The sequence below is a fragment of the Cyprinodon tularosa genome, unplaced genomic scaffold, assembly GCF_016077235.1.
Source record: "Cyprinodon tularosa strain WSP-4 unplaced genomic scaffold, ASM1607723v1 ctg142, whole genome shotgun sequence".
Classification (NCBI taxonomy): domain Eukaryota; kingdom Metazoa; phylum Chordata; class Actinopteri; order Cyprinodontiformes; family Cyprinodontidae; genus Cyprinodon; species Cyprinodon tularosa.
In genome coordinates, this window is record NW_024038243.1 from 662,601 (window position 1) to 793,792 (window position 131,192).

The 131,192-nt window shown below is 38.8% G+C and overlaps 4 protein-coding genes across 5 annotated transcripts; 1 reads left to right on the top strand and 3 right to left on the bottom strand.

The window, feature by feature from the left end:
- Positions 1-52,638: 52,638 nt before the first annotated feature.
- Positions 52,639-78,510, top strand: LOC119779065 (calcium uniporter regulatory subunit MCUb, mitochondrial-like). Its single transcript, XM_038278570.1, has 8 exons — positions 52,639-53,016; positions 72,313-72,382; positions 73,126-73,293; positions 74,986-75,090; positions 75,176-75,336; positions 75,441-75,644; positions 78,071-78,187; positions 78,268-78,510. The coding sequence occupies exons 1-8, from the start codon at positions 52,900-52,902 to the stop codon at positions 78,343-78,345; spliced, it is 1,020 nt and encodes a 339-aa protein (XP_038134498.1). The 5' UTR covers positions 52,639-52,899; the 3' UTR covers positions 78,346-78,510.
- A 5,298-nt stretch (positions 78,511-83,808) lies between these two features.
- LOC119779066 (caspase-6-like) lies at positions 83,809-94,861 on the bottom strand. Of its 2 annotated transcripts, XM_038278572.1 has the most exons (8): positions 94,748-94,861; positions 94,397-94,426; positions 87,486-87,528; positions 87,257-87,406; positions 87,094-87,170; positions 86,797-86,972; positions 86,572-86,722; positions 83,809-84,656 (listed from the first exon to the last, which is right to left on the bottom strand). In XM_038278572.1, the coding sequence occupies exons 1-8, from the start codon at positions 94,764-94,766 to the stop codon at positions 84,421-84,423; spliced, it is 882 nt and encodes a 293-aa protein (XP_038134500.1). In that variant the 5' UTR covers positions 94,767-94,861; the 3' UTR covers positions 83,809-84,420. The 2 variants fall into 2 exon arrangements, with proteins under 2 accessions (XP_038134500.1, XP_038134501.1); XM_038278573.1 differs by lacking the exon at positions 94,397-94,426 and having other exon boundaries at positions 94,748-94,837.
- A 1,956-nt stretch (positions 94,862-96,817) lies between these two features.
- pla2g12a (phospholipase A2, group XIIA) lies at positions 96,818-104,029 on the bottom strand. The gene is made up of 4 exons (XM_038278574.1): positions 103,629-104,029; positions 99,377-99,453; positions 99,042-99,207; positions 96,818-97,642 (listed from the first exon to the last, which is right to left on the bottom strand). The coding sequence occupies exons 1-4, from the start codon at positions 103,870-103,872 to the stop codon at positions 97,524-97,526; spliced, it is 606 nt and encodes a 201-aa protein (XP_038134502.1). The 5' UTR covers positions 103,873-104,029; the 3' UTR covers positions 96,818-97,523.
- A 4,327-nt stretch (positions 104,030-108,356) lies between these two features.
- Positions 108,357-118,729, bottom strand: dnajb14 (DnaJ heat shock protein family (Hsp40) member B14). Its single transcript, XM_038278575.1, has 8 exons — positions 118,548-118,729; positions 111,979-112,153; positions 111,456-111,601; positions 110,704-110,892; positions 110,451-110,536; positions 110,262-110,371; positions 109,180-109,352; positions 108,357-109,100 (listed from the first exon to the last, which is right to left on the bottom strand). Exons 1-8 carry the CDS (start codon positions 118,678-118,680, stop codon positions 108,976-108,978), a joined length of 1,137 nt encoding a protein of 378 aa, XP_038134503.1. The 5' UTR covers positions 118,681-118,729; the 3' UTR covers positions 108,357-108,975.
- Positions 118,730-131,192: the final 12,463 nt, after the last annotated feature.

Sequence of the window (131,192 nt, forward strand, 5' to 3'; positions counted from 1 at the left end):
ATCCCTCCACTCTCGGTTTACTTTGATGTATGGGTGTCTGGGTCTTACATCAGACATCAGGGTCAAAGCCTGAAAAGCCAAGTCAATTTCCGAACAGACATCAGAGGGAGAGGCCTCTCTGTCACAGGTAGAGTCGGTGCAGCAGCCCTGCAACCTCCTCATCTGTCAGACTTGAATGGAACAGACAGTTCAGACAGCTCAGCTAAAACACTTTCATTGTTGGGCTCGTTACATATATCGATTCATGAGCCAGAGTAGAGACGAGCTGATCACAATGTGCTCTAGGTGGTGTGATGGCTTTAAGGGTTTGCATGTGTACACATCAAAGACTGTGGTCCAACAACCAGTAAGCTTCGTCACGCTGTCCCATTTCAGACGTGCTCCTTCATCTCCAAGGCCTCTAAATACAACAAACGTCATCATGAAGGACGTCAGAGGGTGACAATAAGTTCCTACTGGTACATGTGTAATTTGACCTTAAACAAGGGTTTCAATACCAGAACATGACTTGTTTACATAGTAGAATTGATTGTGGTTTGAGTTTTCTGTTGAAATTCTCTTTTTTTTTGGTTATGAGAGATATTTACTGTTTATTCTGCCCTTTGGGCAAGTGGCTTTCACATTTTATTTGCCCAGAAACAATTTTTACTTGCCCATTATAATGTTTGATAAATATAGTTTCTAATATTCATTTTTGTATATATATATATATCAATAAAACATGTTTGTTTTTAAAATGTTTTTTTGTAATTCAGTAAGTTTACAGGTTCCTGGTGTGTATATGCATGCATCAGATAATGAACTCAAGCCTACATTACCGTGTTAACATGCTTTTCAATCCTTCCTGCACATTCTTTTCAAACTAAACTTTGCTTTAAACTGTTGTGTGCTTGGAAAAATATAAATTATAATGTTAAAATCAAAACAAAACTTGACAGGTTAAAAACTTACACTACTACTACTCACCAATTTAACATGTTTAACTCTATAACATTTAAATGCACCACTCCAATGTCTAAGAGAAAAAAATTAAATTAACATTTTTTAATGTACAACCACTGTACAGAAGACTGGAATATGATAGAAATATTTACACTGTGCGCATACAGTTATTATTTTCTAAATCCCTGACTGATAATTTTTAAGCTAGCGTGTATTATAGTATAGATTAAATTCGTCATCCAGTTGCTGCTCTGCAGAATTCTCTCCCCAAAAACTTAATCACACCATCTAGCGGAAAATCATACGGCTTTTTCAAATCATGCGAGAGTGTGTACAAAACAACAAAGATGGCGCCGGCAACCCTTGTGGGTCGTTTTCAGCGGATGTCAGTGATTTTAAAGTAATTTTGAGTGATAAATAATTTTTTTTTGTGATCATTGCACTTGCCCGGCGGGCATATGCAATGAAATTTGTTCTCTTCTGACAATAAAAACCACTTGCCCCGGGAGATCGGGCGATGGTTAACATCAAGCCCTGCACTGAAATTAGTGGATTAACGCAGGTTTTTCAAACATGGATCAACCTGCTATCTATTAGCATTTGGCTCCCTTTGGCAAAGCTGAGTCTAACCGCCGCTGGCAAGCTGCGTAGCATCTCAGCCTCCTCTGCTGTGAGTCTGGTGACACAATCACGCTGGGTTAGCGTCGATTATGTCACCAGTGCAACAGAAATCAGGAAAGTAAACAATGGAGAGCAACAAGTAAGGAAGCCATGGCAGGGTAAGTGTACTTTATTGTTTCGCTTTTGTCCCTCCAATCTCTCTCACCAGTGATGCCTCATGATTATGGAATGTAAGCAGAGTTGTTTTCAGGTTGTCAGTATGTGTTTCCAAGTTTGAAGACATTTGGCTTCCCATACAGCAAGCTATTTCAATTCAAAATGTCGGCAATAGCATTGAGTTCGAGATTTTATACAGTAGCCCAACAAAACTTTTTTTTTGTTTTGAAAACATGCAAAATGGAACGGACGAATGGGTCCACTTTAGAATGGGAGTCCTTTGTCTTCTTTTGTTTCCCTACAATGCCCCATACCTGTCTCAGTGTCTGAAAGGTCGGTCGTTAAAGGGAATTGTTTGCCTGGTTGTAGGCAAGGTCCTCCGCTCTCCTGTACAGGGGCTGGGGCTGCGATGATAGCGGAAAGGGATTAACCCTTTCATGCATGAATTATGATAGTATATGTTATGATTTTTTTACCAAGTGTTTTTATTACTCTTTATGAATGAAAAAAACATTTTCATCAATTTAAAAAAAAAAAATGCTTTCTTTAGGGAGTTGCATAATGTCCAACTTAGTGGACACATTACTTACAAATTTTTAATAACACAGAATCAATTCTTGGAATTTATACTTGATACTTGATGTCCCCATATTTTTTTTACCTGCAAGGATCGCCTAGAATAGAAGGAATGAGCAGATATTCCTCTCCCTCACAACCCATTTGCTCCTCTGTCGGCCATTTTGTTTTTTTGTGGAAAAAAAAAAAGTCACTTGCAAAGGCTGACGAGTAGGTGGCAGTTTGACAAGTGGCAGGATGATACATTAGCGTCCACTGTAGTAACATATGTGCAAATGTGACATTAAAACATGCTCATTTAAGAGAAAACAACCATTTAATAACTGTCCACTGTAGTGACCACTATGCATGAAAGGGTTAACTCAATTGCTGCATTGTTGGTTCTTGAAAGCTGAAACCTGAGACCCCCCTTAAGGCTAATTTATACTTCGAAACTAGGTCGTCTGCGTAGGTGTCGCAGTGACACCTCCGCAGACACTCTGCTGCACCTCTCCCAAATTTTAGGTCACCGCAGACAGGAGGCCGGCTTGTTTTGTTATTATGAATGCAATTGCGGAAAACAACTCGTGAAGATGGACCAGTTAGAAGAGCGAGGTGCGCGAGAACGCTGGGACCCTTTTTTAACAGGGCGAACAAGAGCGGATCCCCGCTGTTTTTCGCCCTCATGTCCCTCCGTTGTTGCACAAACTTGCCTCCACTTCCACAGCACCTTTGGGGTATCTAGACCTATAGCGTAGACCACGATCAAAATTGAGCATATAGCAAAAATGTCTGCGTCAAGCTCACTAGTCCCAACTAGTCCTCTCTTGTCCTGCCTGTGACATTTAAAATAAATAAAAAGCAATTTAGAAATTAAACTTTGAAAAACTTTTTAATCAAAAAAAGTTCCCAGATTTGATATTTCCAAATGTTATATTTTCAAATTGTGTGTTTCAGATCACGTTCTCTTCACCTCTGGGGCGGGCTTCCCTCTGGAGTGAGGAGCAAATATACATTTGTATTGGTCTACATGGACATAAGCAACAAGTAGTGTTTATTCACAAAATTTGTTCTGAGATTGCAAAAATAATGGAACAAAATTCACTCCATGAACAGATGAGAGCAGGTTCATCCTGGGTATAACCCCCTCCTTCCAATCTCAGGAGTATTTTTCTTTGAACTGCACTAAAGTCAAACCCAGTACGCATCTCAGAATACATAGTTCTCACACATCAAATGAATGCAGGAGTTACTAATAATGCTTCATCTCAATGAGAGTCTCAAGCCCCAAGTAAATTAATTGTTTTGGCTGCAAAAAGAATTTTTAATTTCTTGGACCAACCTTGTTTAGAAAAAGAGAAAGCACAACAATTATCAACATATTTTCCAACATGAAACAATTCGAAAGCAGCCTTTTAATAGTGTAAAACTGTTGATAATTGTCATTTATTGATAAGTTAACAAGACTGGGAACACTGATTGTTGTGGGATAAAAAAAAAAGAAAATCAGTTTCAAAAATCCAACTTTGTAGGGGGATATTAGTTTATTACACTTAAAGGTTGACTTGACTTTCTCCACAGAACCAAATAGATACGTTGCAATTAAAATATTTTTTTTCTAGAAACTCAAGATCCAATGATGAGAGACAGGTTCTTAAAGTGTTGTTTTATATAAAACAACACTTTAAGAACCTGTCTTAAAGTGTCTTTTCCTCACCTTAACAGACTTACAGAAAATAATTTTGTTTTACATTCTTGAGTTTTGTAAACTCTTCTTTTTGAAAATGCAGTAAGGTGCATAGATGTGAATACACATTTATGCCTCCAGCTTTTCCTTTGAAACCAACTTAGTCCCCGCCTCTTCCATTATAATCACGTTTTTGTGTACTATCATACCTAATAAATACATGCCTCTCTGTCATGTAGTGTTGGTTTTATGCAGGGCCAAAGGTTCTGCTCACAGCAGCGAATCAGTGAAAAAGACTAGATGTCAGGACAACAGAAGAGTCTAGCAGGGATAGAGGAAAACTAGAAAGCTTTTATACGTGGAGAATAAAGAAGGCATGACTAGGAGGTGAGAGTAATCAGGAGGAGAAATGAAGAAATGCTGAGAGGTATGTCAGCTGTGGAGAAGACAAAAATGGACAGATGAAGAAAAGAGGAAGAAATCTAATAGAAACTATGCAAAAATAAACATAAACACAAACATTGATTTAGAATCCATTAAACAAATAAGTGAAGCTGAAATGACAGCAACTAAACATCATAGAAAACAGTGCAGAAACTGGGACGTAGCAGATAGCAAAAAACTCAAATACCTAGCGATCATGACAGTTTGCCTTCAAAATGAAAGAAAAATATTTACAGCATAATCGCTGAAGGACTCTTAAGGGTAGTAAAGTTTCACAGGGTCATTAAAACTCAGATGTGTACAGCTGCTTCTGAACAACCACAGGTGTTCTCAACCATATAAACATAACATTCAGCAAATCAGCACTGATCCCCAATTTTAACTGTCAGGCACGGAGGGATGTGATCTAGACTTTGTTGCTGCCGTAGATCCAGAGCTCCAAGAAACAAAGCAATGGCCTAGTCAAAGTCCAAGTCTCTACCTGATTGAATCGAGCATAGGCGGAAGTTCAGCTGAATAAACTGATTACTCGCCTTTATCCGCCTCCGATACCAGCTAATCAGCTTTGAACCTCGCTTCCACGAAAGCCCAAAAAGCATCCAGATTTGATACTAAAAGGTCTCCAATCCACAACTCTGTTTGCTACTTAAAGCGCAGACAGTGTTGGCGCTATGTCTTATGTTGATTTAAATGACCCTGTTTCAACCCACCTCCATCCCATTCTCCACTATCGTACCTAAACTGTGATCAGCCATGTAGTTTATCAAGTAGCCATATAGCCAGAGGTTTGTTCCCAATGGGTAATTTTTCCTCTCCACTGTCACTTCATGCTTGCTGATAATGGACAGGTTCTCTCAACCTGTGTTACCCAACTGGACTTCCATCTTCCATGTTCCTGATTGAAGCACTAGTATCAGCTCACGCAGTCAACTGGATCTCTCCCAACAGCTAAAGGACATAATCCCTCCAACCAGCAGTCTACAGACTGATCAACTTGATCTACCTCCACTCCATCACCAGTTTCAGACCTGTCGAGGAAACATCCCTGTTCTTGCTCCTCTCCTGTTTATGCATATCAATCAAAATTCAGCGCTAAGTTTCCTGCTGAGGTCTGAGCTCCAAAGACTAAAGTAATTTTATCAATAAAATTCTTCTAATTGTCTTTTTCTTTCAGTTTGAGTTTTTCAGATTGAACAAGCTGCAGTTGGACCCTAACAAAGCGGTGTGGAAACAAAACTGCACATGGAAGATTATGAATCCATTTGTTTTCCCACAACTTTTTGTTCCTGCATTTATATATTTTTATATGTATAAATATTTGTCCTTAAATAAGTAACAAATGAGAGCATTTTATTCCGATAACTAGAGCAACATATCTGTGACCGACAGGCAACAGCTTTCCCTGGAGTGTGTGATGAACACATCAAACACAGACATGGATGAAAGACAAAGCGCGTCCAACACAGCTCCTCTATTTGCCCTTACTTGCAGCAGAGTTCATTAGGCTGAGTGTGTAAGCAGAAATAAAGGCTCGTGTGTTGGGGGATTTCCCCCCCTCGAGCATGCTGCCTGAACTTGACTGCTGCTGCTGCACAACGCATGGCTGAGGGCGGATTCTCATTAGCTCTCAGATCCTGTCGTCTCTCCACAGATGGAGGTTCCTTCTCTTTAGCTATAGCTGCTTACATAGAGTGATGGAAATATGGCTTTGATACGTATAAAATGTGATTTATGGATCTGCTTTTATCATTGCGCAGTCAGAGCTGGCTGCCCCGAGCACTCTATCCTGTGGAGAGGTATTTTTGCGGAGGAAACCACCTGCTTTGATTTATTGCCCCTATAACCTGAAAAGTTGTTGTCTGGACTGAAGAGTGTGGATCTCAGACATCTCTTTTCAGTTCAGTCACGCTTCTGAGCTCTGAGCAGACCATATCGCACAGTCTAATATGTAAGTTGGAGCTTATTAAAAAGTTATAGCCAGGCGCCTTTGGGAGTACATCACAGTACTAAAGCTGCTTTGCTTAAATTAAAAAGTGATTTCCTTATTGCCTCCGATAGCATCTGTTATAGAACAAAAGGTTTGGTTTGGCAATGAATAACTATTAATAAGTGCCATAGGCATTTATTAACAAAGTCAGTAATTTCGATCAAAATTACCAAGTTGGGCGCCACCTGACTGCCTGGGGTGTGGTATTATAGACCAGCAGATCAAAGAGTGAAGATGCACCAAGAGTTCTTAGCAATTACTGCACACATATAACAAATAAACTCCAACAGGTCTCCAACAAATCAATGCAGTGGAATCACAGTAATGTGAAAGTATGTATGTTTATGCTTGCCATACCTGAATCGTATGGATGATTTTAGACACAAAACAGGATAGCAACCAATCTAAAATGTAAATTTTCAAAATAATAAGCACTATAAGGGTAATTTTCCAGTGAATGCAGTAACTTTTTTTTTAAGTAATTTGGTGTCTCAATTGTTGCAAGCAAAGGACACCATTAGTAAATCAAAAAAAAAAAAAACATGTTTTGAAAAGGGTCATTTGAAAAGTAACTTTGCTGAGTAACTTTGCTGTTTTCTCAGATATAATTTCTTTCAAATAATTTTATTCTACTTTACCATATTTTATTCATTCGAAAAATTACTTTTTTTAATCAAATTACATTTTTATTTCTGTTTTTTTATTTTAGATTATACTAATTGTCTTCTTTTTAAATTGTATTTTACCAATCACATTCTCTTTCTCATTCTGGGTAGGGTGATCAGATGTTCTGCATTTTTCACTTCTGTCTCTCTGTCCCAAAAATCCAAGCAATGTCACACATTTACTAGTTCAAATACGGTAAAAAATATATCAGAAATGCAAAGGAAGCAGAGCTGCGGTGGGGCCCTGTGTCATAACTAACCTGCACACATTATTCTTAAAACAGAACAGGTAAAGTATTCTAATACAAAATGTGATGCTATGTAAACTAAATTCTGACCAGCTTGCTTCAGAGTAGCATCTCTGATTTTCTATGTCACACCATGCTGGGGAAGATTCTCAGTCATCCAGGTCATAGTCATTCCCACAAAGTTAAAAAACAATCCACTGGAGTTTGTTGCCAAGTTTGAAGACGTTTCGCTTCCCATCAAGGAAGCTTTTTCAATTAAAAATGTCAGAAATAGGGTTGGGTTCAAGGCTTTATAGAGTGGGCCAAAGCAATGCCTTGTTTTGGCTTAGAAACATGGAAATTGAACCTGACGAGAGGGTCCCGCGCCTTTTGGGTTCTTTGTTAGCTTGTAATAACCTAAACCTGTCTATGTCGCTGAAAGGGGGTCGTTCGAGGGTATTATTGGCCTGGCTGAAAAGGTTAGGTGCTCTGGTTCTCTCGTATTTTGCATGTTTCTAAGCCAAAACAAGGCTTTGCTTTGGTCCACTCTATAAAACCTGACATTTTGAATTGAAAAAGCTTCCTGGATGGGAAGTGAAACGTCTTCAAACTTGGAAACCAAGTCCAGTGGATTGTTCTTTAACTTTTTTGGAATGACTATGACCGGGATGACTGATAATCTTCACCAGCAACCCCTACCCCGTTACAGGGGACCAAAGCATCTCGCCTCTACAGCCGGGCCAACAATTCCCTTTAACGACCCCACTTTCAGAGACATAGACATTTTTCGGGTATTACAATCTAACAAAGAAACAAAATTATCCCCAATCCAAAGGGGCGGATCCGCTTGTCAGGTTCAGTTTGCATGTTTTCTAAGCCGAAACAAGGCTTTGCTCCACTCTACATAGCCTTGAATTCATCACTATTACTGAAATTTTTAATTGAAAAAGCTTCCCAGATGGGAGTTGAAACCTCTTTAAACTTGGAAACAAATTCCAGTGGATTTGTTTACCTTTTTTGGTTTGTCACAGCATATTATGTACCCTATGTGTTATTATATATGAAGTGGCACAGAATAAGGTGCAACATTGTGTGTTCAACTCACTGTGGCTGAGAATAAGTCATGGTGCTTTGTGTGATGGGTTTGCATGATCCAGTCGCAGTTGAGCCAGTACCACCACCTCTGGATGGTTAATTGCTTCCTGCCATACTTCCAACTGTCCAGGATCCAGCATTAGGAACTGCTCTGCCACTGCATTTGGACAAATCCACTGATTCAGGTGAGTTTTTGACTAAAACAAGCTTTGTCTCTGCTGCACTTCTTAAATCCATGTTACAACCACACTCAGTCCCTGATTGGTCAGCTCCACACAAACTGACAGAGAAAGTAAGATTTTTCAACCAGTGCTAAATGTTGAAATCCATCCACCACGTCTGCTAGCAGTGCCCTCTGTCTGTCCATTTCATGTATCGCTATGCTGCTTCACCCTGATCACCCAGTCTGCACAATTTACATCGCTCCGAAGCATTATGCATATTGCATTTAAAATTCACTTTTACAAAGGGTTAACGGGGAAATCACTTCATCCAATTTGATTCTCAGTGTGAATGTGCCTTAACCCATCAATATATGAAGAGTTCATTTGCAAAAACAGATAACTCCGTGCCATGCAAAGAGTAAATTACATGCCTCAGCTCATTTTTTTCAAAAATGGCATTTATCTGTTTTTGCAAATGAACTCTTTATATACATTTAAAGTTAAACCTGAGGTCTTCAACGTTTTCCAGACTAAGGACCCCAAACTGATGGCGAGATGGAGCGGGGACCCCCTAATTATATATATTGTATGAAATTGTGTCATATCAAACTGGTCCTATAGTCACTCTATTACAGATGGAGTCATGTAACGAAAGTAATTTCTCCCTGGGATTATTAAAGTATTTCTGACTCTGATTCCTCATGATGGGACAGGTGTTGTGAATGAAACGTTGCCCAGCTTAAAAGAGCTCCTGTGTGTCACTGAATGTGTTGGGAGCTGGAGAAGTTCCACCTTTCTCCAGCAGAGTCCGCCGTGGATCCTTCTGAGGGAGCCTCCTGCACAGCTGCAGCTCATCAAGATCAGAGGATCCACTACTTAAGCTGTCTTCAGACCTTGCTTCAACGCCGCAGTGTTGTTCCAGTTGGTCAGCGCTTAAGCCTAGATCCTCAGTGAAACTTTATGACTTTGAATCCAGCCTGGATTCTAACCATTGTCTCTGTCCTCCAGGAAACCAGTGTCTCCTCTGTGAAGCTCTGGAAGAGCTAACCTGCCGAGCCGACCCTCTGAGCCAAACCTGAAGAGTCTTAGAGAACCTCCAAGCAGCTCAGGGCTAAGAGCTGGAAAACCCAAAACCAAGGTCTGTGCATTACTAGAAGTGAGACGCTGAAGCAGCTAGCGGACTCTGCTGATGAACCCCTCTCCAGATCCAACAGAGACTCTCCCAAAGCTAAACCTCAAGAACCCTCAAGGTACAATCAGTAAGCTTCTGGAAATCAAACCTCTGTTGGCAACGCTAACTGAACTGTCTCTCACGCAGACTCCGGTGAACCAGTATCCAGGCCCCGAACCTGAACCAGTACATTCTGTGTGCTTGTGCAAAATAAAATTGTTAAACTTTCATCCCTGTGTCCGTCAGTGGTGTTCTGCATACTTGGGTCGCTTTCAGTGAACCCATCATGACGGAATGTGTGCATTTATGACTGAAAGACATCTTTTGCCTCAATTTATCTCTTTACTACAGTGTGTTGAATTCATGTTAATGTGGATTTAAAGACATTTTAATTAGTGGAAAAAATTGCAGGGGGTAATATAAAAAAAGGTTTAGCTTACAGCTACCTGTTTGACATCTTTTCTCTGGTTCATTTGTCATTTATGTTGAAGACTATCTAAAAATAAAAGACACGTTTTTAGATATTTTATGCGTCAAATCTTGATATTCTTTCTCTGACTTTTTGAAGAACTAAACAAATTTAGAGTCTATGTTTCTGTTCTTACTATTAAACTTATTGGAACAACAATAACAAAAATTTTTTTTATAATCTTCTAATTTCCACTCTTTTGTCAGATATTTGCCTTATTTTTTCTCAGAAACGCAGATCTGCGTTGATGACTGAAAGACATCTTCTGTCTCCATTTATTTGTTCACTTCAGTGTGTTGAATTCATGTTAATGTGGATTTAAAGACATTTCAATTAGTGGAAAATATTGCACAATGGAATATAAAAAAAGGAGTGTAATCAAAACTTTCGCGACTGCGGACCCCCTAGGGGTCGCGGACCCCCTGTTGAAGACCTCTGAGTTAAACTGTATGGCATGTACACAAATAAAATAAATTACCCTTTAAGAGATAACGCTCTGACTAACTTTTTCCTAAACAAGGGTGTTCTGAGAGATTTCATTGCTGGTAAGACACTTGCTACTCATAAGCACCCAACAAAATCCCTTTCCTAAAACAACAGCTCCTCCTTTTATGTTGATGCTTTATATCTTAAATATGGAGAACTTTGACAATATCATTTTGTGGATTCATCAGTTCAACATCTTCCAGCAGATGGGATGTCCTCTAGAGAAGCTTGCATTGGAGAGTCAGTGTGTCTCCCAGAGCTTCTGGCCCTCCTTCCTTGTTTCACGGCTATCTCAACACCCACTCACCAGAATGGAGGCATGCCGCATTGAACCCTGGGATCTGCGATGCTGCCACCGATAGGAGCAGCATCGGCACTGATTCCATTAAGCTCCAAATTAAAGCAGGCACATCAAAGGGGTCTGTGAGGAGGCAGCATGGAGATGTGACAAGGGAGAGAAGGAGGCAAAATGAGTGAGGGGAGGGCAAAAAAAAAAACCTTCTTTATGCAATCCCTGAACGTGACAGAGCCTAATCCAAATCAATATCTTTGAGTGGTGCAGTGTTACTACAATGCTAGTTCGAAACACATTAGCAGAAGATGAAAGCATCAAAGTGGTTAGCTTGATAAAAATATGCCTTTTAAGCCTTTAAGACAAAATTAGAAAATTCTTTAAGAACTGTCATACATTTTTGGCACATAAGTTTTTATATAGGAACTGGAAAACGTCTCTTTTTTCCATGCTGATTTTAGAGACTAATCTTTGATTTTTACCAGCGTTCCTAATGCGTCCATAGTTTAAGAGCAGTAGGAATAATGAACCTCTCAGTATCAAGCATGTATGACTTGGTCATGCAAGAAAATTGTCCAAACCCTATGTAGATTTGTGTTTAAACTAATTATTTAAATATTAACAACATTTTTTTTTTTGCCTAGAAAAAAAAAGTGCTTTGGAAAACGCTCTAAGTTTCCAGCTGCCTGACTAACCAGTTATGCAAGCATAGATAGTTTCTAATTCAGCAATCTTTTTACCAAAAATTGTTTCTTTCATTCTTAATAGTCTGTTGGCAGGTTTTCTTTCTGTCTGATTTTCCTGTAGAAATATCTGTGCTCTGAAATGGATTTTTACAGATTAGATTTAGCTCTAGTACTAACAGCTCCTTATTTCATTTGAAGCATTTACCAATGCATCAATTAATGTGCAGTGTTCTAAATCAAATACAAATCAATAAATAAAATGAACTTTAATCTTTTAAACAATTTATGAAAGGAGCGAAGATTAGAGTGATGGCAATAAGACTTCCTAATCCCAAATTATTTAAAATCAGTTATTACATCTATAAGCATAAACCTGAAAAAAGCAATCAAACTCTGTAAATATTGTTTTACTAGAGAAGGGTGCAAAATTATTTTTGGCATGAATTTATTTGTAAAAAGTTTATAAAATGCATCCTTTTCTGTCATATTTTCTCTAAAATGTATATATATATTTTTTAATTTTCCCCGATTTACAAAAATATAGATTTTAAGGAGTATGAAAATTATTGAACCTTGAGTCTTCTTCCAAGTATATTTTTAAGATAACAATAAAATATCAAGCATTAATAATACTTGTCTTGAAAACATATCTGATAGTTTGTAGAGATTTGGAAAAGGTAAGTATGTCAAAAACATTGAATTAATCACCTAATAAGTCAAGGTTTGCACATTGTGAGGTAAGTAGAGGTGCACCGATTACAGGTTCCTGGCTCATCACAGATTACCAATCTTCAAAAAGTTGCTGATTTTGACCAATATCAATTTTATTTATGAGACTGTCAGTTGGTATTTGATCACAAGACACCTTCAATATGTCAATCTTATCTTACTGAAAAATCTTGAACAATAGCCATGAAACCAAATAAAATTTTAAAATAACTGCTCCGAAGTATCAGTGGTGAAAACTTGCATTTCTAGGTGCATGAAAACACTTGTACTGGCATAAATGTATTTTGAGGAAGGTAAAGCCTATAAATATAGGAAGGCATTATAAATAAGAAAATGTATTCATACTAATAAATTAAATGAGTCTCTTTTTCAGGTTTATAAGTTTCAGTTAACTCCAGATAAAGATTGTCTGAAGGTATAAACAACAGTTTTAGAAGGTTTCGAGAATTGGTACTTTCTTAGTGAGTCTCCATGTAAACTTCTAACCACCATGGTAACAAATGTTACGGACCTTACGCAATGGTGACAGACCTATGTAGGAGTTAAACCAGCATCACTATACAGAAAGTGCACAACAGGACCTGAATTTACTTTTTTTTTATCTAATCCTGCTCTGCTTTTCAGAGTATGAGCTGACACAATTTATTCAAAAACAGATGCATGATGCCATCATCTGACATCTAACAGGTTTAGTTCCATCTTATCAAAAGCTAAGAAATGAAACTCTTTGTTTCCATTCATTTTGAATCCATTTTTCATGCACACTAATTGCTTGTTTTGCTAAAAAGATGTAAAAAAAAATGCTTGACCCCTGCGTGTACCTCTTTGCTGTCACGTGGATCCATTTGATTCACATTTCACTTATTTCTAAGTCTTTGCCTGTTGTCAACCTGTTCTGCATTAAAGTTTTAAATTCCTTTTATATGCCTGAATCAAAAAGACCCAGATCCAGTTGATTATTCTAAAATTCAGTTATATATATTCCAAGCATCCCTCATGATCGTGCTTTGATTTTTCCTTTTTGAGCCTAAATAGAATTCCAGCACTTGTTGCATTGAGCCGACCAAAAACAGACATGTCGCCATCTGCTGGCAGTACTGCTTAACTACCAGAAAGCCAGATGGTGGCCATTGACGCAGCTACTAAATAAGTTCGACCATCTGTAATTCCTCGAAGAAAATCAACAGGTATGAGGGCTTAAAGTATTGCTAGCACCATTAGAAAGAACATGTCCTCGCATGACTATTAACTTTGCAGTGACATTAAAAAGCTTCTTGAGCTTTAGCTCCAGTTTGAATTATCTCCAATGGCCAGACCTCTTCCCAGTGTAACATGAGTTTCGTTCCCCTTGAAATCAAACATCATGTTGTTCTTTTTTTACATTTTTTTTCATAACTACGCTGAGTGATCCAAATGGTATATGGCATAACCCCAGTCATGTGGTATTGTTATGTTAAATACACACAGAAAGGCTATATTAACTGACAAACTGAGCTAAAGCAAAGCTTGAAAGACCAAAATAACAAACACTATGCCAGAATGACACTGCAACTTGTCATTAAAACTTTGTATGCATCCAGAGTGAAAAACTGGCTTATGAATAAAAAAAATTAAAAAAAAGAAAGTCAAATAATGTGACTATGTACCTTTAATCTCTGATCCTAAACACACATTTAGACCTGGACCTCAATTTAGAAAATTAATAAAAGACTTTACTGACATGATTTCAACAGAAAAAGTTAATTTATTGCTGAAAAAACGGTTTATGTTTTTTTTTTATACATATATACTCTTCATTTATCTGTATCAGCAATGTATGTGTTGAAATATAGCTTTGGGACTCCTTTAATGTCGACCCGTCTCAGTTTCCCTTGGAGAGGGATGTTTAGCTTTCACATCAGTATCTGTGAGGCTTCATCTGTGTCATGTGGAGGGTAACACGAGAGGGACCACTGGGATCTGGTTGTCTCTCTTGATAATCTGTATTTATTTTTCTGTGAAGGGTGGAAAATTTGCTGCTAATCCCTCAGGTTTCTGTAATTGTTTTATCAATAAGAGATTCTTCACAAGATCATACTTGTGATTATGAAGAGGGAAGGACTCTACGTGATGCCATCCCCATAATCCCGGCAAGGTTTGTCCTGGAGATTTTCCTGCTCAGTCAACACCTGGAGAACCTCAGAACCCGCTGTAAGCATCCCTCTCTTTGTTTGTTTCCAGAGGCGGAAAAAGGTGAAGAGGGGCAATGCACAGCAGCGGTGAGGGCGGTGTTTGTGGCCCTACAGCAGTCTGCCTGATTACATCGCCACACAAGCATGTCTTCAAAGCCTTCCCCTCCCCACCGCCCAGTTTGACCAGATAAGGGCCCCCTCGTGCTGTGGTTCAGCTAGGGGACAGGAAGGGGTCAACAGTAGTGCCATCTGCTCCTCATGCTCAACAAATACTGTACTTCTATGTCAACAAACCACATTACTGTGCAAACACATCCACCGCCCATCATATTCAGGCGTTCTCATGGACCAATATGTTCACCAGGTTTATTTGACTGCTTCTACAAGATTCATTGTGTCACTTCTGGTTTGCTATTGCCTTGAGAGTTAACAGTTAAAGTTGATTGAATCTCTGACGCCAGCAATAATTTCTGTACGTTTGTCTTTCAGGTGAACAGATGTTCGGGCAGATGTGAAATACTTTGACGAATTAGATATCACTAAGAAGAAGAGAAGTTTGTGTCTCTTATTGTTGTTAAAAAATATCTGGTTTTAACTGTGCTTGAAAGCTCAGTCACTACACACTGCAATGACTTTCCTACAGTATTTTCTGATGACCAGCCTGAACATATTAAACACATATATGGTTAACTAAATGACCAAAACAATACAGCGCTGAGATGCGTCACCTAAAATTGGGCATATGGCTTTCTCATTCATTTAAAAAAAAGTCATTTGGGTCACGGTAACAACAAAATTGGCTTAACCCCTTAACTGTCACACCCCGTCTATGGAACTTATGTGGTGCCTCCTAATTTGGAGCCTTTATGCTACTATCATTAGCCTCATGGTACTATCATTATCGTGTTGTTTCAATGACAACTGGTATGATTGTAGGCTAGATACTCCCAAAGGTTAAAAATCACCAGTTGATTTAAGTTATGCTTGTTGAGGTGTTTCAAAATCATATTTTGCGATTTTGGTGTGGCCAATCAGCAGATTAAACCAAAATATTTGCTATTTTTCTTCTGAAAACTCTCTTCCACCTATTCAGGAGTCTGTATTGAAAGGAGCACTCAGCACTGCAAGATGCTCTAGTGCAACCCACCAGAACCAAGAGTTCTGGATAGGTGTGAAAATGTTTCAGAAAAACTGAGTGATAGTCTGGTTGTCTCCTATTTAAGCTTGTTTTGCGATTAAAATCCTGCTTTTTGCTGATGATGTTTATGTTTATGCAATAGGTTGCTGAAAGGTATGGTTAACAGTGACATATTATCTACAAAAGCAGAAGTGTCAAGTAACAAAGAACAAATACTTTGTTACCTTACTAAAGTAGAAATTGTGGCTGTCTATACCTTACTAGGGCAATTATTTTTTAGACAACATTTTAGATCTACTCCTTACATTTTTCGCAATTATCTCTACTTTCTTCTTCTTACATTTTAAAATTAGGCTTGTTAGTTTGTTTTTTTTTTCATTTAAGTAAATATTCCTTTAGACTTGTTGGTATTTAAAAAATAAATAAAAGCCATCTAAGCATTTTCTTTAACCAGACAATTAATTTCTTGTGTTTGGACTCTTTGCTGCTCTAAATTGTTGAACATATATCAAAATAAATAGTTCTCCAAGAAGATGCAAAGCTAAATTTGACACTGTTACCATTAGTTGTAAAACTAAGAAAATCAAGTATTCCGAAGTTATCATGCAGAATTATGGAACAAATTTCCTTTAATAGGGTAGTGCAGTAACCAGTATAAGGTTTAAAGCATCTGTCAAAATATTTTTTTCCTTCAGTACTTTTGCTTTTATACCCACTGGGAATGGAGACAGGTGAGTGGCTGGGATGAGCTTAACGATGTCAGGAAAACTCAGAAAGAGCTACTAACCTGAGGATTATGGTAGAGATGTGACTCTTTTGCTTTCGTTCCTCAGTCAGAGCTGATGGTACAGTGATGACGTCACTGCAGGGGAAGAGGAGGCAAGACCTTTGGAGGAGACTATACAAGCCTCGGGCCTAGGCAGGTCTTGACGGTCAGATTAAGAATATAAGTTTGACAACTTAGTCACAATCACATGCAACAGGTGCAGCTATGAGGCTTGAATATGTTAGAGAGAGAAAGCAAGGTCAGAACTGTGGAGGCAGATTCAGGCAAACAAATCTGAGAGGCTGATGCAGGTATTAAATTCAGGGTCAAGATCCAGAAGAACAGAAAGCAGGCAAGAGAATCCAGTAATTGAAAGGCAAGGCAGGGAAATCTGAACAAAGCCTAAATAAACCCTAACCCTTTCTCAACAAGCTGTTGTAACTCTATTACTTTGTCTTTCAAAGCTAACAGTTCAGCCATACCCTGATCCTCAAGCTCACACAGTTCTTGCCTCTCAAGATGTTGTTGGGTGTTATTAGAGAAAGATGAGTTTTTCCTGACACATGTTCAAATTTGAGTCCAGCAATTGTTAGGAAATGGCTAACATCTATCAAAGCATCTTTTGTCAAAGTGTATAGTGCACCTGTCACCATTAGCTTTAAATCCTCCAGCTCTAATGAATCCATTCCAGTATCTGTCATGTTGATGTTATGATGCTCGATACTCTGTAGAGAAGACGTGGTGACTCTCCTGGCTCCAGCGGATTACCTCAGATGATATACAGATCCCTCTGCACAGTTGTTAGACGACGAGCACCCTTTACCACCTGCCTTGACAGCAACTGTGTTGAGTTGAAAAATGAGTGATGACCCAGACTTCGATTCCCAATAGCCCATCCAGGACTCAATCATCTCGGTGGGACCTCCAAAATGTTGCGGCCTGAAAACAGTTAGGAAGAATGAAAGAACGATGCTAAACACAGCACATGAATTTATTTACAATCCAAAAGTATTTCAAAAACTTAAATTCAGCTTAAAGGTGGGGTATGTGATGTTTTCTGGAGCATGTTTTTACCATACTGATTGAAAACCTCCTCACGAGCCCATTGCGCCAACTGAGATAGAATGTTTGGAAAAAAAACGAAATCTTTTAGTCCAGTGTAGAGGGCGTAGTCAGAGGAAAACGCAAACCAATAGAAGTAACTATCATCCCTACTTCTACTGGTTTCTGGCACGCCCATCAACCGTCAGCTCTGAGCTCTCCCCCCCCCCCCCCCCCCCCCCCCCCCCAAGTGCCGCTGAAGGGAGGACCTGTTCGAATTTACAGACAGAACTCTTGTGGTCTCCTTATTTTCAAGGACTTCGAAGGGTCCAGTCTAGGTAGACCGCGTCCTTGGAGGATGCAGCCCAGGTTTTTGAACAGAGCCTCTGATTAAGAACAGGGCTGCCTGCACTGACGCGGCTCAGGGATTACGTGACACGGAGCGTCGTGCGCAGTGAAATCAGGACATTTCCTCACTTTCTAAAAAAAACCCGGGACGCCCGGGACAGGACGTGAAATACGGATATGTCCCGGGAAATACGGACGTTTGGTCACCCTATCAATACTTCTTGAAATGACAACCGTGACAACTTGTTTACAACCATATTGAATTGTTCAACACTCTTACCGTACTAGGAGAAGACGACGCCATCATGGAAGTTAGCCTGTTATGTTGTGGTTAGCTAGTAATAGACATGAGCTTCTCGCCTCATCCCGAGTCACGTGCACTCGCGAGGTCTCGGCCTGTTTCTTTCTCGTTCTCGGGAACATCCGAACATTCTCGACTGACAGCAGGCGCGTTCATGTAATTTGGAGGCGTGGTTTCGTGGGGTGGGCTGAAGGTGTGTATTTTCAAAAATGTAGCTGGCAGGAACCGTTTATCCAGGATCATATACCCCACATTTAAATTCTCTGTCATAATAAATGGTGTTAAAAATGTGAACACCAGAGTAAGCTGATCAGCACAGTGCTTTAAGAGTTGTCACTGAGGTGGCTTGAGGGGAGGAGATGTGGGTCTTTAAGGTGGGTATTGTGAGACGTCCCCGGGTCCCTTGGACTCTGGGACTGAAACCCTCAGGACCTGGTGATTTACTATGATTCAGTTTTCCTCATTTCCTTTTCAGTCTAATTCTAGAAACAGACAGGTGAAAGGTGCAGGGAGCAGCATCTTATTCTGATTTGGCTGAGAACAAACTCATAGAAGAAGGACAGTCAATGGCAGACGTGGAAGATAAAACATTTGAGAGAGGGGAACTTTGAGTCAAAGAAGGCAGGACGCCAGGTGACTGTGGCTGCTGAGCTTGGTCCTGAACTGTACCTGATAAGGACTGTAATCAGTTCAGTCACTTCCATCTGTCCTCTTTCTGCCTATTCACTGCTGAACCGTTTAACAAAAATAACGTATATAAAAAAAATTTATTTGTTAAATCTGAGAAGACACAAAAGTTATTTCCAAAAACTTTTTGATTTAAATGTTTCATTTCTGGCTTGATTTTTTCAATTTATAAAATGTGTTCCTGCTTGAAACAAAATTCACTCCATAGGGATATTTATGAAACCATGCAGATGATAATGGGGCAGATTCTTAAGCCGTTCTATATCCATGGATTTGTTTAAAAGAAAACTCTAATATTGTTGGCTCCAAGAATATTTCAAAGTAAAAGCGCTGCAGCTTGTGTCAACTTTAAAACCACAAAAAGTATTTTCAGAGCTGTGATCGAAAGAACAAGACCTGTGTTTTCATAATTAAAGGTCAAAATATGGGGATTTGTTAGGAACTAAAAATCTTGAAAACTTTACTTCTTTACTTTTACTTAGCTAAAGAATGCCAGTACTTTTCTAGCAATATTCTTCAGTAACGTGTTAGGATACAAAGGCAGGAGAAAATTCGAGAGAAAAAAAACACAGAATGGTTGATTTCGATTTAAAAGATCAACTAAAAGCAAACAAAAAGGAATTCACTGAGGTTACTCTTACAACAACTTTTTTTCCTAAATATCTCCTTGATATGTTTTTTTTTCTTGCTCATTCGTACATACAGTGTCAGTTGCTTCAAGCCTAACACATCACTGCACCAATCATGAGATAATAACTATCATCCTGGTCTAAGTAGAATCTAACTGCAGCCTTCCACTTCCCTTATCCTCATTCTCCCGCCTTCCAAAGACTCTGCTGTGAACTCAAGGTGGTTTCCACTGACTCCTGTAGGTGAGACCTAGAGGAGTCTGCCAAGGCCCCCCGCACTCCGAGATTTCTCTAAAAATTTCATTTACATCTGTGGTTTCAAGGGTTTGACAAGTGAAGCGCTGACAAGCCGGGACAACAAAGGATCTGGATGCAGTCACCATGCTGGATAATAAAATCTGGGAATATCAAAGTCAGCTTAAAGAACTAACTGTGGCGCATTGAATGAGCTGTTCTCCAAGTATGTGTCTGAGCTGTTAGGGAAGCTGCCATGTGGGGACTTGAAAAGGAGCCAGGGAAAACAGAATCGGCTTTGCATTGAGGAGAAAAGTTACACAACAGAGCCTGTAATACCTGATCAAACAAACTTGTGACTGTAGGAGGATTTCAGACAATTGACTCGTTCAAGATTGAATAGGATCACAAGACTGTGACCAAATAGACTTTATTTATCTTCTTTTTTTGTCTGAGTGGGGTCTTTGGTGCCTTGCCCATTGCTAATGGCGTTGAGAGAGGAAAAGTCTGATTTGTTTTTGGACTAATGGGGAAGAATGTCTCAGCATGTTTTTGCTTTCAGAGCGAAGGATTCCCTAATCCTTAACCAAAGAGAAAGAACAGACCTGTTGAAGCTTTGGTTTGGTGAAGACAGATAGCAGTGATGTACTGAAAGAGAAAGCCCAAACCCTGCATTACCCAAAAAATGATTAAGCCTGATAGGGTTGATGATTACAAACAGCGCTTTGATTTATTTTGTGGCATATATTCAACAAGGCAACACCTTTGAGATTCCTTAAAGACTTTAGTCCAAATACACTGCAGAGACAATACTGAGGTAGGCTGAGGCAGGTAAGCATTGATCAGTCGGTATTAGGAAGCCCAAATTGAACAAGAAAATATTCCCTATGCCATCTTAATGCCACTGCTGAAAGCCAGATATGTCTGAACAGGAATTGTTTTACTTGCTGTTTTCATCTAGTTTTTGTGAGTCTTTGCTAATAATAGAATCCATTATATGTTCTAATTGGCTACTGTAGCCCATCTGCTTCAAGACCAGACATGTTTTATACACAGTAAGTTACACAATGCATATAAAAAAAAAGTGTTGTGTATTTAGGTTAGATTATCAAGGTTTGGTTTTAAGGTTTTTGTGAGGACCCAAAAGCAGAAGCTGAGAGGCAGGGGTGAGTTCTTTGAAGGTTTAATTAAGGACAACAGGCAGGCAAATAGTAATCCAAAAAATTCAACTTAAAAATGTAAATCAAAACAGGAATCCAAAAAAACAATATAAGAATTAAACACAAACCAGAACCATGGAGACATCAGGGGAAACAATCATGAGGAGCCAGGGTAGGATGAAGTAAGAGGAGGAACCAGCACAGAGGGACTGCAGACGGAGTGTGTTTATGGCTGACTGAACAAAGGAAGGAATGACGAGCTAATAAGGAGCAGGTGTGAGTAGAGCTGACGAGGAAGCCAAGGGAAAAGAAAACACAAGGGGGCAACAGAGGACAGACAAAGAAAAACCTAAGAAACTTAAATGAATGACCTGGATGAACTTGAAACTGAAAACTTAGAGAAAAACCAACAGAACCAAGATCGTTACATAGATGCATTTTTTTAATCTACTTTTGGTTTTTTTATCATCTTAAACCATTTGAATTTAGAAAAGGTTGAGACTGGAGGGGGTTAAGATCATCCCTCCTCTTCAAACTCTAAGGGGTTTTCATCCTCATCTCTGCTGCTCATTGGATCATTTAGACCAAGGGTGTCAAACTGGTTCCAGAAAGGGCCGTGTGGCTGCAGGTTTTCTTTCCAACCAAGCAATAGCACACCAGACTCCTATCATCTCATCAAGTGAGTCCAATCTGAACATAATGACATTATGAAATGACTGGAGTCTGGTGTGCTATTGCTTGGTTGGAAAGAAAACCTGCAGCCACTCGGCCCTCCTAGAACCAGTTTGACACCCCTGATTTAGACTATTGTGTATAACAGACCAGGTTGCTTTAAAGTAAATGGCTGATTCCCCAACGTTGTATTTTATTAGGGTGACCTGGCTACTTTGATATCTCATTCAATCCTAATTTACACTAACTGTAGAAATCTTTGTTTTGAGAGCAGTGCTGTCCCGGCACGGATAGGGAACCTGCCTCTTTATCTGCTATTCCTAAAATGCAAAGACAATACTGATGGGATAAAGCAAGCTGAGTTAAAAAGTAAGTCATTATCTAATATTGTGTTATTTTCTTGGACTTTTTTGAATGTCAACCAAAATTGAATTTATCAAAATTGCACTGATTTCCAAAAGTTCCCCAATCATGTCCTCTTAATACTAATGGTTGGGCTGCAGTGTTTCTTTTTGTAATAGAATATGCAAACAGTTAATAGGTAGAGATAAAAAGTCTACTTTGATCTAGATTCATTATTCTTGGCACGAAAATAAGAAATGTTTTATCGTACAGAAAAAAGTATTGTGTGATCGTATATTTTCCCTCCAAGCAGTCAAACTTTCTATTAGTTTAATAAAGATCTTTGACCTGCTAACACCATTATTTTCTTTAAAAACTTGATTATCACACGTGCAGCAACCAGACATTGCTAAATAAATTGCACAGAAAGGCTTAATGGATTCAACTGACATGATTAAAACCAATCCATCTATCTTCTTCCTCTTATCCGTACGGGGTACACCCTGAACCTGGTTGCCAGTCTATCTCGGGGAAACGCAGAGATAGACCACCATGGACACACACAAGTATACACACTCATTCACAGCAATTTAGAAACACTAGTAAAGCAAACATTCATGTCATTTGCACTGTGGGAAGAGCAGAATACCAGACAACCCCCACATGCATGGGGCTTTGTCAGAATTTTCAATGAACACTATTTCAAAAAATAAAAGTTTCTGACATTTATGCCATGGTTTTACAGTGAAAAGCAGTTTGCAGTTTAACAACAGGCTGCACCGTGGAAGTTTGTAGCATTGTTCTAGGTTCAAATCACAGCATGGGGTCCTTTTGCATGGAGATCGCATGTACTCCTTGCATTGACTCTAAAATGCTCCGGTGAATTCAAACTGAACGTGATTCCAGCGACTGTAGCGAGTGACCTAACATGTTTTCTGAATGTAGAGGGGCGTTCAGGAGCGACGGAAGTGCTTCTAGCGATGTCAGTCATGGTTATTGAGATTATGGTTATGTGACACCCGCATTGTTGGAACTGTTGCAGGAATTTAAGAGTTGACATTTTTCTGTCAATTCATGTTAAAACAACCAGTCAGGAACTGGATGTGGTTTTGATGCAGTGTAAAGGAACACAGCTGAGATTAAGCTTTTTCGATCAAAACAATAAATAGAAAAAATAGTGTTGATATAGGATGAGGTTTGTGGGTGGTTTTTCAAACAGCTGTTTTAGTTTGGCCCTTCAAAGAGCTTTTAAATCATTCATCATCAGTCCCTCTGTTGTAGCTCCAGAGCTGGTCCAGGTGTTACATCATATTTTGTGACCCAGCACATGTTTTGACTCCTGCTCATCCTGTTATGGATGAGCTAGTCTAACTAGTCTTCTAACCCCACAGGATTCAAATCTAAACCAAGTGTCACAAAACTAAAACCTTAACCTGAAGAGGTCTATGGTGAAATACATGTAGCGTCCCCCTGGGTAACAATACGCAATAGGTTACAGAATATGATGTAACATCGATGTGCAACTGTATTTAGTAGAATAGCTTCTAAATTTTACCGGAACTTTTTTATAATTTCAGGGACCCCTCACTATGTCCTGCATCCCTCCTTACCTCTCCTCAGCTTATAGCTTGTTTAAAAAAAAAAAAAAAAATGGCCAAGTCGTATTCAACCTGCTTCCGTCTGGATGGAGCCACAGAAGCATCAGATCCAGAAATGCAGACTAAAAAAACTGTTTTTCACATTATTCAACAGAAATAGACTTTAGCATTATGCCTACATACTCTACAAATGAATACTTATTCATTTATTTATGATCAAACACTATTTTCACTTTGACCCATATTTATATACTTAATGGTACCAAATGTCGGCACTGGCTGTTTTATACTGCTTTTTATTTTCCTATTTTATGTAATGGCATTTAAGGTTGTGGCTTTAATTTTGTTGCACTGTTGTACGATAAAAAATGCTTCACTTTATGTATTTATTTTTTTATTTTTTTGTCTACAAGAGGGAAAAATAAGATATTACAGAAGGAACCCATCTGGAGCATATATAATTATTCAAGAACATCCTGAGACAGAGATCTTTGGAAACTTTTAGTTTTTAAAGATCTTTTTATTTCCTTGTTAACACTGTCAGGGTTTGGTTGAGGTTTTGAGGACACAGATGCAGAGGCGAGGAGGCAGAGGTGAGTTCTTGGAGATTTAATTGAATAACTGAGGCAAAAAATCTCAAAAACCAAAGTACAAATACATGGAAGCAAAAGCCAGACAACTTCATGGTAAAACTCAGGTGGGGAGCCAGGGAAAGATGAGGAACTGCACAGGGAGAGTGTATATGGGAGACTGAACAAAGACAGGACTAATGAGCTGATTGGGAGCAGGTGTGAACAGAGACTTCTAGAAGGAGCTAGGGAAAAGGAGACCAACACAAGAGGGGAACCAAGAAAAACCTAAGAACTCAAATATATCCAGAAAACATAACAAAATAGAAATTACACAAATAAAACTAGAAAACAAAGAAAAATATGGATCAAAGTGAAACTGAAAAATCAAAGAAAACATAACAGAACCAAGACCGTGACAAACGCAACAGTGGCTTCACGAAATATTACATTTTTGTCTCATATAGATTCGATATACATAGATATACATTTCTGTATAATAAGACTTAGAGCTGTATAAAATATTACCCATGCTTCTGATGCACACTTGTATGGCATTACGAGAAGGAGTACCAGCACTTATTTTTTCCACTTAAAAGACTGAAAGTAACACAATATCACTCCAATAGAAGATGAAGTCACACTAAACATGAGAGAGCATCTGGCTGCAAGCTACTACATACAGACCAGACAGCAGCACAATACAGCTGTTTAAGTGAAGAAGAAGAGCTTGCTGAAGAGCCCTTTGCAGTCCAACCTGAACAATGAACCAGGATGCATCTGAGGACAAATACATTTTATTTTCCTTGTTTCTTCTCTGCTAGACTTCAGGACGTGGTGAACATGCGGTGTGGTGGCTTCGCACTGTTTGTGTGTTTGTCTGTGTGTGTGCGTGCCTAGGGTGAAAGGGTGGGGCCCTGAACAGAGGGCCCCTCTCGCCCAGACTTGAAAAGGCATTCTTTCATCATTACTAATCTCCCAAACATAAACATGAGAGCATCCACACAATCTCTCTCTCTTTCTCTCCCTGTCACAGCCGAAGGGGAGGAGAGGGGGGTGACCCTCCCAGCAGACAAGGAGCCGTACGCGCATGGGGCCATGCGTGCTGTTTGTCTTACTACGCAATTACACCGTCGGTATCAATCAACATATCAGGTTTATACCAGTCATTTCGGGATTTCCAGAGTATTCGTGGGTGTGATTGAGAAAGCATCTGCGTATTTGTTTTTGATAAAAGGAGTGTTTTTTCCTGTGAGTTTGCATTCACATCATACCAACAAATGTTTCATCTACCCCCCTCCCATGTATAAGCATTGCAAGGTGTAATTGCTTGGGATTTCAGCAGAAAAATAAGTCAAAGGTTTTCATTGTGAATACGAAATGAGAGAAAAGAACATTTATTCTAAGAAAACGCTCCATGGATCTACGGGAAATCAGCCTGTGACGCTCAGTGACTGTACCTTAAATGGTTGAAACTGAGTCATTCAAGTCTAAACCTTACATTTATATAACCTAAAATCAGTTTCTGCACAACTCACATGTCCACTGCTTTTGTCAACACATGCGTTTTAAGAGATGAGAGTATATAGATAGGCTGTTAAGTGTTGATTTTAAAACCTAGTAGTCTTTATTTAGAAAGTTTCTAGACAGGAAACAGTAGGAGAAAGAGTAAGCAGAAGGACATGAAGTGGATTGGGTTTGGAACGGCTGCTTCGACGCACAGATGGAAAAATTCAGGTCCAGAGAGTGAAACCAAAGTCTAATTTTCCTTTTAGCCTGTCATTTACAGTGGGGCAAAAAAGTATTTAGTCAGCCACCAATAGTGCAAGTTCTCCCACTTAAAAAGATGAGAGAGGCCGGTAATTTTCATCATAGATATACCTCAACTATGAGAGACAAAATGAGAAAAAAAAATCCAGAAAATCACATTGTCTGATTTTTAAAGAATTTATTTGCAAAATATGGTGGAAAATAAGTATTTGGTCAATAACAAAAGTTCATCTCAATACTTTGTTATATACCCTTTCTTGGCAATGACAGAGATCAAACGTTTTCTGTAAGTCTTCACAAGGTTTTCACACACTGTTGCTGGTATTTTGGCCCATTCCTCCATGCAGATCTCCTCTAGAGCAGTGATGTTCTGGGGCTGTCACTGGGCAACACAGACTTTCAACTCCCTCCAAAGATTTTCTATGGGGTTGAGATCTGGAGACTGGCTAGGCCACTCCAGGACCTTGAAATTCTTCTTACGAAGCCACTCCTTCGTTACCCGGGCGCTGTGTTTGGGATCATTGTCATGCTGAAAGACCCAGCCACGTTTCATCTTCAATGCCCTTGCTGATGGAAGGAGGTTTTCACTCAAAATTTGACGATACATGGCCCCATTCATTCTTTCCTTCACACGGATCAGTCGTCCTGGTCCCTTAGCAGAAAAACAGCCCCAAAGCATGATGTTTCCAACCCCATGCTTCACTGTAGGTATGGTGTTCTTTGGATGCAACTCAGCATTCTCTCTCCTCCAAACACGACGAGTAGAGTGTTTACCAAAAAGTTCTATTTTGGTTTCATCTGACCATATGATATTCTCCCAGTCATCGTCTGGATCATCCAAATGCTCTCTAGCAAACTTGAGACGGGCCTTGACATGTACTGGCTTAAGCAGGGGGACACATCTTGCACTGCAGGATTTGAGTCCCTGGCGGCGTAGTGTGTTACTGATGGTAGCCTTTGTTACTTTGGTCCCAGCTCTCTGCAGGTCATTCACTAGGTCCCCCCGTGTGGTTCTGGGATTTTTACTCACCGTTCTTGTGATCATTTTGACCCCACAGGGTGAGATCTTGCGTGGAGCCCCAGATCGACGAAGATTACCAGTGGTGTTGTATGTTTTCCATTTTCTAATAATTGATCCCACAGTTGATTTCTTCACACCAAGCTGTTTACCTATTGCAGATTCAGACTTCCCAGCCTGGTGCAGGTCTATAATTTTTTTTCGGGTGTCCTTTGACAGCTCTCTAGTTTTGGCCATGGTGGAGTTTAGAGTGTGACTGTTTGAGGTTGTGGACAGGTGTCTTTTATACTGATAACGGGTTCAAACAGGTGCCATTAATCAAGGTAACGAGTGGAGGACAGAGGAGCCTCTTACAGAAGAAGTTACAGGTCTGTGAGAGCCAGGAATCTTGCTTGTTTGTAACTGACCAAATACTTATTTTCCGCCATATTTTGCAAATAAATTCTTTAAAAATCAGACAATGTGATTTTCTGGATTTTTTTTTTCTCATTTTGTCTCTCATAGTTGAGGTATATCTATGATGAAAATTACCGGCCTCTCTCATCTTTTTAAGTGGGAGAACTTGCACTATTGGTGGCTGACTAAATACTTTTTTGCCCCACTGTAACTAGGTGATCAATGCAATTAGCTCAAATCGGTAAGGGCATTTAAGCTATGAATGAGGTGTGTCTACCTGTGCCGTAATAATTGCTATCTGAACAGGGCTGGCAAAAAAATGCATTTGAAAAAATAACATTAGGAAAAAAATTGTAAAATAATAAATCTGAGGAAACAGCAAACTTTGTTTAAAATTAGTTTTTCTTAGGAAGCTTTTTATGGATAACATGGTTTTTTTTCAAATTTAGATTCATAAAATGTAGAACACTTCACTACATCCCTTGCTATAAACAAGTATGATGCTGTCACCATCATACTTTATAGTTGGGTTTGTGTTCTGATGCATTCAACTTTTTCCCTTTACCTCCTGTCTTACTTTAATCAAAACACAGGACCTGTCTCGGAAAAATAGGGTGTTTGTACCTTTCTCTGACAATCTGTCATCTGGAATTTCTATTTTCTCTGTATTCTCTCTTTTTAATTTTAAATGTTTTTAATTGTTTTCTTTCCCTTTTGCTTATAATGTTTTATGTAAAGCACTTTGAATTGTTCTGTACATGAAATGTGCTATTCAAATAAACTTGCCTTGCCTTGCCTATTTTGTTTTGGGAATAATGGCTTCTTCCTATGTGAGTGGCTTTTCTGTTTGTCCTTCATAGCCCGAAATGTTACAGGACTACAGGACTCTGTTACCGGCTCCAGCCAGGATTTCCACATTATATTTTGCTTTTATTCTAGAGTTAATTTATGCATATTTCGCACCAAAAACTGTTAATCTTTGACACATCTACCCATTCTTCTCTTAATAATTTGTTTGTACTGTTGGACATTTCCATGCTGTTTGTACTTGCATACAATCATTGAAACAATAAATATGGACCAAGCCATCTGGAATTTGTGTCCAGAACACTGAAGAAGCCTAGTTTTCCATTCCTGGTGGTTTGGTTGATTTCTCAGGATGAAGTGGGCCTCCGTTTAATTGACTTTCCCAAATAGTTTAAAGCACAGGAGGCTGATTTCCTGTCACTTTAAGAAGCCTCCAAGCAGTTTATGTTTATTTCCAAAGGCAACAGACAATACTACGATTCATAAAAATATTAAAGTCTTTGACGTTAGCTAGAAAATTTTTACAAAGCCATTTCCAAGGCTTTGGTAATCCTTATACCCCCACTGAGAGCCATCATCCACAGTTTAAGTCATGGAACAGTGATTAACCTTTAGAGAAGGTGGCATTTTACCAATATTACTCCAGGATTGCACTGAAAACTCATCCATGATAAAAGAGAACATCTAAAGTTCTCCAGTATAGGTTGGATTTGATTAATCTAAAGCAGGAGAGCCTAAATGGTAGTAGTCTACTGATCAGGGGGTACTTTCAGAATTAGGACCTGTACTGGAAAAAAATCGAAATAACATAAATAAAGTAAAATAAGTGTATTTGTTCTTGGATTGAGGAGGTAAAACAGATATTTTGCCAATGGAACAAGACAATTTACATTTAATATGGGAAAACAAAACTGCATTGTCTTATTTCAAGTGCATTTTTCTAATTATCTTATTTTAGGAGTAAAAACACTCATTCCATTGGCAAATCATCTCATTTATGTAATCAAATTAAGGGTAAATACACTTGATTTAATTTTTTCCAATGTGGATGAGATGAGGCAGCTTTATGACAAAGATGTAGATGTAAAATCTAAAAAATTAAAATGTCTGAAATTCAGTTCATGACCTTTAAGTTACAAGCTAATATGTTGCACACAGAGTGTATACAAAAATAAATTTTGTTACGTACAGCTCCACCCCTTTCCTTGCACCTTGGCTTTAATGCATTGGAGAAACATATAATTCTAAGGCAGAGGTGGGGAACACTGTTGTCATCAAGCTTCAGGACACCACCTCCAATACCACTTTTTAATGCTGTCTGGGTGGGGGTGTCGTGTCAGGAAGGCCTCCTTTCATCGCTACCTCTGCACCCAGACTGACTCAGCACAGACTGTTAGGGTGGAGATGAGCAGAGAGGCCTCCTAGTGAGTTTAGGCCCACTGATCTCCCTGAGTCTGTCAATATCGGATGAAACAGCAGGATGATGGTATAGATCCAGCTATCTCTAATACAAAGACAATTTTTTCCTTTATGGGCTCAAAAAACAATTATATCTATAGTGTGAGATCTTTTCGCAAAGACTAAGGTTGATTTTGCGATAATGATCTCAAAGTTTAAAGTAACAAAAAAGTCAAACCTGAAGCTGCAACTTAGAACACAGCAGGACTTATTTTCAAAATATAAACTCCTATTTCTCATGCTGTACTCTCATAAAAAACAAAACTCTTCTCCGATCAACATTTGAGGTTAAATGAAACATATTAGAGGTGGTCCAATCCTCCAATCTGGGCTTGTTTGTTCTTCTGGGCTCCCCTGATGATCTTCTATTTGATGATTACTCCTAGTTTAAAAACAAAACAAAACCTTTTACTTTTAAAACAGCTGATTCAACCTCCTGAAAATGTAAAACATACACTGCAAAAAATATCTAGAAATAAGTTGACATTTCTTAATTTAAGTGTATTTACCCTTAATTTGAGCAATTAAATAAGATGGTCTGCCAATGGAATGAGCATTTCTACACGTTGAATAAGATCACTAGATAAAAGCACTTCAAATAAGACAATGCAATTGTTTTTTTTTCATATTTTATATAAATTGTGTTGTTCCATTGACAAAGTGTCTCACTTACCCCCTCAATTCAAGAACAAATACACTTGTTTTAAAAGAAAATGACTTATTTAGATTTATATTTTTTTCCAGTGTATACGACACATCTACAGCACATGCTGCCATAACTGTGGTTATTTTGCCCAGTGGGTCCTGTTTACACATCGTGTTACCTTCTATGTTCACAATGCTTCCCTGAAGCTGTGTGATGATGTGACTAATAACTAGAGAGAGTTCAGTGCAAAGTTATAAATTGTAAATTGACTCAATATTGGCATGTAAACTAGGACCAGAGTATAGCTTGTGCTCCACTGTTTGCCGTGGACACTTATTTCCCAGGCTTTAACTGCTAGCATGAAATAAGCTCGACTCACATAAAGTATGCCTATGAGCACGCACACACACACACCCAACCCCTCACACACACACACACATGCTCAAGTAGTTTTTTGTGGGGAATTTAAGAGATAAGGCCAGCGAGTTAATGCAGACGAACTGCCATAATCCAGTTTTCTCCCCCTTTCCGCCCCTCGTCCCCCTCTCTGCTTGTCTCTAACAGCTTCTTTGCGCCTCAGCTGCATATCTGTGACAGATTAGGGCAGATCACCGAGGATTACCGCCACCAGACACAGCCCCCGACACGCTGACCAGAGACACCCCCGCAACGCCCCTGCAGGGAGAGGCCAAGCAGGGGGTCTAGGGTTGGTTTTAATATTCAGTTGCTGAATTTATTGATCATAGAGCAGAAGGGGCTAACTGACTGTACCCTCTGAGGTTAAGAGATATTCATAAGGATGATTATTATTTGGCTTAGATGGAAGGCAAACACTCTAGGCATTCTGCTAGGAGTTGTTACATTGCTTGAAGGATGCATAATGCCTCAATACCTGTTATTCCTCTAGGATAGTGATGCACAATAAAAGTAGGTCAGATTTCTTTTAATAATTTGCATTGGATTTCTTAAAAAAAAGGGGGGGTCCAAAGGGATTGGAAGCAGATAATAATCCCCTAAAAGCACACACTCCCCACTACCTAATGCCAGCTATCTGACAGAGAAATCATTACCTTGTTTTCCTCATTGCAGACTCAACCTCTTCATTTTCTTTGGCTGCACATCCCAGCAGCATCCAGTGGTTGTTTTAGAGTACTACAGTCGGCAGGGGCAGAGAGGGAGAAACATGCAGGGAAGGAGTTTATCACATGGATATGATGTGAGTTTGAGATAAAATGAAACTGAGATCCCAGCACTTTTAAATGTGATGGTTATGGGGGTTTTTAAGGGCAACATTTCAAATATGAAATGCATTTTAAATGAAGGGAAAACTTTCCAGACAAGTTTCCCGGAGTTAACTGTTACAGTCCAGAGAGAATATTTCACCCATTTTCAATAAAAGGGAGTCTGAGTAGATTATTATCACCCTTTCCCCCCCTTTACCCCTCCTCATCCAGCTACAGCACATCAGTGACACCAGCGGTCTTGTTTATGATCAATAATAAATGACTGGAATAATATGCATATATGATTGGTAATATAAAATCCAGTTCAATTTGAATATGATCACAATTAAATTCATGTTCTTTGTAAAGAGCGGCTGTATTTTTTTCTTGTTTTATCTTCAGTATATCTCTCCATATGTGACTGAGCTGAAGCAGTCGGATCAAAGAGAATATTTCAGTGTTATTCCACCATGGATGGATATTTTATTTTACAGTCCGATTTAGATGAGAATCACTCCTCTCCTCCTGTATGCACAGCGAGGTTATGAACAATATATGCTTTTGTGCACAGAATGATTTTAACTCTTTCATGACCTGATGCAAAATGAATTTCAGTACAGTGAATAGCGATTTCCTTGTATCCTCCGTCATACATTTTTTATTTAGAGGAGGAAAGCGGGGACAAAGTTTTTGTGGAAGAGGACACCAGGGTGGCAGAAGCTTGGTTTGGTGTAGAAGGCTTACAGCCGTACATGTTTGAGCCCTTGCCTCGCAACACTGCCAGTTCTGTTAGCTCTACACCTGCTGAAGACACAGACGTCCATCGCCGTGAACACTGGGATGGAACTCAATGGGAAAGGAAATTATTCTTATTTCTTATTTCAACCGTTGCGTATATTAGCTGCGACATATGAATCAAGGCGCTATGACCGAAAATATTTGATTGACAGATGACCGTTGATATATGATTGGCTGAATTTAGGTGTTCAGGCTGACGTAAAACTAACTGGCCTGCATAAGATAACGAAAAAACCCACAGATTTTAAGACAGGTTTTTTTTTTTAAACAGAAATGTTCTAACTTTTGGGACAATATCATCTGATAAAGAGTACATTTATATACATGTTAAATCCAAAATGATTATACATTTGAATTCCCAAAGACTTTCAAAAGAAAATTCTCCCATCGATTTTTAAGATGCAAAATTACTTTAAGCACTGGGATTTATTACATTCATTCCTTGCAGTCAAAATAAGCACATTTAAAATGAAAACCCCTCCAACATTTTCCTGTCTGTTCCAATGTGTACTCGTCTTTCTCCTATAGATTTATTTCCTAGAGTGTTAAATTAAAAGCTGAAAATATCTGGAATAACAACACCCAAAGACGATGCATTGCCAAATTATAGATTTTATTACTGGGTCTGTAACTCCAGAGAGCAATCCAGTTCAGGCTTAATTTCGAGGCCTCTTCTTTACTCCCCGCAAGGATTGTTATCGAATCCACATCAGCCGAACCAGCTATATGAGTATAATATTTAAATCTACCATCGACCACATTTGCACCAAAACCTGCTATTTCACAGAGCACTTTCTTCCTGGCTGATGTAAGGCAGAACAATCAAGGATTTGTTTTATGATTGCATATTTTTATCTTTCCTGCCACTGAAAGAAAAGCTACCTATTGCTTACTTTTTTTCAGCTATTACCACATCTGTAGTTTCATTTTAAAAGTTTACCTTGGCATTCCTAACTTTGCAAAAGATGTTTCGGATGAATGTTTGCGGCTGGTCCGCTCTTCCTCCATAGCTGCCTGCCGCAGGTTGCTGCAATGTAAGGTTCTATCATTTTAGAAATGTTTGACTGTGTAAAATATATATCAGTGTTGACCCTATTTGTGACAGATGTCAGCAGTTCCCAACTACCTGTTTCTTTAGGTGTACCCTTCCCTTAAATACCTTTTGTTTGGAGAATTTTAATATTTCACAAATCACCTCAGTCTCTTTTATATTATCGGTGGTCAGAACTTGAATTTGCATGTTCTCTAATCCAAAACAAGGCTTTGTTGGGCTACCCTATAAAGCCTAGAACTCAACGCCTTCAAACTTAGAAAACAAAGTTCAGAGTTTTTTTTGTTTTTTTTTACTTTTTTGGAATATGTTGAAGGATCTTGCTCAGGGTGGCAATCTGTAGGTACCGGACTAGTTACTTTCATTCATCTAGTCACTCTGGCTCTGGCTGCCTTTTTGGCCAATTAAAGGGAAACCAAAGAGAGGAAGCTACGCTGAACATCACATATGTTGTATCATATTGCATTATAACTCCATGTTGGATTTTGTTTTGCATCAGAAGTTCTATATAGTGGACTTTATAGCAAACTCAGTTAACTGACCGATTGGACAAATTATAACTACTTTTTGCTCCGTTGGTCACGTAACTCCTCATTCTCGCAGTGCCTGCGTCATCTCTGTTATTAGTTGCCGCTGTCGGGTAACGACAGCCTATGGCGACAGCGGGTCGCTGTGACAGCAAATCCCATAGTGCTTTGCAAGGAGAGCTCTCCGCACAAAGCATTCTGGGATATATATTGCCTCTTCTTAGGCATTTCTTTTCTTCTCATACACATTGTTGACACTTTTTTCCTTTTTTTCCTTTTTTAAAGAAGCACGGTAAGAAAGATGAGCTTCAATAATTGTCTGAAACCATAGCTCACCACAGATATACTGAAACTGCACATAAAAAATAGCTAAAAGATAGCTAACGGCCCAAGCACGTAGGATGGCCTTATGTGAACCATGATAATTGACCACTTATTTAGATGATCCACCCGGAAATAAAATATCTTCCTCTATAATGTACTGATACTGTAGAAGGTAGGCAGTGTTGGGCATGAATAGAGTTAATAGAATAATTGTCGTTCTAAGTAATGTCTAAGTATGGTGAAATAGAAACATTTGAGTGTATTGTGATTGACATGAGAAACCTCCTGGATAATAAACCATAAGGAAAGCAACTTTGTATGGTTGTGTTTTATAAAATTATAAAATATATCAAATCAAATATCATGGTATTAATTGGACTGGCCTAACATGCATGCAGGATTTTTTGTACCTGTTCTGTTTTTTAGTGCAATGAAACAGCAGGCTATGTTTGTGTGTGTGTGTGTGTGTGTTGGTTAGAGGAGCAGGTGTGTGTGTGTGTGTGTGTGTGTGGCATAGGGGAGCCTGAGACTCCACCTGGACTTAGAACAAGCGGGAGACCAACAGGGGACATGGACAGCTCACTACAAAGGGCTGGCGGGGTGAGGTGCACGGACGCCATAACACAGCCAAAGTCCCATTGTTCTGCCCCTGTTTCATCTCTCCTCCTTCTCTCCAAATATTTGGAGGAACGCTCTGAATAACATACTGGTACTGAGAATATTGTGCTCTGTATATTGTTGAAAGGAACTCAGCCAGTCTGAGTTTTTTGCTCTTCAAAGACGCTTGCTTTGTTTTGTTTGGGTTTTGTTTGCTCCTGCATTTGAATTGTGCACCATGATTTCGGGGATATCTCATTGTTCCAGGATTGGAGATTGTTGGACAGAGAAGCACCCACTGGCTCATTTATTTTCATTGCATCACGTGACTCATTGTAACTGGAACACAGAGGGAGAAGCAGGCCGAAAAAAAAAAAACAACAACATAACAACTGGCTCCTATTTCCCACTGTCACAGCTGCTGTTTGTGAGAGAAAGTTTCCTTCTCCTTCAACAGTAGACATCCATATAGATTCCAGGGAGCTCATTTACATACCCAAGCCAATGGGAAGTTGCTGATTAAAAATACAAGACCACAGCTTTTGCTTCAGAGTTCAAAAACACAAAGCTGAAAGTGTGGAACTGAAGCTTTAATCATGTGATCAGTTGGGGATGAGTGTGAATCTCAATGCAGGGTTACAGCATCGTCTTACAGAGATGTTTGATGGCCCTTTCTGGGAACCCCAAAGCTGATTGGGCCCTGAGGGCACCCTGCAGCGTTGCCCTGTCACAGGGGCCTGACTGACAGCTCTAATGAAGTCTGCCATAGTCGGGCTAGGGACCACTCAAGAGAAGGCGCCAAACTTCAATCGGACTGCGTGACGTCCATGGAGTTTTGATATCTCAGCAATGAGGGGGTAAAGAGAAGGACCCCGGGGGAGCCAGGCGGTTCCCGGCCTGCCTTTGAATATTCCTCCGTTTACCGCTTGTCAGTTTCTGGAGTCTGAAACGTGCGGAGGAGATGTAGGGGTTGACTGTCGTGAATCTTTTATAGGCCGAGGGAATGGCCCCTCCAGGTCCCAGGAGGGCCATTCTGGAAGCTGCCATCTGATTGCAGACTCTACCGATGTCACTGCGTCGTTGACAGTTACAGTTGTTTCTGAACAAAGTCCTTCTGATGTGTCTGCACCTGCAAAAACACACATAAAACTAACTCAGGTAACTTTTCCTTTGTAGTTTGCAGGGAAAAAGTTGCAGCTTTCCAGATCCCCACTCCCTCCCATGCAAACAAATCCCTTCTCTGCACGATGGAGGGATGCTGAAGAGCAGCTGAGCCTCAGTAGACCCATCCTCACTTTGTTCTATTATTCACCATCCCTGGCTTTCAGAACTCTCCAGAATCTCCACGGGGTTATGCGCTCCGTCCTGACAGAAAGACTCCTGTGCCACAGAGAGCCTGTTTACTCTGTGGCCCTGTGTGCAGACGGAGCGTACAAGCAGCCGCTGTACTTTTAACGCACGCATCAGAGCCCTTCAAACGCAAATCAAAAACAGAGCGCTGCAAACCATTTGTAAATCTCATGTACTTTGGTGCTTTTCGAATCCTCTCCCTGGATCAAAAAAGAAGATCTCTGAGGCTATTTGCTTGTTTTTAATTACGACATCTGGACAAATGTCAAAGAGCTCACCGTGTACGCTGGCAGATTGTTTTCCATTAAAAACCATGAGCTGATAGGAGCCACTCTCCTCTCACAATGCTCATTTGTACCCATATAAACAGTTATTTGAAAGATAAAAGCAAACATGTTTATTTTTTATTTGTCTACTTACTTCTCCGTTAGCTCCCCAAAGGCTTTTATGAGCTCTTTGGTAATAGGGAGCAGAGAAGGATTTTGCTCATGCTTTGATGTACTCTGAGATTAAGTGAAGTGTGCAGCGATGTCTACAAAAATACATGCGGCGTGCAGACGCTCTTCCTCTCTGCTGGCCCTTCCTCTCTTCTCCCAAACCGCCAAGGCATGAAAAGACACTCTGGATGTTTTGTAGTTTGCTGAGACTCGTACGGACCCTGTTGAGAACTTCAGATGAAGAAATCCCCAATGAAACACAAGCTGGGGAGACTTTTTTTTTCCTACGCTTTCATAAACTTGTGTTCCCCCCCCCTCCTTTGGAAAATGTCTGTTTTCAGAGCTACTTTGATATTTTTGTATGTTGCTCTGCTTAAAAGAGATTCAGCAACAAGTCAAAACTCAGAGGAAGAGAAATGGTTCAGAAGTTTTAGTCATGAATTCGAGATGAGTTAAAAGTTGACCATCCGTCAAAAAACTTTCTCATTTTAGATCATTACTTTTTTTTTTATACAACCAAAAAATAAAATGTATTTTTCTTGAAAAACATTATGCTGGTTTTACAAATGAGGACATTGTTCAGTTAGATTTTGATTGGGTTGTTCATGAAAGGTGGCATGAATAATTCAACTGAGTTACAACAGAAGCAAATTCAGAACAGCAGCTTAGAAAGCAGTTCATGTTATGATGATGTGATGCTGACCTCTGCTGGCAGATTCTGCAGCTTGATTCAAGATTATTACCACACTGGGCTGTAACAGACAGTAAACACAGATAAATCTTTAATCTCGCCGTCTAGTAGCATGGTAACTTGGTGATATTTACTCACTCTTCCTTCAAAATGTTCAACATGTCTTTCAGATTTTAAATCTCTTATCATCAGTACTTTCCAGATTATCCAGTAAACAAATGGCTCAGCAGAACTGAATGAGAGGACTGGGTTTGGGCATCACTGGGGTATAGAGGGCTCTATTGTTCTTCTGGTTGAGTCACTTGTCTTGGTGTGATTTTATCTGCAGATTTTCAGCAGACATCTAAAGTTTTATACTTAAAACTACGAAACTATCAGGAGCATGACAAAAACACAGCTATATCAATGAAATGAATGGCATATCTGAACTCAAGAAGCCTTAATCTGGCCGGGGCCGCCTTTTACAGCTGCTTTTTGTGTCTCTGCTTCTGTCTCCTTGAACCCCAGTCGGCCTCAGCAGATGGCAGCTCACACTGAGCCTGGTTCTGCTGGAGGTTTCTTCCTGTTAAAAGGGAGTTTTTCCTCTCCACTGTCGCTACAAGCATGCTTACTGTGAGGGATTGTATTTGAGTCATTGAGTCAATGCAATCAACTGGTTTCCTTAGATAGAAAACTTTGTATCAATTTGACTGTGTGATCTGGTTGAACTGTAAAGTGCCTTGAGATGACATGTGTTGTGAATTTGGCGCTATATAAATAAACTGAATTGAATTGAATTAATCTGGCAAATTAAGGTGACAAAACACTAAAAGGTTTGCACCCTGCTGCAACCATCTTCTATCTTTCTCTATTTTCCATCCACAGATGTATTTTCAAGGGACTTATGCACGATATATGTCACACAAAATAGGAAAAAGATTCAAACTTGGTCATCTTGGGCTCTTTTTTATTTATATCAGACAATCATTTGTGTTTTAGTATGTTAGTAGTGCATAGGCTGACCAATGCTAGAAGGTGACTGAGTCAATGCTATGGATGGATGGATGGATGGATGGATGGATGGATGGATGGATGGATGGATGGATGGATGGATGGATGGATGGATGGATTGATGGATGGATGGAAGGACGGACGGATGGAATAAAATCTCTGTGTTTAATAACTAAACACGTCTGATGATTGAAGTGCTTATAGAAACTTGATGAAAACTTGTTGGCTGAATAAAAATTATTGAAAATCTAGAGCTGCCAGGGGTATGAATCATTTTGAGCTTAATTGTATGTCCTAATATGCAAACTATGTTTTAGTATCACAGATGTATAGATTTGAATATGAAGCTAAATAAATTCTTAAAAACACAAATTTCGTTTCCTTTTTTTCTTTGTTTAAATTGGATCTGATCGTGTTTTTTTTTTCTTTTATCAGAACAAAGCAGAAAGTTCAAAATGTAAACACAATGTATAAAGAAATAGGTAACAAGTTTATTCAATTAATAATAATTCACATGCACAGAACTCCTCAACAACTTCATAAATGGAATTTGATTCCCAAAGACACTTGCTGGAGATGCAATGAGGAGGGAGCATCTATTCTGCATATTCTCTGGACCTGCCCTGCTCTTCAGGATTGGAGGATGAATATTATTGAAGTAATTTTCAAAGTATTGGAAAAAAGGTTTAATATGAATGCCAAACTTGCAATTTCAGGCTCCACAGTAGAACTCCCAGACTCACAGTTCTCACCTTTTGACAAGAGGTGGCTTGTTCTGGCTCTGACTACAGCAAAAAGGATCCTACTAAGACACTGGATGAAAAAGAACCCTCCTCCTTATGATGAATGGCTGCAACTATGGTTAAACTGGCCTCTTAGGAGAAAGTGACATACAGCCTCCCACGTAAAATGCATCAGTATGATAGTAGATGGTCTGCCTTTCTCAACTGGCTAACTGTAAAGTAGACTTAAAAAGGTCGGTGTGTTATGGTTCTTATTTGTTGTGACTCTGAGTTTTCAGTTTTCTGTTATCAGTTGTTTTGTTTTTATTTTCCATGATCTTCAAGCATTCTTTAGTTACTCTCTGTTGCCCCCTTGTGATTGTTTTCTTTCCCCTTGGATTCCCTCTTGCCAGTTCCACCCACACCTGCTCCCCATTCAGCTCGTTAGTCCATCCTTTTGTTTGGTTGTCCTTAAATACTCCACCTCTGCAGTCACTCAGTGCTGGTTCCTTCTTGTTGCTGTGTAATCTACTCTGCTTGTCTCTCCTCGGTTCCTCAGATTCGTTTTTCCCCCTGATGTCTCCATGATTTTGGTTTGTTTTTATATTTTAAGTTGGATTTCTGGATTTCTGCCTCTGCTACGGATTGTCTGCTATTAAACCTCTCAGAACTTATCTCTGCTTCCCTTGTCTCTGCATCTGGGTCCTTGAGCAACCTCACCACCCATTGTTGACAGAAAACAACTGATAACAGAAAACTGAAAACTCAGAGTCACAACAAATAAGAACCATAACACGGTGTGGCATATTAACATATCTGATGTATGTTCTATAAAACAAAAAACTCAATAAAATGTGCATTATAAAAAAAAGAACAGTGCAGAAAGAAGCTCATTATTACATTTCTATCTTTAGATGATGAGTTCAGCTGCAGCATATTATCCAACTCCAACTGAAATACTTCAAGCCTTCAAACTGTAAAAAAAAAAAAAAAAACGATAGTGCCAAATGAAGTAAGTACAACAGTCACATTTTACGTGTTAGCTGTTGATTCCCACTGAATAAATGTGAAGATACGGCTCAGTTACTACAGGAAAACTATGTTTTCTGTGAATGTCTTGCTCTCCGCTTCTGTTTGGAATTTTTTTTCTCTCAGTCTGAGCATCAAGGAGCAAATCTCATCTATCTGTTGGTTTACAGACTTATCCAATATGTGCCCCGGTGGGGCTTGTCAGAATAAAAGCACCTGATAAAAACAATCTTGAATCAGTAGTTAAACATTTTTCATTTAAATGCTCATTTCTTTTACAGTATGTTTTTTTTTCTTTGTGTGTGTGTGTGTGTGTGTGTGTGTGTGCGTGTGTGTGTGTGCGTGTGTGTGTGTGTGTGTGTGTGTGTGTGTGTGTGCGGGTATTTTTTTTAATCCCAAACGTTCTGTTCTGTTTTAGCTGCAAACCTATAATCCTACTGATTTATGATAATTACTTTATTTTTTTCATTTATAATTATTTAACATTAAATAATGTTCTAAATCACTGAATATGACTGTAAAATGTGTATGAAGAGAATTAAAACCTTTCCTTGTATTCTGTTGGTGTTCTTAGGCTGTTTGATTAAATGGGTTTTTGTCCCTTCCTGAATTATAGAGCAATGATCCTGATTTTTTTTCCCTCCTTCAACAACAACAGATTGTTGGATTATGACTCCTCAGCATGAAAAACCCACAGTCAGATACAAACACACTGCCACCCCACCCAGCTCAATTAACACTGCAGTTCCGAGGGTGTGAATTATTTAACACTGAATTATTAATAAATAATAACAAAGGGGCCCAGGAGACGCAGTCTGGTCAATTAGGAGAGAAGTGAAAAGTGAAAGCAGGCGGTGGGGGGTTGGAAGCAGAAGATGTGCTGCTGATCTGATCTGTGTCTCATCATTATAGCTGCCCGTCACACTAAATTAACTTCACCTCCACAGACCCTGGCACTTCAAACGACGGCCTCGGACTCCGACACACAGCAGAAATATAAACTCCAACAGTAGCAAACAGATACTGCATCCTGACTACAACAGCAGAGAACAGATTCAATTAATGATCCAGCTCATAGGCCAGTGAATTAGGTATTACATGAGGGCCTCTTCTCTTCTGCAAAGTTTTATTTATTTATTTCCAAACCTGATTTACTGATCCATCTGCGATCCAACCCTCACATGTGTTTAGGATCAGGATCCAGATCTTCCAGGGATTTCTGTCAGCCTGTAATAGTCAGGCGTCTGATTGTTTTACTGCCTGATTGTCCCACTCTGCAGGTTTTACTGAACTTTTAACAGTTAGAATTTCATGGAGACCCCGAATAAACATCTTTCTTTATGCAAAAGCAGTTTATAAACCTTCTTATTTTTTCTGCTTCATTGCTTTTACTTTTTCCCCCATCCCTAAATAAATCACAGTCCAAGCAACTGTTTTCCCACTCAAAAACGTCTCTGGTTCAGAAGTTTTAAATGTCCAATGTTACACATTTATCGTAATTTGAAATAATCTTGTCAAATAAAATTATTTTGCTGGATGGATGGATCATTCCAAATGATTTCAATAACTCTTAATTCAGATTTAGCTTTTTATTGCTGCTGTTTTTGCAGTGAGCAAAAAAAAGGGTACTACAAATCCTAGTGTAAAAGTAAGTTTGAAAAATATTTAAATAAGTGTATTTGCCCTTAATTTTAGCGCTAGAATTAGAGTTTTTGTTTTTTAAATAAGATAATTAAATACTTACTCTTAAATTGAGACTCTGGTGTTGTTTTCATAATACTTTAAACATTAAATATTTAATTCCATTGGGAAATAGTCATAGTTACCTGCTCAATTAATGGAAAATACACACATTTTAAGAAAAAATATTTAGATTTAATTTTCTTCATTAAGTAGCCTGACTCTATCTGTTGCTGTTATGACTTTTGTTAAACAGGGTCAATGAAGACGGTCTGAATAGGTTAGCAGATGGATGGAGCGGCACAATCCTGGAGGAACATGAACAAAAAAAAAAAACAAAAAAAAGAAAGAAAGAAACAGATTCACCTTCTAGCAGTATCCAAAACATACAACCAAGGATCAAAGCATGTTCATGTTTTAGAGAAGCCTTGGAGTATGTCTCATTATAAAAGTTTATGTGTATCTTACAAACCTGCAATGTTCACAGATGCTTTCCATCCAAAAAAGAAAATATTTATTTCCCTGAGCTGCAGATCCACCCTCTGCTGTGATGCCATGCTGCATCCATGGCCATAGCAAGGTAGGGGAATGCATGTCATTTACCCCTTATTGGATTTAGGAGTGGTGAGTAAGAAAGGATATATTCCACAACATTTCACATGTTGAAAGCATTCGATGCATAATAAATAACTGTTGTGCAAATTTGAATTGTGAGACAGAAAATGGACCAAAGCAACTTTGAAGAACTACATTTTTATAATTTAGACATTCATAGAAATTTCTGATTAATAATAATTATAATAATTAATAATAATTAACTCCTTAATAGCCTTGACTTCAAACACTGATGAAATGAATAAATGACTATTCTAGCTGCAAATATCTGGTTTTTGGTGCAATAAGTGTATAGAGACCCATTTCCAGCAACTATCACTCCAGTGTTCTAATGGTACAATGTGTTTGCTCATTGGCTAAGAAGGCTAACTGATTATTAGAAAACCCTTGTGCAATCATGTTTACACATCTGAAAACAGTTTAGCTCGTTACAGAAGCTACAAAACTGACCTTCCTTCGAGCAGATTGAGTTTCTAGAGCATCACATTTGTGGGGTCAATTAAACGCTCAAAATGGCCAGAAAAAGAAAACTTTCATCTGAAACTCGACAGTCTATTCTTGTTCTTAGAAATGAAGGCTATGCGAGAAATTGCATGCAAGAAATTGCTAAGAAATTGAAGATTTCCTACAACGGTGTATACTATAGAGACCGACATTTTTTCGGGAATCCCACCGGTCACGGGATTCCCGTGGGATTCCCATGGGATGGGAGTCAGTATTAGTAATGATCACGTGATTGGGACGGTACAGGATTAAACATTAATGGGAGTAGACGGGAGCGGGAGCAAACCAATGGTAACTAAAAAAAACTAGGATCGATGCCAAAAAATAAAAATAAAATAGAAAGAAAAAACATCCAGTACTGGCGCTGCCATTTTGTAGTTTTTTTCCTTGAAGCCTACACTATAATGCGAATCAAAAAAACTACACGACCCAAAAACCAACAGTGCTTCCGCTCTGAGTTTTTCACCCGCGTTCAAAAACAACAATGGGAGTGGTGCAGGAGTGGGAGTCATTCTGAATGGGAGCGGGATGGGAGTGGGAGTAACTTCACCAGGAGTGGGACGGGACAGGATTTAGATTTCTACTCTGGCCCGGGATCGGGACGGGACACAATTTTTTTCTGTGGGAGTGGGACAGGACGGAGTGAAAATCCACTCCCGTGTCATTCTCTAGTGTACTACTCCCTTCAGAGGACAGCACAAACAGGCTACTGCTGGTACTATTTAATGAAGATGCCAGTTGGGGACCTGTGAGGCATCTGTTTCTCAAACCAGAGACTCTAATGTACTTATCTTCTTGCTCAGTTGTGCAACGCGGCCTCCCACTTCTTTTTCTACTCTGGTTATAGCCTGTTTGTACTGTCCTCTGAAGGGAGTAGTACACACCGTTGTAGGAAATCTTCAATTTCTTAGCAATTTCTCGCACGGAATAGCCTTCATTTCCTGGTATTCCTATGTAAATCACAACGGCTTTCCTCTGCTTTTTGTCCACCACCACAATGACCGGTTGGTTTGCCATTACCATTCTGTCAGCCTGTATCTGGAAGTCCCACAGGATCTTGGCTCGGTCATTCTCTATCACCTTTGGAGGTGATTCCCACTTTGACCTTTGGGTTTCCAGCCCATACTCTGCACAGATGTTCCTGTATACTATTCCAGCCACTTGGTTATGGCGCTACATGTAAGCTTTCCCTGCCAGCATCTTACACCCTGCAGTTATGTGCTGGATTGTCTCAGGGGCCTCTTTACACAGTCTGCATCTGGGGTCTTTGCTGGTGTGGTAGATCTGGGCCTCTATTGCTCAGTTACTTAGGGCCCTATCTGGTGCAGCCATGATGAGTACCTCTGTGTTGTCCTTTAGTCCAGCTTTGTCCAGCCATTTGTGGGATTTCCTGATATCTGCCACTTCTATTATGTTCCGGTGGTACATCCCATGTAGGGGCCGATCCTCCCATGATGGAAACTCTGGCACCTAATCTTCTGTTCCCCATTGTCTGAGACATTCACTGAGGATGTTGTCTGTTGGAGCCTTATTTTTGATGTACTTATGGATCTTGGATGTTTCATCAAGGATAGTGGCTCTCACACTCACTAGACTTCGGCTTCCTTCCTTTCGGCTAGCATACAGTCTCAGGGTACTGTATTTGAGGTGGTATGCTCCATGCATGGTTAGGAGCTTTCGTGTCTAAACATCTGTGGCCTATATCTCATCCTTTGGCCAGCTTACCATCTCGATTGGGTTCCGGTCCGGTTATTGTGGAGGCCAGGTCTACTGGTGCAGCACCCTATCACTCTCATTCTTGGTCAAATAGCCCTTACACAACCTGGAGGTGTGTTTGGGGTCATTGTCCTGTTGAAAAATAAATAATGGTCCAACTAAAGGCAAACCGAATGGAATAGCATGCCGCTAAAAGATGCTGTGGTAGCCATGCTGGTTCAGTATGCCTTCAATTTTGAATAAATCCCCAACAGTGTCAGGGCGTGGGAATACGAGCAAGTAAAATGATAAGACTGGCATAAAATCAAATACAAACAGCATAAAAATAAAACAACAAGCCGGTCCCATCTAGGCGTAAACGGAGACAATGACACATGAAGTTTGCTCCGTAGCTTTGTTTTGGTCGCTGTAACCGCAGTAAATCCCGCTTCACAATGATAGGATGTTATAGATAGGATGAGTCTCGAACTGAATTAACTCTTGTCAAGAGGCACAGATGCACCGACTAATGTAATTGGGAGAGAATACCGCAATTTTTTATGTTTTTCAAAATAAAACATCACTCAGACTCTGATCGTCGATAAATCATATATATATGTATATATACCGGTCCGTGGCCTCGGTGGTTGGGGACCACTGCTTTAGCCCAAGCAAGTCTTTTCTGCTTGTTGCCTGTCCTTAGCAGTGGTTTCCTAGCAGCTATTTAACCGTAAAGGCCTGAATCACACAGTCTCCTCTTAAAAGTTGATTTTCTCCATTGTAACAAAAAAAGTATTTTCCCAAAATAGGCTTTTTTTTTTAAACAAAGTAGGGCGCTCCTTCACCAATTCCACGTCTGACTCTCGTTGATGAAGTTGGAATACATTTTTTGTTTTTTATTATGGAAATCTTTATTCTTCCAAAACTCTGAACTCTCAAATAATATTAAATTCAAATATTGATGCCATTAACCCTACATTAATCTCCACAAAGTGAGTGAGAGACAAAGACAGAGAGAGGGAGCAGCTCATATTTAGTTAAAGCTACAATTTTAATCAGCTTAGATATTATTTTTCCTGTTCAAATAGCATTTTATTTTCACCTGTATTGACATCTTTTAAACTGATCAAAGGAGAATAAATGAATATAATATTTGATTGACTTTGATATTTGATTCATAAACTTTGATTTTGATGATAATACAAAATCTAATTTTACCTTATTATGAGAAGGACTTAATTAGGAATTCATTAGCAAATAATATTTCTTCCTGGTAGACTAATCAGCTAAAATAAATGATTGCCAATTTAATATTTGTTTGAACTAATCAGCTATTTGAAACAGCACTTTAGGAAGATAAATGAGAGTAAATAAGAAAGAAATGCAATAAAACATAATAGTAAAATGTTTAGCACCCTCTAAAAAACTATTTAAAAGACTAATTGAAAGAAAGGAAAGAAAGAAAAAACTAAGACAGAAAAAAACACGTCTTTTAGGACGGACTAGTTTGAGCTATAAATTCATCATCTGATGTGAGGAATTTTAATCTGGGATTCAATTCACAAACTGTTGACATTCAGGGAACTCCACCCACTGTGTCCACAGAGGGGGGAGGGAATCCAACCTTCTGCAGCACTTACTGACTAGCAGGTTTGTAAAATTCATTGGGAGGAATGGTGACTGAATCATTAGAGCAAACACTAGAAACTATAGATATAGATGATGGTTATTTAATTAATATATTTTGATAACAAGTCCAGCCAAGTCCACTAGGTGCTGCTATAAACCTTCACATACTGTGAAGGCAATCTTTACAAATAAACAAAGTCTTCAGAAATATTTATAAGTACAGTAGAGTTAGACGAGTCTTACCGGTAAAACAATGTGATCTTAGATAAATGATCAGATGATTTTTCTGCATTTGCAAGCATAATAACGAAAGGGAAGCTTGGACTGTTTAAAACTGACATTTTGTTAAGAGAATTTTTACATATCCAAATCAAAACCACTTTAGCTCAGGTTTTTTGACAGCTTTACCTGCATCACTAAGTATCTAACCGTTAGTAAGAAGCTAAAAATATTTTAAAATGAAATTTGACTGTTTATTTTGCCGCATTTTTTTTGTGTGATTTATATATGTTATTTGCAAAATAAATCTATAAAACCAAGAACAGGGAGTTGTGTTAAAGTTGTGGATTTAAGCTTGTCAGGGATTTTAAGATCTGAGGTCTCATGTTTCAAAAATGAAAGCTTAAAGTATTTCATTAAATAGATGATTTAATCAAATGATTATTACTGTTCCTTAGAGGCTAGACTCGCTAGAGTATTATTCAATAAAGGACAGTTGTCGTGGCAACATCGTGCAGAGTATCCAGAGAGTCCGGTTGAACGTCTCTAAACATCTTGTGCCAGTATGGAGTTGATGGCATTTATTATGATCATCAATCAGGAGTTACATTAAGTAAGCCACCATCCTGGGTTTAGTCAGGGCTCTGGGCTTATTAACTAGGACCTTTGGATGACTGCAGCCCAATAAAAGTACACAACAATATAAACCTTTGAGAATTCATGTTAGCTTAGGCATGATGATGACACTTACAAAGACGTTTCTAAAATGCAATGTATATTACCTAAACAGATTAATTATCAACGTTTATCCATCATTTTATAAACACATTTCTGGCTTTTCAAAATAAAATGTCTTCCGACAGAATTTTGCACACTACTTTATTATGTATTATTTTGCATAACCTACAAGATCTTTATTGTGGTGTTTTTATTCTAATAAATCTATTTGCTGCAGCTTTACTTCATGCCTTAACCTTTTATAATACCGTAATGTTAGAACTCCAGGCAGTTGGAGCATGTTTATATCAGTGGTTCTAATACCTGAATGAATTCAGCATCTAGTCTAATTCAATGTTATGGTCAGACTTGGTGACATGATTGTTATGTGAGATTAGTTTCAGTTTTACTTATTTTTAGTCCTACTGTGGGAGAATTTACTTTTTTTAATTCATCCCTTGGGGGATCAAGGAGCAGCCACACTGAGTGGTACGAGGAGATAAATCTGTGGTTAAGAGTCAAGCTTAGGGACCCAAAGTAAAAGCTTTGCTTTTAAACCGGCAATCATGGGACTCTTACAGGGCATAAATGCCCTGATCTCTAACTATAAGGCCACAACTCCCTATTGTAGACTGGATAGTTTACTTGGGCTCCCCCTGAAGAGACTTGACTTAATTTAAACTATCCCTCAACCTTTAAAATAAGAAATAAAACTTGGTCATGCTTCTTGAAGTCTTGAAACTTAACCAGAACTTGCTCCTTAAAAACTTGAGATAAGTTTAGGATTCCTCATTCAAGGACTTATGACTTACCTTTTTTGGCTAAGCAAGACTTGTGGGTTAAATTAAATTTGCCTCTTAAAGACCTTAGATATTATATTGACTTAACCTTCAAATACTTGACTTTGACTTATCTTTGAAAGACTTAAGAATGTATTTTGACCTGCATCTGTAGACTTGACAAATGATTAGAACTTGACCCTCAAAGAGGAGAAATATTGAATGCTTTTGTTTACTTTTTTGGATTAGTGACGATTTTATTGATCTGTGTGTAATGCATAATTCATGGTAGATCAGGAAATGTTTGCTTTGGGATGGAAACCTTGTATGTCTAAAATCATTCCTTTATTGTACATTTTGTTAGCTTGTCTGTCTCCTATATTAACCAATATAATGTGTTGAACTAGATCTGCTATTTTCACAGCTTTTGTGAGACACTTTTTTATAAAGCAGGGCATTAATTAATTAAAAAAAAGTTGATTTGAATTCTAAAAATGAAAGTTTTCTGTCAACAGCAATGATGAACTACACGATTCCATTCTATACCCAGCAATTGTAGCATCTAGGCTAGAGCTGTCAGTGTAGCAAAGAATCTGGTTCTTATTCGAAATTGTAAAGTTTAACTTTCTTTTTTAACTTAAAACTAGCTAAAACTAGGCTAAAGCATTTTAAGTTTTAGTCGACCTAAACCCACTAAAACTATCACATATCGTCATGACTAAAATGTGACTAAGACTAAAAATAGTTTTCGTCCTGAAGACTAAGACTGAATCTAAGATGGCTGTCAAAAACAACACTGACCTCTGACAGCGAAATAATAGCTATGGGGGGTTCATAATCTTGATTGCACGGACAATATTATATACTTAAAAATATATTAAAACTATTATATATTAAAACTACTTTTATTGCACTTATCAAAGCACATATAGCAAAGCCGCTCTCTGCCATTGAACACAGGAGCAGCAGAAGCATCAGACGCATCTTGACACAATTTACTGGACGCGATTGAGTCTGAACTTAATGTGTACGAGCATCAGAAATGAAGCAGCAGATGCTTGTTTGCTGCTGAAATCACGTTAGGTGTGAACGTAGCATAAGGACCACATTTTATTCAGTTCACCAACCCAAATACATACACACACAAAAAAATTGAAAATTATTATTGGACATTCTCTGCCTTGAGTGAGTAAAAATTCTTACTGTCAGTGTTGCTTGTTGTGAGATAAAAACAGAGGATAGAAGTAAAAAGGTAAGGGGGGAAAAGAAAAGAAGAAAAAGAGAAGAAAGGGGGAAGGAAAAAAGGGAAAAAATAAGAAAAAAAGTAAAAAATAAAAGGAAACAGAAGAAAAAAATGCAAAAGAGTTCTTTAAACTTGTATTTACATTAGAAATACTTATGCTTCAGGTGTCTGCCCAGAAAGAGCCCTCTAACAACTGTCTATGAAAGCAGAATTGTTTTATACTAAAGTGCTACTTCTCCTAATTACCTAATGCACATCTGCCAACTCATTACTGAAAAATGCTTCCTATAAATCCCCTCAGTCAACAGGGCTTTAATCCTACTTCCTCAGCAAAATGAGAGCATAAATCACCTGAAAAGTTACAAGAAAAAGACTGAATGAAAGGAAGAAAATAATCCATCTATAGTAAATTTGTTCTTTCTTCCATCTGACAAGTTTGGTGTTCCCACTGGACTACGGTAGATTCCTGATGGAAGTTGATCAAATGTGACTCTGGATGAAAAGACATGGTGAGTTTGGGAAGGGAAACAATCTCCTTACCACAGGCAGTATATTGATCACATCCAGCCACCCACTCTTCTTTCAAGGTTTATCCATGCCAGCAGCCAATCTTACAGGACTCAGAGCACTGCTCTTTGGAGACTGTTAGATCATTTGTTAGATGAACAGCTGCTTCAACCAACAATTGGACCCTCAGTGTTTAATAGGATATACATGGAGGGTTAAGGGAGATTGGTGTTTTTGAATCAGCCTGAATGACTATTTCTAACTATTTAAAGATTGCTTATTGGATTATTCCGATTCAAACCACAGTGTAGATTTAATTAAACAGCCTTAAGTTTCATTTTATAGGATTCAATTTCAATGAATAGATCAAACTTGGCTGCATTGTAGGTAAGAAGTTTCCAGACTGGCATTGGGCTTGGTTTATGGCTGTCAATCTGGGAGTCATTCCTGTGCTCTCATCTTTAATCTGGCTTAAACCTGTTAATCTAAAAAATAAAGACACCCTTAAAAAAGGCTGGTGTAAGAAAAACACAATTACTAATTTCTGGTCAAATGAAATGAAAAACAACTTTTTAGTTTTAGAGGCATTTCCTCAACCAGATGAATTTTGCTTTTCGTACACATCTTACTGAGTCAGAATATCACTGAAAAGTACATCTATTTCTAAGTAACACATCTTAAAAAGAGAAAAAGAGACATGTCAGCTGTTTGTTATCTTCAGGTTTATGGCTTATTACATTAAGTTTCCCAGTAAAATAATCAAAACATTACCAAAAAAAAAATAAATGATTCCATAAAGAGACATAATTTTTCCACTTAATCTGGGGCACTAGAGCTGGCTGATGGTTTTCCAGCTGGAAGGCAATGACCACCATTCACAAGGAGAGTAGGGTAATTCTCAATGAGCTGGTAAGCTGCTTCAGCTCCAGGTTTACAGAGTCACTGATGGTTTGGTGTTTTTTTAAATATTTATGGGGATGATGATTTGACTTTTCATAAGGCCTTACTGTCACCTGCCAACACTCCCAAAGGTACCAACACCTATTTTAGCAACCAGAAACCAGCCCATAGAAACTCTGACCTACCTTTAATAACCAAAGTCCACTGTGAGAGTTCCTAAGTCTATACCCATAGAGTATAGCAGACAGTGTTTTTTGTTGGTTTTGGGACAAAACAGGAGGCTTTGCCATCATTGGAACCAACTCCTGGGTTAGGCTAAGGTTGAAGAAGTAGAATCCCACAGTGCTGCTCTGCACAGGCCTTAAGGACTCTGGGACTGTAACCATCTGGACCTGGTTACTTTTTACATTTCAGTCTCTCCACATGCTTCTTCTACGGAAGAGGATTAGGGTCACTGAAATAATTAAAAAAAGTTAACTGATTTTTAATTTTTATTTCAGTATAATATGAGAAAAAGAAATAGCGCGAGTATGATTGCCCACTCTCTGGCGATCCAATCAAATTGTCAGGGCGGGCTTTATACGATGATGGACAGATGATCAACAGTAACGTAATCAACCACGTGACCAAAGCGCGCTAGGGTGACAACAACAATGGCTGCCGCCGGAGAGTTGAGGTGAGTAGATTCTGTTATTAGGTCTGTTCTAGAAGATATCAACAGCAAATTAATTTTAAAAGAGGAACAGAGAAACGCAATCAAGGCTCATCTTCTTATTCTAGGCGTGCAACTGCACGCTTTGATTTTTGTTGACAACAACTATGCGTGGCTTAACATACGCCACGCACTCCGTTGCTCTTATTGGTTGTAGCTCTATCCAATTGAGTGCAGAGGCCTTTTTTTTTCCTGGTTCGTTCAAAACACGCCCCATAATCACAGCTCTATGGAGCAGTATCAGACTCATATTCTGACAAGAATTGAGTAGGACTACGTTAGGCTAATATTATACCTGTATCCCCGCTCTTTTTCACCCTCATGTCCCTCAGTTGTCGCACAAACTTGCCCCTAATTCCTCAACGCCTCAGCAGTATCTAGACCCACAGCTAGTTCCTGATCGTCCCTATAGTGTTGCGGCGTGAAATAACAGCGCAGACCATGCTTGTTAGAATAATTATCATTGAAGATGTGTGAGTTTATCACACTCTGGTATGGGCTGCTTGTTGCGCGTCACAACTGACGTTTGTAATTAGGACAATTCCTCCGTCTGGATATACAGTTATAATCTTTATTTTGTATGCGGCAAAGATTTGGAAATGGAAAAAGATAATGTAAAATGCGATAATAATGTGATAATATAATGTAAAATAAGATGATGTGGCAGACTGGAGATGTATAAAATGCCTTTTTAACTGTTAAATTGGGCCACTTCCTGAGAGGTGAGCAGCTGCCTTCTGTAAACTCTAAGCAACTTCTCTGATCTGAATAAGATTACAATTTCTATCAGAATCTGTTGTCATGCATCCTGGTTATTTAATACATATAAGTTATGAAGTGTTATTTAACCTTTAAAGGATCTTAAGGGGGGTAATAATTCAGAATGCATAAAATTCCACTTGTAAAATTTTTACCAGCAGGTGAAGCCATTGTGTGCAGCTCCAAGCTGACACCAAAAGTTGCAAACCCCAGAGCTCTGGAACTGTTCTAGCTAGAGGTCTGAATTTTTTTTGCATTTGTGGTTGACATGATGCAGAACAAACATAATAGAATAAAACCTGCCTTTTCTCAAGAATGTCTTTAAAACTGCTGTTCAAAAAAGACCTATTTTTGAACTGATGCTGGTTGGGATGTGTTCTAGTCACGCAATTTATATATTAGGAAACTAGAGGGTGTTAGCTTTCAAAATAATGTATCGCACATGTAATTTGGGCTTACAGTTCCTAAGTTATTTGTTTTTCCATTTGGGTATGCAAAATAGGCAAGGATTACCCTAAATGAGGTGGATGTTAAGAGGTTAAAGAGTTTTTCCAGAGTGATCTTTTTTCAGGGAAAAGAATCGTAAAGATAGAGCATCTAGATGCATACACAGAGCAAATCTTTAACCATGCTTCAATATTGGGCTAAAATATCTGCGTCAAGCTTACTGCGACACACTGCTGCAGGAGGATAAGCACCCCCCTCAGTGGGGGGCCATGCCTTTGGACCCAGGCCTGTGTTTTATTTTAGACCGCCTGTGCTGCAGCCTGCTTTGTGCTTCCCCCTCTGTCATTTCTGGCCGGTTAGCCAACGGGACGTGACAAGAATGCAGTGTCAGATTACCAGGACCGTCCGGGCTGCTCCACCCAGCACAGCGAGCAGAAACCCTGCAGAAAGGAAGCGGGCTTTCAGCTGCAGCACCGCGGATGTTGACGGAGAGGAAATGCCTGGCTGTCTCCTCCTTCTCTCCCATCAGATCTGTTGTTTGCCCACATCGCTGGCTGCGTAAAGGTGGAGGAGCCGCACAGTGACTGACTGGTGATAGTGTGTGGGAATGCTCCAGCGTCAGGGCGGATGAAGATGGCTTCGGTGCGGCTGATCGCTAAAGTTAGGACGGGACTTTGGAGAAGTCTGCAGCCTTTTCAAGCTTGCGGCTTCACGGCTACGCGTCCGCTTCCACTCCTCCTCAAGGTAAAACTAAAGTCCTGCTGTGTTGTTTCAGCGCAGGGCTTCTACACCAAGCTGAGGTGTTTCGGTTCTGCTGCTGTTTCCTGGTGGTTCCTCTGAACAACAACAACAACAAAATGCTGAATTAAATCCGGATCAAGTTCTGCTCTAACCTTTTAGAGAGAAAAGGAAAGTGTTCATGTTCTATGGAGGCTTCACATGCTTTGCCTTTATTACACCAAACATCACAGGGTTTTATAATAGAAAACAATAGAAATGTTTGTTCCTCACTGGCATGTATGAGGGGCGAGGATACGTGGTTTTCATTTTGTTTTAACCCTTTATAAGGCAAGTTAGAGTTTTTGATCACTTGCCTACCCCTTACCTAATGGAGCCCCCTCCATCCATTAGTTAGATCTAGAAGCACAAGATCTACACCGAGCCATTCAGCAAAGATAGTTCTACATGGCTGTAGATGAGCCCTTCAATGATATATAACCTACTGTAAATAAAGTTGAAAAAAAGTTAATTAAAAGTAAAGTTAATAAGCCTATTTAACAATTATATCTGGGTTTATAAATTAAAACAAATAAGTGACAGTATCAGCATTAATACCTCTAAGGTTATGTTGTACCCCAAAAAAAATGTTTTTCTTTCACTCTTGGAGTGAATTTCTTATAGAAGCACTTTTGTTATTTTTCTAACAAGTTGGTTTTTCTTATTATTACATTGAAAAACATTTTTTGCCATCAAAATATCCATATTTTTTAATGTTACAAAGGTAATAAGGTCTTGTTCAGTATTCCAATAACAGTACTTGCTTGAAGTATGGATTTTCAAACTATTTCACTGAGTGCCCTATAAAGGGTTAAACAAACAAATATCTGAAAAGTGTGGTGTGCGTTTTTATTCTACCACCTTAAGGGCTGGTTATCCTCCCACAGTATATTGTTGATTTATGCTCAATATTGCAGCTTGGTCTGTGCTATGTTATTCCACACCACAAACCAAGAGGGACAATTAGGAACTAGCTGGGGGTCTCGATACGGCCGAGGAGGTGAGGAAGTGGGGGCAAGTTTGTCCGACAATGGAGGGACATAAGGGCAAAAAAGAGCGGGGATTCAGGTGGGAAAAGGGTCCCAGCATTCTGGCACACCTTGCTCTTCTAGCTGGTCCATCTTCACAAGTCGTTTTCCAAAATGGCGGTCATACAAACCAAACAAACCAGTAAGGTACCAAAAAGGAAATATGCATAGAGTAGGGTGGTTGTAGATTTGACCAATCAGAGGCCTGCTGTCTGCGGCACTGTCCGCAGTCACCTACAATTTGGGAGAGGTGCAGCAGAGAGTCTGCGGAAGGGGCGTGAGCCTTTACTCTGGTACCGCTAAATAAAACCCAGTGCAGCCCCCTCTTACTGCAGCTGCAGCTCTTTTCGGGGGTCGGTCTGCAGGTCGCTTTGCATATTCAGAACATCTAACTCAATCAGCTTCAGATTCATGTTAATTTAGGTCTGAACTGTGACTGAGGCAATCTAAAACACCAGTGTTTCTGTGGTTTGAGGTTTAAGCCATTTCATTTCATCTCTGGTTTTACAGTTTGAAGTGAAACAATCTATAGTCTTTTCCTGCATATGACAGTTGTTCTTCACCACAATTATCTGAATTGTATCGCAATCAAAATTATTGTTCAGCATCTATAAAACAAACACAGCTGACAAAAGCGCTGTACAGTTATTTTATATAGCACGTCTGTGAGCTGTGGTTGTTTTATAAGTGCTTAAAGTCGTAGGGAAATCATTTAAATGTCAAATCATTCTGGCTTAAACATGTATATAAATGTACTCTTTATAAGATCATATTGTTCAAAAATTTAGAAAATTTCTATTTGAAAAAAAAAATCCGGTCTTAAAATATATATATATATATTTTTTATTATCTTCTGCAGGCCAGTTAGTTATATGTCAGCTTTAACACCTAAATTCAGCCAATCATTTATCAACTGTCATCTGTCAATCAAATCTTTTCAGTCATAGCATCCTGATTCATTTATCGCAGCTAATATACGCAACGGTTGAAATAAGAAATAAGAATCTTTCCTTTCCCAGTGTTCACGGGGATGGATGTCTGTGTCTTCAGCAGACGTAGAGCTAACAGAACTGGCAGCGTTGCGAGGCAAGGGCTCAAACATGTACGGCTGGAAGCCTTCTACACCAAACCAAGCTTCTGCCGCCCTGGCGTCCTCTTCCACAACATCTTCATCACCGCTTTCCTTCTCTAAATAAAAAATGTATGATGGAGGAGACTCATCCACGACCTCCGACATAAAACTCTCCTCTTCTTGCATGTTTCCGCTGTCCATAGCGTTCCTTGACAGTGTCGTTTCTAAGTCACCAATTTAGTGCTACTTGGTCCCAATGGAATTTCCCATTGGGAACCTACTAGCACTAAGTTGCTAACTGGTTAGCAAGATGTTTCAGAGACACCAGCCTCAATAAAACTTGCTTGCAAGCATTCGGCCACAACGATCCCGCCCCCTTGATAAACGACCAATCACATTCACTTTATTCACTCGTGTAAAGTCGTGCACCACTCGGGAGAATTCTGAAATGCAACGTTTGGAACGGCCGCTTCCCTACGACTTTAACAAATAAAATTTGATTGGATATTTAATTCCAGCCAGGTCCACACAAGGCAAAATTTGATTTTGGGGCCCCTATTTCTCTCAGTATCAATTCATGCAATGAATAATTATTCCCACACCTACTATAACCTTATTGCAGCTCTGGGGGTGATGGGTAATTTGGCCGAAACTTATGTCAGTATATAAGATATAATTCTGATGTTGCTATAAACAAAATAAAGCCTCAAGACTGGCAGGAAATCCTACAACAGACCCTGTATAAATTAATGAATGTGATTATGCATTGTCCATGAAATGCCTCCAATGTAACATTTTGTAAATTATCGTCAGAAAAAAAACATCTACAGGTTTACTTTTTTTTTGTTTTTATTTTTGTTGCTACACGCTCAATAACCATTTTCCTCCATCCATGGCTTCTTACTTTTTTTTTTTTTTTTTTTTTGTCATCACCTCCTTAAATGTTTACGTGGTTGGCTGTCATATACTCAAGGATAAAAACGTGAAAATGAAAAATCACTATAAAAAAATTAGCAAAACAAATTCTGTTCCGTTTATTTCTATAGCACCAATTCACAGCACATCTAATCTCAAGGGACTTTACAGAGACTATAACTACAACTGGCTCTTAAAATACAGAAAAAATCTCCAATTATTTTACAAAAAGCAATCTTTTAACAAAACCCCATTAACACTGTGGGCAGCAATAAGTTTTATTTATCTTCCTGTTAGGATTTCTCCCCCTCACAGTCTCTAATCTTGATTTATGGTGTTCTGTTTTATTACTTTTTTTTTTTTTTTTTTTTTAAATAAAAGCTTGGTTTATATTCTAATTCTCAATCTTAGGAAAAATGAAACAGATCCTAACTTTTTTTGGGCACAGTAAGGAATAACAATAACATTTGACCCACACCTTTATGCTTAGAAGAGTAAAGACAGTCAAAATAAAACTGATCAATTCACACATCCCATGATTTTCCCTCTGGGATTATGTCTGATTCTGATGTCACAGGACGCAAGCTTACTCTTTCCTCTTTTTGTTTTTTTTGTTTTTTTTTATAAAAGGCTGCACTTCATTTTCCCCTGAATGCAGTTTTAAGCTTTGCTTACAGCTGTTGGTTTACCAGCTCCATGCTTTCTAAAAAGTCTGCATGCAACAATCTTTATCTCATTCATCACATGCTAAAGTCTGAGACATCTGAGCGTCTGCCGGATACAGCTCATTCAAAATGGGGTATTTGGTCATTATAACGGGCGTTCATTTTGTAGCTAAATCTTACCGCATTCAAGTTTAGCATCTGGGCAGCACAGCATCGCACCTGCAGAGCACAGCCACTCTTTCCATTTGGCTCGAATCTCCTGCTCCCAGATATTCAGTCAGTGAAAATCACTGTAACCACAGGCAGCAGCTTATATCGAAATACTGAAAATGTTTTTAAATTTCATCACTATTATTGAATAAAACTGTATCATAATATATGTTGATATCGAATTATTGTCTAGCCCCTAAACTACCAGTTATGAAATAAACTAGCATGCAGATATTTAAAGCAAAGTGTCCAGTGGTTTATACTTTTTGATCCAACTGAAATAGCCTGTAGCAAAAAAACGACGACAACAAAAAAATTGGCATATATTTTATAAATGGAACTCCTAAATGAAAATGTTGAAAAACGGATGACTAAATCAAGTTTGTCTCTGAGAAGTTTTCTCTGGTTATTCCTCATCTGTGAAAATGGCCCCAAGTTATTTTGAAAGTTTACTTTTTTCTACTGTATGTAGGAAAAAATCCTTAGGCCTACACATGCAAATATATACATTTTATTTAAAGGGGCTCTAGTTGCATGTGGGCTCTAGTCAGTCAGTTACTTATGCATTCAGCCAGCTCTGACTCCAGGTTTCCTGTTGCTTCTAAAGAAGAGCATCAACCACATTATGATGCTGCCACCACCATGTTTCACTGTAGGGATTGGTTTTGGTTTCTCCAACACAACATTTTACATTTAAGCAAAAAAAAAGTACATTTTATAAGCAGCCTTGTGTTAGTTTCTCACTGAAAATTAAAAAAGAAATTAAAGTCTATGATTGTAAAGTGAAAAATATTAATGGCATTCATTAAAAAAAAAACTCACTTTGAGTTTAATCTCACAAACCAAGCGATGCTTTAAATATACATTCATGAAAAAAACTATTGGACCTCCTGTGTTTTCTTCCATTTGTTGATCTAACATGTTTTCTGAAGCATGCAATGAAGCAAAAGAGGAAAACAGGGGTGGTCTAATCATTATTTTCAATGACTATATATTTTCTATCTGCGTTGCGTCATTAAGCATAGAGTGTCATTCATCACGGGATCCCCAGTTCTCATTGAGGCGAAGCAAATGACTTTGTGCAGCAACCACTCAATGACTCTGTTTAGAGCAGCAGAGGAAAGCTGCTGCATACATTAGCAACTCGGCACCATCAGATATTTTCTTTTTGTTGCATCAAACCCATAAGCAGGTTTATTTTGGAGCTTTTGCATTTCAGTGTGTGTTTTTTGAAAACAGCATCAGTCAGCTGAAATGAAGCAGTGCAGGATGCCAACTTGCTGAGCAGGGAGAGCTGTCCTGTTGTGCTGGATGCATGCAGTCTCTCTATTGAAATGACATTTGTTAGGCCTGTAGGACTGACAGGCAGGCTGTCTTCAAGACTCACAGCCTGCAGAAGCATGACTAAGAAGAGCCCTGCTTTTAAATTGCTTCTTCTTCTAAACTGGAAATATTCTTTCTATAGGAACCCAATGAAAGGATTTATCCCAGCCAGAGCTGTTGCTGATGTTTCTCCATGGCTGTTCTGATTCAGACTGAATTACTATTTTTAATTAAGGAGAAGCCTCATTAAACCAGGTACAGCCTTGCTTGGAAAAGAACATGAATTAGAGCAGGAGAATTTAATAATCATGTCATTAGATTTTATGACGCTAATAAAGGTGAGCTGAAGACCAAACATCAACTAATGTAGCAGTGGATCATGGAGGTAGATGGGATTAGAGAACACTAAAGTCATGGAACCTGAATAAATGGTTTAAGCTCAAGTAGCTGTAAGACAGGAGAAACCGAATCAGGGGGGTCCGAATACAGAAAAGGTCTGGAGACATTTTTATTATAATCTGTTACTTTAAACAGATTTTAACTCTGAAATAAAGTGAGGTGTTTATGCATCCATTTTAACAATGGAATGTTTAAATAAAAAAAATATAAAAAATTTAAAATTTAAAGTGTTTTTTGAAGTAGAGAACAACAATCGTTCAGTTTGGCATGTAGGCAATTTCCTGATTCACATATTTTATAAAACACCTGAACTGATCGTTTAGTTTTTCTTTCTTTTTCCTGGCTTAAAGTTCGCAGTGGGCTTTTTGCTGCCCTGCAAGGCTTTAAACCTGGGTTGAATGGAGACAAAGCCGTTCTAAAGCACATATCAAGGTCCTCATTTTGAGCCTGGGTCCATATTTATTTTTGATTCTGTTCATGGTGGAGAATCCTGCTTCACAGCAGCAGGTTGAGCCAAACATACTTCTTCCAGCAGTCCACATTTTCTCTGCTCTCTTTTTCTCATCATCTTCTCCTTCTTTCTCATCAACCGGCTTGCCACAGGTTTGCCTGCTGTGTCTAAAAGTAGCAGCAGCAGCAACCCAGACTGACAGCAGCTCATTGGATCATTTCTATCACGTGTAGCCTGGTCCTGGACGCTCCGGAGGGCTTTACCGTATAAACAGGAGAAGCTGCACAAGTGACATTAGACACTGTCGTCGGACAACATACAGTAATTTATAAATGTTTTAAATCAGGTTGGGTCCGGATTAGCCAGAAGGTGGGTCTGGATCCAGACCACGGCCCACTAATCTGTGACCTCTGCTCTATGAGATGCAACCATCGGATCTTTTCAGGCTGATACCAACCAGACCTGGTGAACTTTGATCATTCAGATCTTCCAAAAATCTACCAGCAGTAAACTGAACAGCACATTATCCCTATTTTCCAAAATAAAAGCGTACTAGATTTTCCTAAAGCCCTTGTTAATAAGGACAGGCATATTTAGTTTGAATGTAAAAAAATAATTCACTGACAATAGTTTATTAGATAAATATTTGTTCCATCTAATTAATTGGGGACGTCCATTTAAGCTGTGTTCACGCCAAACACGCTTTGAGCAGCAAAGTCGATCTGCTGCTTTATCTCTGATTCTTATTCACATTAAGGCAAGAATATCTATTGAAGCATCTTTGATACTTTTTTTCCCACTTAATAAAGCCCGAGAGCACCTTCGTTGGGCGGCCGTCTCTGATACTTTAGAGGCGTTTCACTTGTGAAGACGTTCACCATCTACTTTGTAAGCTGTGAACTGTTGAAGGTCATTTCTGGAGCTATTTTCAATTCAATCCAGTTTATTTATATAGCGCCAAATTCACAACACATGTCATCTCAAGGCACTTTACAGTTCAACCAGATCATACAGTCAAATTGATACAAAGTTTTCTATCTAAGGAAAACCAGTTGATTGCATCGACTCATTGACTCAAATACAATCCCTCACACTAAGCATGCTTGTAGCGACAGTGGAGAGGGAAAACTCCCTTTTAACAGGAAGAAACCTCCAGCAGGACCAGGCTCAGTGTGAGTGGCCATCTGCTGAGGCCGACTGGAGTTCAAGGAGACAGAAGCTCCTCTGAACCAAGTTTGACGACCTGCTGACCCACATCTGTGCCTGGATATACTACTAATTTCATTTCCTTTTTTTTTAACTAACTTTTTATTTCTTCCAGTTTAAATGTTTTTCTTTTGAGCAAACTTTTCTCTTCCTTGTATAAGTGTATAATTTTTTTTTAAAACAAGCTTTTTTTCTGAGTTTAAGTTTATTTTATTTTATTTTACACATTGTATGGTCCCAATTTAACTCCATACTTGTTATCATGATGACCCTACTGCTCTTACTGAGCATCTTTCGCATCCAGATTTATATCAGGTGTGCCTGCTGTGAAAGTCCAAATGTATTGTTGGCAAACAGAGTGTGTGTGCATGATGGCTAAAATAAACCAAGCACTTAGTTCTCAGTTTCATAAAAGCTGTTGCGGGTTATTATAATCAAACCTGAGAAGAAAAAAAACCCCAAAAATTGGAGAAGACAAAACAACAGTGCTACAGCTGCAAAGGAGAGAAAGGTCTTTTGCTGCTCGAGTCTCAATGGCAGGCTGTTTTACATTTATTAAAAGCACTCTCTGTCTTTCCATTTGTAGATCACTAAAATAAGATTATTCCTGATCAAAATCACGTTCCTAGACTGAACTGTAATAACAGATTTTCTTAATTGCATTTTAGCAGCAGATACTCAATTTCAGAAAAATAAAACTAAATTGTACTAGTAAGAATTAGGTTTTATATACCTAGAAATGTTTAGGCATTTTAAGCAGCCATTTAGACATTTATCAGCTTGACTGAATATGTATTTATGATATCTGGAAGTCGTTTCTTCATAGTCAACATAAAGCGAATATCATTCCCATAGTATGGCTTTAGATTGTGCCAGTAGACTCAGTAGGTTATTGTCAATGAATGAATCTTAATCCTAAGGGAGATCCTTTTTTCCCCGCCGAATTGATTAATCTATTTTTTATTTTTTACTTCTATTGTATTGTTGAAAAAAAGGAATGAAAAAAAGATTCACGTGATGCAAACCAAGAACAAAAAATCTCATATCCTGTAAACTGAGTTGATTTTAATAACATTAAATCTGTGTAACTAAAACATAGAATTGATTCGAAGTAAAAATTTTAAAACTTTTTTTTTTTAATGGATACATTTTAAATAAAGTACATAAAAACTATAAAGTGTTTAAAATACTTATGATTTTAGAGGTGGCTGAAGTGCCACTGTTTAGCTGTTATCGATAAACTCAATATAATCAGCCATAAGCAACCTATTCCGTAAAAATTCAAAAAAATTAAAAAAATATCCGCTGGACTTGGTTTTCAAGATTTGAAGACGTTTCGCCACCTCTCCAGGAAGCTTTCTCAATTCAAATGTCTGGATCCGCAGTGAGTTTGAGTCTTATATGGACAAGGCCTTGTATTGCTTGGAAACATGCAACATGCAGACTATGACCTGGATGACTGAGAACCTTCATCAGCATAAGCAACCTATTAGAATGTAGAGGAGGCCCAGGCTGAAGCCATCCTATGGAACTGGAGCTGTCTGACAGTGCAGTTTTATTTCTTTAAAGTTGTTTTTCATGCACATCAATGTTCTGTCACTGATATCAAGTTCTGTTAAATAAGTCTGTGTAATGCTGCAAATGTGAGGAGGGATATATGTATGTGATGGATTACAAGGTGCAACGGTAGAGCTCATATACCTAATTTCCTGAATATTTGTTTTATTATATATATTTTTTAATTGTTTTTTTGCACAAAACTACAACAAAAATCTCTTGACTGAATCAGGAAATAAAACAACGTGATTGTCTGTAAGAAGAGTGGAGAGAGAGGACACTGAGTTTACTGAACAAAAGCTGCCATCGACCAGGTTAGCTCTGTGGAGAATGTTACTACGGCAACAGAAACAGAGATTGAGTAAACTGTCTTTGTGAAATGGGAAACTCTGAGTTTCTCTGATTTAAAACGTCTTGGACACTAGGCCTGTTTTCGAGAAATATGCTTGAAAATAACATGCCCAAAATGAATTGAATATATCTCAAGAACTACAGAGTTTATTTTAATTGTTTTGGTATCAAAATAAAGGCAAGACCCCAGAGAATATGTTACAGGTCTAAAAACCATCTTGGGTCGAGTGCTGAGGACCCAAATTTGGGTCCTCATGTTATGAAAAGGTTAAGGTTTAGAAAACTTTTCAGTAAACCTGCTTTTTGAAATGGACCCCAGCCGTCCAATTATTGCAGTAAAGTGTGATGACTGCTGTGAAATGTTTGGGGCAGCTTTAATTACAAAAGTAATGGATGAAATGGGGGCAGAAATGTGCAAATGGACAAAATGTACTTTTTCTGACAAATGTTCAGTTCTGCATCTTAAAAAGCTTTCCGCTGACCTTCAGCTAAATGAGACGGTCAGGACCAGCAGACTTCTGGGGATTCTCTTGAGGGAAAAAAAATATTGCTGAATCAGAGAGACTGTTGGTGGGGTTAATGTAGGTCACTGAAATGATGCACTGTATGTTCTGCTAACTTCCATTTAAGTAACCAGACCTTGTGATCTCTAAATGTTCTCCAGGCTTTCTGATGGATCTTTTCCTGTTCACTTCACGGTTTGTAGGGCGGTGCATAGAAAGTTTTGTTCTTGCTGATTAATGTGGCACACCCTCTGTTTCCTGTCTGTTATCAACAACAGTGACGCAGCTTTTACATTAATTATTGTCTCTTTCGGAGCCAAAAAAAGAGAATTAAAAAAAATCCACTGGACTTTGTTTGCAAGTTTGAAGACATTTTTGCTTCCCATTCAGGAAGCTTTTTCAATTCAAAATGTCAGGAATAGCATAGAGTTTGATGTTAAATTGGAGAAACCAAATAACTTCTCCACAGATGCATGGTCCAACATAGAAGAGGGACCTCCTCTGGACCGCTTTATGGACAGAGGACATTCTTTTGAGGACCAGAATGTTAGAAAATAGGTGGTTTGAGAGGGGCGTGAAGGAAGCCATCTATGTTAAGAAAGAAAAACCAACCTTAAATAGAGGTGGTGGAGTCAGGATTCAGCTTTCAAAAACCTACAATGCAGCAATTGAATCGATTGCTTCCTGCTCTCATCGCAGCCTCATCCCCTGTACACGAGAGCAGAACACCTTGCCTACTCAGCCAGGCCAAAAATCCCCTTTAATGACCGACCTTTCAGACATTTAGATGGGTATGGGGCACTGCAGGCTAATAATGACCCCCCGTTCCAAAGGGTGGACCCCTTCGTCTCTTCCACTTTGCATGTTTTCAAAACAAAAACAAGGCTTTGTTGGGCTACTATATAAAACCTCAAACTCAATGCTATTTATCTGACATTTTGAATCGAAAAAGCTTCCTGAATGTGAAGCGAAACATCTTTAAACTTGGAAAACAAAGTCCAGTGGATTGTTTTTTATTTTCTTTTTTTGGAATGACTATGAACTGGAAGACTGAGAACCTTCACCAGTGTCTAAAGGGATATTAGGGGATTTCTTTAGACACCAAACCTCCCATAAGTCCTCTCAGGGTAAAGATCAGTCTTACTGGATGACTTGGACACGTTTTTGGGGACTTGGAGAAGGATAATGTCTGTTATCCTCGCAGCAGTCACAGTTACAGCTTTTGGATGGCTCTCAGCATGGGGTGGCACAATCTGGGGGAGGCCACAAGGAAGAAATAAAATTTCCATCAGTTTCATCATGAATCAGTTCATCTGAGGTTTGTCTGCACGTTCCAGTGAGCTCTGGCTTCCCTTATTCATCTTTAGCTGCTCCATCGGGCCTGGTAAATTTTATATTCTTGCTTTAGTTTCCAATTTAATTTCAAGTTTTGCAGTTCAAAACTTTGAGTTGTTGCTGTGATCATTTCCGCTCTGTGTGGTAATGGATATCATAATACATAATCTAATCTGTATTCAAAGGAGCCGTTCAGACATGAGGCGTGTGTTGTTGTTCCACGCCTTTAAAGATAAGCGTTGCTTTAGGAGGGAGAATGGGGTCAGCATGTGACCCTGCTTTGATGACACGTTGGAGCTGAGTCTGAACTGAAACTATGATTCACTGGTTGCAGCAGAGTTGGTGCCGCCGTTGCCAGGAAGTAGATATTTAAACCGCTCTCTTCCTTTTTATTTCTCTACTGTTCAGCATTCCAAGTTTTCAAAATGAGTTTTAACTGATCCATGCCTGAGTGGGAAACGGGAAAAAGCTGCAGCAACAGGTGCAGGAGGGGCATGGCAGTAATACTGCTACAGGAAATTTTAATTAATATTTTTATTTTAGTAATTATAGGCAATACGTTTTCATAGGAAACAAGAGGATGATCGCTTGGCTGATCATCTCATCACAAAGAAAAGAAAAAACGGCAGCAATAACAAACAAATGGAAAAAAACTAAATACATTCGACATGTCTGAAAAGGAGAAGGAAGAAGCAAAATTATTAGATCCCGCCTCTATTTCTCTATATGAATCACAGAAATCGTGCTGCCTTCAAACAAACTACTGACCACAATTGGAACAATAAACCTTAGAAGAACAGGACTGACTCCAGCTGCTTGGATCATAGTGGCATTATCAGAGTCCAGATATACATTGCACTGATTTCTTTGCATGTAATCATCCGTTACACTGCAAGGAGCAATACTTTAAAACAAGAAAATTATTCTCAGTGGTAAGGAACAATCCACCAACAATGGTAAGAAAACAAAATAACCCTATAATTGATCCAGATTCAACCCCAATCTCTAAATATTGTGACCAAACCACATGATTAAAGAAGAGTTGATATATTTTGACATTACTTGTGTTTTATCTCTAACTGGTTCCAAAGTTTAGTCCCACATACAGACACACAAAAAGTTTTAGAAGTAGTTTGGACTTTAAGGGCCGGATTTATCAAGATCCAATTTTGCGTGCAGTAATTTGCGCTCGCAAACTGGAATTTTGCGCGAGGGGCTGGACCATGGTTTGCGGGTGATTTAACAAGAGTGATTGAGTAACTGGTGGCAGGTGCAAAACTGTTGGAGACGCCCTATTTAAATGATGGTTTTGCGCATTTTGTGGTTTGCGGCATGGCGAGTTTGGACAGCAGAAAGCGCAAAAAGAAATTCGACCCCATGGAAATGGAGGTGTTGGTGGATGAAGCCAACAAACATTTAAGTGAGCTACAGCAAAAAAGTGTGACTGTCACACAGAGGAATGCTATATGTGAACAAATCTGTAATAAAGTAAACGCTGTTGATGAAACCTTGCGAACAGTGGATGAAGTAAAAAGAAGATACCAGGATATTAGAAGGCGAACCAAAGAAAAACTGGCATATAACAAAACATCTGCAAACAAAACAGGAGGGGGCACAGTAGATGAGATGCCTCTGACCAGCATTGAGGAACAAGTACAGCTGACGCTCTGTGAGGAGCAAATCACTGGAATTGCAGCTCCAAAATGGCAATGCTGGATAAACGAAATGTTTTGATGATCGTTTCCTCGTTCATTCCAAAAATATTCACACGGAGTGAAAAAATGCGTTCTCTGCGTCTCCTTGCTTCATTTCAATGTCTCCTTCTTGCGTTAATAACCGCTGCCATGTGTGCGCAATTACGCATACAGACCATTTGCACCTTCTTTTGAAACGTGTTAAATATAGAGTCAGATACCGTTAGCAAAATTGCTTTCAGGTTTAATAAATCACTTTGCGAGTGCTAAATTAATATATTTACATGTTCTCCTCCCACAAGACGCACTTTTGCGTGTAAACGCCCCAAATTGCATATTCATTGCAGAAAAAGTACTAAATGGATAAGAGGCGCTATTTAGCATGTTTTAAAGACCAAATCCTTTTAGCACGCTGTTGATAGATCAGTTTGTACATTTTTTAGCGTGCGCAGTGAAATAGCTCACGTTTTTATACACGCAAACCTTTGATAGATCCGGCCCTAAGTGTCATAAAACGTCCATATTCTCTTAAACTATGAGCTCTTTCTTTTATTTTGAAGAGCTGCTGTAGGTTATTTGGCACAAGTTGTTGATTTCTTTGTATAGGATTATTCATATATTATATTCAACTAAATAAGTGAATTTAAGCAAATTAGATGAAATAAAGATATGATAATGAAATAAATGCACCTATTGTAGACTGGTAAATGTTCCCTCATACTTGGACACAACTCATAAGGTATGGGAGTATTAATGCGCACTATAAAGTACAGAGAACATTTGCATCAAGGGATTGTTTCACTTTATTTATAAATGAGAGGCTCTTTTTTTATGTGTCTAACGTGGGCTTTCCGGGAAAATATATTGTCAAGTATAATTTTTAAAACTTTTATTTTTACTCCACTCTCTGTGCCTTTTCTTTCTCTGCAGCTCTTTTAAATTCTGGGTCCAGCTTGTTTCTGATAAGCGACCCCGGCCCACGTCCAGGCCGTCTCTACATTTTGCAGACCTGCTTCTGATTGATTTCCTAACTGTGGTGCATGGTAAAGGGGGAAGGAGAGGTGATCTAAAGCGGGTCGTTTTCATGATAGGACTGATGGCGGTTCTCAATCACATCGCTGGCAGAAATGCACTCAGCTTCTCCTCCTTTAGATTGGTGTTTAACTGCCTCCTCCAGGCCCTCCATCCTATCATTTTGACCACATTTCTCTCTCTGCCTGGATGTCATGTGAGTAACAGGCTGTTATTCTTTCACATCCCCCCCTCCCTTTGTGTCACTGAGTGGGAGGAGATTCCTTCAGGTGTTGATGCAGCGGACTGTAGCTCAGTTTGACAGAGCTCATATTAGAGTGACCCTCTGAAAGGCTGCGGGGAAATTGGAACGAGTTGTCGCCGTGGGAGCAGAGGGTCTCTTCCTGCCTGTGGAGGAGGATTATTACTGTATTCCTAGGAGAACCCCCCCACCACCACCCCTCTGCTAGTGTGGCATTAATTACAGATGACTGGCTTGCAGGGTAAATATACCCTCAGCTGAGTGTTGTGCAAAGCAGCAGCTGGAAGACATTATTGTATAATTAGGGGCAGCTGTGCATCATTGATTTGTGTCGGTGGGATTGCAGCTGATTTTCACAGATTCACCAGCAATATGTTAGTTTTATCTGTTATGTTGCTCGTGTGTTGGGTTTTTTTTTCAGGACTGGGCTTGTTTCCATGTGTAATCAGTGAGTAATGCACTATGTGCTCGAAGGTGGAGTGTCACGCAATATATAGGTGTGTCTCACTTTGTTAGAAAACAGCCTGAGGGAAAAAAAAAACTTGGACTGTATGAAAAGCACATGGGAAATATCTTAATTTCCAGTACACAGCTTTGTAAAATGATCATTAATGGACAAGGTATGTGGCTCTGACATGCTGTCAGAATAGTTGCAGCTTCAATATGAATCTATTGGAAGCTAACTGTGATCTAGCTCTTTGTTTTTGGTGTGATCCAGCAATCTGTGCTGAAAAGACGTTATGTTATTAAATTAGTTGCTCTGGTTACTCTCAGAGGAATGTTAAAACTTGGCTCTATTAAGTGCATTAACTCACAAAACTCCTTCTATCATGCTGATTGCTAGCCTGCCTTTTTCTATTATATTACCACGTCGTCATGGTGGAGAGTTCTGCTGTTCCTCCATGCAGCACATTAAAGGGTAGCTAGTTAGTAAGTTAATTATTTATTTAAGAGCTAACAGCAGAGGTTTAAGTGAATATTTAACCAAATAAGTCCGATAGGGATGTCCTACTTTATAATTTTTACAATGATGCCGATATTGCAGCTTAGAGAGTATTGACCGATACTGATATAGATCTGATATGATCAGTAGAGGTGAGAATTGGCATGAGTGTTGCGATTCGATACATGTCGCGATACTTGGGTCACGATATGATATTATCACGATACTGCAGTATCACTATATATTGCCATATTTTCCCCAGCTATCAAAATCAAATGATGAGATAAAACAGCAAGTGCTGTATATTTTCATCAGAAAATATTGATTACTCATTATTATCCATGTTGTTTGGGGTTTTCTTCCACTGTGACTGCCTCAAATACAGATTTGGTGCTGCACGCACAGTTAAAGGGCTCCACAGCGCTTTCTGCCAGAGTGGTGGTGCAGAGGCAGCCCATTTTCCCATCAATGTTTTATGTTACCATTTTTTTTTTAAATCGATACTAAGAAGTGAAAGATCAATATTATATTGGGCAGCCGAATATCACGATATATCGCCAAAACGATTATTTCCCACACCCCTAATGATCAGTATGAATGACTTATTTTGTAATGTAGGATGTTAGAAAATACTTGGTTAAGTGATATTACTTAAACAGAGATGACTAATTTGTAGAGGCGAGTATTGGCATGTGTGTTGCGATATGATTAATGCCACAATACTTGGGTCAGGATATGATATCACAATATTTCAATATCACTATATATATAATGATATTCTAGGAATTAAATGTCAATCAGAATCCATGTTGTTTAGGGTTTAAATCAGTCATCTTCCACTGTGACTGCCTCAGCAACAAATGGTGCAGCGGCGCACAGCAAAAGGACTCCACATTCTATCTGCCCTAGTGGCGGTGCAGAAGTAGCCCATTTTCCCTTATTGTTGTAGATAAAAAAAAATGTTTTTAATGGATATTATGAAGATCGATATTATAATGGGCAGCTGAAAATCACAAAAAAAAACTTCAAAAATAAGCAGATTATCAGCCTGCTTATATCAGAATTCAAATGCATGTTCCAATCTATGATTTTTGGCTAATATCAAACTGATTGATGATATCAGTGTCTGATTGGGACAGCTCTAGCTTCAGATGCATATCTCCAAAGCCTAAAGGCCTGGTTATCCTCCCTCAGCGGTCAGTTGCAGTAAACTTGACGCAGATATTTTTTAATTATGCACAATATTGAAGCGTGGTCTGTACTATATAATTCCACGCCACAACGCAAGAGGGAGAATCAGCAACTAGCTGTGGGTCTAGATACGGCCGAGGCGATGAGGAAGTGGGGGCAAGTTTGCGCAACAACGGAGGGACATGAGGGTGAAAAAGAGCGGGGATCCAGGTGGAAAAGGGTCCCAGCATTCTGGCGCACCTCCCTCTTCTAGCTGGTCCAACTTCACGATTCGTTTTCCACAATGGCGGTCATACAAACAAAACAAGCTGGTAAGGTACCAAACAGGAAATACGCATAGTGTAGAGTGGATGAAGATTTGACCAATCAGAGGCCTCCTGTCTGAGAGGTGCACCAGAGTGTCTGTGGAAGGGGTGGGGCATATCGACCTGGTTTCTGAGTATAAAGCCGCCTAAACAAGGGAAGGAAGTGGGTAGCACTGCTGCCTTGCAGCAAGAAGGTTCTGGGTTCAATTCCAGGGATCTTTCTACATGGAGTCTGAGCATGCATGGGTTCTCTCCGGGTACTCCGGCTTCCTCCCACAGTCCAAAAACATGACTGTTAGGTTAATTGGCTTCTCTAAATTCTCCTTAGGTGTGTGTGCGTGAATGGTTGTTTGTCCTGTTTGTCTCCGTGTTGCCCTGCGATGGACCACTCTAATTAGGACTCTACATTCACCTCAGTGGTTTGTGAACCTGTTGAGGAACTGATTTCACTTTAACAAAGCTCACATTTACCAAGATGATTTATTAACCTGAATTTCCTTTCCCAGCTTCTCTTTTAATTTCCACATATGACCCTAGCAGGCCTCCGTAGTTGTTGGCTCAGCTTTGCTAAAAGGACTGAAATTTATATAATGCATTTCTAGTCATAACTGCCACTCTCAGTGCTTAACAGCAGCCTTGTTAAAGTCTACATTTTCTAAACGCTTGTCCTGCTTCAGAAGGTCATCTGTTGTTACATTTAGGTGGCACCCTATAGAAATCTGTGTTTACAGTGCAGCGCCTCGGAACCGGCGGTAATAGAAAGCCAGAAGCCTAGCCAGGGAAGTGGGCTGTTATTCATCACTCGACTCTCCAACACAATTATCTGTCACAACTGCAGCACTCTGTTGATTTACAGCCGGATTGGTAATTTCTGCACGCCGCCTGGAGCCACTCGGCTCTCCAGCTGACCCAGAGTCATAATGTTTCACACTCAAAGTCATTTTCATTAAAAAGTCAAGGAGCTTTACAGACCTTTGATTAGCTGTGATTTTGTTGATAATGGGGTTCGCTGTGACACACAGACAGTGGAAGCAGGTGCTGCATGTTATGCACCGTTTACTGTACACTAATAGGCTGCAGCGCTCACACTAACGGGAACATTTGCATACTGCACTGTGGAAACAATGATTATTTCTGTGTCGTATGAAAATGTCTAATATTTTATTTATATTATATTTATACTTTTATGAACGGTTCATTCGCTGCTGCAGCAGGCCCCTTTCTCCGGCCTCAAAGTGAGCTATAACCCAATCAGAGAAGATATTTCATATAATTAATCTCACAACAAACTGAGCTCTCTGCTGGATATTTTCCGTCATTCATTTTCTGGGCCAATTTTATTAAGCCAAAAGTTCAAATGCATAATAATGACTCATAAGAGCAGATTTATTTAAAACATGCGCTTGTAAATTACTCTTTACTTGCATTTTTTTATGTTTTATACATGCAGATTCAATAACCATGAGCCTCCAAATGTCACAAGCATGAGTTCATGCTCCTTCTCTGCCTTTGTAAGTTTCTATGTTTCCTTTGTTTCTTTGCAGATTAGCTCAAATTTATTCAAATCCAACAGGGATGTTTCTGTAATAAGATACTTTTAAGACTTGCTGCAGATTCTCCATCAGGATTTATGACTTGGCCACTCTAACATGAGAATAATCTTTGCCATTGCAGACCTGGTAGTTTGTTTCTGGTCATATTTCTGCCTAAAAGTTGGAACCTCGGTGTCAGTCTAGTCTTTTGAAGCCTCTAACAGGTTTTCAGCTCTGCCCATCTTCACCTAAACTCTACACTGCTTGGAGAAAAGCATCCCCACAGCATGATGCTGCCATCACCATGTTTCACTGTGAGGCTGGTGTTTTTACTTTTGTCACAGAAGCTGAAAGATCAGTTTTGGTCTCATCAGACAGGAGTACCTCCTTTTTTAAACTACATGGTGAGAAATTGTGCAACAAAAGTGATTAAATTATGAACAATGAAATCAGGAACAATCATGTTTTTGTTATTTCGCTGAGCGCTGCTTCCTGGCTCAGGAGGCTCCTGCACAGCTCTCCTCATGTCTCAGGTTCCCGTTTTCACCAAAGCTTCTCACGTAACCATCCATCTCCTCACCAGTGGGGCGGAAAGGACACCTCGCCTGCCTCTGCTCAGTCACTCTGATCCAGCTTTGTTTCACAGACGGCTCTATTGGACATTTTAATGTAATATGGATTGAAGAGGGAGATGTACCCCGGCTGTGTGGGAGTCCTCAACCTAATTAGTGCTGAATGTGTCGTTAAGGTTGTTGCTCCTCCTAATAAGATGTGATATAACTATAACTGTTAAAAAGTGTTGATGGTTCAGCAGTTTTTAGATATTGATTTTGGTTTCTTTGCTTTGCTGACATAAATGAGCACATTCACGTGTTTTTATCTGATCCAGATTCCTGCAGCAGAGTTGAGTTGGTTCTAACAGAGTAGATATGGGTGCATTTAAACAGACAGTACTACAGTTGGTGAATACTAAGAGCAGGATGGAGAGACCACTACCTGTATGAGGTCTGTTCTCACAGAACACAATCTGGCCCTGCATCAGAAATACTCTCAGGGAGCAGAAATAAATAAGAAGGTCTGACAGTCAGTCTGCTTCAGCTGATTCATGCAGCTGGTGGAAGAAGAGAAAAAAATCGGTTGCTTTTCTGGAGGTTATTGGAGGGAAAGCAGCTGGTAGGCAGACAGACGGTCTGTCTGCTCTCTGTTATCTGAAGACGGAGCCGTTTACCAAAGGAGGGCTGTTTGGTTACACCAAGAACAAACCAAACTAACTCCCTGCTTCCCTAACTTTTCTGTTTCTTTCTGTTCAGGTTCATCCCAGACGTCCCTCCCTGGGACCTGCTCCAGCTCTGATCTCCACTACACCTACTCCCTCCAGTGGTAAATTACTCTTCCTGAATTCCAACAATTACTGTTATGCTGCCTTACTGAAGGGTTTGTGGGTCAATAAGGATGGGAAAAAAATGTTATGCATTGTATAAAATGTCTTTTGATCACTGCTAAAAGGTGTGGCTTGCTTTTATATTCTGCCACCTTTCCTCTGATGCCCGATTAGAAACTACCTTAGATGTAGTTGGAAGCATCAAGCCATGAGGAAGCCGCCTTTAGCTGGATTTTTTATAAGCTGAAATGCTATAAGGTTTGCTGAAGGTGACGGAAAAGCAGCAGAGATACTTTATACTGCATAAACGATCAAGAAATAAGTACACATTTCTTAAATTAGGTGTATTTGCCCTTAATTTGAGTAAGTAAATAAGATGTTGTGCTAATGAAATGCGATTTTTTTACTCTTAAATAAAATAATTAGATAATATGCACTTGAAATAAGGAAATGCATGTGTTTTTTCTTATTTTAAATTTAAATTGTCTTGTTCCACTGGCAAAGTCTCTCACTCATCTCCTCAATTCAAGAAAAAAAAACTTATTTTAAAAGAAAATTACTTATTTAGATAAAAAAATTTTATAGTTCTTAAATATTAACGTAAATATTTTTTTTTATTTAGACATGTTTGGTATCATTGCATAACTTTTATCATCCAAACATGAGGAGAGAAATCAACATCGATCTCTGTTTTGAAGTCTGTATTTTAGCACATGGCAGATTTTGCTTCCCTCTGTTATAGCGGTGTCCTTGAAGCACAAACATGGCCGCCTGGTCCTGGAGGTGCTGCTGCCGTCCAGGCAGGAGAAGTGTCTGTTCTACCTGCGACCCATGCTGATGACGGTGGGAGATGTGATCGCTGATCTGCAGTCGGAGGATTCTGGAGTGACTGCTTCTCTACTCTCTGCAGGTATGTGGCTTCATATCATCACAGGGGCATTGGTCCTGTTAGTCAGGCGGGTTTAGAGCAGCTGGAGAACGGACTAGTTAGACAGGATGTCTGAGGATTACTTCCATTTTACTGGAGGGTATGCACGTGGCCCACTGGTGCTAAATGATGGGAACCTTTTATAAACTGTTAGGACTGACTACTCCTGCAGCAACTATTGAGCTTTAGAAAGTAAATAATCTTTTACTTTATTGTATCAGGAGTGGATAACAATTGTGAAGTTAGGAAACTGAGATGGTATCATATCTTGCAAGAAAAAAGGTTCAAATTTATTCAACGTCCTCAGACGGAGAGATGGGGCTCTCTGACTGCGGAAAAGCTCAGTACACACATATACACCTTACAAAAATCCCAACACACACTCCACCCACGGGAACCAACCCACCCCCTGCATGAAGAACTTTCTCACACTTGAATATTTGGAGGAAAAACAACTTTGAGTTCATCAAGACCATTCCCTGTTAGGTTAATTCATTTTTTACTGGCGAGCTGGATCTCCTCAAAACAGCAGTCCTGCCCTTCATGCCATGAAGGAGGCTGTGTAACTCATTCTTATCTCTCATGACCTTCGTTTGGAGCCCGTGAGGCTAAGAACAGACATAGCTCAACATTTTTTTACTCCACACAATGCACTATTATTCTTTCTTAAGTAGAGATTTTTCCTCACTTCCTGTCTGACTTATCAGGACTTCATGTTACAGGTGTATGGTTCCTGGAAAGCAAAAATCCCACATCATCAGTCCTCCACCACCTTGCATTATTGGTGATTAGAGAGAGATTAGATCTGGTTAGAAAGTAATCTTTCTATGATGGGCTACTTTTGAGGAAATACCTCTTGATACAGAACCGTTTTCTTCATAGTTCTGCTTCTAGTTAGAAAAGCATCATTAAGCTTATCACTGTTTTCTTAAAATGTTGCTTTCTGGCTTTATATCAAACTGCCACGTCTCTCATTAAATAAAAGTTTTATACAATTCTTAACAAAAAATGCTAAACAATAGCTGCAAACTGATAGGAAATTTAAATGTCTGCGTTCAGTTCTAAACGAAAGATCATTCAAGCCTTATTAGAAACAGTGAAGCTAACGTTAGCCTAGCTCATACCAAGTTCAACAACTGAATTGCTCATGATATATAAGCCTTTATGCTCCATGTGTAAAAACCTTGATGATTGAAAGTCTTATGAAGGTTATAAAAATAAACATAAGTCCATCTGATTGACATATTATTTAAATACATTTTTTTTTTGTGTTCAGGGACTAAAAACTGTCGGATTCTTCAGTTTTCATGGGCAGGTCAGGGGTTATGAGAGGAAAACTGGATGATTTGGACTGGTGCATGCTGGGATTGGGGTGGCTTCTACAGCAAACAGATGGAGGCCTCAGTATAACTAACAGTGTTATTATGTGGAGAATGTGGTTGTTTTTTTATTGAAGGACCTTGATGTGTTATAAATGAAAGCATTTAATTTTAGTTCCAAAATGCGCTGATGTTGCTCTATTATAGAACATTACCCTTCATAGCCGGTGAGGAAATCGGTGTTTTGCCTATGAGAGCAGTGAGTCACGGTTCAGTATCAGTGCTGGAGTCTGATTTCAAGGTCTTCATTAGGAAAATCGTTTAAATCTGAGCTGGATCCTTCCTTTTTTTCCAGATGGACAATGTGTTGCCAGCACGACGCTGCTGGACACCGTGCTGCAGAAGGACTTCCAGCTCGTCATCAACGGTACCGTTTACGATATCAGCGCTCCTGAGAGAGGTAACATCTTCTCATCAGCAGTTACACGGTGGATCTTACATGACGTTATTGTTAATCTTTTCTCCTGCTCGCTTCCTCCTTGCAGTGGTTGCTTCTAGTGAGCATGCCAGGGATATGGAGGATATGAAACACGTTGTGCACCTCCTGCACACGGCGCTCCACCTGCCTGAACACCACCTGCTGCAGGAGAGACAGCTGCTGGAGAGATTGGACAACCTCAAGCAGGAGCTCACACTTCTGGAGAAGGTAGCAGAACCACTTATAATTCAGACAATAAACCTGTTTATTTGATTTATCTTTAAGCTAACATGATCGCGTTTTGCGTGTTTAAATGACCCTGAATGTTTCAGATGAAGGCCCGGCTGTCCCGTACTGCAGAGTTTCACAGCTCTAGGGTCCTATGGACCGGCATGGCCCTGCTGTCGGTGCAGGGCGGCGCCCTGGGCTGGCTCACCTGGTGGGTGTATTCATGGGACGTCATGGAGCCAGTCACTTACTTCATCACCTACGCCACCAGCATGGGAGCCTTTGCCTACTATATACTCACCAAGCAGGTGGGCCTTAAATTAAAACATTTTTTCTTGCATAGAACTGCAGGAAAACGGTTTTGTAGCAGCAGTATGGCAAGCCATTTTAACATTCAATCACTTAGTGTAACTATCCAGAATTATGTCACATATCTATAACAATATTATGTTGCAGATATCAGTAATGAATGTCGAGTCATGCAATTATACCGTAAACAGGTTTTCATGCATTTAATTAAATTTGATTTTAGCTCCATTTATTTATACAGTGCCAATTCACAACACATCATCTTAACGCACTTTACAGAGACAATCAGATCATCTTGATTAAAAGAGTGCTGAATGATTTTGCCAAAAATCTAATTGCATTTTTTGTTGTTGTGATCATAATTTTATTTTGTTTCCTTTGCACTAACAGCAACCATGTAGATATTTTTCACTTCAGGGTTTAACTGTTTCATGACCTTGGAGGCGTTCTTGTCCAAAGTCCAGTGTTGCAGCACTTTACTGTAACTGTCGTGAAAAAAATACTTCTACTCTCATGCATAAATCTGCTAACTAGCTCCATCTCTCTTTGTACTACTGCATGTTAGCAAACCCACTTAAAACATATTACCACCACCTAAAGGCCTTGAGCTAAAGTCGGTGTTTCAGTCTTGTTTAATGTGACAATAATTGAGTTTCTGTGCAATAAGATGTCTGTTAAACTGTGGTCCAAAGTTAAAAAAAATATATATATTTTTTCTTTTGGTTAAAATCTAAGGAAACCCAACTTGCTGCATTCAGTCATCAACATTTCAGGATTCACTCCTCCTTTATTAGCATGTGGAGACAGTGGATTTTAGCTTGCATTGGGTCATTGACTCTACAGCAATCCCTCACACTCAGCATGCATCTAAAGATAGTGGGGAGGAAAAACTCCCTTTTAACTGAAGAAACCTCATGCAGATCCAGGCTCACTGTGAGTGGCCCTCTGCTGAGTTAGACCTGGTTTTCAAGAAGAATGCAGCAGACATGGAAAATGTAATGGTAAATTAGCTCTAAAGGTGGATGCAGGAAAGAAATAGTTAATCAGACAAGCTCTAAATGGTTTGTCAAAAAAAGATGAAATAGATAACAGTTTGTCACAGTAAGAGCTGAAACCATAGCTCTGTTTAGGAGAGAAACGGCGAAAAAAGTTTTAATAAAGAAAAAAAAAGTTGCTGTTTTCTCTGATTTAAAAAAAAAACTTATTTGAATTTTTTTTTTTTTTTACGGATTTTTTATTTATATAATTTTTTGTAAAATTTTTGTTTTTCAGATATAGTTTTCTAAATTGCATTCTTTTTAAATTGCCGTGTACAGATCACATTCTCCTCGCTTATATTAGATGTACTAAAACCAAAATGGCAGGAGACAACAAACAAATATGGGACCTGAATTATGTCGATCACATTAAAATATAAGATTAAAAGAATATCCTATGAAGTTTTCCTTTTGCAGGCGGTGAAGACAAAAACATCAACTGCCTCCTGTTTAACTTTGCTGAGAAACGTTTCTTTTTAATGATGGTATTAACACAAATGCTCCGTGGTAAATGAGCATTTAATGAAAGAAGGAGGATTGTGGAAAAACTTATTGGAAAACCCAATAATGACACATTTAAATTTTTCTGTCTATCAGATAATCTTTTTAAAACCATTTCTTCACAAAGGCCCAAATCATGACAAACCTCCACCTTACATGAGACCTTACTTACAGTTTTAAGGCGTTGCATGAAAATTACACAGGTAAAATGTTTACCAATATGTACATGTTAGATATCGCTGGAAAGCTTAGAGTCTCCACAATTCAACTGCCAAGTTCAGTTTATGGACATAGGGAGCACCAAAGCACAATTAACACAGATATAGCTGCATGTCAAAATGTACCATGACAAAGCAGCTACAACAAGCAAGCATGTCTTTATAACTGCTGTTCAAAAAATAACTATCTGACTAACTGTCATGCTTGAACTGATGCAGCTTAGTCTGTGTTTTACTCACCCAGTTTGTGATTTTTTATGTATTCAGAAACTAGGAAGTGTTAGCTTTCAAATAATGTATCACACATGTAATTTGTGCATACAGTTCCTAAGTTATTTGCTTTTCCATTTGGGTATGCAAAATAGGTGAGAATTTCCCAAAATGAGGTGGATATTAAGAGGTTAATCTAATTTGCAGATGTTTGCAAACCATCAGCTGGACTGTGGGTAGAGTCTAATGGTTGTCATGGAGACATGCTGAGGAGTTTCTAAGAGCATTTGGTTGAATTTGTCTAAATTATTCTACTACATTAATCCCCTCCAATCAAAGATTCCTGCAATCAGTCATTCGGTCTATATTTTGGTAAACAGACTAAGATTCGTCAGCGTTCAGCTCATCTGTCCTGAATCCTAATGTGAAACAATGTTTTTCTTCAACTCTCTCCTTCAGGATTACGTTTATCCAGACGCTAAGGACAGACAGTTTCTACGGTACTTTTATAAGGGGGCCAAGAAGAAGCAGTTCAACGTGGAAAAATACAACAAACTGAAGGATGAACTGGAACAGGTGACCCACCTATAGACTGCATGTCTTTAGTGTTCAGAAGCAGATTTCCCACACGGCTTATTCTGGTTGTATTTCATCAGGTGGAGGAGGACTTGAGACGTCTGAAATACCCAAATCAGCTTCAGCTGCCCTTAGAACAGATCCAGGCCAAGCCATAAGTGACACCCAGCAGGAAGGAGTGAGACTCTGCGCCAGATGTGTGATTATTCTGATAATGCCATATTTTTACCTTGAAATCTGATTCTGTAGAAGTTCCCTTCTTTGCATTGTTGCCATATTGTATCCTCATCATAAACATTGATAATTAAAGTTTGCATTTCAGATGGTTTTGTACTTTCTTGTCTGTCAGGTTGTGTATTTGTACGTCTGTTTAATGAGATGTGGATGTATAACCACTACACAAAACTGACAGTAGGGCTGATCGTTGAATTATTTGTTGCATTGCTTTATTTTTGCTAATATTGAAAATAAACTAAGGATCCTCCAGGAAGAGATGGACAGTGTAACTAGACAAGAGGAACGGCTGGGTTTCCTCTCTGGGCCTGCTGCGTTTCCATCGGGTGGAGGGCAGTCTCTAGGTTATACCACATGTGAAAGTGTTATAGCAAAAGATTTTTTCCTATATTTCTTGTTTCTGGTACAACATCATGTTACAGATGCTCATTAGAAAGCACTTTGTTCATTCTGCCTTTGTCTGATGATAGCGGAGACAAGACTTTTGGCCTCTTTATGAGGACAAAACTGCTAAAACAGGGTTTATACAGGAGTAACTCTAATTTAATGCTTTTTATTCATTTTAATGCCATTTACGAATAAAAACATGGCAAAATCTTTCGTTTTCAGCCACTTTTGTTGAAATTTGCATTTTTTAATTCTCTAACTTTCTCTCCGCCTCAAGCTTCTTTTCCGAACACACACAGCTTTACGATCAATCGGATATCGCAATATCAGATGAAATTGTTTTTTATATATGTTTTTTTTTTTTTTATATGAAGCATTTTAAATGCCACGATAATCACATTTAATTAATTTCAATGCCAATTAAGACCTTTAATTAAAAAAATATATAATTTAATGACTTTTAATGATAACTGGAGTATTCTGCCCAGGATTATACCACCTATTGTCCACCAGGTGGTGCTAGTGACCTTCCAGTCACAGGCCTTTGCAGCCATGCTGTAATTTAAACCCACCTGTCCAGGTGGCTGATTCTAGCTTTTTTACTCTGAAGGAGAGGTGTGAACATGTTTTTCTGTCCACGTGTTTCGCTCAACATTTCAAGAGACAATCTTTGTGACCACTTGTCCGTTACTTTTTAAATAACATCCTTCATTTCAGTGTGCTGTTCTCCCTTTTCTTGTAGAAATGGTGAGAACTCTTGGCAGATGGAGTAACTGGAATTATCAGAAAACCCTGCAGGGGGGAGCAGGAAGTAGGAGTGCAATCCCCGTCGAAGTTCAGTCCTTTTCCTTCACATAGCTCACCTCATCACTGACTGTAAAACATGCCGCTGATCTTCAAATCTTTTGAAGTTTCAGTGGATGGCACCAAATGTTCCTGCATAACCCTAAACTAATGAAACTAACGAAAACCTTTTTATTTTAGTTATATTAGCTTTAGGCAATAAAACACTGCAAAAACAATCTAAAAACAAGTAAATATTTCTTACAATAAGAGTATTTCCCCTTAATTTCAGCAGGTAAATAAGATGTATCAATGGAATGAGTATTTTCACCATTAAAATAAGATTAAATATTATGCTATGCACTTTTTTCTTTTCTTTTTTAATATAAATAGCCTTATTCAACCGGCAAAGTGCCTCAGCTACTCAATTCAAGAAAAAAACTCACCTAAGATTCAGGGTTTTTTAACCAAAGGCAAAAAAGAGAAGACATCTGGAGCTTGGAGTACATTAGAAAACGAGTGGATATTTATAGATATTTCTGCCTGCGGGACAGGAGGATTTGTTTCACACTAATTCCTCCTGGTTTGGGGGAATGAAGCTAAAGAAGGCTGTGTTGATGCTGCAATTCCTGCGGGAAACATTTAAAATATGAAAACACATTAAGTGGACGATAGTAGTAATGGGTTCAACACATTGGCAAACTGTTTTGATACTGTGTCAGTCAATAGGCTCTATGCACAGCTCCACTACTTCCTGAATTTAATGCAGCTCCTTTGTTTCCTGTCTTTCATGATTGGATGCACTGATTAATCCAGGTGTGTATGACCTAAGTAACTGGCCAGACACACCTGGATTAATCAGTTTGTCCAGTAATGAAAGACAGGAAACAAAGGAGCTGCCTTAAATTCAGGAAGTAGTGGAGCTGTGCATAGAGCCCATACAGACACCTGCTGGACATTTAATTCCTAAATACGATTTAATTCATTATTTGCTATAATTTATTATTTCATATTTTTGTTTTAGTTGAAAACATGTATATTTTTTGTTGCGATCCATAAATGTGAACATATGAATGAGGATATTTGTGGACTAGGATTTTATTTAAAATAATTACAGTAAAACCAGCGAACTTGCCCTGAGGCTGCTCCATATTTCTTGATTAATTTGATGATAAACCACCAAAGATCAAAATATTTTTTGGCAGCTGCATTGTGTTGACAGATGTGCTTATATCTTATCATGGTTAAACCAGTAATTGTTTCCTCTAGATAAGATAATTATCTCGTTATAACGAGGAAACAGTTATTGATTTCTTGAGATAACGAGATAATTAACCTTTATGATTAATGAATGAAGCTGTCCAACAGCCCGGGATTCCCAGTCCATCCATGCCTGCGGGGCCCCTAGTTATGCAAAAGCGGTACCGTGTGTCTGCGCAAATAATAAATTAGGATTTATTTATTTATTTAAAATAATTACAGTAAAACCGGCAAACTCAAGAGTCGATTTGAAATCAGTTTGAATCAGATAAGTTGAGTGATAACTGCACTGGACAAAAATCGAAATCTAGACAAGTCATTTTTTTCTTAAAACAAGAGCATTTGTTCTTATATTGAGGAAGTTAAAGAGACATTTTGCCAATGGAACATTACAATTTACACTTAAAATAAGAAAACACAATTGTATTGTCTTATTTAAAGTGCATATTATCTAATTATCTTATTTTAAGAATAAAAATACTCATTCTATTGGAAAACTATATAATTTACCTACTCAAAAGATAAATACACTTAATTTAAGAAACTGGCTCTGACTTATGTTGATCAGAGTCGGGTGCACTGCAAAAACGATCTAGAAATAAGTAAAAATTTCTTAAATCAAGTGTATTTACCCTTAATTTGAGTAGCTAAATGAGATGATTTGCCAATGGAATGAATATTTTTACTATTAAAAATATTATATTTAGATAAAATGCACTTTAAATAAGAAAATGGAATTGTGCTTTTATATTTTAAATGTAAATTATCTTGTTCCATTGGCAAAATGTCTCTTTTACTTCCTGAATTCAAGAAAAAATGCACGTATTTAAAGAAAAAATGACTTATCTAGATTTCGATTTTTTCCAGTGTGAGGGCCAGTCTCGCTCTGAGGGTTGGAATCTTAACAGCTCATTTCCAGGATGTGTGGGGGTCTGCAGAGATGTTAACAGTCCTTTTAATAAGGAAGGTCAACCCAGACAATCCTCTCTGCAGGCCCAAATACTTGTCGTTGTTTGGATCGGTGCGGTTAGCGGGTCTCTTCCTTTTATGCGATGTCATCAGAGATGTGCTACAGTGAGATATTTGGCAACGCAGCCTTAATCTGAATGAAATCAACAAATGGAAACAAAATAAACTTACCAAATGTTTTAAAGGGATATACCGTAAATTCTCTAATATTGGCCTGTATTCCAATAGCGGCCGGGACTCTAACATTGGCCGGTCTCGCTGTCAGAGGAGGTAAATAATGGCCGGTCTCTAATACAGGCCGGGGCTATAAACGTTTTTTCTGGGCATACCTCAACATTATACTTGTGGTAGTAAAATACAAGTACCACAGCCCTGCGCAGCTGAACGGCAGCCGACTGCTGCCCGTCTGCGCGAGGAAGAGAACAGACACGCAGCAGAACAGGAGGAGCGCGAGTGATGAGGAGATTAAAGGGAGAGATGAAGAGGAGGAGGAAACTGAGGAGGAGGATTAAACAGAATTGGAGGATTTTTTTTTTTTTTTTTTTTACTTCAAACCAAGCGAGACATGGTAACTGTACTTTTTCAATAAATGAACCTAGTGTTTTATAGGTTCAAATAGACACAAAATCTCATTTTTATTCATTCCACTGGTAGTCTGTTTTGCTCAAATAGCAATAGAGGCCTGTCTCTAATTCTGGCCTCTATCCAATAAAGGCCTGGACCGCGATGCACTTGAGTGAAATAAAGGCCCGGGCCTATATTAGAGGATTTACGGTATTTAAAAAAATCTGGCTGATCACCTAAAAGCTCTTGTTTCTATTTTTTGGTCTAATTGTCATGAAGAACTTAAACAGATTTGAAATAAAAATGATACAGATCAGAAGAAATAAAAGGTTTTTATTTGTTTTTTTTTTTACAGCTCATGAACACAGAAACATCGGATGGGTATAAAAAACAGCTGGAATGGATTCATGGTCGCGGCACAGCTTTAAGGAATGAAAACAGCCTCCATGAGGCTTCCTGAGGTTCTGTTTGTCTGTACCTGTAGACCAGACACTCTATTTCCCTTTTTCTATTTAAAGGAATAGTACACCCAAAACATGATTAGCCTTCATTTTCTACTCACCCCCATGCTGAACAACACTCTGGAGTACTTTTTTGATATCTCAAATGCATCTGGAGATCTGGGAGGCTTCTTGCTGTCTGCTGACATTCAAATAATGGAGGTCTATGGCGCCCGAGACAGAAAGGTCCACAAAAGTCCACAAAAACTTGTCAATATTCCTCCATACTGCTCGTCCAATGTAATCCAAGTGTCCTGAGTGGGTAGCATCCAGAATTTACTCGAAACAAAGTCATTTAGAACGTTTTTAGAGCCTAAACAGTAGTGTATAGGATTTCCTAATAGCGCCCCCATGCGCGCTCACGATTCTACGGAAGCCGGCAGACCAAACCAGCGCATTCAGCTCGGCAAAGAACTCATGCTCTTCCTCAACACTGAAGTCCTCAGACATTTTTCTTTCGTTGTTTCTTTCTTTGCACAGGTAAACAGCACATTTCTTCTTCTACGCTTGCATTATCGGCAGACCAGACGCTGAATGCGCACTTTCTTCCGGTTTGGTCTGCCGGCTTCCGTAGAATCGTGAGCGCGCATGGGGGCGCTATTAGGAAATCCTATACACTACTGTTTATGCTCTAAAAACATTCTAAATGACTTCGTTTCGAGTAAATTCTGGATGCTACCCACTCAGGACACTTGGATTACATTGGACGAGCAGTATGGAGGAATATTGACACGTTTTTGTGGACTTTTATGGACCTTTCTGTCTCGGGCGCCATGGACCTCCATTATTTGAATGTCAGCAGACAGCAAGAAGCCTCCCAGATCTCCAGATGCCTTTCAGATATCAAAAAAGTACTCCAGAGTTTTGTTCAGCATGGAGGTGAGTAGAAAATGAAGGCTAATCATGTTTTGGGTGTACTATTCCTTTAAGGAATGGACTTGTATTCAGACTGCCTGTACCGTTAGCTGCTTAGATAGAAATGAATAATGGAGTGAATATTCTTTCATTAATACATGGGGGGAAAAAATTTAAATCAGGACACAGGAAAGTCAAAATAAGCTTTTGAGTGAATCTTAATCAAAAAATGTTTTTTGATAAACAAGTTTTCAAAGTTATATTTCTGATTGATTGCCCTTTTTTTTCAAATATCCATTAAAAAAAATTGTTTTTTTGTAAAAATAACGGAACAAATTTGACTCCATATGAATCTGCTGTAGCCTCTTAGGAAAAACCTGAGAAGAGAAAACCCCCGAACCCAGCAGGTCGTTACGCCGGTAACCCACCTCACAAAATTCATTACGGAAAAAATGAAGCACTAAACCTAAAAAAACTCCCTGACAGTTTACAGACAGTGTAATTTACGAATGGAATGTTTCTTTTTAAATCGTCTAGTTGGACATTTTAGGCGTTCTTAAAAGTACAGCATTAATTCTGATCTTAGTGGACTGAAGCAAAGCTAAAACCCGCAGCATCATCTGAAAGACCAAGGCCCTTCAGATGGACTGAACCTTGGCGGTTGGCTGGTTTGTCTGGACGTTACTTCTTCTTTCGGAAGTATAGTTTCTTGGTGAGCATGGAAGCAAAACACGGCACCTGCTTCTTTCCGATAGCGCTGCGGTCGTTGCTGTTCCCCACGCTCCTCATCGAAACCTTTCTGTTGACCAGCGTGAGCAGCTCCGTGAACTCCAGGGAGCCGCCGTGCTTCCGAAGCAACTCACACAGATCCTGGATGTACCAGGAGCCGTTGACGGTCTCTCTGTGGGAGTAGAAACCTGAAGGAAGACGGCAAGAAAAATCAGAACAGAGAAGTCTGGAAGGGAAGCAAACCTGAGTGGTTTCACTGTAGGTCATCTTTTCAATGACACTTTGAAAAGAAACACTTCTGGGACTTTTATCCTTTATAGAGAAAAATTGCATTAATTTGACACAACTTTTAACTTAAGAACAGGTTCTCTAATTTCTCTACTAACTCATTGAATGACAAAAAACCAAAATCTACCAAATGCTGGAAAAGCTTATTTATCACAAAATCTTAATCGTTCTGTTATTTTCTATCTGATTAAAAAGTCACTGGACAAAAAAAACAAACTTTAAGGAATCGCACTGTAAACACTTTCCATCTCACCTGTTTAGAACCAACATCAGTTTAGAAGTACGGAAGCCCAGGGCGGTCATACTCAACTTTTTTTTTTTTTTTTGCCTTCTCGACATAATAACAGAACCATCTCGTTATCACGGTTAAACCATTCATTGTTTTCTCGAGATAACAAGATAATTATCTCCTTATAACAAGAAAGCGGTTATTGATTTCTTGAGATAAAAAGATAATCAACCTGTATGAGTAATAAATGAGGCTGGCCAACAGCCCTGGATTCCCAGTCCATCCATGCCTGCGATGCCCATAGTTGTGCAGTCAAAGGTACCAAGTCTGCATACAGTAGAAGCAAATCTGAATGTTTTTTTTTAATGAAAATCTCTTTTTAATGAAAAACTAACAGCAGGGCTGTTTAGAAAACATCAGGCACTAAGGCGCTGGAGACATAGGACTAATGGCTTATGAATCAGAAGTGGAAGCAAATCAACAAACCAACAATGTCGCCTGGTTACCTAAAAGTTAAACACAGGATTATTTACAGAATTACACATAGGCTGCCAAGACTTATAAATCCTCTCCCGTTGTTGTGGTATTGAAGGATGAAATCAGGTTTAACACACACCAATCATGTCGTTATGACGAGAAAATGGCTTTCGTTTTCTTTAGATATTGCGAAAATTAATTCGTTTTCTAGAGACAACCATGAAAAAAGTATCAGAGTAACACGACCGCTCTCGGCCTCCGTACTACATCTGTTTAGAAGTATTTATCTTTAATGTTTTTTATTATTATTATTGTATTCTTTAAAATAAATTTTTCATGATCTTTTTTTCTACCTGATTGCATCATTTTCAGGGATTAAATCAAGTGTTTACCAGACTATGGAGTGAATTTTATTCCATTGTTGTTTTACAGAAAACATTTTGTAAATAGAAATTTTTAAAAAAGCCATCTAAAAGTGAGAATTTGAAAAAAGTTTTAATTAAAAAAAAATAAAAAAAAAGATTTTTGCGAGAAACGCTGTTTTCTCTGACTTTTTTCAAATTTATTTTAAATATTAATTTTATTTTATACGAATTTTATATTTATATAATTTTTTTGTGAAATTTTTGTTTTTCAAATATAGTTTTCTTAATTGCATTCTTTGTAAGTGGCGTTGTACAGATCACTTTCTCCTCTCTTATATTAGATGTATTAAAACCAACATGGCAGGAGACAACATGCAAATATGGGACCAGAATTGTCGATCACATTAAAATTAGATTAGAAGATTAAAAGAATGTCAACAATAAAATACTAAGATTATTACTAAAGTCATACTTCATGTCCAATGCAAAGGCTCACTCATGACCAATTAAAATGTTGCAAACTTCCAGCTGACCAATAGAAACAGCCTGACAGAGGAAAGCCCGCCCCCAGATCTGAAGAACAAGATTAAACTTTGTAAAACTCCAACTTAATCAGAGAAATTCAAAAATAAAATCAGGAAACAGAAAAAATAAAATATTTTAGTAGAAGAAACCCTTTTAGATCTGCTCCTCATCCATGCGGACTCCGTCCTCCATCTGGTCTTCCAGAGGAGCACAGCTTACCTTCAGCTACAGAGTAACACATGATGAAATCCGCTCCGGCAGGGAGGGTCTGGATGGCGCAGGCGTCCACCACCGTCTCGTTCGTCTTCACCTCGTTGTCCACCACGTCACAGGCGGTGACAGGAACGTCGTGTTGGTCCCCGCGGCACGCCTTTCATCACCCAAACACACATATTCAGTCTTCTTCCTAAAACCAGGAATTTAACATCAACTTTTTGGACCTACCTGCACAATGAAGACCTTTGGTTTCCCTACGAGGGTCTTGCACTTGTCGCCTCTGAACATGGAGGTGATGTGTTGGATGCTGATCTTGCCGTCATATGAGTAAACGTGGTCGTCCTCGCCGTGGCTCAGGAAGGCGAGCAGGAAGCAGTCAGCGTCTGAGTGGTCGCCCTCGGCAGCTGGAGTACATCAGAAAGGTGGGAAGGTTTTTAAATCGGCACAGTTCTTCATTTTCCCCAAACTACACTCAAATATTCTGTATTGATGACAAAGAAATGGAGGAACCCAGAACTGGGCTACCTTCATGGATTCTTTCCAGGACCTCCTCCTGTTTCAAGTTGTCATAACCCCTGACCTCAAAGTTGAGCTCCAGCAGCCTGAACAAACACAAGGAGACATATATGCACTGAGACGCCCTGCTCCTCCACATGTGCACCACCAGCTGGCTGAAGGGAAATCCTACCTCTTCTCCAGGTTGTAGCGGTCGGCGTTGGTTCCATTTCTGTTGCTCAGGCCCAGGCGCCAGAAGAAACGCTCCTGGTTAAAAATTAGGGCGAGGCCTCGCCGCTTGTTGGTCATCTTGTACTCCTCCGCTGGATCCAGAGCTAAAGAGCTGTTTGAGGAAATCAGACCCGGCGAGTTAATCTCAGAACATCTATCTGACAGAAGGATTAAAATCAGAGAGAGGTTACCTGCTAAAGAAAGAATCAGTCTCTGTGAAATTCTCTGTAGTCGCTGTGAAATAAAAAATTGGAACTTTTAAATAAAAAAACACACTAAATGTTCTTCAGCTATTTGTAAATGTTGGTATTGATGTAAAGTAAAAAGATGCAGCCTGAGTTTTTCACAGATTCATTAACCCTTTATAGGGTTTATAGGGAAATTGTTTGAAAATCCAAATTTTAAGCCAATATTGTTATTGGAATCCAGGACAAGACCTTATTACCTTTGTAACATTCAAATATAGGGATACTTTGATGGCAAAAATTTATGTCAATTTAATAACAGGAAACGCCAACTTGCCTGAATATATTAAGAAAAATAACAAAAGTGCTTCTAAAAGAAATTCATGAAAAACACTCTGAGAGAGAAAGAAACACATGTTTTTGGTGCAACATAATCTTAGAGGCATTAATGCTGATACGGGCTCTTACAGTTTTTAGTTTATAAACCTAAATATAATTGTTAAAAGGGCTTATTAACTTTTTAACTTTACTTTTTAAGATTTCAATTAGCTTTTTACCTTTTTCTTAACTTTTTTTTCCAACTTAATTTCCAGTAGGTAATATATCATTGAAGGGCTCATCTAATTGGTCAGATGCCAAAATAAGATGTACAGCCATAAAGCAGTATCTTTGCTGAAAGGCTGGGTATAGATCTAGTGCTTCTAGACCTCACTGGGGGGAGGGACTCTGTTTGTAAGGGGTATGCAAGTGATAAAAAACGCTAACTTGCCCTATAAAGGGGTAACCAAAGATGGGAAGTAACGAAGTACAAATACTTCGTTACTGTACTCCAGTAGATTTTTCTGATATTTTTACTTTACTTTACTACTTATTTTTATGGCAACTTTTTACTTTTACTCCTTTACATTTTTACACAAATATCTGTACTTTCTACTCCTTACATTTTAAAAAATTGGCTCGTTACTTTAGTTTTAAATCATTTCAATGGAGTTACCGTTATTATTTTTCACGTCATTAATACCAAATTCAATCTAATTGGATGGGAATCTACGTTGCATTTGACGCACCATTACAAGAGGAATCGACAGATTCGGCGGTATTCATTCGCGGCAAATCATTGCAGCTTGGTGGCGGTGGCGTTAGCATAGTAGTATAGTAGATGATTGAAAATGAACACAACAGAGATCTAGTCCTATTGGCAGACATCCATTTAAAATGTAGGCAACGGCATGAAAAAAGTGGTTTCTACTTTTACATTTATACTTAAAAGTAAATTTACAAGCCTGTACTTTGTTACTTTTCCTTGAGTAAAGAAGTTTAATCAGTACTTCCACTTTTACCAGAGTATTTTTTAACACAAGTATCTGTACTTTTACTCAAGTATGGAAAGTCAGTACTTCTGCCATCTCTGGGGGTAACCAAAAATGAAAAAGGGCCAATTCAAATTTAACATTTAAATGTTTTCTAAGTGTACATTTTTAACTAATTTATTAAACCGTAATAAATAGCACATTTTTAAAACATATTTTTAAATCCCATTTCAAAATCACTAGCTAAAAATCACAACTTATAAAAATGATTATATCTTTCCTAATCACAGATTTTAAAAAGTTATTCCTTGTTCCACTTATGTTTTTTCGACTTACAGTAGGTTTTTAAATCTTTTTTTGCATTTTCTATTTACTTTCCCCTTACCGTTGATTTTTTTCAGTGATCCCTTTGGTCCATTCTTAGATGTAACCAGCTCTCTCGTTGGTCATTTTGTGAACAAATGGTGACGGTCTAACAAATGAGAGCGAAGGTTACATCTGAGGAGCAACTGTGATTGGTTTCACCGGTTTTCAGTCGGCTCAAGAACAAGAGGGGTCACAGAAAAGGTCAATGGAGAGGGTAAAGTAAAAAAAAAATTCAAAAAGCTGGATGAACTGATTACCACAGTGTCCACTGTGGTAATCAGTTCATCCAGATCATCGCTCTCGGAGCCGCTCAGACCCCCACATACAGGCGGTGCTCTGTCACTGGAAATCCCATTCAACAGCAGCCTCTGGCCCAGTCGCCTCTAGGTGGTTTGAGGCTGGAAGGCGCTTTTTATGTATGTAATCCAAACTGCAGGCACCAGAATAATAAAAGCAAACATGTTTTGCCAGCAGATTTCGACATTTTACGTTATTTTGGCATTAATAAACTGTTTCAGAGGAGTGATCATAGCGCTCTGCATCATCAGCAGTGTGTCTGTCTCCCTGCCAGCTCCAAGATCAGCTTCTCTGATTGGTTGATGTGGTGCATCGAGAAGCAAAAGTTACAATGTTTCCAACTCCAGCAGCTGCTACATTTGAGCTCTTGCTGCTCAAAACGCGCTGCAGGACCTTTTGCTGCACCTTGATGCGCGTCAATATTGACTTTGCATGTAAACCAGCTGCTTCTGCTGCCTTTGCTGCTTGTGGTCTGAACGTAGCATAAGACACGCCTGTGGGCCCTTTTCCTGTAAGAGGCCAGCTTCTCCCAGCTCATTATAAACCACTTAAATTTAAAATTAAACATTAGCAGAAGTGACTCATAGCTCTTAATTATTATTTACTGTGTTGTGACAAAATTCTAACTGATGCAGCGTCTTAAAGATTCTCCTCACAGTCGAATTGCATCCAAGTTGTTCAGTGCGGGTCTGCAAAGGGCCCACATGGAGCCGACTAATATGCTTTTGGAACCGCATCTTGGAAATTTACAACTTAAAAACTAAGAAACCTTTTTGTATTTTCTTTTTTATCTGATTTAAGATCTTAGCAAATTTCAGACTTTATAATATTAGCTATTTGATTGCGTTTACATTAATGTTAAAGTGCTTAAAATACAAAAGCACCACATGGACGAGACCGACTGCTTTGGTTGTAAAATTATTAGACATGTGGTTTATTGATGTAGAGGAAATGTTTGGACACTAAACCAGCCATTTGGGTCACGAGTCGACTTTTGTACCTTTTTGTGAGTCAAAAACTAAAAATTTGGGAACCTCCATATCATTTCTTAGTTCAAATGTTGAAACTGTATTGCCTTTAATGGTGGAAATGTCTGAGTTTTTTCTGCAAAGTAATATTTTTAATCAGAGTTTTTCCTTTTTTTATGCAAAATGTGTGAAATGAATCCTCCGTTTCTGAATTTTCTTGCTGAAATGTATCTTACTTACAATGGCCTAAATGAATTGTGCAATTGAGCCAAACACTTAGTTGTAACTCAGCCCTTTAGGCATCTAGGTGTGGCGGAGGTGCCCAAACCGAGCAGAGGAATGAGGAACAGAGGAGATCAAAGTGAAACAGTGGTGTCAGATGCACCGATCAGAGTATACAAGAGACACTGGATCCACAGGAAGTTCACACACAACCATTTCTAACCTTTACAGAGAATGGTCCAAAGAATGAGGAAATAATTGGTTAATTGCATTTGAATAAAAAAAAAAAAACTGGCATCATTGTCACATGGAAACTTGAAGCAGCTGAGCAACAGCAACAAAAGACCACAGCAGACGCCACACAAGTTAGCTAAGCGAGGCTCCAGTTCACACACGCTAACCAACAATGGAAAATAACAGAAAGTTTAATCAATTTCAGCTAAAACATTCAGACAGTCGGGTCAGAGAACAGCCCGAAAACACGAATCCATAATAATCTACTGCCTATGGAGTTTAAAGATCAACAAAACCCCAAACACATCAGACTTTATGTGAGCTTCTTTTACGTTAAAATGCAAATTTCAATATTTTCACGAAAACTTTCTGGTAATATTTGGCCTAAAACTGTCTTAGTGTCGCCCTCTATAGCAGGGGTCCCCAACCACCGGGCCATGGACCAGTACCGGTCCGTGGGTCATTTGGTACCGGGCCGCACAGAGACAAAAAAAAAAAATATTATATATATATATATATATATATATAATATATATATAATTTATCGACGAGTCTGAGTGATGTTTTATTTTGAAAAATATAAAAAAAATGCGGTCAGTCGGTGCATCTGTGCCTCTTGACACAGGTTAATTCATTTCAAGACTCATCCTATTTATAACATTCTATCTTTGTGAAGCGGCATTTTCTGCGGTTACAGCGACTAAAACAAAGCAGACTGGACATCAGGAGCGTCTGTCAATTTTCTCCGATTACGCCTAGTCGTATCAACTTACCCCCCCCCCACCCCCACCACCCCCCCACCCCCCACCACCCCCCCACCCCCGGGCCGGTCCGTAAAAATATTGTCTGAGATATAACGGTCCCTGATGCAAAAAAGGTTGGGGACCGCTGCTCTTTAGGATAAAACCAGGTTACTGTAGTTGAATTTTTCCGTTGGCTATATTTTTTAATCGATATTGTGACTTTATTTAGATTTTTCTTCTGTACTAACCATAAATATGTCAATGTTTAACTCAAGGGTTTTAGTTGTTTCTACTTATTGTCCAGAGTTAATTTTTAAAAGACTTTACTGTCACTGCTGTATTGAGAAATCCTTCTACTCTTATCCTGGAAACTTGCTAGCTGGAACCCTGCCTCCCCTTCTGTGTGGCGGTAAACCAACTTCAAATGCTTTACCGCTTCCTAAAAGACTGCGTTGAGAAAGTCTGAGTCGCGACTCGCACGCCTGTTAGATGCAAAGTAACCAAAACGGGCACCTCTGCGATTTACAAATTGCGTTTTGTAAAATGCCATTGCAAATGCAGTAAACATTGGAAATGCAGTAAATTGCTCAATAAATAGAAAAAAGACCAGCAAAACATCCATATTACTAAAGCAATCATCCATTGCTCTGCGAAATATACACATATCGGCTTGATGAGTTGGTCTTTACCTCTGATTACACGAGAAAGTCCTAAATGACCTGCAGAGCCACATAACTTTCCCTTCTGTTCTATTTTAAGACACTTAAACATTCTTAAAAGGACATGAATTTATTATTCATTATTATTAGCATCCTAAATATTAATATATTGATATAAAACCTTATTACTGTATTTCTGTGGTCAATTTATTGTTAATATAGTAAAAATTAAATTTTTGGGATGTTTTGGTTTCAAAACGTCCCATTTTGTTCTGCATACGATGCACTAGCAACCAAACCTTTCTTCCATAGACAGGTGGAAAAAGGCGCCAGCCTCACAGCGACCCTGAATGACTCATCTAAATCTAGATAAGTCATTTTTTTCTTAAAATAAGTGCATTTGTTCTTGGATTGAGGAGGTAAACGAGACAATTTACACTTAAAATAAGAAAACACAATTGCATTGTCTTATTACAAGTGCATATTATCTCATTATCTTATTTTACGAGTAAAAATACTAATTCCATTGATAAACTATGTCATTTACCTACTCAAATAAAGGATAAATATACTCAATTTAAGACATTTTTACTTATTTCTAGATTGTTTTTCCAGTGCACACTTGGCCTGGCCCCTCAGGGTCTCCTGAATCAACTTCGGTGGCATTTGTCAAAGCAACATGGCGGCAGGGTTATGCTGCAACATCGATGTGAGTAAACACTTTAAATGTTTGCAAATTGTTGCTAAGTCGGACCATCCTGACTCATCTTCATGCATGTCACTTAGCTCCAAGCGGCGTAAACTATCTCCTTAAACAATATGATTAGTTTACTGTTTGGCGGTGACCTCTCTAACAAGCATCCAGGAACTGTGCGATACCAACGTGTCATTAAATACAGAAGATATCCAATTGAAGGATGCATGTCTTTGCATGTCCTCTGCTGCAGGCTGGTGATAGCTGAGCAGCATATATTAACACAACAGTTTGAGGATGACTTCCACCTAAATGGGGTGATATCAGACACAGCTGAGAGCAGTTTGCTCTGATTTAGTGGAGGAGTTTAAGTATCTTGGGGTCTTGTTCACAAATGAGGGGAAGATGGAGTGGGAGATTGATAGGCGGAGTGGTGCGGCGTGTGCTGTGAAGCGTGCACTGTACCAGTCTGTTGTGGTGGAGAAAGAGCTGAGCCAAAAAGCAAAGCTCTCGATTTACCGACGTTCCTACCCTCATATATGGTCATAAGCTTTGGGTCATGACTGGAAGATTGAGATCCCGGATACAAGTGGCTGAAATTAGTTTTCTCCGTAGTGTCTGGGCTCTCTCCCTTAGAGATAGGGTGAGGAGCTCAGTCATCCGGGGAGGACTCAAGAGTAGAGCCACTGCTCCTCCACATCAAGAGGAGCCAGTTGAGGTGGCTCGGGCATCTGATTAGGATGCCTCCTGGACGTCTCCCTGGTGAGGTGTTCCAGGCACGTTCCACCAGGATGAGGCCAAGGGGAGACCCAGGACACGCCGGAGAGACTATGTTTCACCGCTAGCCTGAGAGCGCCTTGGGATTCCCCCAGAGTTGCTGGCTGGATAGAGGGACATCTGGGCCTCCCTATTGAAGCTGCTTCCCCTGCGACCCGACCCCGGATAAGTGGGAGAAGATGGATGGATGTTATAACAGCATGTCAGTATTTGATGTCAGTATAACAGCATATGGAGGGCATTACGATGAACAGAGGTTGTTTTTTTTTGTGTAAACAGAAAGAGGTTTGACAGCATTTCTTCCTTTGCTTTTCTGTGAAGCTGCTTCATGTCTGTCATCAGAAAGTTAAAATCTTGCCTTGAGTCTTTTACAATCCGGTCTGACATCTGCTGAACGATTGCAAAATTCTGCCCCTTATCAACCCCATTAAAAGCCTGTTCATGTTTAAGTAATAGTGAGCTAAGCCTGGATGTAAACTATAAACTGCACCATGAATTTAGAAGATGTTTGAGAACAGAGAGACAAAATACTGTTTATCCAAATGAAGCTGATTTATGGTTCTACAACTTTCTCTTATTACTTTCACTTTTATGTGTATTTTTAAGGAAGCAGGCGCAGTTGTGAAACATTTGGAGATATAACTCACCCACACTGTCTGTGGCAGTGGAGCCTTTTTCTAATGAAGTGGGGAAACAAACAAGCATTATTAGTACAATTATTTAATACAATCCATAAACTGTTCCAACAAGCATTTATAACCAACACATTGAGAAAAGAAACAATATTTACAGGATATATGAAGCCAAACAGTTATTACTGTTTAATTATTATTATTAAAAAAGAATATCTCCAATAAGAGACTCTTAGTCAAGAAGGGGACAGTGAACACAGTTCGAAGCTAAATTTAATATAAATGTTATTTTTAGGGCAATAAGTTTAATAAACATCGAGAGTTTTACACTGAAGACGTAAACGTGTCATAAAGGTGAGATTTTACCTGCGCGGCTGTCCGACATCTTGGCTTTTCTTCTTCTCTCCGGCTGGGGGACTGAAAATCACTTCCTCAAACATAGAGAAAGGTAGCTCGAGTTTAGTCCCGCCCCTACGATTTGATTGGCTAAAAGTTAAGACCGGAGGAAACGATTGGTCAGAAAGTAACGACCCTAGGGAGGTGTAGCTAGCGGCGCAATGAATTACGGCGTTTTATGAGAGGTATTAAATCTGTGTCAGGATAACTTTACTGACACAGAAGCAGGAAGTGGATGCTTTTAACGTTAACGGTCTGGATCCGGACCCAACCCGATTTAAAACATTTATAAATGACTACATGTTGTCCAACCACAGTGTGTAAATTCACTTGCGCCAGATCATATGGCTCACAAACGAGCACCTTGATTGAGACTGGCTTAGTCTCCATTCAAACCCAGGTTTAAAGCCTTGCAGGGCAGCCTAAAGCCCACTGCTCTCATTAAAACATAAAAAAAAGGTCAGCTGTCTTATATATAATATGTGAATCAGGAAACTGTCTATATACCAAACTGAACAATTGCTGTTCTCTACACTTAAGATTTTAAAATGGGAAAATGTTCTATTTATTTTTATATATTTTTTTAATTTAAAAATTCAATGTATAACATGGATGCATAAAAACCTCATTTTATTTCAGTGTTAAATTCTGTTTAAATTAACAGATTATAATTAAAAATGTCTCTGGACCTTTACTGGTTGATGATTTTCTTTATTCGGACCCAACAGGTTTTTAATTAGTTACTCCAGGCTTAGACCAAACTATGGATTTAAAAGCAGGGCACAGAAGGAGTTTGGCGGGCCATTACTGGCCCCTGTACCATGTTTGTGCTGCCCGAGCACCATGTGCGGTCCTAGACAGAAGCCAACGGGGCCAGAGCCCCTATTGAATTGGTTCTGTCCCCTGTACTGAAAACATAATACTAGATGCATTTCTTATTATATGAGCTGATCAAAAGGGATTAAGGTTGACTGGTACCTATGATGGTTTCCATAATCATGGTGATATGATCCGTGAGATATATGGAGGGAAAAAATATATAAAGAAATACTTTTGAATGCCCCATTCTGTAACTAAATGTACCATGAAATAATTGGATTTAAAATGTATGGTCTCTAATATATGATTCAAATATTAGAATTTTATTAATCTCACAATGGGGAAAATCACTCTCTGCATTTCACCCATCCCCTTTGGAAGCAGTGAGCTGCCATTGTATGGTGCCTGGGGAGCAGTGTGGGGTTAAGGGTCTTGCTCAGAGACCCAGAGTGGCATTCTGTGGGAGTGGAGCATGAAGTCAGAACCTCAGGATTCCAAGCTCTATGCTCTAACCACCAGACTCCCGCTCCCCTAGAGTCTAAGAGCCTTGGCTTAGACTCTTGACTAACAGTCATGTTTTTGGACTGTGGGAGTACCCTGAGAGAACCCATGCATGCACAGGGAGATCATGCAAATTTCATGCAGAAAGACCCCAGGGACAGGAATCGAACCTGGAACCGTCTTGCTGCAAGGCAGCAGGGCTACAAACTACCGCACTGTGCAGCCCCTAAATTATGCCAATACATTGTTTAATATATCATTGAATAATTAAATGTCCCATTAAATGAAAATACAGTTGAAATTCAATACCATTGAAAAAATTAACGTATCTTAAAATTAATATAATTATTTCACTTTCTATGTATTCTTAGAGGGTCTGTGGACTATTGTATTGTTATTTCGGTGTCACAGGCTGAAAGGTTTTTGAACTCCGGTTCTTCAAAAAGGGTCTTCAACCTTGATTTTAAAGCAAGCAAAGAGATGCGTTGGTTACCTGTTCTTTTTTTCTTTTTCTCCTCTTCTGTGCCACCATGAAAAAACCAGGTCCCACACTGGGCCCCTGGTATATTTGGTCTAGAGCACAATTCAAGAATAGGTTCACCAACAGAGCCGGTCCAAAGCAGGACGGATTTTTTTGTAAGAAACTATAATAAACAGAATAACCAGAACAATACAAAACAGTCATATTTTAATGTTTTTTTTATTACTTTTTTTTTTTTTATATACCAGATAGGACTTTTTTTTCGTCTATGTAAAGAAAGAGATGTGTTTGCTGGTGCTGGAGCTCATCAAGGATCCTTAGTGTTTTTATCAACAGTGTACGCCTCCAGGCCTTTTAGTAGAAAATAGATGTTTTTATTTTAAGTAATCAAAGACTTGTGCCTCTTTTCTCCTAATCTGCCTCAGATTTGTTTGTTAGCCTGAAAAGTCTTCTTTTGCCTTGCCTTACTGAATTTCCCAACTCTTTGAACACAGACATCAGAATGCTGTCAGGCTAGATTTGCACTGGACACAGCAAGAACATCTGAGATTAGGAGGCTGGGAGAATAGCCTGAATAAAAATGACAAAGACTTCCTAGGAAAAAAAACGCCCTTTGCTTTAGAATGTGGATGTGTGCTTTATTGCTGTATAGTAAGCTGACCTTTGAACTCTGAACAGAACGTATGTGTGGCGCCCTGTTTAAAGCATGAGGGACATCTGATCTGAATCAGTTCTCATCCATCAAAGGGCCTTAACTGTAATCGCCAAAATATATATAAATAGTGGATTGCACAGGGACAAATATTAGTTACCACCTAAAAGAAACATTTTTTTTTTAACATTCACTTAGCATTGCACAGTTAGCCTAAAAGGCCCCATTCCTGAGAAAAGCTAGACAATAAAAGTTAAACTCCAGATTTCAGAGTCTCTGTATTGGCAGCGCTGTCACAGCTCCTTTTTCACTTCGTACTGGCACACACAGGCGTCCCGCTGGCTGTCCAGGTATGGCTTGCAGCCCAGGTGCATGACGGCATCAAAAAGGAGGGTCACAGCGGACTCACACGCTGCGATGGGAAGGAAAGCAGAAACACAGGCAGAAAAAAACAGACAGTCAACAGGAGAACAATGTTTAATGCAATTAATGTCGCAAAGATAAAAAAAAAAAGTAAAAACAACAATATCCTATTAAGGAATAACAATTAACATAACGTAGGTTTAAATCCAAACATCTGCACCTTGGTTATTGGGGGGTGGGGGGTTCACCTTCTATCACAGCTCTTTGTTTTTTGTGTGTTTTTATTTCCTTAGACTATATTTAACAACTAATAGATGTAAAACTATTCTTCTTTTGGTTGAAATCTGCTTTTAATGCACAGCCCTTGCTTCTTTATCAGTTAACCGAAGGTAAAATGTATCTTTGTTCCCTCTAGTGGACAGTATGAGTATTGCAATAACTTCTCATTCAATCATCTACTACAACCTTTGACCTAATCCCCTTCTTTCGGATTAGTTTTCTTTTACTTTTTATGTTTATTATATATTCTGATAATGTTAACTAAACCAAAATATGGCTAGTAAACAACGGCACATTTTCTTTATAATCCCACATTTGCAAAAGAATAATAAAATTGATAACCAAAGGTTCTGTCTGGGCCACTTCAGCTGTTTCCATGTCAACCAAAGGGAGTAAAGGATATTAAGATAATTGTGTTGATTCAGCATAGAAGATCAGAGCACCACCACAGCCTTTAAGCACTTCATGTCCATAAAGATATGTAGACAAAACAAACAGACATGAGGTGCAGTGTGACGACAAGCAAAAGTTAGTAATCCATATAAAAAATAAAAAATCTGGTCATGCATCAACAGCAGCGATGAAGCTTTAAGCATTTGACAAAGAATTAGAGCTTTCTTTCAACTCTGACCCGCTGAGCATGATTTCTGTTGAACTGTTCTGTGGTTTAGCATCTGATCAAATCTAGAACATTTAGAAAAACAATCAATAATACTTATTAAATAATTTCACCTGTTTACATTTTGTTTGTTCTAAAACTAAAAAAAACAGTGTTTGCAAGTTTTGAGTCATAAATGATTCTGATTTCTACAAAGAAAACAGCAGAATAAAGGGAACTGCAGATAATTTGATAGAGGCTTAGCTTTTGATACCAATGGAAACAAACACAGGACTGTCTCCATTTATAAAACGAGGCATGCAAGGAATTAACCACAAGATATTATATCATATTATATTCCTTTTTTTTTTCTTTTTTTATATGTTTTTATTACTGGTTTTCAAGGATGCATGAAATTGTCTAGAGCTGTTTTAAACTAAATTTCTTTTTGTATACACTCGTGTATACAAAATGCCAAAGACAAAGACTGGCAAAGACTGTCTAAGTCTCTAAGTCTAAGATCAGATCAGTTTCTAATAGAGGAAACAGAAACGGAGCCCGTCAGACTGACCTTGGACAGTCTGGGCCAATCCCAGAGTCCTTTGCACGTTCCTGCAGATGGTCTCCAGACAGTCCTGGAACTGCTCATCGCAGTCGTGTTTCTGGCGGCCGCAGGTGTCATAGCAACGGTCGTGCTGGTTGCAGCATTTGGTCATGGAGGGGATTCCCAAATCAAACTGGAAAGAGCAGCATAGTAATTCTGGATGGAAAACTGGGGTGTTCACTAAAGCTGTGCAAATACATGAATTAATCACAAACTCCTTGGAAGGATGCATGAGAGCTATTCTTTGTTTCCTAGTATTTCTAGTTTCTCTGGAGTCTCCACCTTTAAATGGAGCTGATTACCTTAAATCCAAACAAAGGGGAGCCACATCCATTAGGCGGTGGGTGCTTGTACCCGGGACGAGGCGTCGGTTTGTATCCTGGGAAGAGAAGGAAAGGTGAGCATCGTATAATGTTCTGTCAGTTTGGTGATGCTTTTCACTCTAGATTGTCTAATAGTGTCATTCTGGATGACTTCCACAGACATCTGGGATCCAAGAGTGGGGATATTCTGAGAACGTCGGCCATATTGAAATGCTTATTGGTGATGCCTTATCTTGATGTTAACTTAGAAAGCATGCTCTATGAGATATTTACAACATTTATATAATCCACCAACAGATTTTTTGCTAGATTACCTGATTCAAATCACTCTTGGTTGATTTGGATGTCTGCTCTGACTCAAGTGAGGCTAAAAAACCAGATGCCTGAGGGTTTTGTATGGAAGAAAAACCATCTCATTGGAATCTGCCTTTTTCGGTAACCCGGATTTTAAACACAGATTTTTTTTTTAACACATTGAATTCCTTATGCTTAATTTATATCTGGTAAAAATTTGCCTGCAAAAATTTCAGCTGCAAATAGGTTTACGTTTTGGTGAGATCAAGACAAAGCAATCTCTTGCAGTTGGGTGCTGTCTGCCTATATACTGGTATGTGAAGCCATGTATGGCCTATATAACATTTTCACTATTGAGATTTCCTGTATCAAAACCCATTATACCCCATTTCATAGGCTGTTTTGTAAGGGAGGGTAGGGGTCGGAGGGTGAGAGTTGTGGGTAAACTGTTTAATTGTTAGTACCTTGTTTCACACAATTAATCTTTGTATTAATTTCACTTCATGGATAAGGTGTAATATGTATCCGTAATACCCAAAATTCCATAAATAAATCATAAATAAAAAAAGACAAAGCAATCTACACTCGATGCAGTCGAGCAGCTTATAGCCAATGAAATTAGCTCATTTTGTCGCGTGACACAACAGTTGGGCATTGCTTTGATCCAGGCTGAATGAAGCTGGATGAGGAGTTTTTCTTGTTAAATAGATAGGATTACAAAACGTCATGTAGCAACTAATAGACAGCCGTTAGAGTTTTTCATCTAATTGGACTGGGTGAAAAAACTGAGCCGATCACAGCCAATGCAGCACCCCTGTCTGCCAAGGCTCTTGGTTTGATCTGGAAGAAGCAGCTGGTGTCAAACTTCCTTTTTTCTTCCTGACAAAATGAGCTAATTTCATTGGCTAGAAGCTGCTCGACTGCATCAAGTATAGATTGCTTTGTCTTGATTTCACCAAAAGGTCAAAACGTTTGCAGTCAAATTTTTTGCAGCTGAAAATTTTGCAGGCATTTTTTTTTTTTTTGCAGACCAATTTTTGCAGTTGAATTGTGTTTAAAATTTGGTGCTAAAAAAATTCAGTGTTTGAATTTTGGTGTACAAAAAAAGACAGATTTAAATCAGGTTGTTTTTCTTCCATATTTTGGGGCTAAACCTGAATAATATTAAGAAATAATAATTAAATGAAAGCATTTATTAAGGAAAACAAACCCAGTATCTTCTCGTGATAAAAAAAAAAAAATCCAAACATGATGCTGCCACCACCGTGCTTTGCTATGGGTGTGTGCAGTGCACTGGTCTTTTGGGGATACTCACTGTCAGCTTTATGCCAAACATTTGTACATAAGTTTAAATATTCCATTTGAAAGCAGAAGGTCTGGTCAGACCTTAAATACAAGAAAAGTTTACCAGGTTCAATAAATTATAATATTTGATCTACTTAACCCTTTATAGGGCAAGTTAGCGTTTTTGATCCCTTGCATACCCCTTAGAAATGGATTCCCTCAGTGAGATCTAGAAGCACTAGATCTATATCCAGCCATTCAGCAAAGATACTGCTACATGGCTGTTAGGGATGGGCGATATGTTATCGTGTGCGATATATCGTCAAAGAAATTCCTCATGGTAACAATTTGTCATTTTGCGATAAAAACGATAAACTCCCTCCGGTGACGTATACTGCGCGTGACAGACCTGCAATCCAACTCACGTGCGACCCATGCGCAAACAACAAGCATGGCGGAAGGTGGAGGAGACGTGCCCCAAGACCTGGTTCCTAAAAGAGGCTCCAGCTCCATTATCTGGAACTGGTTTGGATTTAAAAAGTCTGATACGGAGCAGAAAGTTGTAATATGCAAAGTTTGCAGACAACCTGTGACGACAAAGGACAGCAACACTACCAATTTATTTCACCACCTAAAACACAAACACAAACCGGAATATGATGCTAGTCAGAAGATGCGCTGCGATGCAGCAGAAGCCTCGACTTCGAAAACCTCTGTTAAGAAACCGACTGCCACTCAAACAAAACTTGCCGACGCGTTTGCTCACTCCACACCATATGACAGCCAAAGCTAGCGATGGAAAGAGTTAACAGAGGCCGTCGCGTTTTGCCTGGCTTAAGATATGTTGCCGCTTCAATCACAGATTGAGAGGTATTTCAGTTTTTATATTCTTTTTAAATTTATTGAAATTATTTATTTTTATTTCATTGTTTAGCATGCTGACGATCCTGCTAGTCTTATTTGTACATTCTTGCACAAAGAAGTATTTCAGGTTTTACATGTTTGTTGGAATTTATTGAAATTATTTATTTCTATTTTAGTATTTAGATTTTTCAGTTTTTTCCCCTTTATTTATCATGCCATTTGCACATTTTTGTAGCCCAACAGCAAAAAAAGGTTGTTACAGGTTGATATAACATTTGAATTTTATTTTTAGTGAAGTGAGTGTAATGTATGTTAGAACTTGCACTGGTATTTATTTATCCAATATATGGCATGTTCCAGCATCTATTTATATTAGGAGGTGATTACTGATTAGTTTTAATTTTCAGTGAAATACTTTTAAGTTCTGTTTCCCAATTTATCAGGTTGAATTTACAGTTGCAGTACTTTGCAACTTTTATAAGCCAAGTTATATTTGCTGTGTAGCATTTAAATAAATGTGAAATTTGTTCTCATATTTCAGGCTTGTTTGATTGGTTTGATACATTAGGCTGATATTGTGTTTTTGTTGTGTTTTTTATCGTCACTTATCGTTATCGTGGTAAAACCTAGAAATTATCGTGATAAATTTTTTAGTTCATATCACCCATCCCTAATGGCTGTACATCAGTGTTTGAGTGAATGACTGAATCTAGTGTAAAGCACTTAGAAGTCTCCTGACTTGAAAAGGTGCTATGTAAGTACAGGCCATTTACCATTTTATATCTTATTTTGGTATTTGACCAATTAGATGAGCCCTTGAATGATTTATTATCTACTGTAAGTTGGAAAAAACAGTTAACAAGTCAAGAAAAAAAAGGTGAAAAGCTAATTGAAAAGTTAAAAAGCCTAGTTAGCAATTATGTTCAGCTTTATAAACTAAAAAATGTAAGTGCCAGTATCAGCATTAATGCTTCTAAGGTTATGTTCACTGTTAAGTGAATTTACACTTAATTTGAGTGGGTAAATGAGATTGTTTGCCAATGGAATGAGTATTTTTACTCTTAAAATAAGATAATTTGATAATATGCACTTGAAATAAGACAATGTAATTGTGTTTTCTTATTTTAGATTATAAATTGTCTTTTTAGATTGGCAAATTGTCTCCTTTACCTCCTCAATCCAAGAACAACTGCACTTACTTTAAGAAAAATGACTAAAATCTAAATTTCAATTTTTTTCCAGTGTTGTACCAAAAAAGAAAAAAAATGTGTTTCCTTCAACTCTCAGAGTGTTTTTCATGAATTTCTTAATGACGCACTTGTGTTATTTTTCTTAATATATTCGGGCAAGTTCGTGTTTCTTGTTATTACGTTGATATTCATTTTGAACATCAAAATATTTTTTTTTGTAATGCTACAAAGGTAATAAGGTATTGTTCTGGACTCCAATAACACTATTGGCTTGAAATTTAGATTTTAAAACTATTTCTCTGAGTACCCTATAAAGGATTAGGCTCATTCATCAAATCAAACATATACTTTGAAAATAACATTTAAACTTATACTGCTGTACTGGGAGTATAATCAGCTAATTTATTATTTTAGTTCATTTAATTTCTCTTACAGCAAATGTATTTCTATTATTTCACTTTTATGAAGTAAAATGAGTGCTTGTTTACATTTCCAATGTGTTAGAAAAGACCCCAGCATTATTTGAGAGGTTGGCAGACTTTTCTTTCTGTTGCAACACAGGTGTGAACATGCCCCATGGTGAGCACAGCAGGACTCACCATCACTGCATCTGTAGCGACAGAGTCCATCATCTCCACCGAACAGGTCCAGAGCTGCGTTCAGATACGTGTCGATTTTATGAATCCCGTTCCGGATGGTTTTCAGAGTCATCCTCCAGTCCGGAGTCTCTGCTTCCTGCTTACAGGCAGAAACATCTGGGAAAAGTCCGCAGCAGGAGCAGCAGAGCAAACCCAGCAGGAGAAGCTGGCCGTAGCTGCCGCTCAGGAGCGTTTTCTGACCCATTATCTCAGCTGGAGTCTAAACTCACCTCCCGCTCTGAGGGACATGTCAGTGTTTGGGTCTGCTCATTCCTAGCTCAGCTAAAAACAAACAAAAATCACATCAACGATGCAACGCTTCTATCAGTTATGGCTTTACTTCCGGGTTTAGTGCAATCACGTGATCCTGGAAAAACATCAGGTCTTCTTCTTTTCTATTATGACGGATCGCAAGCAACGTTAAGGTGCATACCGCCACCTACTGTACATGCGTGTGTAGCAACATTACTTTACATCAAATTCTATTTTTAAATTTTGTATTCTGTGAACAAATAAATAATGATTTCCTTAATCTGTGAATATCTTTCATATTACATAAATTTCCCAATATTCCTTTAAGACTCCATTCTTTCCCTGTCCTTCTAGTTATTTTTCTCAATTTCTCCCTTTCATGTTCATAAGGTTCATAGTTCATCAGTACGTGTTCTACATTTTCTTTCTTAAATATAATTTGTCATTTAATTAGGTACGACCCACTCTTAATCTGATCATTATCTTCCCTTCTGTTTCTCTCATTAATGTTTCTATTTAATTCTGATTATTGTACCTTATATAATCCTCTTCCTTTCTTATCTTCATTCCACCTTTTTTGCCATTTTCCCATTTCTTTACTCTTAATAGGCAATTTCCCTTCCCCTTTCCCAAAATTAATTGTAATGGATATTATTCCCTCAAAAGGCCTTTTTGCTAATGTATCTGCTTTTTCATTGCCTTTTACACCATCATGTCATGGAACCCAACATAACCAAATATCAATGCCACCCCTATATAATCTAAATAGACTGTGCTGGATTTCTAATACTAAATCTTTTCTATCATGTCCTTCTCCCTGAATACTTTCTAAAACTGATTTGGAATCTGTACAGACCACCACCCTGTTTCTTCTCCTTCTTTTTCTTCTTCTTCTTATGTTTTTTTTATTGGCGGATGGTAACCAACTTAAGGTGCATTCAGTGATGTTAGAGGGAAGTTATTAATACATACCTCAATGGTATGCATGAATCTACATATTATCTATCAATCAATATCCATAGAAACTCACATATAAAGTAGTATGTGTGTATATGCACATGCATACACACACTTATATTCTTACTTTAAATCCGATTAAATAATCTAGTGTTTTTTTAAATCTAATTAACAGATTTCCAGCAGAATTAGATTTACTTCCTTAAAGGCTTATCATCGAAAATCCAATTTTTTTCCTATTTAGTGTTGATTTTAAATGCTGACATTCCTGTGAATACTCATTACATTCCATTAATACATGTTCCACTGTTTCCATCTGATTACAGTGATTACAAGTCCCTGTTTCATGTTTCCCTAATCTGAAAAGAGAACTATTAAGTCCAGTATGACCAATTCTTAGTGGAAATATGACTACCTCTTCTTTCCCCTTTCTATTTGTAAAACTATCAACCCCCACAGTCCTTTGAATTTTATATAGATCTCTCTGTGTCATGATTATCCCATTGTTCCTGCCAAACCTTACAGATTTTATTCTAAATTATGGATTTACCCTGACTTTTGCTTAAAGGAATACTTAAGTTAATAATATCTGGTTTAAGGCCTGTTTAGCTAATATATGTACTTATTCATTTCCTTCTATGCCTACATGAGCAGGAATCCAGACAAATCGAACAAAACATTTATTATATAGCTGAACTAATAGGTGATATATATCTAATAATAAATCTAATCTACAAGACTTATGAGATTTGATACTTAAGAATGCAGCTTTGACTATCTGATGCAATTATATTACTTCATATTTCCCTAACATTATCATCTCCTGGGAAGAAAAAAAATAAGCAAAGAGGCCACAGTCTAACCTTTAAATAAACTTTATTTACAAATACAGAATATACAATTGCAAACAGTCTTGATGAGCGGGATAACAAATCCACAGGATTCCATGACAAAAAAAGGAGAGATAAAAAAACTAAATAAAAAAGAATTTACAAATTAACTGCATCACTTAGGGTTGTAAGTTTCACAGCTTTAGAGTTGGTGCATATTTTTAAGGAGTCCAAAAAACAGTGAGGTTGGATTTATTTTTAGCAAATTTACAGTCATGTATGTGGATGTTCACCAACAGAATAAAAAAGTTTTTAAGATATTTTTCCCCAGACATACTGTTATTGGAAATACCAAAGAAAACATGTTTGACATTAAAAGGGATAAATATGTTAAATTCCCAACTAAAGAAAATCTTGAAGTCACTACAAAACATTTTATAGAAAGAGCAAGAAAATAAGTGGGTTAATGTTTCTTGATCGATGTGAAAAAATGACCAGTGAGGATCAATATTTGGAAAATATTTATTCATTTTCCAATTAACAAGGTAACATCTGTGTAGAATTTTAAAGGACACCTCCTGTACTTTATTTGAGAGAAAATACTTTCTTGGCAAAAAACATGTATGTTCCCACTCAATATCTGAATAAAGATTGTTCCAAAGAAAGATTGATGCAGGTTTGCTGATAGCATTCCTCTAGATGATTTCTCTAATTTGTATATTTCTAGCTTTAATGCTAAGGAACGGATCTGAATTACCATTAAATAACTCTGGAAATCTATGATATTGGACATGGGCTCTACCTGAGGTTGATATAAGAAATTTCAAACCTGGTGGAATAGCTCTGAAAACAACCACAAATTCTTTAGGTGTCACAGGGAAATTATATTTATAAAGAAATTCACCATAATTAAACAGCTGATCATTAATCCATCCAGTTTTTAAGAAATATGGATTTATGCTTGAAACTTATATTTTAGTTATTCCAAATACAACAGTTATGAAGGGAAAAGTCCTGTTTTTAAATTAATGTCCAGGATAAAAGTAGCTGGTCACACTCAAACCGACGAGGTTTCGTCATCTCACGCTTGTTCAATGCGAACTACATTACCCATGATTCACAGCGGCAGTTAAAAATGGATCAAAAGCTCAACGTGGAATCTGACTGTTGGAATAGTAGGGGGAGGTGCTTTGAAATCACGCGTGGGGTTATGAGTTCAATCTATATTTCATGGAGATCTAAGTTTTGTTGTTTTTTTTTAAACCTGAACAACAGGTTTAATAATGACAAAAACGGATTAAATTAAACTGATTGTTGAAAGTTTGCAACAGCACCATCTGCTGGATGGATAATTTCAAGGAATTTCTGTGGAACAACATTTTAACAGCCCATCAAGCTTAACCCCTTGAACCCTACGGACCCGCCGGCGGGTCCAGCTGCTACATGACCTCGTAACTTTACCAAACCCCCAGTATTGATGTAAAAAACATATTTGGCACAGTTTGGTGACATTTATGGATAAATGTGCCAAACTGGCCCCTCCGCCTAAGAAATTTCTCACTAATACCATTCTAAAATAAATATGATTCATCTGATTGAGTCCACATTTTGTATATTTTTACACAACATTTAGATTTAAAAGTCTGTACTACTTTTTTGTGCTATACATAATATTTTGGTAGTGTTTTGCATGTTTATTTCAAAGAAAATTTTGGCGAGGTTCAAAAAATGCAAAATATTTTGTATTTTGTCCCTAATATTTCAGGCAGGGTCAAAGCTACAATGGTGCTGACACCAGAAAACCATTCTATGACATCTTACCTTTACAGATGTACCAAAAGTTTCTTCTTAAATCTAATAGCTTTGAGGCTATAAGTTATTTACTTTTGTGTGTTTTTGTCAGGTAGAAATTTATTTATACCCCCTTAGGGTGTAAGAGGTTAATATCAAAGAAAAGAAATTAAACTAAATGAAAAAAAAAAAAAAATTAAGCTGATATCAAATATACTTTGTCTCATATTTCCGAATAATAAGTGTTCTTTAAATCCTAATGTAATATTTTCAGCCTAGTAAAAATAAATAGAATAAGGAAGAGGTGGATGGGTCTTAGTGACAGGAGACCCAACTACTTTAGCGGGACTGGAATGGAGGGTTATTCAAAGCCCAACCTTGAACCAGTCTGCCTATATTTTCTGAGGCATTTTCATGCATCTGCAGTTGACCAGATATTTTCTTTTTTAACACAAGATGTTTGAGAGTGAAAATAAAAGACCATGTTTCCAGGCGCCACCAAACACAGATTTTCTGTATTCAACAGCTCATTTTGAAGTCCAGGTCATATTCATTTAGCTGCAGAAATGCACCAAGCTGCTGTCGTGTGACGGACTGATTCCCAGGAGGGAAGTTTTCATTTTTCATAAAACTTTATAGATGTGCTTTGCTTATTAATTTACCACTGCGTCCTAGAAGAATCACCTGTGGCAAAATAAGCGTCCCTGCTGCTCTTACACTGCTTAGAAAGCTGACCATAAAAAAATCAAAAATTAAGATTGTGTTTCACACAAATAAACAGTGAGGTGTAAAGTGTTTTCAGTGAGTGAGGTGCTGTATCTAAAACATTCATCTGATGTAGAGAAACATTAATCCAGTCTACAGTACCAGTTTGACTTTATTTTAATGATCAGTCCAGCAGAGAAATATTCTTCTAGTTACTTAACTTAGTGGCAAAATGTTAAACATTTGGAAATGAAAGAACAGCTTTTTGTGGATGAAAGTGCCTATGTTCACTGATTTTGTTTCACCCTAAACCGTTTCCTTTTCTCCATCGAGAGAAAAGAGGAAGCCGTCTGCTTCTTTTGCTCCTCTGCGACGTCGATCTGACTGAAGAGCGTCTCATGATGAATGCGCTGTTTTTTTCCCCCATTGTGTATTGAGGATGATGCAGGAAGCCAATGTTCTCTCTACTTAATCTCTACAATCAGGTGTCTCTTGTTTTTCTGGTTACCAGCAAATCAAATATATATATATAAAAAAAAGGAATATTCAACAGTGCAGAGTGGCTCATCTGGATGCAACAAGGCGATTCCTGGGAGCGAGCTGGAATGACGAGGAAGAGCCGTTCACAGGATGGGATATGAGGTGTGGGACGTTTTTAACCTTAAACAGGCCTTAAATAATTTAATAATCCTTTGCTTCTAGTGTAAAGCCTTTGTTTAAAAAACAAACAAAAAACTTAGACATCTATTCACATGTTCTACAAGCCCTTCAACTCATCCGCCTCTAAACAGGTTATTTAGTCTGTCCAGCTCCTTGCAGTTGTCCATGGTCATGAGGTCTGCCTTCTTCCGCATGCGGTCGTCTCTATAGACCTTAGCAGCATAGAGCAGGTCTGTTTCTGATAAAAACAAGCACAGAAAAACAGAGTAAGAGACAGAAAGAGAGAAAACTATAAAGAATCAACAGTGGTTACTAACTTGTCTGCCTCTCCTTCCAGCAGTTATTCCTGACATTAGTGACGTAGTCCTCTTCTACGTTTTTCTCTATTTGCTTCAGGGCCGAGCCCTTGAACTCCGATTTGAAATCTCGGGTGACGTAATAATCGACGCGCAGGTTCTCAGTCTGTCTCTTTACAGTCTGACCTGTGGACCTGAAAGACACGGAGGACATGGTTTGATCAAATGCAGGTAAGAGAAAGAATTTCTTAGAAAAGAAAACAAAATCTAGTTTTAAGTTGAAGCAGAGAACAGAAACAAAATATCTGCAGAGACTATGACGGACGTTCAGTTAAACTCAAACATATCAGTCGTGAAAAATGGGGGGAAAAAATCGTTTATATTTCGTTTATATAAAAAATTCTTCATATGTTTTCCTCCCAGCAGTCTTAATTTGAGAGCTTATACAAAGGTCGTAATAACATTTCTCCAGTCTGGCTGCTCTTTCATTCACTTTAAGTCCATACCTGGATATCGCTGCATATTTAACAGAATGGGCTTAAAGATGTGATGAAAATACCTAAAATAATAAAAAATAAGATGCATTGACAGCAGATGTGCATGCATCTGAAAGTCATATCTCTGAGAAGAAAATTGGATATCTAGTCAAGACAAAACATAAGTGCCTCATCTTTCAGCCGATTGGCTACTGGTTGCAGCTTTTTTGTTTTCCTGCTGATCTTTTGCTGATCATGATGAATGAACAGAAGGAAGGGCGATTAGAGGGGATCAACAAATGTTATCAAATAGGAAGGAAGGACAGAAGAAAAGAGTCAGGAAGATAGTAAGGAAGGAAAGATGAAAATGGAGAAAAGTTCTTAGAAATGAAGAAATGAAGAGAAGGGAATATTTAGGCAGTGGGGTAGGGAAAAGTCTGGAAATGGTTTCTTCCCATACTCGGATTTCCAGACTTGGAAATTAAACTCCACACTTTTCCAGCCTGCATGGGAATCTAGATTTTTTGAAGCAGCTGATTTGAACATAATGAGGTCCTTCAATAGAAACATTGTGGTTCATGTGTAGATTCTGGTCCACGGTGTGTGTGTGTGTGTGTTTGTACGTACGGTCTGGAGTACAGGCTGTAGGGTGGGGGGGACACCATCATCTGGCTCAGTATCGACACCAAGATCAGAACCACGATGGGCATCAGCTGGATGAACATTGAAAAGCCGCCCTGTGGACAAAAGGAGGACATGTCTACTAGATGGAGGACGATCTGTGGGATATAAATGACTGTGGAGCCATTTCCGTACATCTCCCCGTTCCTCGGTCCTCTCCTGTCGGTAATCGTTGTGGTGGCTGTAGCTGGTCCTGCCGTTGGTGAATGTGTGGTTGCTGGCTGCAGACAGAACATCACAACTGTGGTCAGAAACCTGCAGGGATAAGCTTCTTACCAGACACTCGTACAGCAGAGCCATCCTGCTGGAAAACTTTTGGTTTGGTTCTAAATAAGTACTGATGCCTTTCGATAGGTTTTTAATTTGTCTCCATGGACTGGTCCCTTACAGGAGGGGAATCCGCCCCCAAAGAACATGTTGAAGAGGTCTTCAGGCGTAATGTCGGCTTCGAAGCCTCGGTGGAACTCAAAGCCTCCTCCGTGGGATTGGCTGGGGCTGCTCGGCTCCTCCCCGCCCGTCAGGTCGTATTGCCGTCGCTTTGTTGGGTTGCTCAGCACTGCATAAGCGTTCCCAATCTCTGCAGGAAAAAAACAAAACAAAAGCTTAAACGTTTCGCTAGATGCTGTGATTTCCAGCAGGTTAGGGATATTAGCCAAGAAATGTCAAACTTTGGTACAGATCTGCCCAAATCACACCAATAAAAGTGGATTTGGTAGGGGGAAGACATATCTGATTCAAAACTAAAGGGATTCAATTTGTTAATGTCTTTACAGCTGTTCTTATGCCCACTTCCAATGCATTTTCCTCCAATGTTGTTTCCTTCCGCTCAACTTTCAATCAATATTAATGGTTAAGCCTCTCAGAATAGCCTATATCCTACAGTAGGAAGTTAATAAATGTCAGTCAACATAATGTTCAAGTTAAGATGCATCACTGCCTTGTTTGATGCCAGGACAGACCAGGGTGACTCTAATTGTGAGATGAAAATAAAATGCTCCTGTACAGTAGTTTTTTTGTTCAGTTCCCTGCAGTGGATTTTACTACTAAAGAGGGCAGAGTCTGATCTAAATGCTGGTGAAGAGAAATGCACCCCAAACATTGTCTGGAGTCCATAAGGACAGTAAGTATGACTCGAGTTACTTTTAAAGGCTTCTGTTGCTCCGGGAGCCTGGTTTTTGTCTGGATGGAATTTGAGAGCGAGCTTCCTGTAGGCTTTTTTGAGCTCCTCGTCTCCAGCTTCTTTGTTCACCCCGAGAACTTCATAATAATCCTTACAGCGCTTTATTCTGCAAGACATGGGACAGAAACATCAAGACATGGATTCAAACATCCCTCTTTTTTAAATGTTTGTGAATCTGACCAGAATCAGACCAAACTACTGATCCTTAGAAACATAGATGTTCAAAAAAACTCAAATGCAATAAACTAGAGAAAGCAAAGGCTTCAGGGTTGAGGAGACGTTTTCTAGTTGCCTGGATTCAGCATGCACCGTTAGCATCTCTCACAGCTGCCTCGTGGGAAAAGATAAAGATATACAGGTTCCCATAACGACAGGGAAACAGCTGGGACAAAGGCTTAGGCACATCTGATGAAACCAGTAACCAGCAACACCACGGATGAGCAACGGAAATCCAGCGTTTCCAAGCGAATCCTTCGCCCTTACCTCTTCACACCTTCCACCTGCTCCTCTGTGAAGCTTTTAGAGTCACCTCCAGCAGACTCCTGACTCCCTCCTCCTGCAGGATGGGAACCTGCCGATTCTGAGCCTTCTTTGGGCCTCCTGCGATACGCGCCGTTACCTGCTGAGCTTCCATTCTTCAATAAAGCTTCCAACAAAGCTGGAGAGAACAAGAATCAAGGAAACAATGAACTGAGGGAAACAAAGCAATAAGTTAGCTTTATAGGGTCAACATTTCTATTTACTGAGTCCAACAGACAGATTTTATTTCTCTAGTAATCGTGGAACAAATTAACCTTCTAAGTTAGTCAGAGGGACAATGTTACACCCGCGTGTTAGAGAGCAGTCGCTGTAACACTGGGTTTTACCATTAGGATAAAGATTAAACATAGTGTATAGATTACATTTTTAACTGGTCTTAACTTCTAAAATGATTAGGGTGGCTAGCATCATATGGAGCTACATCAGTGATGGTTTACATGAAGGCTGAAAAAGGACTGTAAGATAAATAAACCAAATCTCATTCTATTTAGCTACAAATAACAATATAACATATTAAACAACCTTTATCTTGGGAACTTTGACCCTATATCCAAATAAAGAGGCATAAGGCTGATTTATTCTTTGAAACCAGGTCGTCTGCGTGTATGTTGCGGTGAATGCAGAGACATCCCTGCCCCCTGCCGCAGACACTCTGCTCCACCTCTCAAAAATTGTAGGTGACCGCAGACAGTGCCGCAAGACAGGAGGCCTCTGATTGGTCAAATCTCCATCCGCTCTACACTATGTGTACTTCCTGTTTGGTACCTTACAGGCTTGTTTTTTGTGTGCGATCGCCTTTGTGGAAAACGACTCGTGAAGATGGACCAGCTAGAAGAGTGAGGTGTGCAGCTGAAGAAGCAACAGCTTTGTCTGACTGTCTGACTATTTGCCACTTCGTTTCAAAGAATTACACGGTAACCGATGTAGTTTACCGTGTAACCGTGTAGTTTAACCACATTAAAAACTCTGTTTTAATGTGGTTAAAAGGTGCTATTTAGGGGGTAATTAAGGACAGGGGATAATTATTTCAGTTTACAAACACAAAGTTCATTCTGCATCCTTGTTGCTAGGGGTGTGAATAATAATCGTTTTGTTTCGATGCATCGATCCAACAGCCGATAATCCGATGCATCGACATGTCTGCAAGAGTATCGAATCATTTTTTTTTCTCCTCCGGTCTATTTTTATCCATTTGCTCCTGGACGTAATTCTGACTCCTGTGCTGTGGTGGCGCTAAACTTATTTTGCCCTTCTACCTCGCTTCCTTTAGCCACTACCCTCTTTCTGCTTGTACACACACACTCGCGTAAACAGTAGCCAAGACAGACATAGTGAATGAAGTACAGGCCTATTTTTTGTTACCACCTGTTGGTAGTGCACTTTTGCATTAATTGCACTGATTTGGTTGAGTGTTCTTATTCTATAGTGTGTGTAGTACAGGCCTATTTTTGGTACTTAATCCGCTAGTGCACTTATGCACTCATTGCAGTATTTACTGATGCAAGACCTTCTAGAGTCTGTAACACAGAGGCATTATGATTCTTCAGTGAATGAGGTTTTAACAGGCCTAGGTGGAGTAAAACTTTGCTACTTCTGTTATTTAATGTTGTTTCTCACATAAAATGAATAACGATATAACAGCTTTCATTGATTTATTTCAAATTTAAAACATTGTCTAGTCTGTAAGTTTAAGAAAAAAAAAATATAAAAACGAATTAATTGAATTGAATCATATCGTGGTGTATTCTTGAGTATCGAAAATAATCAAATTGTTGGGTCAGGAAATTGACACTGAATCGAATCGCCATGATGGGTGTGATTTACACTAAATCACAGGATGTCTCTAGATGATTACTTTTGCAAACCCCACTAACAGGAGCGGCTGCTCGACTGTCATGCTTTCCTTGAGGATATTTCCGCATAGTTACCAATTTTCTGAGGTGGGCACTGAGGAAATTCTGTCCGTATGGATGCCATGCAGAGGGGCGCAGAGCCCAAATTTACATAATTTGGTAGCATGAACTCAATGGACGCATAAATCAAAGCATAAATCAAGCTTTGCGCAATTGCCGAAAGTAAGTCCAGACAGGAATTTTACTGAGTTTTATCAAAGTGGCTAAATGATTCAAATACAACCTTTTACATTTTAAAATTTTTATTTTGGCATCAAAAGGTCATGAATGTTACCGTTGGACACTCAGCCCTGTTAAAGGCTTCCTCAACAATATTTGACAATAGTCTACTTAGCCGCTCCGCCCACATCTCCAAAACGAGTTGTTTTGATATCTCTCCATACGATGGGTCAACATCAGGTTTATAATAACTCTCTCCCCTTGTGTTAAACCCACCATGGATGGAGCTTCGAGCCAAAACATAGAAAAGTGTCACTGCGCTTTAGGCTGGACAGCTTTGAGAACCTCGGCCAGCATCAAAGTAGATTCACTAAGTGTTTAGTCCAGTAACATTATAAAAATCACATCCATCAACGCATCTGATGAACAGGAAACACCAGTTAGTTAATTAGACTTTGTGCACTTTAAACTCAATGCTAACATGATGTTGGGCTAGCTAAATGTGGGCAATATAACAGTACTGTAATGCCTCGTTTTTCAGTAGCAATGAATTTATGTTGCTTACAAGCCATGGTTAACAGTCATAATAAGGGATATATTCAAGGCAAACATTTGTTAAAGTTATTCAATGGCATTCAAACACCTTCATGAAGCGTATCCCATTTAGTTCAGTAGCTTCACTAGTGAAGACAGCGTTGCAGTAAAACCAGGCCTCCTTCGTCCCGCTTGGAAAAACAACCAGAAAACAATGCCTATGTAAATACCCAGTCATCCTCAGATATTTGGGAGCTCGAACTGCAATCCTGCCCCTCTGTTCAGAGTTCACCAAGAAATAAGTCAAACTTCAGGACAAGTTCATATTTTGTTATGCAAAAAGAAATATTATCATAGATTTGCCTTTTAGGTTTTAGGTCCATTTCTAAGGGGCATGCAAGTGATTAAAAACTGTAACTTGCCCTATAAAGGGTTAAGGGTCCCAGTCAATTTAAACCACCTCACTGTAGAGACTCTGGCTCATTAATAAAAATAAAAGTCATACTTTATATTATACATACGTATGTTATAGATTTGCCTTTTAGGTTTCCTCCAATACATCTGGTTTGAACTTTTTTGCATATATGTTTCACAGAAACCCAGGTCCCTAAGGATAAAAGTCGATTTAAACCACCTTGCTTTAGGGACTCTGGCTCATTTATAAATATAAAAGCCTTAAAAAGATAGAGTTGAATGTATAACTGTGGAATGCCTTTATATTTTAAAATGAATGATCTGCCAATAAATATACTATTGACTAACCAGTATTGATGGTGGAAGTGGGGGGGGGGGCTCTTGTTCAAAACCCAAATTAATCATTTGATAAATGCAATGATAATAACAAAAAAGACACTTATTTGTAGCGGAGGAGTATTGCTTAAACCTGAGCCTTTAAGTTGGTGGACAGAAGGTAGATAGAGATGAGTGGCGATATAATCTAAAGGTTAAAACCTAAAACTAACAGAACCAGTCTGCAGTGGCATCTTAAAAGATTCCTGAAAATTATCAGATTACCACTGTCACCATTGCAGGGCTTTAACTTTCAAAGATTTATTTTAAAATGGAAAATCTCAGTGTCAAGGTAAGCCATCAGTGATTTATCTCAACGGCATTACACAAACCCTAGAATCTATGTGTATTTCCTGGACAATGTAGATCTTTAACTTTGTTTGTTAGATAACAGAGTTAAAAACTAAAACAAAAGGAGAAAAAAAAAAAAAAAAAAACAGCAGCTTTCCTGTTATCAGCTTAAAAAAAATCTGTAGCCACAATGAACTGTAGACATTGCTGTACTTCTAAATCTAGGTTTCCCTCTCATGTCTCTTTGCTTCTTCCATATTTTCTTCTGTTGTGTTAGGAGAACAGGTTCACACCCTGGGTTTAAACCAGTGAACTTTTAACAAGCAGCTAAACGAATGACAACCTTTTCCAAAAATCAATAATTTGCTCAGAGAATTAATGCAGATCTAAACCTACATCCCCTCAGTTTGGCCCCAGAACCAGGACTGGAGGGCCAACATTGGACTGGTGAATCATGCTGTATGCAAATGTGTTGATGCCCTGAATACCAGTATGTCCTAGTTTACAGATTCTATCACCTGAAAGCTGTTGCATCTGTCAAAGATTAAAATACAAACTCACAACTTTGTGTTTTTAAATAACTTCCACCGAAGTTGTTTTACTCCGAATTTTTTTTCCTGCATTGAAGGAGGTCCAGTTGGACCCTAGAAAAGTAAATCTACCTTTAAAAAAGCAGGTTAATAATCAGTGAAAATTGATTCTGTTTAACCGGATGCATCTGCTGACTGTTTGTGGTTTTGCAATTTCCTGTGAGAGACATTTTTTTTTTTAAATCTTTCTATAAATGGATGAATTTACAAAGAACGGTAGATATCTCAAGCAGACCTATCAAGATAATTTAGACCAGGGGGTCTGAAAGCTTTTGTTTTTTTAAAAAGCCATTATGCTTTTAATAAAAGTTGTTTAGAGACACAAAATATTACACCCTTTTAATAAGAAAAAAAACAATGTTTTATTTTTGTTAAATATCGTCCATAGGAAATCTAAAACATCTAAAACAACCAACATCTCATTCGTATTTTTAGCTTTTAAAGTCGTAGTGAAGCGGCTGTTCCAAACGTTGCATTTCCAGATTCTCCCGAGTGGTGCCTGACTTTACACAAGTGAATAAAGTGAATGTGATTGGTCGATTATCAAGAGGGCAGGATTGTTGTGTCGGAAGGTTCGCAAGCACGTTTGGTTGTGGCCGGTGTCTCGGAAGCTTCTTGCTAACCAGTTAGCAACTTAGTGCTAGTAGGTTCCCAATGGGAAATTAAATTGTGACCAGTGGCACTAAATTGGTGACTTAGAAAAGACACTGTCAAGGAACGCTATGGACAGCGGAAACATGCAAGAGGAGGAGAGTTTTGAGTCGGAGGTCGTGGATGAGTCTCCTCCGTCATCCATTTTGTATTTAGAGGAGGAAAGCGGGGATGAAGATGTTGTGGAAGAGGACGCCAGGGCAGCAGAAGCTTGGTTTGGTGTAGAAGGCTTACAGCCGTACATGTTTGAGCCCTTGCCTCGCAACGCTGCCAGTTCTGTTAGCTCTACGCCTGCTGAAGACACAGACATCCATCCCCGTGAACACTGGGACGGAACTCAATGGGAAAGGAAATGATTGCCATTTCTTATTTCAAGGGTTGCGTATATTAGCTGCAACTTGAATCAAGATGAAAAGAGTTGATTGACAGATGACCGTTGATATATGATTGGCTGAATTTAGGTGTTCAAGCTGACGTATAACTAACTGGATTAAGATAAACAATATATATACAGTATATCCAGGTATATACAGTATATCAAGATAAATAATATGATTTCCCTATGACTTAAAAATTATGGAAAACACGAACAATTCATTAAGATGAAGCATGACTCATAGAGTTTATTAGGTATAAATTAAAAAAAATACAACACACATTTCCAATCTTATTAAGAAAAATTGCTCTAAAAGCATATTTCTTTTTTTTTTTAACGCCATTCTGTTCTGAAAATTGAATTCAAATATTCTTTATAAAAACACTACAATTTCCGAGACTGGTATTTGTTATAATAGTACATTCGTTATTTCTTATACCACGTTTAGCCACTATTTAGATCCATTGTAGAGCGTCCAAAGAGCCACATGCAGCTTCCTTTTCCCATCATTCTTATATAGACCAGAAAACATTTCATTCAAATTTCCTAATCATCTGGACAATGCTGGGTAGCCTGCCCCTCACAGTTACCCAGGCTTATCATTAGAAATACAAACAGCTGGGCCCCAGGGCCTCCAGGCCTGTGCTAACTCTGTTTCCCTACTTGTGTCCTGGATTATTAGCTCCAGCCTCAGAGCTCTCTGCGGGTCAATCACTCAATTAAAGGATTGACTCTGAAAGGAACTGTCTACATCTGTCAGCTAGCAGCGTTACACAACTTCCTCATATTAGCAAGCATCAGTTCATTAGAACATTCTATTTTTAAAGTCAAAATAGTTTTAAATTATAGCCCCTGAACACATTGTTTGACCAACAAAGATGAGGGGGGAAAAGTCGAAGCTGAGAAGGACAAATCTTTGACTGGTTTACTTCATTAAAAGTGTCTCTTTACACTGTTTTCCTCTGAGCTAGGCTAGGTTAGCTTATAGGCCAACGGCTTTATTAGCTAACAGTTATCCCTGTGGCTAGATTTGTTAGAGAATGTATAAACGTCTTTCTTATTTTACTTTAGCATATGTACATATAAATATGCGCTTTATGGTGTATTAGAAGGAAGTACAGGGAAACGTCCCAGAGAACATCAGCTTCATGCTAGCAAGACGGCGGAAGGATCTAAAGTTAGCCTCTTCCTCAGCACACCTAGCCTCACCTTTAGCTCTGTCAGTCGGGTACAGCTTCTCCGCCTTGTTCAGGAACTTCACAGCCTTTTCTTTGTCTCCTGCCTCAAGGGCTTTCGTGGCGATGTTGATACATTTTTCGGCTTCGTCTCTGTTCCCTTCCATCTTCTGCTATTCCTCCTCCTCCTCCTCCCTCCGCGGTCAGCTGATTAACTGAAACCACGTGGTGCACAGAAACTGACAGGTAACACCGTGGACATCATGCAAGAATTAGATCTGATATGTGTGTCTATGGGCGCATTTTTCACAAGAAAACCCATACATAAGTACGGAAGAGTATTATTATTATTTTTATTATTATTTTAAACTGTATTGAACAAAAAACATTATTTTACATTTTCAAGTAGGAATCTCCACTTTTCTTTCTTACAAAAAAATAAACATACACAGGAGATCAACTTAACTTGTGCAAGGCAACAGAAATAAATAGATTTATGGAATGAAATATTAACATCTTTTGTGGGAGATTTTTAAATTTTTGTTGAGTTTTAGTTTGAACTTTGAGTGCATTTAAAAAAACAGCAGTATTAGAATAAAACTGAATTTAAAGAATATCCAATCCTAAAGCGTGCCGTGTTTTTTCTCTAAGGAACTGTGACTGAAGTTGTTCTTTGTACAAATGTAAACTTAAGTGTTTCAAAATTATGATTCAAATATCAAAAAAGAAAGCAGAAATGAATGCAGAAAGTAGTTTTTAAATAAAGATTTTTAAGTTTAAAAATTCACGCTTACATGGGCCTGTGTGGAAATTGTGGAAGACCATTTCTGCCCCTTGAAGGTGAAAAAGTTAGATGTCACGCCAATAATGAGATGTAGAGTCACAAATTATAAGTTTCAAAATCCTATTTCAACTTTTTGAGTCATAATTATGAGTTACAAAGTATATCATAACAGAGAGTTTAAATCTAATAATTATTATTTTGAAAGTCCATAGGGCCTCTTAGTAGCAACAGCTGCTATCATGTGTTTGTGATAAATAACATCTTAGAGTCTTTTAAAGAGCTATGGAGAAAATGGGCACACTTATCTTTGCAGAATTGTTGTAAGTCATGATTGCATGAATAAGATCAAGAACTTCGGTCTTAATTTCTCCTTTGTTTTCCGTCAGCCATTCAGAGGTGGACTTCAGATTATTGTCCTGCTGCAGAACTCAACTTCATTCCATGTTGAGGTTGAATATTCTCCTCCAGGATTTTTCGGTAAACACGTCTCTTCCTCCAGGTTCTGAAGCAGCATAACTACCCCATATCGTTACACTACCAGCTCATATTTTATTGCTGATATGTTGTTTTTTCTGAAATGTGGTGTAACATATTTTCCCAAAAGGCTTGGGGTTCATTAAGATGTGTTCTGTAAAAACTGAGACCAGCTTTAACGCTGATTTTTTTACCCAGCAGTGGTTTTCATCTCAGGCTTTTGCCAAGCAGCCATTTTTGTTCAGCATCTTTCCAATTGCAGGGGCATGAACCTGGACTTCCACTGAGGCAGTAAGGCCGGCAGATCTTAGGTTGTTGTTTTTTTTTTTTTTGAGATCTCATGGATGAGTTTCCTCTTTGCTCTTGGGGTAATTTAGATCAGTTGGCCACTACTGGTGAGGTTCACAGCTGTTCTATGTTTTCATTTAGGTTTGCTACAGTCCAAAGCTTTAGAAATGACTCTGTGACGCGTTTTTAATCCTCAAGTTCCTTCTAATTTTTTCCTGAATTTCTTTGTATCTCAGCATGATATCTAACCTTTGCAGATCTTTTTGGTGAACTATATTCTTCTTCTGTCTTTTTGATGGCAGCTGCCATCCGTCACGCGTTGGATTACTGCCATCTTATGGATTCCATAGTAATGACTTAATTTTTTAATTCTTCTGATGAGACCAGCTTTAAAAAACTAAAAAATTAATATTATTAATAAATAAGGGCGTGTAGGTGGCGCAGTTGTTAGCATGCACGACCCATGTACAGAGGCCTTAGACCCCTCTAGTGTTCCCTCTCCAGGCTTTAGTCCTCGACGCGGCCGACGAGGATTCGAATCCGACCTGTGGTCCTTTGCCTCCTGTCTCTCCCCCTCCCTCGTACTCTCTTTACTGTCAGACTACTGTCGAAAAAACAGTGCGGTAAAAAATAAATAAATAAATAAATAGAAATATACATTTTCCATACTTCATTATTCAACTGTGCCCCCATATCTACAAACGTCAGCTCCCCAGCAAAACACAATTCAATTCAATTTCAATTCAGTTTATTTATATAGCGCCAAATTCACAACACATGTCATCTCAAGGCACTTTACAGTTCAACCAGATCATACAGTCAAATTGATACAAAGTTTTCTATCTAAGGAAAACCAGTTGATTGCATTGACTCATTGACTCAAATACAATCCCCCACACTAAGCATGCTTGTAGCGACAGTGGAGAGGAAAAACTCCCTTTTAACAGGAAGAAACCTCCAGCAGAACCAGGCTCAGTGTGAGCGGCCATCTGCCGAGGCCGACTGGGGTTCAAGGAGACAGAAGCAGAGATACAAAAAGCAGCTGTAAAAGGCGGCCCCGTCCAGGAAACACACAGCCAGGCAGACGAGCTCCAAGGCAGCTCCCATGCCAGAGGACGAAGAGAGCACATCCACTCAGTCACGGTCAGAGAAACAGGACCACACTGGAAAACAGGCCGATCTCCAACATCTATTAACAAGGGTGTTGATAGAAGCAGCACAGCTGATGTTTTTTTCCAGGATGACGTCACAGCCAAACAGGAACAGACGAGGCAAAGCTACTCTGAGGAAAAGCAGAGAGAGCAGAAGGTTAGAGATTGAACTAACAGATTCTGCAGAATAGGAGAACAGAGAGAAAATGAAGCAGAATGATGAAATGGGGGTCCCTATGTCCTCCAAAAGTCTAAGCCTATAGCAGCATAACTATAGAGATAGCTCAGGATAACCTGAGCCACCCTAACTATAAGCTTTATCAAAAATGAAAGTTTTAAGCCTAGCCTTAAAAGTAGACAGGGTGTCTGCCTCACGGACTAAAACTGGTAGTTGGTTCCACAGGAGAGGAGCCTGATAACTAAAAGATCTGCCTCCCATTGTACTTTTAGAAATTCTAGGAACCACTAGTAAACCTGCAGATTGAGAGCGAAGTGCTCTGTTAGGAACATAAGGAACAATCAGATCTCTGATATAAGATGGAGCTTGGCCATTTAAGGCTTTATATGTGAGAAGGAGGATTTTAAATTCTATTCTTGATTTAACAGGAAGCCAATGAAGAGAAGCCAGGATAGGAGAGATATGATCTCTCTTTTTCATTTTCATTAGAACTCTGGCTGCAGCATTTTGGATCAGCTGAAGGCTTTTAACTACAGTTTGTGGACTTCCTGATAGTAAAGAATTACAATAGTCCAGCCTTGAAGTAACAAATGCATGGACTAGTTTCTCAGCATCACCCCTGGACAGGATATTTCTAATTTTTGCAATGTTCCTCAGATGAAAGAAGGAAATTCTAGAAACCTCTTTGATATGGGATTTAAATGACAGGTCCTGATCAAAAATAACACCAAGATTTTTTACTTTATTATCTGAAATCAGTTTAATCCCATCCAAATGAAGTGACTGGCTAATCAGTTTCTTTTTCAGAGACTCTGGTCCAAAGACTATAACTTCTGTTTTGTCTGCATTCAGAAGCAGAAAATTAAGAGTCATCCAGGTTTTTATGTCTTCAAGACATGCCTGTAATCTATGTAATGGGTTAGCTTCATCTGGATTTATAGACAGATATAGCTGGGTATCATCAGCATAACAGTGGAAATTAATCCCATGCTGTCTAATAATTCTACCAATTGGGAGCATGTATAAAGTAAAGAGAATTGGTCCTAGCACTGATCCCTGTGGTACTCCACAGGTAACCTTTGAGCGTGTTGAAGATCTATCATTAACATGAACAAACTGAATTCGATCAGATAGATAAGATTTAAACCAGTCTAGTGCTGTTCCTTTAATTCCAACAAAATATTCAAGTCTTTCTAAAAGAATATTATGGTCAACTGTATCAAATGCAGCACTAAGATCCAACAGGACGAGCACAGATACAAGTCCATTATCTGAGGCCATGAGAATATCATTAGTGACTTTCACCAGAGCTGTTTCAGTGCTATGATGAGCTCTAAAGCCAGACTGAAACTCTTCAAAAAGTTCATTATGGTGGAAGTGATCGCAAACTTGTTTGGCAACTACTTTCTCAAGAATTTTGGATAAGAAAGGAAGATTGGATATAGGTCTATAATTGACCAAGTCATCTGGGTCAAGAGACGGTTTCTTAAGCAGAGGTTTAATTACAGCAATCTTAAAAGCTTTAGGTACATATCCCTGTAACAGAGATAGATTAATCACATCTAAAATGGAGGAGGAGATCAAAGGGAATACCTCCTTAAATAACCTGGTTGGAACTGGATCTAACATACAAGTTGAAGGCTTAGATGAAGACAATAATTTTGCTAATTCAGAGAGTTCAACTGGATCAAAGCAGTCTAAACCCGGTTCAGATTCCATGACTACCTCAGGTACAATCGCGGATCGAGGAGTGCTTATGATCTTTTTTTTAATAAGATCAATCTTATTTATAAAGAATCCCATAAAATCATTGCTGCTAATAGCAGGTGGAATGGACGGTTCAACAGAGCTATGGCTCTGGGTGAGTTTGGCAACTGTATTAAAAAGAAATCTAGGATTATTCTTATTCTCCTCTATTAATGAGGAGAAGTATGCTGCTCTTGCTTTACAAAGGGTCCTCTTATACAGCAGTAAACCATTTTTCCAGACTAGGAAGGACTCTCGCAGGCCTGTGGAGCGATATTTTCTCTCCAGTTTCCTAGCATTTTGCTTCAAAGTACGCAGCTCTGCATTAAACCAAGGAGCAAGCTTTCTATTTTTAACGGTTTTCATTTTCAAAGGAGCTGCGTTGTCTAAGGCAATACGCAGAGAACTAGCAACCCCATCAACAAAATCATCAACCTGTGAAGGGGAATAAGCTAAGCTTTTGCACTCTGCAGCACTGCTCAGTGACACAGAGCAGAGAGAAAGTGAAGCAGATTCTTTAAAATTTATAACTGCAAATTCTAATCGGAAAGATTTCCTTTTAATTTCATATCTACTGCCCCAAATAAAAACATGTTCTAAGAGGGCTCCATTTAGGAAACAATGACCTGCTCTTATTCTATTTATCATACCTCTTCCCTTCTATTCATTACTCTATTTCTCGTAGTCTCAACAGTTTTCGTATCCTATATAAATGTCTTTCTTTTACCTCATTTTCACACCTCATCTTCCATCTTCCAACATTTGCCATCAGATTTTGTGGTATCTGTATCCCCATATATTCTTTCTTAACTTTGCTAGCCACCTTACCTGCTCTTTCATTTCCAGAGATACCAATAAAACAGGAGTCCGCACCATTACTATATTTTTTATTTTGTTTACATATCCTATGGTGGATAAATAGAATTTCATTCAGGGTACTCCGATGGTTATTTGTATTTCCTGATTCATGCACTACATGTGACAGGCGATCGAGGACCAGCTCTACCATATTTGAAAATAAATAAAGAAATAAATAAATGCTGATGGGTTGACCCTTTAAGACATAGCTCTTCCTCATTGGCATAATGAGGCAAAAATGCAGACAGAAATCTAAAAACCACAGACAGAAATAAATAGCATTGAAGAAATAAATAGGGGAAAAAAAATACAAAAGAAGAATAAAACAGACGAAAATATTATAACATGCACATAAATAAATAGTAAAAGAAGTAATCAATAAATAAAGTTTCTAATGGAAAATAAATAAATAAGGTAATTATTACAAACCCGAATAAATAAAGAAGTTAATTAAAGAGATATATACATTTATGTCTCACTGTTTAATTTAATTTCTACCTACATTTATTTGTTTATTATGTTTTTGGGGGGCAATTAATTGTATGCTTATTTATTTATTGAGTATTTATTTATTTATGCATTTAATTTTAAATATGGCAGAGCTGATTCTCCACATCAGGCCGGCACAATTTAAGTGATTGCTGATTGAGAACAGGTGTGGCAGAAAAAATCTAATTAGATGTAATAAACCACATGGGGGATCCCTTTTTCCACGTAGGTTTGAATTCTTCCCCTTAATGATAAAAAAAATATTAAAGTATTTTGTATTAACTTGTGTTGTATTTGACTCATTTCTAAAAAATTTTTAGACTTTTGCAAAACACTAGTTTTGGAAAAACACGTAAAGAATGAAAATTCCGGAAGGTGAAAAACACTTTTTCACACCACTGTTTATAGAAATCAAATTAATCCACCCAACTATTTTCAACTGTGCCTTAATATTAATTTAGGTAGTTTAAACTTTTCAGAGCTGGAAATAACATAAATTTTACATGTTACACTAGTTTTAATTTAAGCAAAAGAGAAAACACTTCACTTCTAAACAGATCAAATAAAGTATTAGCAACAGATAGCAAATGGAGGGAGCAGAAATGCATGCGCTTCTCATTATCTAAAGGCATGGCTGCTGAATGCATCGACTTATCAACAAATGCCAATACATTAGAATATTTTGTTTGCCTTTTTATCATGTTTTATGTTTTAGCTATCCAAAAGTGTATTACAATTCTTTGCCATAATTTCTGGCAAGATATGCTAATCATTTTGTGTTTTTTTATTGCAATACTTCCTGAACTTAAGGCAGCTCTTTTATTTCCTGTCTTTCCTTACTGGTTGAAATTATTAATCAAGGTGTGTCTAGCCATTGTCGTCATGGTTACTGAGGTTAGAAACACCTGAATTATCCTGTCCAGGGATGATGCTGAGAAACTAGTCCATGCATTTGTTACTTCAAGGCTGGGCTATTGTAATTCTTTACTATCAGGAAGTCCACAAACTGTAGTTAAAAGCCTTCAGCTGATCTAAAATGCTGCAGCCAGAGTTCTGATGAAAATTAAAAAGAAAGATCATATCTCTCCTATCCTGGCTTCTCTTCATTGGCTTCCTGTTAAATACAGAATAGAATTAAAAATCCTCCTTCTCACACATAAAGCCTTAAATGGCCAAGCTCCATCTTATATCAGAGATCTGATTGTTCCTTATGTTCCTAACAGAGCACTTCGCTCTCAATCTGCAGGTTTACTAGTGGTTCCTAGAATTTCAAAATGTAAAATGGGAGGCAGATCTTTTAGTTATCAGGCTCCTCTCCTGTGGAACCAACTACCAGTTTTAGTCCGTGAGGCAGACACCCTGTCTACTTTTAAGGCTAGGCTTAAAACTTTCCTTTTTGATAAAGCTTATACCGGTAGTTAGAGTGGCTCAGGTTATCCTGAGCTATCTCTATAGTTATGCTGCTATAGTTTACACTGCTGGAGGACATAGGGACCCCCATTTCATCATTCTGCTTCATTTTATCTCTATTTTTCCACTCTGCAGCATCAGTTAGTTCAATCTCTTATGCTCATTATGCTCTCTCTGCTTTTTTTCATAGTAGCTTTGCTTCGTCTGTTCCTGTTTGGCTGTGACAATATCCTGGAGAGAAATATCAGCTGTGCTGCTGCCATCATTACCTTTGTGTATAGATCTTTTAGATTAGCCTGTTTTTCAGTGTAGTCCTGTTTCTTTGACTGTGACTGTTTGGATGTGCTCTCTTCATCCTCTGACATGGGAGCTGGCTCTGAGTTTGTCTGCCTGGCTATGTGTTTTCTGGACGGGGCTGCCTTTTACAGCTGCTTTTTGTATCTCTGCTTCTGCCTCCTTGAACCCCAGTCGGCCTCGGCAGATGGCCGCTCACACTGAGCCTGGTTCTGCTGGAGGTTTCTTCCTGTTAAAAGGGAGTTTTTCCTCTCCACTGTCACCACAAGCATGCTTAGTGTGAGGGATTGCATTCGGGTCAAAGAGTCAATGCAATCAGCTGGTTTTTCCTTAAATAGTAACTTTGAATTAATTTGACTGCATAATCTGGTGAGCTGTAAAGTGCCTTGAGATGTGTTGTGAATTCGCACTAAACTGAATTGAATTGATCAATTCATCGAGTAGAAAAAGACAGGAAATACAAGAGCTACCTTGAGTCTAGGAAGAAGTGGAGTTGTGCATAAAGCCTATTCCAATTTTAATTCAATTCACAGACTGCATCAAATTGATTACACAAAACTACAACGCTGCCTAATTGCACCATGTATATTTTAATCCTCTGAACTTTCATATCAATGTGTTTTTTTTGCACCTTTTTTTTGTCTCCAAAACTGTTTACATTTGATCACTGCTGTGGGGACCAGTTGTTGGTCCCCACAAGAACCTATGAGTCCCCAAAATGTGGCATATTCCTAGGAAATTGTCCCCACCAGGTATTAAAGACATGGCCACACACACACACACATACATATACATACATGTATGTATGTGTATATATGTATAATATATATATATTTATATATATATATGTATAATATATGTATAATATATATATATATATGTATAATATATATATATATATACATAAATATATACATATACATACATACCTACCAGACATGTTCACAAGTCATTTTTTGCAAGTCCAAGTCAAGTCTTAAGTCTTGAGAAGGCCTGTCACATTTATCAATTAATCGCACAATAAATTCTAATCACCTGATTAATTAAAATAAGTGCAATAATTTGCGTGTTTCTCCTTGTGTTTTCATCTCCGTCACTGAGACGGTATAGCTTAAAGGTTACTATTATATCTATGGAATGATCATTATCTTGAACTGGTAAATGAAAAATACAATTTAAAAAAGCACACATGCAATTTTTATTCCAGTTAAATTTTGCATCTTTATTTTTTTGTTTCAAAAACAACAATTTTCTTACAGTATTTGTGGTTATAACTTTTTCTAGTTTTAGGAGTAAATGTCTGCTCTTTTATTTTTAAGTGAAAATGAAGGCTGTGGGGGAAAAAAACAATCACAATCCTGCTTTTTATTAATACATATGAAGTTAGCAACTACAACAGATAAAGAAAAACCCTAAATAAATACCAGGAAAATAACAATTCTTTCATAAAAGAAATATTGTGGCAATAACTTTTTGTAACTTAATGCCCTGGAACAGACAGAACCAACTTGGCGGGCAGTATTTCAAATTCAATTCAGTTTATTTATTACCGTAAGTGCCAATTCACAACATTATTCACAACATATTTTTTTCTCCTCTACGACTGCCAAGAAGTTTTTAAAGCTTGGCTTGTCGATCATGCATGCATGGGCACGGGCGCGCGGGCATATATGTCACGTAGTGAAGTCCTTCAAATGCAAGTCTAAGTCGAGTCTGAAGTCATTAAATATGCGACTTAAGTGCGACTCGAGTACAAACTCGAGTCCCCATCACTGATACCTACACATACATACATACATGCATACATACATATACATACATACTTATATATACACGCCCAGGGGCGGATTTAGGAAATTTGGGGCCCTAGGCAAAGACAGGCACGGGGCCCTCTGAATTGAGAAGACAACCTATAGAACAGACCCATTATACAGATACAGAAATGTTAATAGAATAGAAATTTGAGGATGTCATGTATCTTCAAGTTTGTCTATGTCACTGTAACACAGAGGAAAGAATCTCTCTTTCATATATATATATATACACTCACTGGCCACTTTATTAGGTACCCCATGCTAGTAACGGGTTGGACCCCCTTTTGCCTTCAGAACTGCCTCAATTCTTGGTGGCATAGATTCAACAAGGTGCTGGAAGCATTCCTCAGGGAGTTCGGTCCATATTGACATGATGGCATCACACAGTTGCCGCAGATTTGTCGGCTGCACATCCATGATGCGAATCTCCCGTTCCACCACATCCCAAAGATGCTCTATTGGATTGAGATCTGGTGACTGTGGAGGCCATTTGAGTACAGTGAACTCATTGTCATGTTCAAGAAACCAGTCTGAGATGATTCCAGCTTTATGACATGGCGCATTATCCTGCTGAAAGTAGCCATCAGAAGTTGGGTACATTGTGGTCATAAAGGGATGGACATGGTCAGCAACAATACTCAGGTAGGCTGTGGCGTTGCAACGATGCTCAATTGTAACCAAGGGGCCCAAAGAGTGCCAAGAAAATATTCCCCACACCATGACACCACCACCACCAGCCTGAACCGTTGATACAAGGCAGGATGGATCCATGCTTTCATGTTGTAGACGCCAAATTCTGACCCTACCATCCGAATGTCGCAGCAGAAATCGAGACTCATCAGACCAGGCAACGTTTTTCCAATCTTCTATGGTCCAATTTCCATGAGCTTGTGCAAATTGTAGCCTCAGTTTCCTGTTCTTAGCTGAAAGGAGTGGCACCCGGTGTGGTCTTCTGCTGCTGTAGCTCATCTGCCTCAAAGTTCCACGTACTGTGCGTTCAGAGATGCTCTTCTGCCCACCTTGGTTGTAACGGGTGGTTATTTGAGTCACTGTTGCCCTTCTATCCGCTCGAACCAGTCTGGCCATTCTCCTCTGACCTCTGGCATCAACAAGGCATTTCCGCCCACAGAACTGCCGCTCACTGGATGTTTTTTCTTTTTCGGACCATTCTCTGTAAACCCTAGAGATGGTTGTGCGTGAAAATCCCAGTAGATCAGCAGTTTCTGAAATACTCAGACCAGCCCTTCTGGCACCAACAATCATGCCACGTTCAAAGTCACTCAGATCATCTTTCTTCCCCATACTGATGCTCGGTCTGAACTGCAGGAGATTGTCTTGACCATGTCTACATGCCTAAATGCACTGAGTTGCCGCCATGTGATTGGCTGCTTAGAAATTAAGTGTTAACGAGCAGTTGGACAGGTGTACCTAATAAAGTGGCCGGTGAGTGTATATGTGTGTGTGTGTGCGTGTATATATAAATAAATAAAAGGTGCATGTCAAAAGAAGTGTTGTTACAAATATGACAATTGCTTAAACTACAGAACAGTAAATTATTTAATCTATAATTAATGTGACCCATAACATCCCCAGCTGTACACAATAGCTGCACTTTACTCCGGACGCAGCTGGCGCGACAGAAGCAGCGAGCAAAAGGTCCCATGGCGCGTTTTGAGCAGCAGGCGCAGCTCGTCTGAGCAGCTGAAGCAGCGTGTCGGGCGCGTTTAAGTATCTGACGCGCGTGACGCGCCGCAAACGCGTTGATGCTCGAGATGGAAAAATTTAATTTTTGCTACTCGACGCGCCGCGTCAACCAATCAGAGAAGCTGATCTGGGAGCTGGCTGGGAGAGAGACACAGCGCTGATGACACAGACCGCTCTGATCACTCTTCTGAAACAGTTTATTAACGCCTAAAAAAAGATAAAAATGCTCTTTTGAGACCATTCTTAGTTAAAAAAAACACTGTAACATTTTTTTCCATGATTGCATCATAATGCGTGCAGTATAGGGTTAAAATGCATACATCTGCAGAATATGTTCGCTTTTATTATTCTGGTGCCTGCAGATCAAATTATTTAGATGAAAAACACCTACCAGCTGCCGCGGTGAACCGCAAGGAGGCGACCCGGCCAGAGGCTACTGTTGAAGGGATTCCTACTGTCGGCGCACCGCCGGTATGTGGGGGTCTGAGTGGCTCCGACAGAAATAACATTGGGAGGCAGGATTGTTATCTGGATGAACTGACTGCACTGATGAAGTTTTCAGGTGTATTTTCTCACTTAAAAACATATTAAAACTACTTTATTCCCACTGATCACAGCAAATATAGCTGCAAGGCAGAGAAAGGATAGTGACGCTCTGCCCAACGCGCGTCAGACCCACTTTTGCACCGCGCAGTTGGAGCAGCAAAGCTGCTTCAGTCGCGCGTCAGAACTAATGCTGCGTTCACACCGGGGGCAGCAAAAGCAGCAAAATCGCGTCTGCTGCTTCATTTTTGCTGCTTGTACCAGTGAATTCTGACGCGCGTCTGAAGCAGCTTTGCTGCTCTCGCTGCGCGGTCCAAAAGTGGGTCTGACGCGCGTTGGGCGGAGCTTCACTATCCTTTCTCTGCCTTGCAGCTATATTTGCTGTGATCAGTGGGAATAAAGTAGTTTTAATATGTTTTTAAGTGAGAAAATACACCTGAAAACTTCATCAGTGCAGTCAGTTCATCCAGATTACAATCCTGCCTCCCAATATTATTTCTGTCGGAGCCGCTCAGACCCCCACATACCAGCGGTGCGCCGACAGAAGGAATCCATTCATCAGCAGCCTCTGGCCGGGTCGCCTCCTCGCGGTTTACTGCTGGTGCTGGTAGGTGTTTTTCATCTAAATAATCCGGTCTGCAGGCACCAGAATAATAAAAGCGAACATATTCTGCCGGCAGATGTATATATTTTAAGTTAATTATGCTTTAATAAACTGTTTAAGAGAAGTGATCAGAGCAGTCTGTGTCATCAGCGCTGTGTCTCTCTCCCAGCCAGCTCCCAGATCAGCTTCTCTGATTGGTTGACGCGGCGCGTCGAGCAGCAAAAATTCAATTTTTCCATCTCGAGCAGCAGCGCGTTTGCGGCGCGTCGCGCGCGTCAGATGCCAAAACGCGCCCGACGCGCTGCTTCGGCTGCTCAGACGCGCTGCGCTTGCTGCTCGAAA

What these genes read in the sequence shown, in the direction of transcription:
- LOC119779065 (XM_038278570.1), top strand. Translation starts at nt 52,900, where the DNA reads ATGAAGATGGCTTCGGTGCGGCTGATCGCTAAAGTTAGGACGGGACTT. An exon ending in CGCTTCCACTCCTCCTCAAG is followed by an intron (nt 53,017 to 72,312) that starts GTAAAACTAAAG and finishes CTTTCTGTTCAG; the next exon opens with GTTCATCCCAGACGTCCCTC. An exon ending in TGAAGGATGAACTGGAACAG is followed by an intron (nt 78,188 to 78,267) that starts GTGACCCACCTA and finishes GTATTTCATCAG; the next exon opens with GTGGAGGAGGACTTGAGACG.
- LOC119779066 (XM_038278572.1), bottom strand. An exon ending in ACTGATTCTTTCTTTAGCAG is followed by an intron (nt 87,407 to 87,485) that starts GTAACCTCTCTC and finishes TTCCTCAAACAG; the next exon opens with CTCTTTAGCTCTGGATCCAG. An exon ending in GTGTTACTCTGTAGCTGAAG is followed by an intron (nt 84,657 to 86,571) that starts GTAAGCTGTGCT and finishes GTCTTCCTTCAG; the next exon opens with GTTTCTACTCCCACAGAGAG.
- pla2g12a (XM_038278574.1), bottom strand. Translation starts at nt 103,872, where the DNA reads ATGGGTCAGAAAACGCTCCTGAGCGGCAGCTACGGCCAGCTTCTCCTG. An exon ending in CCCCTTTGTTTGGATTTAAG is followed by an intron (nt 99,208 to 99,376) that starts GTAATCAGCTCC and finishes TGCTCTTTCCAG; the next exon opens with TTTGATTTGGGAATCCCCTC. An exon ending in ATTGGCCCAGACTGTCCAAG is followed by an intron (nt 97,643 to 99,041) that starts GTCAGTCTGACG and finishes TTCCCATCGCAG; the next exon opens with CGTGTGAGTCCGCTGTGACC.
- dnajb14 (XM_038278575.1), bottom strand. Translation starts at nt 118,680, where the DNA reads ATGGAAGGGAACAGAGACGAAGCCGAAAAATGTATCAACATCGCCACG. An exon ending in CAGGTGGAAGGTGTGAAGAG is followed by an intron (nt 111,602 to 111,978) that starts GTAAGGGCGAAG and finishes CATGTCTTGCAG; the next exon opens with AATAAAGCGCTGTAAGGATT. An exon ending in AGCAACAGAAGCCTTTAAAA is followed by an intron (nt 110,893 to 111,455) that starts GTAACTCGAGTC and finishes TTTTTCCTGCAG; the next exon opens with AGATTGGGAACGCTTATGCA.